The sequence below is a fragment of the Zootoca vivipara genome, chromosome 4 (assembly GCF_965207765.1).
Source record: "Zootoca vivipara chromosome 4, rZooViv2.hap1.1, whole genome shotgun sequence".
Classification (NCBI taxonomy): Eukaryota; Metazoa; Chordata; class Lepidosauria; order Squamata; family Lacertidae; genus Zootoca; species Zootoca vivipara.
The window spans coordinates 16648413-16792591 of NC_142587.1; positions in this window are offsets into that span (position 1 = coordinate 16648413).

The following is a 144179-nucleotide window of genomic DNA, read 5'->3' on the forward strand; positions in this document are numbered from 1 at the left end:
ACACCATCAAAGCATTATTGACATATGGCTGTCAAGCCTCTGCTTAAAGACCTCCAAAGAAGGAGACTCCACCATACTCCACCATTATGAATGGTTATTAATCATAAAGTCAGCTTGACTTTATCAGGGTGAAACACACCTAGCAGCTGGGTTTGGGGCAGGGGGGATGTTCAAAATGTATCCACAAAAACATAGACCAACTAGGTTTGTCATAGGTATCTGAAGAAGTGTGCATGCACACGAAAGCTCATACCTATGACAAAGTTAGTTGGTCTCTAAGGTGCTACTGGAAGGATTTTTTAAATTTTGTTTTGACTGCATCAGAACAACTCGGCTACCTACCTGTAACACAAAAACAGAGTTTGTTCTCTAAGTTTCTCCACTTAAGTGCATCTCTCTGCTATTGGCTTCCCACGTGAGTCAGGCAGAGCACGGGTGCCGCCAGCTACCGCATCACAATTTCTGCATCTATTTCATTATCTTTTCACAACCATGGGAATTACTTTCAGGCACTGCGGGTACAGCAACAAATGGTCCAGATCCCACCTATGTTCTCAAAGACCTTATTTCAGGAAGGCCACAGATCAGGAAGAGTTAAGGATGCTTCTAAAATTCTCACCTGCATTTCTCCTTCCTTTTTGTGTTCCAAATAGGTATGATGTACATTAGAGTACTAGGAGCGTTGAGAACCATGCCTTCTGTTTCTATTGCCCACACATCCAAAACGAAGACTTGAAAGACCAAGTCTGGTAAATGGTTGTATTTATTAAAGTATAACTTGAGGTTCATTTTTGCAATGCGGTTCTCCTTCATGGGGAGCATGTGTTGCGGTGGGGGCCTAACAAACTACCCCTGAGTCGCTGGGGTGGGGGCTATGAGTTGGCAACCATTCTGATTGGTCCCTGGCTGTTGTTGGGGAGTAAAGCATGTTGCCATTTGGGATTTTAAGCCCTGGGGTATAAAAGGCAAGCACATGATTTGTTCCTCCTCTTGGCTGCGTTCTTCGGATCACCTGCCCTCCCTCCCTATGTTTAGGCCTCTGTGTTGACCTTGCTGTGCCTATCATGGGGTCGTCTGCTTGGCAGGGGCCTGGTGGGAATTTTTCCTTTTGGCTGATTGGCTGGTGCCATCTGGTTTTTGCCTACTGCATAGCAAATAGTCACAACTTGTAAGGTTGGCGGTTAGGCATTGGTTATTTTGGTTGTATGAGGGGTCTTGTTGACTGTGTTGGCCCCTCAAGTTAATGGCTGCGTGTTGGGGACATTCCGGTCAGGAATACAGGGGCTCGATATGCAGTGTCCGTAACCTCCGGTCGGGGACCAGGGCCGCACGAGAGCCCCTGGGAGCCTGAGGGGAGAGGGGAGGGCCAAGCACCCGGCTCCCTGTCTCTCCCTGTAGGGTTTCCCCTTGTTGACAAGGCTAGTTTAGTTCTGTCCTTAGGGGGACAGTTGGAGAACCAATGCCTACGCAACCACTCACATATTTTGTATTTTAATAAAGTTGTGGCCAAATTCATGCCAAAAAACCCAAAACAAAAATTCTGCCTGTGGTGTGAATTATTTTGAGGGGTGGTTTTGGGGACCTCCACATGCAAACAAATCAGGATGAAGGCTCAATAAGCAGGTAGCCTGGAAATACCCATTGACACGTGCTATTAGACATGAGCCACCTGCATCTTAATGTATCCCGTGAGGGCAATCAGGATATATTGTTTGGAGAAGATTTCAAATCTCTCAAAAGTTGCAAGTATTAATGTTGTTTCCTGATGAGTTTAAAGTCTTACCAATAGAGCCAGGAGAATTAAAATCAACTGGATGCCCCCAGCAGCATACACCGCTATCATGCTCGTATAAAATACTTGACTCTAGCGGTAGACACATTCACACAGGCAACACTGCAGCGCTTGTATAAAAATCTGGTCATCTCTAGCCCTAGACTGACTCACAGCAGCAGAACCCTTGCGATGGCAGTGAGGCATAATCAGTGCAAGAGCATTTAGCTTGACAGGCATGATACCTGAAGCAAAACCAACCTGCTGTTAAATAGTTTTCTCCACAGAGCAAACTCTAGATGAAAGTAAGGGGCACATCTCTTTTAGCCCACATCAGCCATATGTTTTAGTCAGCCATGAAATTTTTTTAACTTGTTTATTCAGCCTAGGGCTCTCCAGCTGCTGACTTGCAGCCTCTCAGGGGTCCTGCCTTCTGCAATGGATTCGGAGGGATGAAGGAAGGGGTATCATTTAGTGTGGCAACATTAAAACTTGGTTGGGTCTGACTCTGAACAACTAGCTTCAGACAGGAAGAGAGAAGCAACCACAGGCATTTCACGAAGGCCTTTCACACACACACACACACACACACACACACCAAAAATCATGTGTGTCCGCATTTCAAGTGGCAACTCAGAAAAAATAATAATACCTGAGGCAAATTAGCAACATCTTTAAAAGCAGAATTATTTATTCCCGGTGCTATTTTTCTAGAACGCCTCCTTTGTTCTCTAATAATGGCAATGGTGCCAGAACTGAGTTCCAGTTGAAAAAAACAAAAACAAAACCTCTGGCTATTTCTAAATTCCTAGATTTTAATTTTATTGCTATTTCATTTACTAAATTTCCATACTGTCCTTCATCCGAAGATCAGAGGGCGGTTTTAATCTTCGGGGCCAAGTACAGGTCACCAGAGGGAAGGCATATACTTGAAGGAGGATCAGGATTTAAAATTATAGAGCGGTGTTTTAAAATCACAAATTCTCAGGATATGAGCCTTCTTCGGGCACTCAGCCTGAGCACATGAAGGTGAAATGTTTGTAGAAGGAAAGGGGTACAGGCATTCATCGTGCCCACAAGGTACCCAACTGCACCCCTACCTTCCTGTTCTGTGTGGGATGGTCTTAAGGTGGCTTCTTAGTTCCCTACCCTACACCTTTCTTGTCATTGCATGTTGGGAGTCTGCATGTCTGGGGCTGAAAGAGCAACCCATGGCCACTGTTCAGACTCTGTTCAGCAGGGGTGGAGAAAGTCGGAAGCTGCTGGACTACAACTCCCATTATCCTTAATCCATTGGCCATGCTGGCTGGGGCTCATAGGAATTAAAGTCCAAGAAATCTGGAAGGCCATGCGTTCCCAACCTCAGTTGTACAGTTACAGCAGAGAGTAAGGCAGGATTGTCCCCTCTCCTCAATGGTATTTGACATAGTCCTAGAACCCATAGCATGCCTTATCAAAGAGTCTGATGAATTGAGAGGTTTCAAATGGGCAAACAGGAATGCAGGTCTAAACCAATGAAACACTGCTCTTAACTGACCCACCCAATCTTGTTCCTGTACTACTGTTGATCTCTTCTGTCTTTGGCGATCACTTGTAGCCGAGTAAGATTGTCTTCCAGAAACACGGTTTTAACCATGAGTCCGTAAGTGACTGTGAAGGCCAGTTCTGGACCCACACATCCTTCCACAGTGGGGACAGAGGTTTCTGGGCGGGAGTTGATCATGGTGTGGATTTGCCAAGCATGCCTTCCTCTTAGCACGTTCCTCCCTTGCGTCCTGAGATCGAGTGTCTTCAAAGCCCATGGCACCTTGGGTAAAGGCTGTTCTCCAACTGGAGCACTCACAGGCAAATGTTTCCCAGTTGTCAGTGTTTATACTACATCATTTTTTTTAAAGATTTGCCTTGAGACAGTCTTTAAACCTCTTTTGCTGACCACCAGCATTACGCTTTCCATTTTTAAGTTCGGAATAGACTATTGCCAATAATAATACCTCAGCCATCTGTCAGGATAGAAGATCAACTGGTCAAAATTAGACACCAGTGCACATGCTCATAGCTCTGGCATTTACTGGTTGGTGAAACAAGGAAAGTAGAAGGAATATGACTACAGGCACAGCACTTCCCTGACCTGACTCAGAGCACATCCCTTCTTTGATGTGGATGGGGGGGAAGGCAAAATGGCCAGTGCTTTTTTTCTGGCTGTACGCAATGGTACACAGTACGAGCACCTTTTGGGGGGAGGGAAGGAGGCAGGAGGGCTCTTGGACCCCTTCAGAGCATCACACCTCCTTCTTCAAGCTTGATAAGCGTTTGCCCAGTTTAGGGAAGGAGACACCATCTCTAACAGGATCCTGGAGCCCTGCTGCCGCCTTCCCAAAGCCAGATGGGGGAGCTCTCTTCACCTGAGTGGCAGCACCCTGATAGGAGGGTGGGAAGCTAAAGAGCACCAGGTAGCTAATCCATCCTCACCACCCAGCCTTAGCATCAGGCCACGCCCCTCCCCATGCACTGGCCCCTCCCATTGCTTGCTGGTGAGTACCAGCCCTTTTTCCCCTAGAAAAAAAAGCTATCAGAATGACCCTCCAAAGCACAGCGATATGTATGGATGGTTTTATATAATTGAACTCCCCTTAAAAAAATAAAAATAAAACCTACAGCAGCTGTAGCACTATAAATGATACATCTTGAAGGCCTTCACGAATTCATCTCCACTTGAATACTCACCAAAATAAAGGCAGACCTAAAACACTTGTCAACGCTGGCAATATGTAGCCTGGGGCAAAATAAATATAATTAAAATGAGCATCCTGCCCATGGTTTGAAAGTGTAATTGAGCTCTCCTGGACCTTGCTGGCCTGGGACATGCCTGATGGATGACATGGGACATGAGAGATGGGACATGCCTGTCTGGAATGTAGCCTACTGTACAAAGGTAAGAGATGTATCCAGCTAGACTGGTGACTGGGAGTGGCTGCCAAGACCACATAACACCAGTCTTGAAAGACCTACATTGGCTCCCAGTACGTTTCCGAGCACAATTCAAAGTGTTGGTGCTGACCTTGAAAGCCCTAAATGGCCTCGGCCCAGTGTACCTGAAGGAGTGTCTCCATCCCCATCGTTCTGCCCGGACACTGAGGTCCAGCTCCAAGGGCTTCTGGCGGTTCCCTCACTATGATAAGTTAAGCTACAGGGAACCAGGCAGAGGGCCTTCTCGGTAGTGGCGCCCGCCCTGTGGAACACCCATCAGATGTCAAGGAAATAAACAACTTTCTAACTTTTAGAAGACATCTGTAGGCTGCCCTGTTTAGGGAAGTTTTTCATCTTCGATGCTTTCTTGTATTTTTAATATTCTGTTGGGAGCCGTCCAGAGTGGCTGGGGAAAACCAGCCAGATGGGTGGGGGTATAAATATTATTATTATTATTATTATTATTATTATTATTATTATTATTATTTGCTCCATCCAATTTTAGTATTTCACCATTGTACATGGCCTCCCATAAGAGGATGTGTTTGCAAAAGGTTGCCCACCCCACCGCTGGTATAAGAAGAGACCTTTGTTTGTGGAGATCAAGTGAGAAGGTTCATGAAGTGAAGCAGGGAAACAGTGGTTGAATACGGAGAATTGACTGTTCAAAACAACAAAGCACCTGTGTATGCCTCTTGACGGGCTTGATTATACATGCAATGCTGATGTCATCTATGGAAGTCAATAACAAAAAACTGGCCAAAACGTTTATGAGGATGAGGATAACTGTCAAGGCTCCTTCGCACTTAAAAGCATATCCTTTGTATGATCGCTGGCTTGTCCCCCGTTGCATATTGTGTTAAGAAATGCATACTTTATTTATCTTGGCAGATACATTTAAAAATAGAATATATTGCACCATATTCACTAGCAGAACAATGTAAACAGAAAATATTGATGGCTGGGGAGTCTCTTGTTCCTAAGGGCAAGCCTGCTCCTGTTTCCTTTGCATATGCTGAATATGAGTAGTTAATGCCCCGTGAAATTTATAGGCTGTTTAGGAAGGAGGATGGCTTCCTTCAGTCCCATCACTGATCCCCTTGTCCTGTCTCTGCCATTCTTGCTTCATAGCCCAGTACCTCCTTATCAGTTGGCCCACCTACCACCTTCATTGGGTGTGCAGCAAGCAAAACGGGGGGGGGGGGATTAGCCAACCCCAAGAACTAGTCAACATTTGCTTTGCTTTCAGTGGTTTTTGAACGATAAAGTTTCTTGGCTGTGTTTTGCATTTTTTGTACTTGCTTCTGTCTTCTAGATCTTAGCAAGCTAACAATGGTTGTCTTTGATCTTTTCAGGATTCTTGAGAGGTATATATTTGCCACTTCTGCTGACTGCAGGCAGTCTGCAACTTGGCTTATGATTTTGCTCCTGATCCTGGGTTACAATCGGTTCCCATGCACTTCTCCCATTCTCATCCTGATTCTTGCCTTCAGATTGAGAAAGCTGGAAAATTCTGCCAGAAATGGGAGAATAAATTGCTAGTGTTTGCTATGCATCCCATGTCCAGAATGAAAACCAATACAGTACAGTAAACATAGTTGCCAAGTTATCCCTTTTTTTAAGGGATTTTCCCTTATGCTGAATAGGCTTCCTCGCGAGAAAAGGGAAAACTTGGCAGCTATGACAGTAAATACTGTTGGTAGTCCTTGTTGCTGCTATTTCAAGCCTACAGATAATGCATACTTGATCATCTCGTCCCCCACAAAACACACACACTGCATTGGATTTCCCTCCCACTGAAATGCATGGTGTGGAATGATGTAATGATAACATCATTGATTACTTATAATTTTGCCACATCAGACAGCAAGACAAATAATATCCTCTTTGTTGGAAACCAAGAATGCAAACAGCGCTGCATGTGACAAACATGGGGCAGAATGGAAAGTGGTGGCTCCTTACATCCCTACTTCAGATCAAGTCCAAATGTTAGTTTGTTATGCACTCTGACCTTCAGTATATTGTCATGAGAGACCTCCATCCCACCAAAATAAAGCTTCGAACACGGAGAAGACGAAGTTTGCATGTACATTTGTACACTTGATAGTGTACTGAGACTGGAGACTGCGAGTGGCCGCCGAGACCATATAACACCGGTCCTGAAAGACCTACATTGGCTCCCAATATGTTTCCAAGCACAATTCAAAGTGCTGGTGCTGACCTTGAAAGCCCTAAACGGACTCGGCCAAGTATACCTGAAGGAACGTCTCCACCCCCATTGTTCAGCCCGGACACTGAGGTCCAGCACCGAGGGCCTTCTGGTGGTTCCCTCACTGCTAGAAGTGAGGTTACAGAGAGCCAGACAGAGGGCCTTGTTGGTAGTGGTGCCTGCCCAGTGGAACGCCCTCCCATCAGATTTCAATGAAATAAACAACTATCTGACTTTTAGAAGACACCTGAAGGCTGCCCTGTTTAGGGAAGTTTTTAATGTTTGATGTTTTATCATTGTCAGGGTTGTTGTGGCTACTCTTGAGTAACGACCCTCCACATCTGCTTGTCTTTTAGATGTTTTTTATTAGTGCACATTATTTACAGTGTAAGGTGCCAGAGATTCCACGTCTGCTCATTCCGAATCAGATTCTTGCACTGCCGATTTCCGGGTTTTAGACCAACACAAGAGCCTTGGAACCGTGAAGCGCCTCCCTCTTCTCCGACACCTCAATTACGGTGGGGGGGGGGAATGGCCTGCTGACCGACTGACTCCTGTCCCCTCTTTCCCCCTCCCTCTCTTCCTGCCTATGGAGCAAGGGCTCTTGGATGCTGCTCGAGGGCCAGCACTCCCTTTCCGTTTCCTGGCTCTTGTCATCTGACCCTTCGCTCGAGTTGATGCTCGGAGACGAGCTTGTCCTGATGAGGGGAGGCTGTTCTCTGTAAGCCTTACAATCATGTTTTTAATATTCTGTTGGGAGCCACCCAGAGTGGCTAGGGAGACCCGGCCAGATGGGTGGTATAAAAATTATTATTATTATTATTATTGAATGGATCAACATGAGTCTGCTATGCATACAGTTATTATATACTGGGGTAAACTTCAATGATGTCTCAACACCAAGGTGCTTCAAAAGCTGCTGTATTATTGCAGTTGCAGAATATTGTCCTTCCTCCCAAACCGAAACACCAATATTTTAATTATCTCCCTACTTTACCTCCTATGATCGCAACATTTGTCACTTACGTCATTCTTGGAAGTCATCACACACAATTTTTAAATGAGAGCACCCCCCCCCCAAAAAAAAACAACAACCTTGCCCTCCTTGGTTTCATTCATAATCCTTGTATTGACAATTTGCAGCAAAGCTCTTGATCAGTCACTGCCACAAATTTCTTCTTGGTGTGTTTTATTTTGGCTGAATCATCACATCCAACAATTTGGGTCCAAGATAGCTTGGGTCCACTGCAGCGTGATAACAGTGACAGCTGCAGAGCACCACATCTTAAATTAGAAACATCATATTTTTATCTTAGTAATTAAGAACAGTTGGTACATGAACTCGAGAATTAAAATGATAATTGGAACAACCATCACCAAGAACAGGATTGTGAAGTGGATAAGAAGCTATTGCAGATAAAGCCTGACAAAGTGTGTGGAAGAGAGTGGGGAAACAGTCACAATAGAACAAAGGGCCAGAGGGCATCTTAATGAATTTAGTCTAAATGTTCCTCTCAGGGTTTTTTTTTGGGGGGGGAGGAGGGCGTAAATGGTATATATTGTATGCAGGCATGTTGTAGAAAAGAGTGGGGAAATGCAGGGTCAGAGAGCAAATACAGCCCTCAAAGCTTATCTCTTAGGCCCTTCCCCTGGTCATACACCCTCTCCCCAGGCTACACCCATCACAGGTAATCTGAGGTAAACTACTACTATTCATTGAGGTTTCATGATTAATAGATCCAAATTAAAAGAGCGTAGTGCACAGATACTCATGGATAGTCCCATCCTCTGAAATGGACTGCTGTCTTTGAAGGAGGTCGGTCAAACTTACTTCCAAAGGAGGATACATAAGAGCTGTACACGAGTACAGTTTCCGTCTATCTGTCTATCCAGCTTACTTTAAACTCATTGAGCAGGGGCCAGCTCACTTCTGTGCCCCATTTTCTGTGCCAAGGAAGGAAGGAAGGAAGGAACGGAGCAGATAAGAGTAAATGGGGCGTTAAAGGCTCCTTCTGGGATAATTTGTCCACATTTGGTCCCGACCCTACACTCAACTCCCACCTGCCTCTTGAGACAGATGGATGCCAACAATAGTTAGAGTTGTTGTTGTTTAGTCGTTTAGTCGTGTCCGACTCTTCGTGACCCCATGGACCATAGCACGCCAGGCACTCCTGTCTTGCACTGTCTCCCGCAGTTTGGTCAAACTCATGTTCGTAGCTTCGAGAACACTGTCCAGCCATCTCGCCCTCTGTCGTCCCCTTCTCCTAGTGCCCTCAATCTTTCCCAACATCAGGGTCTTTTCCTAGGATTCTTCTCTTCTCATGAAGTGGCCAAAGTATTGGAGCCTCAGCTTCACGATCTGTCCTTCCAGTGAGCACTCAGGGCTGATTTCCTTAAGAATGGATAGGTTTGATCTTCTTGCAGTCCATAGTTAGAGCAAATAACTGGAAGACAAGTGTGAGCAGAATCAATCCCCTGCCTCTTTTGTAGTTTTATGTTTAGAGACTGAAGGCAGGGATTGTACAGCACACACACCAAATGGGAAAGGCTGATTTGGGGGATATCCAGATGTTTCACCATGCCAATTAGAGCAATCTCAGGCTTGTTCTCACTTCCATGCTGACAGAGTCTACATGAACACTGCATGTTCCCACCATGGACCTTGCTTCTTCCAGTGCAACCTTTAGACTCTCCCCTTCTGGCTATTTTTTAAAATCCTTCAAAGCAAAGGCAGATTGGGCCCACGTCTTGTTTTGATGTTTGCATCATTAAATCAGAGCTCCATCTTAATGGTGTGTCTTCAGTCCTGAAGTTCCAAAGGCAGAATTGGGGAGGGGAAAGAAACTTAGGCAATGCATAACCACCGTCTTGAAATACAGTACAATCAATAAGCACCTCCCAGACTCCAAGGTAATGAAATCAACATTAATCAAGAATCAATTAGCTCGGCTTTTATTGACATACCTAATTGCTCCTGCTCAAGTATGAAAGAACTTACAACACAATGTGTCAGCACCTACTTGAACAGCACTCATCTTGTGCTGATTTCTCAGATAGCTGGACTAAAAAGAAGACTGGGCTTCTGCACTGAATTCCTCCCCCCCCCCTTTTTGCTATTAAAGGATCAGAAATCCCATCACCTGGCCATTCAATCCAAACCTACCCCGAATGAACAGAAGATCATGATGATGTTTAAGATGAGTTACAAAACAGTCATCTGGATGGATTTAATTTCCCGACATCTGTTCCTAGTTAGAAAAAAGTAATTATAGTAAAAGAAGAGAAATGCATGGACAATTTTAAGGTACAAGTTGCAAAAAAATAAAAAAAAATAAATCCCATACCATTTTCATGTAAACCCCAAGCTGCCTTCATAGCTGTCATAGGGACTCCAAGGATGATTTAATCCAATTTGCTCTGCAATTGCCGCCACTGAACACACAAACCTTTTTAAATTGTCACCTATTCCAGCAGAAAGTCCCATGGGGAAGGCTGTAGTTTACTATTGAGAACATGCTCTGAATGTCTATGGCCCTAGACCAGTTTCATCAATGTTTCCATTAAAAACAAATGGCCCTGTGGCAGATTTAAGTGACATATCAACCAATAGGACTATTTCATATAAAATGGCATGCCTAATATAATGTGAGACTTAAAACCAATAAATAAATATAAATCTCATTTTAATGCAGGAATGTAAGGGAATTACAGATTTAAAAAATGTGAAATTCACCTCGACCAAATACATACAGATTTGGTTTTCCATAGTTAAAGGATCTCATTGGGGAATAAGACCATAGCTCAATGGTAGAGCATGCATTTTGCACGCAAAAGGTCCAATTTCTGCTTTCTTTAGGTTGTGCTGAGGAATAAAGGGTAAAGGGACCCCTGACCATTAGGTCCAGTTGTGTCCAACTCTGGGGTTGCGGCGCTCATCTCGCTCTATAGGCCGAGGTAGCCGGCGTTTGTCCGCAGACAGCTTCCGGGTCATGTGGCCAGCATGACAATGCTGCTTCTGGTGAACCAGAGCAGTGCACGGAAATGCCATTTACCTTCCTGCCAGAGCGGTACCTATTTATCTACTAGCACTTTGATGTGCTTTTGAACTGCTAGGTTGGCAGGAGCTGGGACCGAGCAACGGGAGCTCGGAATACAATTCCCTTCAGACACAGTCAGCCTTTGGAAACACCTATTGCTCAGAACTCCACCACATCCTATATGTGGAAAAGAGAAGGAAGATGTGAGTTTCCTTCTAGATTTTTTTAGGCCACAGTGGTAAAACCAACCTCAGTAACATCCTGTTACTATTGAAGGTTGATCAGGAGACACATCTCCTTCTTCCCCTGAGTATCCAGCTGTTGCCAGAAAGGAAGTTTCCACCAAAAAGAGTTGCTTGTGCTTCTTTGAAATGGTTAGTTTTGGAACATTTTCTCTTGTGCTTCTTTTGCCAGTTACTCACCCTCTTTACAAGTGGAAACTGATACCATGCAAAAATAAAATAAAATCCTACAGACTTGTTAGAACACTTTGGCTGTTGTTGTTTCAAGTGCCAAAAGATTAATTGTGCGAGCCAAGTTGTTCATAAAGAGCTCTGTGTATCACAAAAGATAAAAATAATGGGAGGGGAAGGGGAAGAGAATGGAAAAGTGAAGAAATCATGGCTGGATCCAAAACAAGTCTGGGATTTTTATAGGCCTGACAACCAGTGATGAGTCATGTTGCTTCAAATTGTTTGTTGAAAACAGAAGTTTTCATAGGTAGAACATTTCTGACATCTGGGCAACCCTTTACCACATTTGCTTTGTGGTGATTTTAGAGTCCAAACAGCAGACTTTGCACACTTACTAGAGAAAAGCTAAGTAGAGAACAGCAGAACCTACTTCCAAGTGAGCCTTCATTCATAAACGTTGTGCAAGAGTAATATGAGCATACTTCGGAACTTCCTCCCCAACGTCTCCATCCCTGGCTTAAGCAGAAGTCTTTTCTACGAAAATGATATATGAAAATTTTAAGCTGCTTTATACTGAGTCAGAATATTCATCTATCTAGTACAATATTGTCTGCAGGGTCTGGTAACAGTTCCCATGCTTTTATGCGTGGGTGGCGCTGTGGGTTAAACCACTGAGCCTAGGGCTTGCCGATCAGAAGGTCGGCGGTTTGAATCCCATTGCTATAGAGCGAGATGAGCGCCGCAACCCCAGAGTCGGACACAACTGGACCTGATGGTCAGGGGCCCCTTTACCTTTAACATTTGGAGGGCAACATCCTGGCTATCCTAGTCCCAGGCAATGGACATGATTAGTTCAAAATTACTTCTTTTGCTGCAAAAAGATGCCATCATCTCCTTTCAGGAGCAAGGAATAATGAAACAGTTGGGAACAATGATTAGAACACACTTGAAGGAAAATCTGTTGGGATGGCAGTGGTTACGAATGAGCAATTTCCTCTTTTGAGTGGGTTCAGTTCTGGGAAATAGGAAGAAAGTATATCCAGTTCAGAGTTGGTTTTCTACAAATATTTGAGTCCCATCTCAAATGAAGAACTGGGAGCCATCAAAAGCATCTTGATCGTGTTTGTAAACAATGCTAACAGACAATCTGCATAACGTATTTATTAAAATATACTGGAGGAGTAGACATACAGGGAATTCTAAGAGTACTAAGTGTGAAAAATACTAAAGTCGCTCTCTTTTTTCATTAATCACAAAAAATTCCGTACTTCTATACATCAATTTGAGGTAGCAATAATTATAATAATTATACAAAACTTTTGGATTGAATTATTTCTTATCTGAATGGAAAGTGTGGTGAAAAGTTGTTCGTTTGCTTTAAGAAATAGTTTAGGTAGTTTGTGAAAAATGGTGGGGAGAAGAGGATATGCATAATCTTTCAAAACATGAGCTTATTACTTCACAAGCAATTGTTAAAGAGCATACAATTGCATATAACATTATCATCAATAACAGCACAGAATAGAATAGCAGTCTTCAGAATGCAATGCACGTTGAGAATGTTCATTAAATTTCAATTGGATACCTGCTTTAAATGCATAAAACAGAGACACACAAAGAACCAACATCTCACATTGACTAGAAAAGAACATTAGAATTTACCTGGATCCCTATAGACTAGTCATGGAGGACCTTTTGCCCTCCAGATTGGCTATGCTTGCTGGGGCTGGTGGGAGCTGTACTTGATCAAAATCTGGAGAGAAAAAGCTCCCCAACACTTGTTCTAGTCCAACATCCTCTTTAGATGGTGACCAACCTACTGGAAATCCACAAGAGCACTTTCCCCTAGCAACTGGTACATAGAGGCACATTGCCTAGCATATGACACCGTCTTACAACTGAGTTATTAAAAAAGAATACAATCCAACAATTATACTACCATAGTCTGAAACTATATCTGTGCAGTTGCCCCACATAAATTGAAAGTGACAATTTGCACACTTGTGATGTGTTGCTCTTGTTGTTGTTGATGTTGTTGTTACTTACCTGTCCCTCAACATAAGGACCTGGTGTGGGTTACAGCAATATACAGTAAATCTATATTTGAATGCACCCTACATTTCCTTGCACCTTCATGTTTCAGGGATGTGTAACAATCTCAAGCAATATTTGGTCCGACTTTGAAATCCTATTTAAAGAGCCTCTCATAAGTTTCAGAGAAACTCCAGAGTTCTTTGGTATACTGTGCAAGCTACAGGTGTGCCAAAAATTGCCCTGTTCTCTATGAATTAATGAGAAATTGCATTTAAAAATTAACAAAAGCGTATTCAATGGAATTATCCTGGGTGGGGTTCAGGATATTTTGTCCTTGCCTTGCTTTCAAAATGACTGAAAAGTGTCCTTTCCTTCATTCTAGAAAGCATCTCACCAGTTGTCCACACTTTCTCCATGCCTACACTTCGATCAAAGTCTGGGGAAAGACATTGTGAAGTAAAGTAAAAGATAAATAACCCCTGGATGGTTAAGTCCACAGACAGCTTTTTGGGTCATGTGGCCAGCATGACTAAACCACTTCTGGCGCAATGGGACACTGTGACAGAAGCCAGAGTGAACGGAAACACCATTTACCTTCCTGCCGCAGCGGTATCTATTTATCTACCTGCACTGGTGTGCTTTCAAAGTGCTAGGTTGGCAGAAATTGTAAGGCAACTCCATGAGGCATTTTTTTTCAGATTGGGAAATGTGGGCAGCCAGGGAGGCTGCGGAGTGCTGAGGAAATGTTTGCTAGAAAGGAAAACACACAAGCTATCCTTGGCCAGTTTGCATCAGTGAGGTCAACTCAAGACACCAAAGTGTCAGAAATCCTAAAGACAAGTTCAATTGTCCCGAAAATGAGGCAGGAAAATGCAAACCTCCTTTGTTAAGATGGTGGGGGAAAGCTTTTGAGAAAGTGGAGGAGACATTTTGGCACAGCACTAACTGAAGCCATTCAGCTAGGCAACCAAATGAAAATTTAATCTATCAGCTCCCATCCTGCCTGCTGATACGAGGCACTTAAATCTAAAAAGCTCCAAGTCCCATGACTAAGAATCCTATGCAAAGATCAACAAGCTTGAGGTCCAGCGATATGACTTTATTCATTCACCAGCAGCATCAAAATGAAGCTAAGCCAGAGGCTGCTTTAGCTATAGGCAAAGTAGACAGCTGCTAAGGAAAGGAGATTTGGAGGAAAGCTTATTTCTCAGTGCTTAAAATATCTCAGCCACAAAAAGTGTGTGTATGGGGAAATCAGCTACCCTTGCCAAGAATGCAATTAGTCTTGTTAGTAACCCACATCTCCTGCCAACCCAGAAAACAATAGGTGGGCAGATCTTCTAGTTGGCCCAGTATGTTTTTTCACAGTGGGAGGCGGGAGGAAGGACAGAATGAGGAAGAAGGGAGAGGGAGAGTAAAAGAAAGGGAGGCACAAAACAAGTTCGTTACATGTGTACACTTGGGCTAAACAACTTACATCTCTAGAACAAGTTATGAAAAATCTGTTATAATCCTCATACTCTGCACTTTCTGCCACACATGTAACATGGAGGAGGGAGAGGAGGGGTTTGCCATTATAATGCCCCTTCGGAATCTCAGCTTTCTTTCTTGTGAAGATACTGCTTACTGTCCTTTTTCTACAGGTAAGAGTGGGAAGTTGTGGCAACTGCTGGTAAAATATCAGAAACCAGAGAAGTTCCTGGGTAGGATATTTAGTCATAAGATGGCAGGACTACAATGTCCTTTGTTCTTCCGCCTAACTAGCAAAACTGCTATAAGTTACACAAACAGAAAAACATTATGAATAATTGTGCGAAAAAAGAGAAGTTTATATGCCGCTCAATTACGATTATATTCAACAAACATAAAATTACTTTAAAATTATAGAATGAGAAATGTCTTAAATTGCTGAAATAAATAAATTAAGAAGTCAGGTGCCAGGCACTCAACAGGGTCTGATCTCACTTGGGAGGTAATTCCGGACATAGAAGCCAGCTTTTCTGACTGTAGAATTGAATTTCTTTCCTTATTCTTTTTCATTTTTTTATGCCAATTACAAACAGCTCTGCTGATTTATCTTACGCCACAACAGCTTCGGTATTTCGTATCACATGCAGATTCCTGCCTTAAGACTTAAATTAGATCTCTACTTTCTTATGAGTAAGTCCCATTTAACAGTTTTGAACTTATTTCTGAGTAAAACCTGTCAGGGCTTGGGAAGCATAAACGCTTGACTTCCACGTAGGCTGAAATGTGCATTATAAGGAGGACAAGTCAAGCCAGTTTTGGGGACCTGAAGAAACATAAAAGACATTTGCAACAATGGTCAAACGTATGAATAGGACAGTAAGCTCCTGTTCGGTTTGTCTTTCTTGCCCTTTCATGAGGTATTTATATAGAAATCCAAAAATATCTGGTGACTGGAGGCTAGCTGGCATAGCGAAAGTCACAAACTCTTTTGCCAGATTTCACAGGATAGCACGCTTGCCAAATATAAGCCATCTGCATTCATAACCTACGGGAAAAAGTCTTGGCATCCTGTTAAATGAATTTTACAAGCTAAAGAAAGGAGTTATATAAGAGGCAACTTTTACATTGTAATTAATGATTGCAGAGTTTGCTATATCTGAGAGCTTAGGAATTTAACCAGAAACCACAGACAAGACACACTAATTTGAGAGATGGGTTCTGTTTACTAATGTACTAAATAATATAATGCATACTTTATCAAGTAAATGTCTGGCACATGACCACTTTTAAAGAAAAAGCTATGAGCCCAGAAGGCATAGCTGAGCTGATTCCAATATGTGGCCTGGCTGAAGAGATTGGCTGAAGCTCTGTGCATGCTCCCAGACCCCATCAGAAATAAAATTTGTTTAACCACTGAACAGCTGTACTACCTGAACTGCTGAAAATAACACAAATACATCTCTACAATCCTATGAGTATACGGTCAAAAGTGTATTATTATTTGATAAGTACAGTTTATTCCATATATAACACTGGTGCTCTGCTCAAAGAGCTTTCTACAATCCAAAATCTAGAAATCATGCACACATTAAAGATAAAAAATTAAAGATAAAAATATAATGCACACATTAAAGATAAAAAAAATCATTCAGTAGCACCTTAAAGACCAACTAAGTTTTTATTTTGGTATGAGCTTTCTGAAGAAGTGTGCATGCACACGAAAGCTCATACCAAAATAAAAACTTAGTTGGTCTTTAAGGTGCTACTGAAGGATTTTTTTTTTATTTTGCTTCGACTCAGACCAACACGGCTACCTACCTGTAACTAAAACATTAAAGATAAGTTATAATGTTTTATGCATCCCAGCAATTTCCCATGTGATGCATTATTTAAGGAATTATATAGCTTCCATTCATGTCCTTTGCTTCAATTAACCACAGCCAAAGATCTGACTTGTTATATCAAAAAGAAAGTGAAAAAGACTCCTCCAATCCAAATATTCTAAATCCTTACTCCCCTCCCTCCACCATCAATTTTATCCCAAGGAAACCAAATATATCTTCTTGACATATTATGGACAATCTGAATATTTTCTATAAAGTTTCTACTTTGCATTTTGAATTGCATGTGAACTTCTCCACTCCCAACCTCTGACGTATCTTGTGGACACTTGGGTACCATATTAAGAAACCTATTTGGAAAGTGTGAAAACTGGTGCACAACTATAAGTCCCAATCAGCACATTCATACAGGATGTGTGGATCAGGCCAATTCGCAAAAGACGAATGATGTCTCAAGCATTCCTAGTTACTCCCCTGTTCTCACATTATATGCAGGCCCCCATTCCCCCATGCCTCTATTACAGACTGCTGGAGGATCTTTCTGCCTAATTTATGTTGTATTCAATAGCCTGGCAGGACCTAATTCATTAAAGGTATTCTTGGCAGGAACCGAAACCAGTAGAACATCCCTAGTAACTCACACTAACAACAGAGAATCAGAGAATCAGCATAATCTATGAATAAATAGGGACAGCTGGTATTCACAAGTGTATGAGCTGTTGAAATGTTTTGTGGGTGAACTGGCATTTACAAGCTGTGCAGCAAACTAGTTTGGATCATTCTTAAAGTGGTTGGTCCAACATATCTCACTATAATCAGATTGGTTGAATTTCACAGTGTTAGTCTGTACCTAATTTAATTATGCGGTCCTACCAAGATTGTTCGCTCGCTGATCTGTCACATTGACTTCCAGGATTAAGGAAAAAACCCTTACATAATAGCTCCAGGCCAAGCACACTTGCCTTAATTTTTTTTTACTGAAGCGTGTAATTGTTCCAGGTCATACCATCAGCTAGCTCAATCTCTCTCTTCCTGAATGTGTTAACTTAACATTCACATTGCTCTTTTCCCTCTGTCATATTCAACAAGAGCCAAAATAGATGTTACGTATAGTTCCTTGACTTTCTCTCTCTCTCTCTCACACACACACACACTCTCTCTCAAGCAGAAATAGTTTCAGGAATCAGGAAGAAGGAGATGCTTCTTGGATCAAATGGAAAGCAACCTTTTTCCCTTCGTGTTATTGACTGCTTAGTATTTCCAAACTGCTATAAGACAGAGCTACTCATATGGAAAAGCAGTTGGGTTACAGGCAACCCGAGCAGGAAAATCAAGCTGATCGGGAGAACTTCTCCCCATGCATCATGGTTCCAATGACTCCCCACACATAAGCACAAGCTGCATTCAAACATGGGTTTTATTGTGTTAGTTTTACTGATTACAATGCTAGCATTTCTGTCCTCATTTGTAATGTATATTTTACACTGCAGTACCTGTTGTGTGAAATACCTTTTAACCAGGATACACCCTTCCTCCACTCTATTTCATGAGTGGCGGTAACATGATCCTGAAAATGGCGAGGAAATTACACAACTGCGGGAGGCAGTCAAAGACAGGGGTGCTTGGCGCGCTCTGGTCCATGGGGTCACGAAGAGTTGGACACAACTAAACAACTAAACAACAACAACAACAACAACAACAACAACAACAACAAACCACCACCATCATCATCATTCACTCCCCTCTCTCTCTCTCTCTCTCTCTCTCTCACACACACACACACACACACAAACACAAAACATAACAGAGCTTGTGAAAGCTCTATCTAGTTTTAAGGATGTTTAAAAGAAACATTCCCTATACTTAGTTGTTCAAGAAATACTCTTAATTTATTCAGGACAAGCTTTCCAGCTCTCAATGACCCTGGACGGGAAGTGGCATATATGAGAATTTCTTTTAAGGCCTGAGAAGATAAAGTTGAAAATCCTCCAAATCGGTCTTCCAGTGGGAATCTGAATCAAATCAAAGAATGTCCATAGCAGTAAATGCTTGAGGAATATAGAAAGTTGTTTGTGAAACACAGCATGCATTTCCACGCACCTGATAGATACTCAGATTAACATATTGTATAATGCATGGATTGGGAGACACAGCAAAGCCTGTGACAGAGAAAGATGAGCCAGGCGAGGATGTGGTGTCCGTATTTAAAACTGTGCAGAACTACTTCATGTCAATATTGCAACAACTATTGAGTGTAAAATCTGGTAGCTTGTCAATTATAAATAGGGTTCACATGTCATTCTTCCACATCATGGAGAAAGTGTATTATTAAACAGCCACATAAAATTATCATCACTATTCGTAGTGAAGTCTACCTGCCCCAAGATACCCAGTGAATGTTTATCTCCTCTTCCTGGGTGGCCTCTTGTATCCTTTCAAATATTTACACACAAAACACCTCTACCCAAAAAAGAAAAGAAAACCCAACAAAAGAAAACAACAAACCCATCCAGCCCTCCAGAAGATCTTGTTCTGCTTCTATACCAAGGAGACGATGCTTCAGAAACAGGTTGATCCATCCATCCCTAGATAGATCACACATGGTGGCATGTTTTACCATTTTCCTGGGTACTGTGGAAGCAGTGATGACCATGGCTATAGTCAGGTCATGGCAAATTCTAAACTGGTGCCCTGCATCCACAGCATTTCAGGTTGGATAGGGGAATGCCCAGACACACATTGACTAAGTCTTCAATGCAGGTATAATATTTAGGATATACTAGTGGGAAATGCCCAGCACTGTCTGGTAATTTGAAGGAATTTTGATTTTTAAATAGATAGTGTAATTTGTGGGTTTTAGAGCTGTGCACACACATGTGCGCACACACACACACACCAACCCATGGCTCTGACCTGACCCTCAATAATTTCATGAGGGGGAAAACTAATGCTTAATTAGCTGAATTTAGTCTGTCACCATCTTAATTCAACATGGTGTCTGGCATCCAAAAATTGATGAAGAGCACCTTCTCCACCTCGGGTACCCTCATGCTGAGTTGGGTCACAATATCTTAAGAGGCATCCAAATCGGCACAGGTTGGAACCATCATGCCAAATATGGTGAAGGGCTGCCCAAGATGATGGCCAAATATGGTGAAGGGCTGCAATGATATCTTCAGAGGTTTCCAAATCCTTATAGTTAGATCCCATCACACCAAAAAGAGGCTGAAGTTATGCCACATTTTAGCCCTCCGTCTTGATTCAAAATGACTCCCAGCATCCAAACATTGACGATGACCTCTGCCCCTACCTTAGGTGCTGAGCTTGGCAAGGATATGTCAAGAGGCAACCAAACCTATTGAGAACTAACAAACCACTGTCCAAAATTTATAGCATATTTTGCATTTTCCTAAGCCCTTGACAATGAACACCAATGGAACGGGTGCTTGAATGTGAAACGTGGAATTGTGTATTAAACAGGCGCATCAAATTTCATTTCACTTTCCCAGCATTCAATGGATATTCATTCATTCAATGTGTTGCAAACAAACAAACAAACAAGTGAATGGCATATCAGCAAGTGAAGTTAAATCAAAGTTCTCATGTACTGTTACTCACCAATACACAACCAATAGTGGCAACTTCCATCTCAGGTTCTTCAGAAGAACCATACTGCCCCAAGGGTAGCACAGAAGAAGTAGAAGCACTACTTCCAGTTTTAGTGGCAGTCCTTCCCCACCATCTGCTCCTAGAATTTCTTCTGAAGAACCATTTTGGCCTGAGGGGACAGGAGAAGAAACTGGAAGAGCTTGTCAAGCTGCTACTGTCCATTTCCCAGTGGTGGTCCCTCCACCCAACTGTCCCCACATGTTCTTTGAAATACACTGAAGAGACACTAGAAGAAGCAAAGTTTCCAAAAACGGTTTCTTTCCCGGTTCATTTTTAAAAAATTCTATATTTTTATTGTGCTTATTGTTTTAACATTTAATGCAGATTGCTTTGTGAGGTCTGCCTGAATATCTTTCTATCTATACATGACACAGGCACACATGTCTAAAATGATCACTGATCAGCCTTTCCACATTTCTAGAATTTGTACATGGTCAAATCATCTTCACAAACTTCATGAGATCTGAAAGTATATTTATGTTTCAATCAACGTAATTCAGTTGGGTTTTTTTTTTGCCACTCACAACCATCGTCATAGCCAAAGTCATTTTCACAAGAAATACCAGCATGTATGGTTTATTACAGTTGTTTTTTTTAAAAAAATGTTCCCAGTGATGTCATTCTCCTTAAGTTATTCTGTCATGTTAATATTTTCCTCCAAGTACATTTGTCTTTGGCATTCCTGTTCTCTCTCTCTCTCTCTCTCTCTCTCTCTCTCTCTCTCTCTCTCTCTCTCTCTGTGTGTGTGTGTGTAAGCATATCCAGCTTTAGCACATTTTCTTTATAGCTGCATTTTTATAGTCTATTAATATATCTTTCCTTCCATGAGAACATAATCATTCCAGAATTGATAAGCAATCTCTAGCTGCATCAAAAACCAAATTGGACATTTCTTCACCTTTAAATATAATCTGCTACTAAATCCAGTTATCTTTTTACAATTTATCTTAGCACACAATGGGAAATCAGCTCTGTAACTTGGGATAAATGATAGAGTTAAATTATGTCCAAACAAAATAGTTACTTTCTGCATCAAGTGTGCTACCCTTGAGTGTGTTTAAGCCAAAAAGTGAGGGGGGGGGGACTTGATTTATGTCATTACAAGGAAGATAATGTTTCAGTACGTGATGTGTTCTCATTTCGCCACTACTCCTTCCATTGCTTTTCGACTGAAATAATACTTTTAAACCCTTCGTGCTGGATTCCATCATTCCTGGGCTTCCCTTGTTGGTTTTTATGTCTTAATTGGAACCTCCTGTCTTGATATCTGACTGATCATCAGACACACCCTTCCTGAACAATGTATCCTCTAAAAACCTGATCTTGCAGGGGCTAGCCATGTTCTGTTGAGTTGTGTCACTACCAAACATGATTAGGTGTGATCTGCAGCTAAGTTAGATTCTCCTGGTACCAGTTGAAACCAATTGAACTAAATTTATGCATGACTAACTTTTCCGGATGATTTCAATGGGACCTAAACATAACTAACTGTGAGAAGTCCATTCTGTAATTTTGGTTTTGAATAATACTTAATATACTAAATGACATTTCTGGGTGATGAAATGTAAGCCTGATGAAACTGGTTTTACCGTCATATTTATGAGTGACGAGCTGAACTAGTGGCTAATAAGACCCATGGTGTGTTTACCAATGACATACAAACACTGTGTGTGGACTTTTATCCTCTGTCACACAGTCATACTGTGCAGTGTGCCAACCATTACATCAGTTTGTCTGTTGGTGCAGAGAGTTCCCATGTCAGTATTATTACCAGAAGGCAGCTGGTTGCTGGTTGCTGGTGTGGAAAGTGTGTGCCACATTGATTTGACATCCAGCATTGGATGCTACAACCATGGCAGGGGAAAGGAAGCATAAAGCGACGAGCTTTAACAGCTTCGGCTTGATATTAGCAATGTGCTCAAATTCTTTATTAATTTCTAGCAACTGTTAGTTTCATTTAGGTGGTTGACCATGTTCCAGGTTTTGTACAGATAAAAGTTTAAAAAAATATAAACCAGACTCCACCCTCATCGAACAGAACGCCACAATCTGAAATACAGAATTTAATGTTCTCGAAGCTACGAACATGAGTTTGACCAAGCTGCGGGAGGCAGTGGAAGGCAGGAGTGCCTGGCATCCTCTGGTCCATGGGGTCACAAAGAGTCAGACATGACTAAACGGCTAAACAACAACCATTCTCCCAGAGTGTTGCCCTCCAAATGTTGTTGGACTCCAGTTCTCATCAGTCCCAGCCAGTATGGTCAATCGCCAGGGATGATGGAAGTTGTAGTCCAACACATTTGAAAGGCATTAGGTTGGGGAATGCTAATTTAGTCTTTTTTTATATTTTTAAAAAATCATAAACCTGTGGATATTTATTTTGAAAAGGTTTCCCTGCAGCACGGTCACAAAACGTTTGCAACATAAATCTCCACCAAGACTTGGCCGACTGTTTCATCAACCAAGACTACAGTAAAGGTTTAGTTCCATGCTATGCTTTATAAACTTTCAAGCTCTGCTTCCACTGGAATTAGCTGTCCAGAATTCAGCTATGCTGAGACAAAGCAATTGCATGTGAATCTGCCGTTTAACACTTAACTTGGCAACACTCCTATTTTTGATGTACTAGCCTCTTTCTAAGAACCAAAATGCCATAGTAATCAACATTCTCATTAAAATGGAAAACCAGGCTGAAATTGCTCAATAATGGAAATAAAGAAATCAGCAAAGCCTCGCATTGCTTTGTCTCTTGATACCTTTCCAATTATACTTCTATTCCGGCAGTCTTAATAGAAAACTGAATCCGTGATGGGAACATATTTAAATTATTGTGAGATTGGCTCCCTTACGTTTCAACATTACACCTAATTGCAAAAGCTACCATGTGGCTCTTTATTTAGCTACTCGGAAGTAAGACCTGCTGAACTCAATGGGACTTACACTCAAGTAAATGTGTGTATGACTTCAGCCTCCATACCTAAGTTTAAGGCCTGGGAACAGATCATCAGGACACTTGACAATATAAAATTGGTACCCAAATTCAGTCCTCAGCATCTCCAGGCAGGGCTGGGGAAAACTCTTGCCTGAAACATCAGCAATCTACTGCAAATCACTGTAGACAACACTGAGCTAGCAGCTTCCAATGTTTCTAATTTTGTGGATGGTCAGCCCTAGTAAGATATTCAACTTTCCCAAAAGTATAGTTCTCTCTTTATAACTAGTGTTAGGACAACACCATGGCGGATCTTAAACTGGGGACCTGAGGGATAACAGGGGGTGATGCAGTTTGTGCATCTTTATATGGTCAAAATGATGGACTGCATGGAGACAAGATACAATACCTTTAACAAGTAGTGTGGTGTTGTGGCATAGTGCTGCCCCACCCCCCACCCATTGCCCTCAGCTAGGTTTCCCATCAGCAGGAGAAGAAGAAGCCTCTCCTGGTAGCTAGGAAATTTGAATCACCCACCTGCAAAACTGGCCAATGACAGGCAAGCCATGGGACTGACCTAGCCAGGGAGTGGAGATGACCAAGTCATCATGAGAACTTTACTGAAGGAGCGTCTCCACCCCCATCGTTCTGCCCGGACACTGAGGTCCAGAGCCAAGGGCCTTCTGGTGGTTCCCTCGTTGTGAGAAGCCAAGTTGCAGGGAACCAGGCAGAGGGCCTTCCACCCTGTGGAACGCCCTCCCACCAGAGGTCAAAGAGAACAACAACTCCCAGATTTTTAGAAGACATCTAAAGGCAGCCCTGTTTAGGGAAGCTTTTAATCTTTTAGAAATTAGTGTATTTTAATATTTCTGTTGGAAGCCGCCCAGAGTGGCTGGGGAAACCCAGCCAGATGGGTGGGGTATAAATAATATATTATTATTATTATTATTATTATTATTATTATTATTATTACTACTCTGGTCTGCCCCTTGGGGTTAAAATGAGTGGTAGCCCCATACCTGGCACCATTGCCCATTTGGATCTCCCACTCACCTACCCCTCTTCTTCGGTTTACACCTACCCATTTGAGGTTTTGTTTCATTGTTGACCTTGCTATGGATGACAATCAGTTGTCATATTCAGGGCTGGGGAGGAATTTGTCCTTCAGGTCTATTGGCCAACCTGGGATTTTTGCCTTCCTCATAGCAACTGTCACAACTTTGGCAGATAAGGCATTGGGTGAAGTGTCACAAAACCCTCCTTGTGCCAGTAGACTGCAGCCTCTATGTCTTGACCTGTATGAAAGCTTCCCAGTTAAGGTTGCTCTTAGGTCTCAGAAACCAGGAGATCTTCTAAGAGATCTCCAGTGGATGCAAGAAGGAAACACTGAAACAAGAAGGAGGTGCCCTGCTGTGATTGCTAATGTTGATGTTCTTTCTTTTCCTGCTTGGGTTTGACACCTGAATTATGGGACAGGGAATGTCAATTCTAGCATCTGGCATGGTATGGTCATAAATCTGTACTCCATCAGCAGAAACTTCCGCTGGGTTGTTGACCAAATGGGACTAATTTGGGTCCACTGAAGTTAATGGGAATATTTCTGGTGACCTCAAGAGCTTTGGAGCCGGCGTTGTGTCTGTGGCCAATGTACCAAGCACATTTTATGAGCATAGAGGCTGACCTGTCTACTTGAAAACACACCTGGACAAGTTATCTCGGAAAACAAGTGTAAACCTGTCTTGAACTCGCAATGTGATTGATGGGACAATATATTTGCACCAAGCTATGTGCACGGGAGAGACTATTTTGGGACCTTCAGCCAACTGTTTCATAGCATCTCCCCAGCAGAAAGATCTCTAGAGTCTGAGGAGGAAGCAACTTAAATCCACCATCTGTGCTTTGGGAAAGGGGAACTCACAGAGGGTCAAAGAATAAACAAGGTGACTGAAAGACAGTGAAGAAGGTAAAATATTATCAGACCATTCTCCCCACCACCGCCACAAAAAAACACTCTTTACCACTGAATGGGAACAAAGGGAAAACCTAAATAGCCATTTGCTCTGATTCAATGTTAAAGAGTGGGGTTTTTTGCGGGGAAAGCTTCCTGGCAGAATAAAAAACACTCACACAGCACTTTAAAGTGTGGACCTGTGATACTTGACACAAAAGGTAAGTGTGGATGAGCCCATTTTAAGGAACTGATTCTATGAATTCTTAAATCAGTATGTGGGCAGTGATAGGTGAACCTACTAAGAATGACTTTTTTAAAAAAGTAATGTTTCAGCTATGGTTTAGATTGCGAGAAGCTGTGGTTTTATCAGTAGATACACATTTTTCTTTAGAAGAACTGCATCAGGAGTCTACTATCTTGCAATTTTCTCTCCCTTTCCCCTCATTCTCTTTTTGTTCTTGTTACAGCATTTTCATTTCTGATGTCCGGTTGTTTGTCATGTTGGTTCCCCGGCTCAGATGGTTAGGGTAGAGAGGAGTAGTAGTAGTAATAGTAGTAGTAGTAGTAATAATAATAATAATAATAATAATAATAATAATAATTATTATTATTATTTATTATTTATACCCTGCCCATCTGGCTGGGTTTCCCCAGCCACTCTGGGCGGCTTCCAACAAAACATTAAAATACAATAATTTATAAAACATTAAAAGCTTCCCTAAACAAGGCTGCCTTCAGATGTCTCCTAAAAGTCTGGTACCGTAGTTGTTTTTCCCTTTGACATCTGGTGGGAGGGCATTCCACAGGGCGGGCGCCACTACCGAGAAGGCCCTCTGCCTGGTTCCCTGTAACTTGGCTTCTTGCAGCGAGGAAACTGCCAGAAGGCTTTGGCACTGGACCTCAGTGTCCGGGCAGAACGATGGGGGTGGAGAAGCTGATTCAGGTATACTGGACCGAGTTATAATAATTGTTTAGCTAGAGAAGTTTTCAGTGTGCCTCCCAATTCTAATAGTTGCAAAGGTTTCAAACTGGTGTGGGAACGTGGAAAACTGAACTTAAGATGTGGAGGAGGAAGAGAAAATGAGAGAAACTGAAATGGACATATTCCTACATCTCTAATGGTTAGTAAGTGTGGATGCCATGAGGTTGCAAAGGCCAGCATGCATCTGCACAACATGTATCTTTCTATTTGTAGCCCCAGAAAACAGTATTCTAAAATTCATTATACATGGTTAATTTTGAGCACATGAACTCTTCAGTACACTCCCGAGCTTCACGTGGCCCTCTTTACATTGATCCCTTGAATTAATTGAAAATAAAGTCAAAGTCCTTGATGTTGGAGTAACTAAAGCATTTTCTTGTTCTGAACATTAATGGTATGAAATGTCCTTCCATTATACAAAAGGCATTCAATGTGAAGGAAGAATTTCACCCTTGATTGAACAATTAGTACAAGGGAAAGTACTTTAGTATCCCCACTAAAGCGCAGGAACTTTCTTTACAGGATTAAAGGCTTTTTGATATTAAAAGAAGCTTCTTCAATTTGATTTAGAACAGTTAGATTCAAAAGCAAGGTTTTGCACACCCATTTCTGGGCCACCCAGAATTCTTTGGGAAGTGATAATGTTGAAGCTGATAGAGAGGCCACATAATTGACAGAACACAAATGACAACTGGGTGCAACTTGATGGCCTACTTCAATGAAATGTTCTCTTCCTGGTTGCTGGATAATGTCATTCCTGATTTCAGATTTGTGTCTTTTTTGTAACTTCAGTGAGCAGGAATACCACAAGGGACAGCATTTTTCCTGAGTTACACATTCGTATTTTACATTGGTCATTGAAGGAAAAAAAATGTAATGAACACACCACAACATATTTCATTTTTCAGTCCTTGCCATTAGCTGGCTCAAAAGGTGGTGGCAGCATCTATGATATACTTAGTTGCATAGTGTGGTACCATTTTGATTTTAGTATGTGGGCAATTTGTAGGCTCTAGCCACCTTCAAATAAATATATGCTTCATAATGTGCATAATATAAGACACCTTTAAGATTATCATATCTTTCAGTATGAGTCAGACATTTTTACAATCAGATTTTTTATGGTAAGCAGGGTGAATAATTTTTCGACTTTTTCTCCCTGATCCTGGTGATAAATTTGTAATGATTTATGTCAATAACACTCCAAGTTAAATTTGCACAAATGGGTTCCTATGGAGAAGGGTGTGTGTGTGTGTGTGTGTGTGTGTGTGTGTGTGTGTCTGCATTCCATGAATTTAGCTAAACACTCTATAAATATTTGGATATGAATCTTGCTTTTAATTTCTGGCTAATAATTATGTGCATCTATAATGTGTGCTGGAAGAGCCTAGCTTTCAACAAGGGTGTTAAAAAGTTGATGACATGCAAGCTCTTATGTAGATTGATTTGCTAATTTATATTCCATTTTGCCAAGAACGCTGCTAAACTAGAAGACTGAATTGGATTTTATTTTATTAACAAATATTTAGGGCAATTTTAGAATATTCATATTTTAGAAAGTATCTTTTATTACTTCACTAAGGATGGAGTCTATGTAAAGGGAAAGGGATTGTGGGATTGTGGGATACTAACAGTTGCATCCTATGCATGTTTATTCAGAAGGAAGAGCCAATGTCTCAAAGTGTCCCTTGCTCTGTCATTGATTCCAAGACAATAGAGCTTGTGTGTTCAGATCCAGAGACCCCCCCCCCTAAATAAAGACACATTTGACTCAAACTTTACCTTGTTTTTTGGAAGAAATTTAGGCCAAAACTTTATTGATTACAGAAAGTGAGTGGTTGCATAGGCTCTGGTTCGACTAGCTGACCCAGAGCTCCATCATAGGGCAGCCAAGGGTGAACACCTGGGTATGTGAAAAGCCAGGAACAGACTATGTTCACCCCCCAGATGCTCCCCTGGCCTCAGGCATGGGCACAACACCCTCTCGGGGGTTGACCAAACCAGTTAAGTCCCTGGATTCCTTTAACGGAATACCCTTCACATAGGGATGGCGAGACTGTTCTCCCATCCCTATCACCTGAACTGTGCCTATTCGCAACCTTACAAGTTGTGATGATTTGCCAGGCGAAACCAAATGGCAACAACCAATCAGCCAAGTGGGGGAAATTCCTGCCATGCCCCTGTCCCAACGACAGACGACACATGACGGCATAGCAAGGTCAATCGCAAAATGCCCTAAAAGTAGGGAGAGGTGGGCGGGTGTTCCAAATGCACGAGCCAAAAGAGGAAGCTCTGGGTCACGTGCATGGGTATATATAGGTCCCTCGATCTGTTTGGACTGCGCCCCATTGGCCAGATTGAACCCAACATTGAGGGACCTACCAATTGGGTGTTGTGGCTGACCAGTCTTACCCACCCACAACACAGGAGGTCGGTCTCCAGGTCTCACCACAACACATGACCTCTTTTAGGGAAGACACGATTAAGCACAGTAACAGGAGACAGTACTTTGCATCTTGCCTCAAAATAAATGTAGAGGTTATTTCAACCTTCAAATAATTCCACATTTAATACGACTGGCATGAATCTGTGGGTACATGGCAGTGACACTGGCCCAACTAGAATCCCCAGCAAATAGTTCTTTAAGAAAACGTCCCATCCATATTTTGTGTATTCATTGCTGGAAACAGCAATGGACTATCAGCATTCACATAATGCAATGGCATGTATCAGACATTTTAGACTCCAGTGACCACTTTATGCCTCTTAATCGACAATGGAAAGGCTGAATGTACCTATTACCCATTTCTCTGGGTAGGAATAACTTTAAATAGCCCAGGTAGAATACAATCAGGAAACTGCCTGTTCTATAGCACATAAGATGGAGTTTGATATTCCATTTGCTCATACTTGGACCAGCCATTCTTTTTGCCGATTTACATAGCCCAAGACAGCCAATAGCAGGTGCGCAATCCAGCTTAATGGGTGTTCCATCTGTCCAGGAACTCCTGCACTGATGAGCAGTAGGAAATTCCTGGTCTATGAAGAGCATATCAGAAGGCTCTTTATGATCACTAACAGGTGCATGATAGCTCTATAAACCAAGATATATTTTTTGTGCAAACTAAAACAGCTTCTGCTTCATCAGCCAAAGAAATAACATTAGAGCTGTGTTCGGCAATTGGTCCATTCACTTCACTGGACAGTAGCCAGATCTGCAAAAGTTCAAAGAGGAGACTAAGAGAGTATGCAACTCACCACCATTGGCTTTCATGTGACAAACCTTCTTCAGCAGAAGGTCAATTTAAACCCACCTGCTCATACTTACATAATTTGGTTATTGTTTGGCAGATCTTCTATTGTGATAGATAGATAGATAGATAGATAGATAGATAGATAGATAGATAGATAGATGATAGATAGATAGATGATAGATAGATAGATATAGATAGATAGATAGATAGATGTCCAGTAGCACCTTAGAGACCAACTAAGTTTGTTTTGGGTATAAGCTTTTGTGTGCATGCGCACTTCTTCAGATGCACGGTTTACTTATTACTAAACTGAAAACTATGGAGAGACCTGGTCTGAATAGAGATATTGGATTCTTGTCTCATTACATATGCTAAAGCTATTTTTGGTCATCTGCATGACCAGGTGTTCATCAGAATTTCCAGGTACCGCTAATTTCAAATGTTTAGTGCTCTGCCATTGGATTCAGCAAGATTTGAACTTTGACTCAACCATGATCCACAATTTGTACTCAAGTTGCTGAACAAATCAGCAGCTGTATTAGACCTGCCAGTGAATAATAAGAGGAAGTGATGTGACATCAATTTCTATGGGGCCCTGCAAATCATTTTGATCTAAGATAAATCTCTTTTGTGTGACAAACCGTTTCTGATTTGCTTGCATCCCACATAACTGACATGCTTATGATTGTATCTTTAGAAAAGTTTATTGAAAATATCCTACAAGATGCAAAACCAACAATTGCCTCTAATAACTGCTATATGATTTAAAACCAGGTATCGATCTTGTTCCGTGTATAATAACTAAAGGTTACAATCATCCACCCCTTGCTCCCCGCACTGCAATAAAAAGGAGCTACCTTTTCTTTTGTGTTTCATGGAACACAAAGTAACTTTGCCAAAGATAAAGCAGAAGCCACTCCAACTCCATATACTAGTTGTAGCATGACAATGCTAACAAATATAAGCTGGGCTCCTCGATTCATTTCTTCTTTATCCTGGGATGGACAATCTGTTACTTGCAGTGGTGAGCGGTCCCCTAAATGTTCCCCAGGCACCTCCTTCCCAAAACCCGGAAAGCTTCTGGCCTGCTTAGGGAGGGAGGCACAATGCTCTGATGGGTCCAATAGCCACTCCATCACCTTTCCAAAGCCCAACTGGCTTTGGGAAGGAGGACTACAGCATCCCGTTAGAGACATGGCACCTCCTTCCCAAAGCCTGGTGTCAGGGGCTGGACTGAGGAGGAATGGTGGGAGCCATCCCCCTTCTCCTGAACCTTCCTGAGAACAGGAGGACAATATAGATTTAGAACAGTGCTTTGCAGAAGGACATAGTTCAGAGGCTGCAGAAGGGAAAAGCTGGAAAATATTGGAAGAGGAACAGCAGGAAGAAGCACTGAGGGAGAAACAGCTGACAGATTCAGTGTCTTTGGAGAGCATTCCTGATCCCCCCCCCTCCCAGGACTAGGCAGACATTGAGGGTAGGAGAACAGAAAGCTCAAATCAGCCTGGGATGATGTAGGATAAGGGAGATGGAGGGGGGTTGGGCTTTACTTGGAGCAACCACCATTATCTAGAGAGCTAATTGGTAAGAACTCTTTTTTAAAAATCTGCTTCTTTGTTGTCACTGTGGGAGGCAGTAGATTTCCTGAAGCCTGACACCCGGGAAGTTTCTGCCCAGCTTAGGGAGGGAGGCATGATGCTCACACGTGTGACGTTAAGATATCATGATGCCACATGCATGATGTTGCTCTCAATTGCCCTCACAAGCTGGCGCCTCTTAACCTTTGAAAAATTTAGCCACATGGGTTGCTTGGCCTAATTGCATGTGCATGGTAATGGGTGGGGTAGAGAGGAAAGGGAATTGGAGGGGGGTGCTTGGCTGTTTTGGGTTCTGGCCCCACCCAAATTTGTCTTTGGCCTTGCCCCACAGAAATTGATGTCACATCCCTTCCTCTTATTATTCACTGACAGGTCTAATACAGCTGCTGATTTGTTCAGCAACTTGAGTACAAATGGTCATGGTTGAGTCAAACTTCAAATCTCGCTGAATCCAATGGCAGAGCACTAAACATTTGAAATTAGCGGTACCTGGAAGTTCTGATGAACTTCTCTGAAAATGTTACCCATACGTCAGGGGTAGAGCACAGGCATGGCATGTAGAAGGCCCCAGTTTTAGTCCCCAGTATCTCCAGGTAAGACTGGGAAAGAATCTGCCTGGATAGCCGCTGCCGATCAGTGTAGACAATGATGGACTAGATGGGCCAATGGATTCAGTATAAGGCAGCTACCTGAAATGTTTAGATTGTGCCCCATGATTTGTCAAGATTTTGTCAACAGCAACCGCAACCCAACTTCCTTTTTTTCAAGAAATAATATTGTGTAAGAGTGCACTGGACAAAGAATGCTCACATAATTGTTTTTGTCGGGAATGAACATCACCAGTGGTTCCTGATGCCCATTGGGATGGCTGAAGCAGAAGACAAGGACGCTAGCAATAAGTGGAACTAGGAGCAATGAAAGCCAGAGCCAGCTAAATTTAGTTTTGCCACTGCTGACTTGTGCAACTTGGCTAGTTGATTAAATAAATAAATAGGTAGGAAGGCAGATGGAGGCTGCAGAATAAGGTTGGTGGAACCCCTAGGGACCCATTTGCCTAAATGGACCAGCCTCCACTTCTTCATCTGTTTGGGGATTGTCTGGATTTTGGGGTATGTGTCTTCCCTCCCTTCCCCTTCCCTGAATATGAGCAAAACAGGGGTGTTTTATTTTTCGGAGGGGGGAAACACTGGCTCTGCAGTGTACAATTTCTTTTGGCAAAGAGCTGTTGCTTTCATGGGCTAAACACAGAACCATAGAGTTGGAAGTGACATTGTAAAGCATTTAGTCCACCTTCCTGTTCAATGCAGGAAATGCAGAGCTAGAGCAACAGCTTCAAGCCCAGCTTGAAGACCTTCAGTGAGAGAGAGTCCTCCACCCTTCTAGATAACTGGTTAAATTTTCAAACCGCTCTTACCATCAAGATGTACCACCCCCCCCCAAAAAAAAACCACCACCATATTCAATTGAAATAAGGCCATCAGATCTTGTCCTGTACTATTTCTTTTTAAGTGAAGAAATATACAATGTGCATGTGTGTGCGTGTGTGCGCGCACACACACATTTTATGAAACAGAAGATAAAACCATAGAAAAGTAGCATTCCATTTCAGTGATTTGATTCTTTGTTTCACTTCTGTGCCCTGAAGAGACTTCATGACTAGCAATGAACTGAATTTCAGTGCTTGCCTTATTCAGAACAGTAGAGAGAGGAGGAAAAGCATTGGGTTGACCCTGAGTTACAAAAGATATAAGAAATATCAAGTCTTCTGCATTAAATCATTTAAGCAAAATATATCTTACTTCCTTTCTTCCAAGTACTATTGACGGATGATTTCCTGCAAGTCTTGCTTCCCACTAAGCTTCTCATAATAATCTTGCTTCTTGTGGCCTTGTAAGTCACTGTCACTCGCATGAGTTTCTCCGATTTGGACAATTTCGCCTGCAAATGGTCTTCCCTTGTTCAAAGTTAGTCGCATAATCTGTCCATTTACATAACTATACACAGGAAACGGGAACTTATGTACTCACATACCTATTGAATGTATTAACATTAACAAGGAAGAAGATGGATTGAAGTCAGGTCTGAACTGACTTCATGAAAAGGTCATCTTCAAACTGCAAAATGAAGACTCCCTTTCTATCTCAATGAAATTTGAAAAAAATATTTCGATAGGAATTACCTTCCATGTTTACTATTGCCCACAATTTACAATGGTATTTAGGCATAACCACTAAATGGTTTTGCACCGCTACCCAGAGAAGCCCTCTTCACATGTAAATCTGAACCTATAAAAAATATTTTATACAGTATTTATTTGTCCATTAAATCTATCTGTTACAAATCTATAAAAACCCTTAATTGGTTACAATTTGGCCACATTCTTCTCAGTGCTCAAAAGAGGACACGGAGGGGGTCCAAATGAGGTCAGAGTACTGCAAAATCTGTCTTCGCTTCCTACAGCCAAGGAACAGAGTTTAAATCATGGCAGGTATCCAAATACATAACTTAATGTACAGATCAGTGTGAGACTCCTAGGATACCAAGCAGCTACAATATTCATGTCCACATTGCTTATCTCCCTCACTGCTACAAACAATCGTATCTAACATCTCTGCCAGGTGTCTTATCTTTTTCTCAGGTGCAATGATCTGACAAAACTGGTTCAAGGTTACCTGGTAATTTAACCTTCTTCTTTTTTTCTTTTTCTTTTTTTAAAGTTCCTGTTACCCAGAGACCATTACAGAACAAGCTGTATTCAATATCCTTGGCTTATATGTCTTCGGGGTAACTTGTTCTGTCCTGCATAATTATCCTATAGCTTAAAATTAACCCAATTCACATATCAATTCATCTGTACCTAGAGGGAAATATTAGGGCTCCGGAAAATTGTGGGACTATACAGACATTCTGAACAAACAGTTAACTTTGCTGTGTATCTTTTGTTGGTTTCTGGAAAAGGAAATGATGTGCTTGCAAAGAATGCTGGCATCTATACCAGATGCCAACATGGTGCCCTTCAGATCAGCCAGCATAGGTTAAGGATAGTCTAAAAACTTTTACTTGGCATCACACTGCCTACCAATCCAAATCAATACGAAATATGCAGGTTTTTGAAGGCCTTCCACCTTCTTTTCTTTGTAAATGCTTTCACTATGTGTACGTCTGTATTCCTATGCATAACTGGGTGGAAAATAGCATGTACAAGCATGCACTGTGCATCCAGTTCCCTTCCCCAATCTTGTGATATGTAACTGTACAGTTCATACCTCAGTTTAAGTATGCCTCGGTTTGAGTATTTTCAGTTTAAGTACTCTGAGGACCTGTCTGGAACGGATTAATCCACTTTCCATTAATTTCAATGGGAAAGTTCGCTTCAGGTTAAGTACGCTTCCGGTTAAGTACGGACTTCTGGAACCAATTACACTAATACCTCGGGTTAAGTATGCTTCAGGTTGAGTACTCCACGGACCTGTCTGGAATGGATTAATTCACTTTCCATTACTTTCAATGGGAAAGTTCACTTCAGGTTAAGTACGGTTCAGGTTAAGTACAGACTTCCGGTACCAATTATGTTTGTAAACTGAGGTACCACTGTAATGATCTCAGGCAGACAAGCAAGCCTCGATAAGAAGTAATGACTCTTTGGCAGTTTTATGTATGTTTATTTACCAAAAACAAACAAACAAACAAAAAACCCAAACACTACACATTCAGCGCACGGCTTCTCACCTGCTCGCATTGACAATAGTTGGTCAGTCTGCACCTCTGCCCCTTTCACAGAAGGAAGGATGGCAAATTCCCACTCTTCCCCTCTTGCCCTTCCATTGTCCTCTGACCTTATCCAGTCTCCTAGAACGGGGACTGAGAGGCTGGTCTTCCCCCTCCCCACTTCCACTGGACACACTCTCAAATCTCTCCTTATCTGCGGATTGCCTAGCAACCCTCGGCAGCCTCCTAACTCTCCCTTGTCTTGAGAGCTCACAGTGTGTTTTTCGGGAAGGGGAAACCCTTCTCGGCTCTGTCAGCCAGCTCTCATCCACAGTCTCTCTCTCTCTCTCTCTCTCTCTCTCTCTCTCTCTCTCTCTCTCTCTCTCTCTCTCTCTCCTCTTAGCTCAATTTCTGAGTCTGATGTTTCCCCTGCGCTCTGGTGAACCACATTCCTGACAGTAACACTTTAGGAAAAGTTAAAGTTATAATGGTTCACAATTAAAACATAAGCCCATTTAATATTTTAAAAAAGCCTAGATATCTATATATGATGGATAACCCTTTTCACCCATCAAGGCATCAAGGGGAACATTCTACTTTCACTTAGGATAACATATTTCTTGATGCCTTGGTTTAAAAAGATGTGTTGCATGAATTAATGTAGGGCATTATCTTCCCTTTTCTTCCCCTCAGTTTAATCTATTATAGTTTTCACAAACACACCCTTTTGGATCAGGATGTTTGATGTTTTTTATATTTTGTCTTCATTTTTTTAAAATAATAAAGTTTATTTAAAAGGAGGAGCATTCTAGGAACATTCCAAGTGGCTTAGGAAGAATTGGAGGTTGGAGGATGGATGGCGGCTAACAGATTGAGGTTGAATCCTGACAAGACAGAAGTACTGTTTTTTGGGGGGCAGGGGGCAGGTGGGTGTGGGGGACTCCCTGGTCCTGAATGGGGTCACTGTGTCCCTGAAGGACCAGGTGCGCAGCCTGGGAGTCATTTTGGACTCACAGCTATCCATGGAGGTACAGGTTAATTCTGTGTCCAGGGCGGCTGTCTATCAGCTCCATCTGGTACGCAGGCTGAGACCCTACCTGCCCGCAGAATGTCTCACCAGTGTGGTGCATGCTCTAGTTATCTCCTGCTTGGACTACTGCAATGCGCTCTATGTGGGGCTACCTTTGAAGGTGACCCGGAAACTGCAATTAATCCAGAATGCGGCAGCTAGACTGGTGACTGGGAGTGGCCACCGAGACCACATAACACCGGTCCTAAGAGACCTACATTGGCTCCCAGTATGTTCCCGAGCACAATTCAAAGTGTTGGTACTGACCTTTAAAGCCCTAAACGGCCTCGGTCCTGTATACCTGAAGGAGTGTCTCCACCCCCATCGTTTATCCCGGACACTTGAGATCCAGCGCCCAGGGCCTTCTGGCAGTTCCCTCACTGGCAGAGGGCCTTTTCGGTAGGGGCGCCCGCCCTGTGGAACGCCCTTCCATCGGAGGACAAGGAGATAAACAACTACCTGACATTTAGAAAACACCTAAAGGCAGCCCTGTTTAGGGAAGTTTTTAATCTGTGATATTTTAATGTATTTTGGTATTTGTTGGAAGCCGCCCAGAGTGGCGGGGGAAACCCAGCCAGATGGGTGTGGTATAAATAAATTATTATTATTAATAATAATAATAATAATAATTTCAATGACAATAAAGAGGGCCAAAAAGCTGCATTTGGCTCCCAGACATGAAGTTCCCCACCTCTGCCCCAGAACAACAGTAATTCAGATAGTGAAGGGTGGGTTTTTAATTTTCTACTGGGGAGGGACATCACACTTCACCTTTCAAAAAATTAGAGTTGAGAAAACTTTTTAAGCCATGTTAAAATTCTGGAGCACTAAATATGATGGGTACTTATTCCAGCAATGGAAGGTCCTTGATTTGTTATAAGTTAAATCTTTCTCTCCCCCTCACCCTGCTTGAGAGAGAGATTCTGTAGAACTCTGGGGCACGGGATTAGAAAAGGAACTTGAAGTATTACAAAATAAGTTTCCAAAAGCAAGTTATTTCCTTTCCAAATAATATCCAAATTCCTTTGGTTAGAAAAGAAAGTGGAGTCTTAAAAAATCAAAGCTGCTCCTCACATAAGAGCTTTGTCTTTTTTGGATTCAAAATATGCAAAGAACTGATGGTAATCTTCTGAGACTCTGTCTGATGGAAGAAGTTCAGGAAGAGTCACTATTTAAAAACGCATGGTTGCGGCAAATTTATGAGTCTCTTCAACACTATGGTTTATCTCTTTTCAAGCTGTTATCAAAGAACTTGTCTGCCACTGAAATACCCCATTCTCAGACAAGTAAGGCATAGTGATACGAGATGATTTAGCAACCATTTATTCAAATTCTTTCTGGACTTGAAGCTAATGAAATAGAATGTTATGGATTTTACTTGACTAAAATTCTGTAGATAGTTTTTTCTACATAGTGCTTTCCCCCCCAAAAACCAATGAAATCTTCACAGACGGAATACTAGTATAAAAAAACTAAAGACATATTACAAAAATATTACACTTTTAATGCAAGCTTCAGAAGCCATAGACCAGGAGTCCCCAGACTTACCCGGCTTTGGGCCGGAGGGCAGGGCAGTGCGTGCGCAGCGGGCCGGAGGGCGGGGTAGTGTGCGCCCTTGCGCATGCGCGCACACACTTACTGGCACGTTTTTTGGCTTTTTTTCCGAAATGGAAGTGCGCTGCTGCGCTGCGCGCCGTAAGAACGGGCGATGGCAGTGGACGGCGGGGGTCGTAGCGGGCCGGATTGGGAGGCCAATTGGGCCGCATCTGGCCCGTGGGCTGTAGTTTGGGGACCCCTGCCATAGAAAATGAATTTAACTGCCCATCCTTGTGTAGGTGTGCTCGGAAAAAAATCTCAAAAGTCAGGCAGAGACACCTTTCATGAGAGTAACTCAACTTCTTGATTTTTTGGTGATGCCACCTTCACCCTCAGCCTCCACACCCTCAGGAATTCAAGGGATCCTGACTTCCGGTCTTGGTGCGCTGAGCTTGAGATGCCATTCTGAAGAGCTCCGCTACAGCGGGGACTCAGAAGCCCGAAAGTAAATAAAACTAGGGGGGTAAGCGTCTTAAAACCCCACTAGAAACAGCAGTAACACGGAGATATCGCCAGAAGAAGAAAAAGCGGCACCAAAAGGCGGAACTCCGTTCCGGCACCGAACGCAGAGTGAGAGGGACGGAGAGGAGCCAGGCGCAGCACTGGGCAAGTTACTTACCGGGCAGACGCCGAATCTCAGCCAGGCAGCACCATAGACTCTCCGGCGGAGATTAAAAGCAGAGAAAGCTGGAAACAGCGAACAAAGAGCAAACGGACTAAGAGGTGAAGCAGACAAGCAGAGCAGAGCTGAAAAGGAGTGCTGGAGGATTGCAAGAATATACCGTAAGAAAACCTGTTACAAAGTTACTTTGAGCGATCAGGGGAGAAAAGAGGGGAGGAGGACAAGCTCCTAAAAAGCGCCAAAGATAGAGACACTAAGTTATACTTAAAAGTAACCCGATCCGGCACGGAAAGTGGAGGACGCGGGCGAAAGGCAGAGGGGAGATTAACAAAGAGGAAAAGGGAAAGAAAATAACAGCTTGGCGCTAAGGGGTGAAACCACATTTTAAGGAAATTGGAGAAGGGGGTAAGAATAAAAAACGTTAATAAGAAAAGGTTGAAAATGGCGGGACTGTTTTAAGTGGAATCTTACAAACGGACAGACTTCCCCCTTCTCTAAGGAAGTGAAAACAACGAAAGGGGAGAGAGGAGGGAATGCAAGAGGAAAGAAGAAGAGACCGCGAGTGACATCTAGAGGCCAGGAGGGAAATAACAAGTACCTCTCCACTGATTTTAAAGAGTAGACCAGAATGATGGGACTGATAAGATCTTGAAAGGCCACAAGGGAACTCCCAAGTGTGAAAGAATAGAAGGACGTCGCTAGAAAGAGAAGAGAAGAGTGAAAAGAGGGTAAAATGAGAAAAGGACAGAATCAAGTGATGGCATCAAACAACAAGAGAAGAGAATCATCATCCCAGGAGAACGATCCATTAATGGATATTAAGGAACTGATTTTCGAAATGAATAAGACTCTAGGTGAAAAGCTAGACTCAGTTGAAAAAGTGAACAAATCTTTAAGCGACAAGTTGGACTCAGTAGAAACGAAAATAGAACAGAACTCCAAAGTCATCACGGAGATATCAGGGCAGATAAAAGACTTGAGTATAAAAAATAAGGAACTGGATCAGGCAATCAAAGAAATCAACACGAAAGTCAATAAACAGGAGGAAGTGATTAAGAAAGTAGTCATGGAAAATAAAGAGCTGAGGAGAATACAGAATACAAGTGAAGACAATAAAGAGGAGTGGAAGAAAAAGTGTGAGGAGCTGGAGGATCAACTAGCCTTATTAGAAATGAAACAGAACGCCCTGACTCTCCGCCTAAGAGGCGTTCCGGAATCACAAAATGAACAGATCGAAGAGAAGGTGGTGAGGGAGTTGGCGGGTTGGTTAAAGGTGAAAGAGAAAGAACTGTGGATGGATGTAGATAAGGTGTATAGAGTTAAAATAGATAAGAAAAAGAACATGTTGGGAGATTGCATGCTCTTCCTTAATTCACATCTGTTAAAGGATAGAATTCTGCAGAAAAAGAAGAAAGAGGAATTGGTGATAGAGGGAAGAACAGTGGCAATTTACAAGGAAATTCCCAAAAGATTTAGAATGAAAAGGCAGAATTATAAAGAATTGACTGATGTCCTAAGAAAGAAAGGTATTTGGTATACTTGGGAGTACCCACGGGGTCTGTCCTTTTTTTACAAAGAAAGAAGAAAAATAATTAAATCAGTTGAGGAGTGCGAAAGGTTTGGAAGGAGGCTTAGGAAGGAGATAACAGGGGAGGAGGAGGAGGATAACAATCAAGAAGAGAAGTAAACGGGAAAGCAGGGAGGAAGAGAGACTGAAAAGGTTAAGTATATGATAAAAATTAACTGCCCTAAATTTTCTTTCTTTCCCCTTCCCCTTCACTTTCCTCTCCTTATATCTAGGTGGTGGGATTTTCTCTCTGTTTTGTTCGAAAAATTTTCCATTATAGAAACCATCGCCTCTGGAAAGAGGGGTGTGAGATAAATAAATATTGTAAAGGCTGCAAGCTTAACCCTCTTGTTTCCTAGCTATTTCTAAGAATTAAGTGTATTTTTATTGATCTGATATTAAGCTATTAAAGGATGAACTCAAATATTGTTTCATGGAATGTGAATGGCTTGAATAACAAGGTGAAGAGAAATAAGGTAGAACACATACTAAAGAAAGGAGCGTGGTACGTAATCTGTCTCCAGGAAGCTCATGTTTCAAAAAAACATGAAAGAATTTTGAGAAATAAAAGACTGGGAGAAGATTACGTCTCATTGGATAAAAGAAAGAAAAGAGGCGTAGTAACATATGTTAAGAAAAACATTAAGGCTGAAAAGCTATTTCAAGATGGGGAAGGTCGGGTAGTGGGTGTAAGGCTGGAAGTACCAGGAGGTAATGTGATCATAGTAAATATCTATGCACCGAATGGATGCAAGGTAAACTTTTTCCAAAAATTAGGAGACCAAATGGGAAAAAACATTGAAAGAGAAGAGGCAATTTTAGTAGGAGATTTCAATGGGGTGGTAGATGCAAGCAAAGACAGAACAGATAAGGGAAGAAGAAACAAAGGAGAATTACCAAAAACATTTAAATATCTGGCCGAAAATTTTGAATTAAAAGATAGTTGGAGGGTACATAATGATAAAGAGAAGAAATTTACATATTATTCAGGCTCAAATAAATCTGCGGGAAGGATAGATATGATCTGGCTCTCAGTGAAATTATTAACGAAAGTGTCAAAATGTGAAATATTAACGAAATCTATAACAGATCACAATCCAGTAATGATTAGATTAAGAGATAAAGAGAGGAAATTAGGGAGGTGGAGATTAGACGAGAATATATTAAATGATGAGATCTTTATAGAAAAAGTTAAGAAATTATTGGAAGAATTTTTTAAAATAAACAATACAGGAGAAATGGAAATTACAACAATTTGGGAGGCCAGTAAAGCTTTTATTAGAGGCATCTACATCCAACAGAAAAGTAAAATTAATAAAGAAAGAAGAGAAAAAGTAGGTAAAATAGAAGAGGCGATAAAAGGAAAAGAAAAGGAATTGGCTAAAAACCTTAAAGATAATAAAATAGCATTACAAATTAAGATACTACAGAATGAATTGTCGATGTTGGTGGGGAATGAAATTGAGAGGAAAATAAAGTGGGCTAAACAAAAGACATTCGAAATGGGAGGGAAAGTAGGAAAATTATTAGCGTGGAAATTAAGAAAGGAACAAAACAAGAGGATAATTACGGCGGTGAAGGAAGGGGAAAAGTATTGGACAAAGAGAGGGGATATACACAATTGCTTCAACAATTATTATAGAAAACTATATAAGAAAGAAGAAATAAGTAAAAAGAAGTTAGAGCAATATTTTGAAAAGAGGAACATGGAACAAATAAAAGAAGAAGAAAGAATAATGTTAAATAAACCAATAACAGATCAGGAGATAATGGAAGCAATTGGGAAATTAAAACAAGGAAAATCCCCGGGGACAGATGGGCTGTCGACACAGCATTATAAGATATTTAAAAATGAATTAAAAGAAATATATAAAAGACTTGTGAATGAAATTTTGGAAAAAGGGACCTTTCCCAAATCTTGGCAGCAAGCGTTCATTACATTAATTCCAAAGGGAGAAGAGAAAGATGAAAGTGTAGGAAATTTTAGGCCGATTTCATTATTAAATTTAGATTATAAAATATTTGCATCTATCTTGGCAGAACGTCTTAAAAAAACATTAAGCAGATTGATTGATAAAGAACAACAAGGGTTTCTGCCCAAGAGAAGAATGGCAAGTAATATGAGGATTATATTAAATGCGATAGAATACCTAGATTGGCACCCAAGCCAAAAAGCGGCGTTCATTTTTTTGGACGCCGAAAAGGCTTTTGACAACTTAACTTGGGTGTTTATGGAAAGGGTATTGAAGAAAATTGGCATCGAGGGGAATTTTTTAAACGGGATTAGAACAATTTATAATGAACAGTCAGCGAAATTAATAATTAACGGGGAGATATTGGAAGATCTAAAAATTAGTAAAGGGACCCGACAAGGATGCCCACTATCGCCCCTACTTTTTGTACTGGCGATAGAGTGTCTTATTAAAGACATAAAAGAAGACGATAATATAAAAGGGTTAACAGTTAAAAATAGCATATTTAAAATCAGAGCGTTCGCTGATGACATTGTAATCATACTGGAAGATCTGACAAATTCAATCCCGCTTTTAGAGGAAAAATTGGAAAAATATGGAGAAATCGCAGGGCTAAAAATCAATAAAGGAAAGACAAAAATAATTACTAAAAATATAAAAGGAAAAGAATTAGAGGATATGAAAAAGATATTAAAATGGGGAATAGTTGAAAAAGTAAAGTATCTAGGTATAAATTTAACATCTAATAATGTAAACCTATATGAAGAAAATTACGGGAAGGTCTGGAAGCAAGTTAAAAAAGATTTAGAAAAATGGGGAAACCTAAATTTATCAATGTCAGGAAGAATAGCCTCCATAAAAATGGCAATTTTACCCAAATTTCTTTTCCTCTTCCAAATGCTGCCTATAATTGGGAAAACTGAAATTTTTGAACAATGGAGGAAGGAATTAAGTAAATTTATCTGGGGAAACAAAAAACCAAGGATCCAATACCGGCTCCTAACAGATGCTAAAGAAAGAGGAGGTTGGGGAGTGCCAGATCTCAAAATCTACTACGCAGCAACAAGTTTATGTTGGATAAAGGAATGGATTATACAGGAGGATAAAGATTTACTGGAGTTAGAAGGTTTTAGGAATGTGTTGAGCTGGCACACCTACCTGGTGAAGGAGAGAGAGAGAGAAGCTATAAAGAATTTACAGATCACATTATAAAAAGGTCATTATTGAGAGTCTGGGAGGATAATAAAAAAATCTTAGAGCCAAAAACACCCTGGTGGGCCTCCCCATTTGAGATGACAGCCATAAATAGAGGGGAAAAAGAAGGGAAGTGGAAAACATATCAAGAGATAGTTAGGAGAGAAGAGGGGAACTATGTACTGAAATCACACGAAGAGATTAAAAAGGAATGTACAAGCTGGCTCCATTACAACCAGGTCCAGAGTCTCTTCCAATGTCATAAAAAAGTGGGATTCCAAGAGGGGAAATCAAAATTACAGGAATTATTGATTGAAAATGGGGATAAACAAATTACTAAATTATACAAATTTATGTTAGAATGGAACCTAAAGGACGAGGTAGTTAAAAACGTAATGGTGAAATGGGCGCAAGACATTGGCAAAACTATATATTGTACACAATGGGAGGGACTCTGGAATGAAAGCATGAGATTCACAGCCTGCACGGCAATAAAGGAAAACATGTTAAAAATGATTTACAGATGGCATTTAACCCCAGAAAAACTACATAAAATATACAAGACAGGATCCAACAAATGTTGGAAATGCCAAGAAAAGATAGGTACACTCATGCATTGCTGGTGGCATTGCAAAAAAATACAAGAATTTTGGAACGGGATTTACGAGAAACTAAAAAGCATTTTAAAAATAACATTTGAAAAGAAACCGGAACTATTTTTGTTAAGCATGCTACCAGAAAATATTCCTAAAGAGAAGAGAAATGTAATATTGTATGCAGGAGCTGCAGCAAGGATAACAATAGCACAAAAATGGAAAGGGGAAGAGGTGCCTTCAATTCAGGATTGGTTAATTAAAGTGATAGAATACATGAATTTGGATAAAATGACAGCGGCCGTAAGGAATGTAGCAAAGCAGAGAGTACAAAAGGAATGGAAACCAGTGGAAGATCACCTAAAAAAAGAGGGTATGAACTGTGAATTGGTAGTTTGTCTAATTTAATTTAAGGATTGCTTAAAGAGAAAATAGGGAAAGTAATGGGAGAAGAGTTACCCACAAAGGGTGGGAAAACAAGGAAGAGGAAAACAGGGGGGGGGGAAATGGTGAGAAACGGTATATCAACAATCGGAAGTTCTTTTATTTATTCTTTTATTCTTATTTTTAAATATATGTATATATACATATATGCATTTCTTTTTTTCTTTCTTTCTTCTTTTTTTTCTTCTTTTTATCTCTTCTCTTTCTTCTCTCTTTTTTCTTTTTTTTCTCTTCTTCTTCTTTTTTGCTTTGTTTCTGCTCTTCAGAGTTTTGGTGTATAATTTGGTGTATATATTATTTGCAGCTATATTTGTGTTTACTTTTTTGTGTTGATTTTGTTGATTATGTGGTTTGTATGTATGTAACTTTTTTAAAAAATAAGAAATAAAGCTTTTTAAAACTTAAAAAAAAAGGAATTCAAGGGATCCCTAAGGGTTTTCAAGGGATTGCTAGCGAAAGGAGGGGGAAATCCCCTCCTGCTAAACCCCTCTCTGCTGGTGCTTTTTGGGATTTAATACATTGAAGAATGAAATAAACTCCAGAAAGGTTGCCAGAATGAAACTGTTGTTGCTGTTCATGTAACAGAGTTGAGAAGGTCTAGGGTCCCCACAACTGGGTTTCTGACCCAAAGCAGAGCCTCAGAAAAAGAACATCTATGAGTGGCCATAATTAAATCTAGCAGTGAATTCAAATAAATTGTGTATGCCCAAGTATTTTCTGGTGGGTATCTTAGACTTTAGACAGATGTGCTGTGATTTCATTCCCCCCCCCAAAAAAAACACCAAATAATCTTCTGATTAATAAATTATTTTGCTGTTCATGCATAAATGAGAAGGGTGTTGTTCTTATTGTTTAATTAGAATTATTAAAAAGCCATTCTGATTGACTGGGTTTGTTATTAAAACCCTTCTGGCTGACTGGATTTGTTATTTCAAAAGTCAGCATGACAGCTATCTGTTTGCAGTGCAGAATAAACAGCAAAGGCTACTGGTAGATAGCCAAGAATGTTTTGCGCCCTTGGAAGCCAAACAAGTAACCTCTTTGCAAAACAAATAGATAGCTAGTGTTATCCATTTTGAATTTGATAAACAAACATGAACAGAGCAGAGCAGAAGGGGAGCTTCTTTCACTAGTCTTCCAGCGTTATACCATACATCATTCAACCAGGTTGCTAAAACTTGTAAAGATCAAGAACTTTTAAAAAAGTCATTCTCCACTCCCATTTTTGCTACTGATGAAAGGTAGCTGTATCTTTATTAAGACTGAAGTTATAAGAAAGCTACCTAGCAATCAAGGGCTCTGTGTATATATGTAGAAATATACATACATATGTTCTATATCACAGAACTATGGTGTCCAGATCAAATGAAATAATAGTTCCCCTCTATTCTGCCTTGGTCAGACCACACCTGGAATACTGTGTCCAATTCTGGGCACCACAATTTAAGAAAGATGTTGACAAGCTGGAATGGGTGCAGAGGAGGGCAACCAAGATGTTCAAGGGTCTGGAAACCAAGCCTTATGAGGACCAGTTGAAGGATCTGGGTTTGCTTAGCCTGGAAAAAGAAGAGACTGAGAGGAGATATGATATCTGTCTTCAAATGAAGGCTGCCACATGGAAGAGAGAACAAGCTTGTTTTCTCCTGCTCTAGAGGGTAGAACTCTAACCAATGACTTCAAGTTACAAGAAAGGAGATTCTGACTAAGCATACGTAAAAACTTTCTGACAGTAAGAGGTTGAGAACTCTTCCTTGGCGGTATTTAAGCAGAGGTTGGATCACCATCTGTCATGGATGCTTTAGATGAGATTCCTCCATTGCAGGGGGTTGGACTAGGTGGTCCACAGAGTCCCTTCCAACTCTACGATTCTATGATTCTACTGTATTCTAACAGATTCTAACAGTATTATTATTATTTTCATTTAAGTGGCAAAACATTTTGGCTCCCAACTTCAGCAGCTGCTATGATAAAAATGAGTGTTCCCATCCTCAAAGCTTCAGAACTGCCACCTTGGAAAGAGCATCATGTTATTTTTATCACAACAGCTGATGGAAATTAATATGTTTTCCCACATCGATGAAAATACTCTGTTTTGTTAGCCACTGTAACGTAGGTATTATTCTAGTGATTAAAACGATTCAGAAATGCCTCCTAAGAAACTTGATCCACTTAAAAATTCAAAGGCACCCTCTTTGATACACCCAGGGCACCCACCCACTGCATTGCAGTTTCGGGGACCATAAATCATTGCTGGCACTAATACCATCTACTTCAGTGGGAGTGCTGCCTTAAGATGATATCAAGGGTTAAACTGCACCCTCTCCTTTGATTGAAGTGTAGCAAATCCCCAGGTTGAATTTGCCCAGGAATCAATTTTTAAAAAGGAGGGTATAGTTTTAATAGCTGGTTCCTGAACTTGAAACAAAACCCCTTCCTGTGCTTCATTAGGTAGCAAATGCACGCAACTTCATTTCTCACATCAAGGTAATATTTCATAACAGTTTTCTACGGCTGGCATCCTTTAACAACTCATACGTGCTTGCGTGCCTTTCTGTCCAAAGGCTTGTAGGGGGAGTTTCGATTCATTCTTCAGAACTGTAGAGCTGGACATCCGATAACCAAATACTCCTAATTTAACAGCAGATTTATTTGCCCACATTATCCAAATTATAGCTAGCCTGAGGGGGGAAAACAAAACAAACCAAGGAAGGTCACAGTGCGCCATCTCCAAAGACTTGGTGGGTCATAGTAAAAATTAAAGACATGTGTTTTACACACAAATAAGCTTTCTTCATGTTACCAAGAAATGCTTCCCTCCTGAGGTCTTCCTCTAACCACACACAAGAAGTCTCCAGTCCAAAGTGGGCTCCAGTCAAAGGCTAGCCTTTCTTGTCATTTGAGTTTCCTGAAGCCATGTTCGATATTTCTGAAAGAAAACCAGTCAATCTGCCACACAGGGGAAATAATTTTACACACTTTCTCCCCAGTTCCATTAAACACACACACAGCTTTTGCTCTTAGGCCTGTCAAGGAAACGTCCTATGTTTTCCCTTTGTTTGAGGGATTGCTGGCACGACACATTTCACCAAACGGCCCATTATACGTCTTTAGGGTTTTGTGCACTGCACACACAGAGACGCAGAATTCCTCAGTGCTGAAGGGTTATAAGCAGAGTCGCTCCTCTCAGCTTCATTTGCAGCTTGGGAAGCTGAATTCACACCAGCTTTCAGCAGTTCAGGAAGGCTGCAGCGGTCGCTGACCTCTGGGGGTGATACATAAGCCGTAGAGCTCAGAAGAAAAAGAAGTCTTCAGGCAACTATTATCTCACATTAATACGGGAGAAGTGCTGCACTGGGGGCAGCCCTGTGAGCCTCAGCCGCTGCTAATCAGAAGAGACAAAGGCAGGCTGCTCACCAAAGCAAGAATAAAGGTTAGGCCATGATACAATTATTTTTAAACAATCTTCCAGATGGGACTGATGCCAAGGATTGGACAACTCAGATGATCACAACACACAGCCAAAGGTCCCACCGGTGGTCACAATGCAGAGGGCACATCACACTGTGTGCCTCAACACTGCAACAGGGCCAGCTTCCCTAGCAACACAGTTTCCAGCTCATGAACAGCAGCATGCAAGGCTTTCCTTGCCAGAACCTCTACTGTCGCAGCCGAAGTGTCACAGCTGCCTAGGAAGAGAATGAGTAAACTATTCTGAAACATGAAGTGCAGCAGCTGTGGCTAGACAGCACAAACCATCTCCGATATGCATCATGTGGAACATTCAGATAAGCCAGGAATATAGCAGAGACAGCAGGCAGGAGTGCGGGAGTCAAGGGTGGGCAGGGAGACATTGGAAGGGGAAACATATATATTATTATTGTTTATTAAATTTGTATACTTGACTCAAATTTTAGTTTGTTTTTTGGCAGAATTTAGGCCACAACTTTATTGACTACAGAAAGTGAGTGGTTGCATAGGCTCTGGTTTGACTAGCTCCCTGCACCCTTGCAGGCAGCACTGACCCAGGGCACCAGCATAGGTCAGCCAAGGGTGAACACCTGGGTAGGCAAAAAGCCGGGTACAGACTATCTTCACCCCCCAAATGATCCCCTGGATTCAGGCAGGGGCACAACACCCTCTTGGGGGTTGACCAAACCAGTTGAGTCCCTGAATTTCTTTAGCAGAATACCCTTCACATAGGGATAGTGAGACCATTCTCCCTTCCCTATCACCTGAACCAGTGCCTATCCACAACCTTACAATTTGTGACGATTTGCTACGGAACAGGCAAAACCAAATGGCAACAGCCAGTCAGTCAAGTGGGGAAAAATCCTGCCATGCCCCTGTCCCAATGACAGACAACAGGGCCATCTCAGGCAGGTTGGGCGCCCTGGCGCTGAGGCGCAGAGATCGCTCCGGCGTCCCCGCCCTCGCAGCATGGCTTCCGCGCGGCTTTGCCATGCAGTGCCCCCCCCACGGCCCGGCGCCCTGGCGCCCCGTGCCACCGGGGCTGCACCAAGAGCCGGGCCTGACAGACGACACACAATGGCATAGCAAGGTCAATCAGAAAATGCCCTAAAAGTAGGGAGAGGTGGGCATATGTTCGAATGCACAAGCCAAAAGAGGAAGCTCTGGGTCACATGCATGGGTTTATGTAGGTCCCTCGATCTGTTTGGACTGCACCCCATTGGCCATATTGAACCCAACATTGAGGGACCTACCAATCGAGTGTTGTGGCTGTCCAATCTTACCCACCCACAACACAGGAGGTCGGTCTCCAGGTCTCACCGCAACACGTGCCCTCTTTGAGGGAGGACATGATTTGTTCTGATTCAACAGTAAACAGTGTTTTCCGGGGTAGAACATCGGGATAAAAACAACCACCTCTTGGAGCTGTGACTTGAAATCACTTGAAATCACAGGACAAAGTGTGGCTGGACCCTAAATGATACAATCTTTGTGGTATACAGTCGTGGTTCTCATATAACAAACATAATGCAAATAGGGCCTCCTAGTTGTTTCTCAACATTCTGGGGTGGCTTCGGTTGCCATACATCCAGATTTTCCCAGCCATTTGTTGTTGTTGTTGTTGTTGTTGTTGTTGTTGTTGTTGTTGTTGTTGTTGTGATATTCCAGCTATGCAGTGGGTTTTTTGTGATTTTCCTTTAAAATAGCTCCAAAACTTCATTTTTTCTTGTGATTTTGCTATATAAAGATCAACAACCTTGGACAAAACTTTAAAAAGTCCAGCAACTTTTGTGTCCAGATTTTCACTTTTTGAAATATGGCAACCCTAGGGGTGGCCTCTCTGTTTTAGTGGCCTTGGCATTTTCTGCTTTGTGCTTTGCACTGAGCTCTCTTGGAAATAATAAGGGAATGGAACTTCTCCTTAGCAAACTTGGTGGGTTCTCTTCAAATTTCTCCATGACACAAGGGAATTTCAGCATAGAGGAAAAACAATGTGAGTCTCACGTATTATGTTTTGTTTTGAACTTTGCATATCCCATATACTTGGGCTGGGAACAGTAGAAAAGCTGCAAACACATTTTGCATGGGGAGCACAAAGCTGCAGAGGGATGCCTTTGCTTGTGCGATGCTTCTGTTAAAAAGTGCTTGCCATGCTTTGTGTCGTCAGGGTCAGAAACAACATCAATATCTGCAGAACAAGCACCTTCTAGACAAACAACATGCAGACATACTGTGGGTACAGCAAGGGAAAACAGGCCTTGTGGGCCAGGCAGTTCCGTTCTTCGTATGGGGTGAACACTGAACAGGGTCATTCTAAGTGGTTTCATCTGTAGCAAATAACCATTATTCTGTTGCTCAGTCATCTCTGCTGCTGAAGTTTATTTCTATCCAGAAAAATGCCTGCCATTGTGTTCTGTCTCTGTGCATGAAAGGAAGGTTTCTGTTTCTAAAGAACTGCACGCATGTGCTCTCTCTCTCTCTCTCTCTCTCTCTCTCTCTCTCTCTCTCTCTCTCTCTCTCTCTCACACACACACACACACACACACACACAATCCCTTAGAGCTAGCTCATAGTAACTTTGGGGGGGGGTGGAGTTTTGGTTTCCCCGAATAGTGTCCCAAGTACAATTTTTACTTATTTCCCCCTCAGGTAAAGGTAAAGGGGCCCCCGACCATCAGGTCCAGTCGTGTCCGACTCTGGGGTTGTGGCGCTCATCTCACTCTATAGGCAGAGGGAGCCGGCGTTTGTCCGCAGACAGCTTCCGGGTCATGTGGCCAGCATGACAAAGCTGCTTCTGGCGAACCAGAGCAGCGCACGGAAACGCCGTTCACCTTCCCGCCGGAGCGGTCTCTATTTATCTTCTTGCACTTCAATGTGCTTTCGAACTGCTAGGTGGGCAGGAGCTGGAACCGAACAACGGGAGCTCACCCTGTTGCAGGGATTCGAACTGCCAACCTTCTGATCAGCAAGCCCTATACTCTGTGGTTTAACCCACATAATCACTCACTTATATGGGACCAAGAAAAGGGGCCAACTAGAGAAACTAGGCTCTGGTTCTTGTGGATAGGGGTGGCAGGATGCCTAGTCATCCCTATGTGTTGGGTATTCCTTTAAGAAGAAATCCACGGCCTCATGGTTGGTCTTCCCCATGCGGGGTTGTGCTGAGCCTGAGTTCAGGGCTCATCTGGGGGAGGCGAGGCAGGTTCCATTGCCTGCCTTTGTCCCAGGTGTTCACCCACGCTGACTCATGGTTGCTGCCCAGAGTCAGCACTGCCTGCAGAGCTGCAGGTAGATAGCCAAACCAGAGCCTATGCAACCACTCACTTGATTTGTAATCAATAAAGTTGTGGCCTAAATTCTGCCAAAAAACAAACCAAAAATATGAGTCCTGACTGAATTTATTTCTAGACCTGGTTAAAGGGTCTCCACACGCAAATTGCTCATACACCATTAATGTCACATCTAGTTTGGCTCTTAAGTAGTCAGAATGTCTCACTTGACATGGCATTACACTTTGTTTCCCTTTTCTTCATTTATTTTCTTTTCACTGCTGGAATACTCCAGGCCACAGACGTGACAGCTTGCAGCAGGTTGTGTAAAGGTCTTTTTTCTCCCAATGCTCGTTTGGATCAGCTACTTCAAAGCAAGGGACAAAATGAGGGGAAGAAACCATGTCTTTTTCATTTCCAAGTCGGGGAATGCCATATCACACACACACACACACACACACACACACACACACACACACACACACACACCACAGCTCTGTCAGCAATCTTTCCTGTGCCGGTCATTCAAGAAAGTTGCCAGCTCAGTTTCAGAAAGTCTCTCCTGAATATGAAGAGAATGTAATGAATGATAGATCACTTTTTTGCACTCAGATGGTGCTGGAGAGTGGCAGACCTTTTGTCTTTCCATTTCCATGATAATGAGTGAGTGGATCCCCACTTAGTAAAGACATTTGCTCATAATTGCTGTCTGGTGTACTGGTGAACTCATCATGTAAGTACCTCCAAACACCTTCTTGAATCCTGTGTGTTGCCTACACCAACCCTGGCTGAAATACCCTGCCTCCCCGCCTGCCCGCTTTTTAACATCTGCTTAAATCCAATACATCTCCCACTGTCCACGGATTTCTGGACCAGACAGGTTTGCATATTTTATACTTCCCTGGAGCCATTTGCAGGATGTACAGAGGTAGGGCGGAGGTGAGGGGGAGGGAGAGAGAACTTTCTGTTTGCATAAGCCTGACATGGTTTTAAATAGATTCCTTTTTCCTTCCCATCCTCTCCAAAAGCAATAAACTAGAATGCATTTAAACACTTGATGTTAATTATTTCCAATATCCTTAATAATTATCCTTATTCCGCAGATATACTAAAGGCCTATTAATCAAAATTTATGGTAATTATGCCTACCCAGCCTATCCATTAAATCTCAAAGAGTAACTTAAAGAAAACCAAGCAGACCTTTTTTATCTCTATCTCTCTCTTTTTTTTTTTACTTTCGTGAGTAATGTTGTGGACATTTTAATGCATAGTTTATAAGTTATTAACTGTATATTTAAAAATGAGTCCCTAACAGCAGATTTATGAGATGCCAATTATCTGATTTGGCTGAAGCCTCCGGCTGATTGCATCCCACCCCCTTCTAAAGCCATCACAAAATTAAGCGTTTTTCTTTTCTTTTCTTTTCTAAGCTACAGTAGATATGCTATGCCAGGTTGAGCATCTTGGCTCTTTTACTCTAAAGACTGCAGATAAGAGGCAACAAGAGCCTACTGATGCCCTTTGGAATAAATTCAGGGGGAAATGCAGCCTCTTGTTTGCCTTGTTAGCCTGGCAGGCAATTGGATGTGGAGTTTATTAAGTCACTCAGGCAGGATCACCCAGAATACCAATGCCAAGAACTATTAGCCTTGTCTCAACCTATTTTATTTTTCCAGGATGAGATGTAGAATTTGAGGTAATGAGTCAAACAAGACAAGAGTGAGTACTGCTTTGAGAATTCTCTGCTCACTTCTTATTTTAAGCATAGCACTTTGGAAAGAAAATGATGCGTGGTAGCACAGCACCTCAGTTTTGACCACAATAGAAAGGAATATGGAGCACGGCTTATTTTATGGCCAAAATGTTTGGGAAGTTATTGATATTAGAAAGATGCCTTCACTGTTTTGTTTTTGGTGCCTTCCTCCTCCTCCTCCTCCTCCTCCTCCTCCTCCTCCTCCTCTTCTTCTTCTTCTTCCCACCAAAACATGTTAACTTGACTGTCAAGGACTGGCTGGATGAGGAAGAGTGGTGGAAGCCTGCCCCCCCCAAGAGCCCCCCAAGGAAGTCACAGAAGAAGATGACTTAGATCCCAGGTCCTGGTGGTGAGACACAGGCCACACATCAGAGGAGGGGACAAGCTGGGAGGTACTAGAAGCAGAAGCTTGAGGGATGGCAAAGAGGCAGAGGTAAGAAGGACACAGGGTGGAATGATGAGGTTTCCAATTCGAATGCAGAGATGACAGAGGAGAGCCAGATCCTGCATCTCTCCCACAACTCCATCCAGACAGCTTCTCTGTTGACGGCTCTCTGGCCCCACTTACTCCTAGAACGTGAAGGATGTTACGTGTTGTCGAGCAACGAGCCAGACACAGAGAGACACACCTAGGGCTCCCTGTGGCAGAAGATTACAGGGGAGGAGCCCTGATTCAGAAGGCTACAGACTGAAGGGGCTGCACAGTAGGGGAATCTGCCTTTATGAGCCTCCTTGTATTCCCCCCCCTTTCCTTAATAAATATACCAGCTGCAAGGTAGCCTCCCATCTCTTTCTCTGACCTGTGAATGACCTGCTCTTCCTGTCATCCCTGTGACATTGACCATGTACTTTAACATGTAACTGAATTCTATTTTTGACATAAAACTGGTGCCTTTTTTGGGGTGGGGGACTAGATCAACCTTTTCAACTTCTTATTTTATTGGCATTTTTGAGGCATGCTTTATGTACACTGCTTAGAGGTTGTGATGATTAAGCAGCATATAAATCCCGTTCAACGAGGTAAGTAAATGTTACATTGATGTTCATCCCTAGGGTTGATTTTGATTTAGTTTGCAGCTCATTTGTCAGCAACATCTCAGAATCAAGTACATGCTGCCGGATCTAACTGTTTAGGACACTGTTACTTCTGTGCCAGTCTTTGATAGGAGGCAAAAGGTTATTTAGACACTAACCATTCCTTTGTTTCAGCGGATTCTTCTGCTGTCTCTTTCACTACCCTTCTCTGTGAGCATTATTGTGCTAAGCAGCTGTGTGCCTTTGTATTGTACCAAACCAAAGCCACCTCCTTATTTCTTTGGTTCCTTTCTCAGGCTTCCGTGTTCAACATCACTTACTCATTCACCATACAAAACAAATCAAGTCACTCATTGGTGCTGCTTTCAGTTCTTATTTTCAACATAATATCCATCTGTTCAGGTCCCCCCCCCCAATGTTCTATATTCTTCAGAGCCTTGGGGATTCTGATTTTATTTTGCTGAAAAAGTTCATTGCCATGATTTCATCAACTTCCATGCAAAGTTCCAAGTTCTGAAGGCAAAATATTCTAACACTATGGTTATGTTTAACTTTACATAACACTGTGGGGTTTTTTGTTTTTGTTTTGCTGGTCCATGAGGGATGGAGGAAATCTGAGAGCAAATTCTCGCTATTGTGGGTGCCTTCTTATTAGAAACTCAAGTGCAATGACTTTTAATGAGACTTCATTATTCCACAACAACAATTTCCCAAACTAAAAGCTAGCTGCTTTTTCTTTTGATCAGTTGGCGGGGGATCTAAATAGTTTTCAGTAACTTGTGGCATTGAAGAATGGAGGAAAGTTTGTTTTGCATCTATTAAATGGTATGTATATAAATTACTGGAGGGAATTGTTTCCTTTGTTGATGGTGAAAAAAATAAGAACAAAGTAGTTCCTTCAGAGACAGAGACGTGATTGAAAGGCTATCCCAAAGCTTTATTCTTTAGATCCTGATTAGGATTTAAACAGAGATGCCAATGGTATGCAGCCGAATTGCAATTAAATTACATGGAATTTATGTTTCAGTGGCAACTTGGTATATGGGCCCTCATTTACAAATTGTTGTCTGTGCTCATTAGGCAAACATCAGGCAGCTGATTGCTTCTAATCAAGGAAAAACAAGGCAACTTGCTGATTGTTCCTTTCAGTTTGAAGTAAAGTGTGCCAGCATAATTAAAAATCTTTCATTTTTTCAAGACATCGTGGAAGAGCTGGGCAGACTACTTCTAGTCCTGAAGAATACCTCAGAGTACTTGGAATAGTATAAATATTATTTGGGGGACATGACTTCCTGACTCCTTAGTTGGCGTCAGAACACACCAACTATTCACAATGAGTAATTTTGGTAATGTGGGAGTAGGGATCTGGAATATGAGAAGTCCCAAGGGAATGTGTGAGTGGGAAGGATTGGTTTGACATACCTACGGCTGTGGAGTAAGGTTGTGAATCAGCATGATGTAGGGGCTAAATAACAAGGTGAACATGGATGATTTGTCAATAACACTTCCTGGAGTCAAGAGCACCCCCTGAAGTGTGATCAGGGCCCCCAGAAAGCCTTGTGTCACTTTGTCGTTCCATTGTATTTATTTATTTATTTTGTCCCTTGGTATTTTTCTAGGCTCGTGGACTTTACAAGAAGTGAAATTGTCAAAAAAAAAAAGTTGCCTGGGGGAACACCGTTTTCTTTTTGTATAGCAGGGTTGGCCCACCCATGAGGTAGACTGCGGAAGTTTAAGGGGTGTCACCCCCACAGGTGCCCTACCCATCTCCACCGGAGAAGTGAAGCAAACTTCTGGCAAGGTCTTGCTAGAGCTGGTGGAGCTATTGCAAGATCATGTAGAGGTCATGTGAAATCTCACTGCCACTGCCGCTTGTCCTCACTTCTCTGGCAATGATAGGCAGGATACCCACAGGGATGTCACCCCTTGAGTTTCTGCAGTCACGCTTAGTCTGTATCTCGCAGCTAGACTTACCACACTGGCTTGTTCTGAAGATAAAATGAGTGAGATGATGATGATAATGATGATGGTGATTAAAATTTGTATACCTGCAGGTCTCAGCGCAGTTCACATGTCAATCATGTATGACATGTTGGAGAATCAATCTTCATTTATGAGGACTGATACCATCTTGGTTGTGAGTCCTGGAAGACCTGCTCCCTGGCCTGGAAGGGCAGGGCGCTGACTGACTCCAGCTACAAAAGCTGAAACTGTTGAACATACAGTATATTGGGACAGAGGTATTGTTTAAGGGGAGGGAGTTGTTGCTATTAGTGTTAATTTTTGATTTTTGATTTTGCATCTTTTTATGGTTTATGTGGAAATCATTCAGTTTATGTGGAAATCATTCAGTTTGGTTGTGTACTTTTTGATGTTTTACTTATAATTTATTACTACTTTAGTTATATTAGCAATTATGTTTCTTTTCATGGAAAGGTAGCATACAAATAAAATGATGTATGTACTAAAGGCTAGCATTTGGGTCAAGGGGGGGGGAGCCATTCTGAACTGTTTCCAATAACGGAAATCACTATTAAAATTTGGTACACTAATTAAGGAACATGTGTCTGCTCATTTCATGATTTTCACATACATTTCTCTATAACTGACAAGCTTTCCATATGGAAAATAGTAGGAAGAGCCTTTTGCTAGACGTTTGAGTTTTATAGAGCAAGCTGCATGAATTAATAAAGCGAACCACTGAACTAAGGAATATCTCTACATTTCGGAATTAATAACTTTTGGTGAAAATTGTATTATTTATACTCCAGTCCCTCTGTTGTGTGCTATGTCACTCACTAAATAAAATCCTGGATCTCTAATCCTTGGTATCTGTCTGTCCTGAGAAGTTTGGAACTCTGATGAGCTGTACTTTAGTAGCCTTTTGTACTCCTAGACAGAAAACATGCAAGAATCCGGCAACAAGCTCTGTGCATCTAGAAGACTTAAGGTTAAATAAAAGGTTAAGGGGGGGGGAGCTTTAAAAGAACTGTCTCCATGAATCAGACCAAGGTCTATCTAATACAAAATTCTGTTTCCAATGACATTTATTTATGGAAGCTCACAAGGAACGTATGAAGGTCATGGTCATCTCTTGTGTGGCCCCAGCAGTGTACTTCCTGTGAACACAGAGGACTTGTGACTAATAGCCATTCACTATTATCTGCCATGAACTTGTCTAATGGTTTTTAAGGCATGTCTAAGGTTTTGCTGGCCTCACTAGGCTAACACTAAGAAAGGCAGGCACTTCCTCAAATCTCATGAAAATTTCTCTGATGAAAATAGGGATGTCCTATTTTCCATCATCATCATCAACAACAAATCTTTATTACGGTCAAAGACCATAGAACAAGTTAAGACAATCTATAAATCAAATATAAGATTATAAATTTGAATTGTGTTAAAAGATTAAAATCCACTTCAAGGAACTGGAATTTACATTTAAATTAATGAATTTTAAATTAATGAATCTCTGCAACCTATTAATATTAAGAACAGCATTCCTTCAAGGGTTAAACTTCAATTCTCAGTCACTGGTCATTGTTGACACCATGGCCTGTCTTACTCTTGCCGCGATAAAACAAAATTTTGCAACGGGTCTGGTCTTTATCAGTGAGGAGGTACCTGATATAAGCCTCCTCGGAGCGATTTCATCATCATCATCATCAGTTTATTATAAATAAATGTCCTTATTCTTATACCGTATGGAAAAGTACTATAAAGCTCCTTTATTGTTTACTTCCTGGTAACGAAACATTGAGCCTTATACACGTTAACACATACCAGCAACACTGCGGAAAGGATCAAAAGTTGTTTGGAAAACAGTAACGTCGTGCCTGCTTTGTTTTCTTCTCAAGCAACGCTTCACATATATTTGAGAATGCAAACCAAATTCAGACTGACATGGCCTATCTTTTAAACTCTGTGAATTTCTCACCCGCTCTCTCACTCTCCAGAGAATGCTTTTATTCATTGATATGCCAGCGTATTGATATGCCAGAAGTATCAAGAGGAGCATACAGTAACGGAATAGTTATTAGCCATCTCTGACACCAAGAAGAGTGGGATATTTTTCAGTTCTTCACCTCTGCTATTACAGATATGCAAAACACTTTGTTTCCCTTGTCTTGAAGTTTGAAAAGGACACTCGGGTTTTGTTGGCCAAGTACGATGCCTGAATATTAGACTGGTATTTTCACAAAACTCTGCCCTCTGCATTCTTTCGTATTTGTAAATAGCTTTATATAAGAATTTGGAGAGGGGAACAAATGCCAAAATTACAGGCCCATATCATGAAAAATGATTAGATGTCTTGTATAGCCTGCAAGTGTCCTGATTTTCCAGGGACAGTCCTGGAACTGTGAAAGTCATCCCAGCTCTTGATTTTATCCCAGAATGTCCCCATTTCCTTCTCTAGCACCACGAGTGCCAAGCTTGGGGAGGAGGAGGTGTGGCGATTCGCCACCTAGTCAAGACCCAGAGTGTAAGGGGTTAAGCTAGGGACAGTTTAGAACCCTCAGGGGCGGGCTCAGCCAAGGGATAAAAACCCCTCCCGAGTGGCAGTTAGTTAGTTGAGTTGAAGTTAGTTGAGGTTGAGGTTAGGAGTTAGTTGAAGTTGGGGAGTTGGAGTTGAGACAGTGAGTGAGCTAGTGAAGTCAGAGTTGGCTAGTTAGTGAGAGGCAGAGAGCTAGGTGGTGTATTGGAGGGTAGGAACATACAGACAGGATAGCAGTGTGATATAAAATAGTAGTGTTGTATAACTTAGAAGGTATAGGCCGGTATAGGCAACGTTTCAAGTTCATGTACAAGATTCTCAATCCAGTAACCGCACGCTTATGTAACAATCAATAAACTAAACTTCTTGTTGTTTTTAAATCACATCCTGGTCTGTGTCCTTTGAGAAGGGAATAGCGAGTATCCAGCTGGCAGTCTGAGAGGAGCTGCAGCCTGGGATACAACGTGTCATTGGTGCAGCACCAATCGATCTTGAAAACATCCAGTGGTGCTGTACAGGCCCAGGCAGGGCCGTGACAGGAGGAGGTGACTCTTGTCCCGTGTGGCTGTGGCAGCAGCAGTGGCGGCAGCAGTGGCAGGGTGCACATCAGCCCCATGATTTACCTTGTATCTATATCTGCATTTTTAAAATAAAAAATCTGTTCGGTTTCCAAGTTGCTCTGTTGATTCTTTACTTCAATCCCTACCCAGACAATGTAATAAGGAATTTTAAAGTGGTCAAATTGGATGAAACGCACAAAAGCAAGAGCTCCATACAGAGTAGATTCAGCCGGTAGACAACTTGCAGGCAAAGAGGTCCAGAGGTGTGTGTGTGTGTGTGTGTGTGTGTGTGTGTGTGTTTGTGGGGGAAGTAAGAGGAATTCAACTTCCCAATGGCCCATATTAGGGTAATGCATTAGTTGGACCAAATCAAAAACCCAAATTCATAAGTTTGATATTGTGGGGTGGGATCTGTCTCCTGCTTAAAATACTGTAATTAAGAAGTGGCCATTTTTGTATATTCTTGCTTGTTATTGGCCTTTCCACTGGTCATTTGTGTCCTCCCAAAAGCCTTATTGATATCTAATAGGCCTTACAACTAAAGGGTTTCTATCAGCCCGCACAACACAGAAGACATCTTTTGCTTTTAGTTAAAGCATTTTTTGTTTTTGTTTTAATTCCAATGTTAACAGTTCCAACACACACACACACACACACACACACACACACACACACACCTATCTATTACTCAAGACTATTAATTTCAGTGGGTCTACTCTGAGACAGACTTACATGGAACACAACCCACAGGGTGGTATGTAATGAAACAGTTGTGCTGCCGCAAGGGGATTCCCCCCCCCTACACATGCCTCATGTCATCCCCAAATCTGTTCCTGTAACCCCGAAGCAGATTTAGGAGACGTGCAAGGAGAAGAACGGAACAAAATATTATGTTACGCAAGGACAGATCCTTGTACTAATGAAACCTTGGCACCACATTGCATACAACCCCCAGGTAAGGGGTCCAAAGAACCATATATTCAAAGATTCTTCATGCTGTGCTTTTGAAACAATAACCCTGCCCTTCTCTGCACAGGAGGATGTTTCAAAATGGGGTGTGCGTATATCTTTCAAAAGGAGTTTGTGATGGAACCAGAAAAGTGTCCTTGGGCATGACTAAAGTAACTTGGACAACACACTGTACCTTTTTTAATAGATTACTCCTTTGAAAGAGATAATTTAACATAAACAAGTAAAACCACTGAAGGCAGTGATTTTTCAATGTCATTGTGACACGAACTTTATTCAGATGTTCCACTTTTTCATTGTGAGAAGAGCTGTATTAAGTTGTTCCTTTAGTGTGTCACTTTGCCCCCGCTGGCCCCATCCTTCAGTTGGTTCAGGGCAGTGGCATCACAACAGGGGCAGGGGGGTGCGTTCCCGGTGGCACGTCTCCAGGGGTGACAAGGCAGCACCCCGCCACGGCGGCGCAAGCACCCATTGCGCCGCCACAGCCACATGTAGAGGATCCTCCATTCGCGGCTGCAGCCACGAGCAGAATATCCCGCCCCTCCCAGCCTCCCTCCCTCCCTAGCTCATCGTGTCTCCTGCTTTGCCGCTTTACAGCGAGCCAGGGAGGGAGGGAGGGGGACAGACGGGAGCCCCAAGAGGGTGCAGCTTTTCCAGTGCCCCGGCAAAGCGGCGTGGGGCGGTGACAAAAAAAAATCAGCACCGGATACCACCTGGGCTTGCTACGCCTCTGGTTCAGAGGAATTATTCTGGGGCAAGGAGCCCCGTGTCCTCATGGAAGATCCACATATGATTTTAAACTCTGAATTGTGTGGGAAGCCTCAGGCTGCATTCACATGACGGTTTATTCCTTTTTCTACGTTTCCTTAACTGTAAAGTTTCACATTCTACTTGAACTTTCACATGACAAAAAAGCCACTTCTGGAATTTTGTGTAATATGGTGCAAGTTTAGTGCTCATGTCAGTGTTATTTACTTCTAGGTAAAATCTGTTTGCAAATAATAAGAAAACGAGTGCATCAACACAAGCTTGGCACCATAGTCTGTGGATCTTTCTTGGTTGGAGGCAACAGAATTACTGCTGAAAAGTCACTGTATTCGGGGCAGGATATCTTATACGTAAGTCATGCCTCCTCCCCATGAAGGTCATGAGCAGAGCATGATGGAACGGCTATTGTATGTTTTCCCCGAATTGGTGTTCGAATGTGATACTGGCTCCAATCAGGGAGGGTATAACTCTAGATCATTAATCTATGACTGTATTTAATGGTGTGTGTGTTTTTAAACAATGCTATGCAAGCAAGTAGTCACATGGGTAAATGGTGACTAAGTTTACAGGAAAGTGAAGCCAATTCTGAGTAGGTTTACTCAGGAAAAAATGCCAGTTTTTGCAGTCATTTCTGTCTATTAGGATTGGCCTAATTAGGAGTTGGCCCTGGGTGCTACTACATGGTATTTTCTACTTTGTTACTCCTTCTGTTAACAGATAATGCCAAGATTCATTTTGCCAGGGGCAAATGTGTGTGTGGGGAGTAACTTCTGACCTCTGTCACCATTGATTAGGAGTATAGATGTATGGTAACTCATGGAATATTTCCCACATAAGACTGAGTAAGCACGGTTGTTGGGCTATCTCCAACCTCTAGAGCAAATGTGGGGAATTGGCTTCACTTCAACCTTTGGTCCTTCAGATGTGGCCAATGACCAGGGATGATGGGAACAGTTCAGCAACATCTGGAAGACCAAAGGTTTTCCACACCTGCTCTAGAGAACATCAGCACCGTCTCATTATCCAACAGGTCTCCAGAGATGTACCTACAATATCCAATTTTTTGTGTGTGGCTTCCCTCATTCTCCTCAGTGAAAAGGACACCCTAAAATTGCTTCGGATTGTCCTCTAAGCAAAACTCCAGTGATACAGTAACTTCTAAGCTTGAGGTGGCAGGGGTGGGGGAACTCTACAATCTGGCCTAGTCCAGTTCTCTAAAATGCAGAAATCAACTCTTCGTGGGGGGGGGGAGAGACAGCCATTGCCTAAAACTTGGCTGTAGGCTAGAAGGCTGCACTTGTGGTTCAGCAAGGCATAAGTCCCTTATTGTCAAATTACACTGCAATGCAGGAAGTAGGAACACTGCAGGCTCCTTCCCTCAATAGTGAGATCTATTAGAAGTCCAAGGAAGTGAAATTCTGAAATGTAGGGATGAAAACTAGGAATTATTAGTTTTGATTTCTCTCAGTGTCTCATTTTCCCAGTCCTGAGTTCCTCGTGAATATTCACCAGCAATTTAGAGCACATTTCTCCCAATATACACATTTCTGTGTGCAATTCTGCCTAATATGATGCATTTTTTGTTTGTTATTTGAATTAATATAAGCATTTTCGTGCATGTTATTTATCTGCATCAGAAAATTCAGGGAAGTGCAGGTTTCAAAGGATAGCTGTGTTTCAGCTTGTTTTGGGAAGGGTGAATTCTGCTTCGTGTGTGTGTGTGTGTGTGTGTGTGTGTGTGTGTGTGTGTGTGTGTACACATCTATTCTTACCCAGATATCTTAGTGACACTGTCTGAAGAAAAAGTATGATGATTGAAATCAAGTACCTTTTTTAAAAGGTGCTATGGCTTAGAACAGCTGTAGACATAGAACATTACTAAGTGAGAAAGGATTCAGTTTGCAAATGATGATCTCCTAACATATTATGTAAAACACTGTCAGGGAGATCATCTGTTAAAGAAAAAAGAAACGGCATTCCCTATATAGCAGGAGTGGATTAGAAAGAAGAGGTTTATTTAAGGGATTATTGGGGAACATGATGAGCACAGAGAAAATATATTTTAGTACATCAGTAATTCCTGTGGAGATTATACCTGTTTTATTATGAAGTGCGGGATAAACTTTGCTGAAAAGATCAAGTGAATGTATGCACGAGAGGCACGGTGAAGTTTTATGACAAAGGATAATAAAGAAAATGGTTACCAAAATGCCAGTAAAATGTCACCCTGCAACTTTTAAATGTTATGTATCTGAATGGAATAGAACACCTACGTGTGTTTTTTTCTTGCCCATATTTTATTGTTAAGATTCTTATGATTCTCTTTTGCTAGGTTATGCAACACCTGCTTTTCACTCTGTTTTGTATGCATATTCTTTCCTGGAATCAAGACTAAACCCATGCTGCGAAATAATTAAATCTGCAAGCTTCCACCCCCCCCCCTTTCTGAAGAGAGGCAGGAGAAGATTTTATTTTTAGGCATTGACACTTCTCGAGGAGATCTTCCTTCCTTAAAGGCCTTGCCTCTCTATCTAGCAGCACTGCAGCAAAGAGCCTCAGAATGTGAGCCAAGTTACCACACACTGGCAGCTCCCTCATGGTCTATTCAAACAAGTATGTCCAGCAGACAGATGGGAGGTTTTCCTCATATTTCATAGATATGTACAGTATTCTAGTCCTCATCTGCTCCCTCCCTACACCCAAATCTATAAGCACACGAATCCACTTGGCTTTATCTTGATCATAATGATAATAATACATATGCAGCCTTTCAAAAGAAATTAACTGTGTTGGTTCCATAAACTAAAATAAAAATTCCAATTAAATTACAGGTAAAATAATTCAGAAAAAAATAATGAAACACCCAGTCTAAAAAGGCAGTGAGGTCTTAAAATGGAGGTGGTTTCATAGCACTTCTCTGTGCTTGATTGTGGACAGTGAATTTACCAGTTTTACCTATCTGAAAAAGTGCTTCTGTTTAAGCTTTAATATAATGTTTGTTAGGGAAAACAAATTAATTGTTCACATTGCATTATGTGTGTGTTGTTCTGATGTTTTCTCCTTAAGTGTATTTTATAAGACCAGCATTCAAAATTCTGAAGGCTGGGGGCAAATTCCAAGGGTCACTTGAATGAATTGTGAATTAAACTAGAATGGGAACAGTTCCTTTTTGGAAGGGGTGAACTTGAACTGATATGAATTCTTTTGTACACTGAACTTCCCAGGCACTGAACTGGGGAAGGTGGTAGTCCATTGAACATCCGTTGCGGGTAGGTGGGAGAGGATCTGAGCTGGAGAAGGGATGAAATTCTGTCTCTATATAAACCAATGATTGGCAGTAGTTATAGAGCTGGCTAAGTTGACTGGAAGGGTAAGAGAACAAAAAGACCAGAAAACTCAAAAAGAATGGAGTAAATTTTTGGAATATCTTAAGACGTACTTGTACAGATGAAGTTATAGTATACAAAAAATAGAGTATGGGAAATAAAAACTAACAAATAAAACCAAAGAGAAAGTAAAGGGGAAGTCAGGTTCGGCAGAACAGATTTAATGGTTATTTTGTATTTTGAAGAGATATCCCTATACTTGTAATCTGGGATATATGAGTATGTTTATGTTATGTTTATGTTTATTTATGAGAAAACAATAAAAATTATTGTAAAAAAAGAAGAAATTCTGATTGATGATGTGCATACAACAGTGACTCAGATCTACATTTTCTGCATTGTACTGCTTAGAAATATGCCTGTGCTTTTGAATGATGATGATGATGATGATGATGATGATGATGATGCACAATTAGATGATTGCAGATAACAATATATATACAATTACTCAGCTCTGCATTGTGAAAACTGCTCATCTGCCTTTCTGGATAAGCATAACTGAGCATGCAATTCCAGGATGTTGGAAAGTCGCAGTAACCCTTTGGTTAGTTTCATCAGCAGCTGATAAGGAGAAAGAAATGCGAAAGAAGTTCCTTCTGAGGCAGAAGCTGCATTTCCTAAACAAAGGTGAAACTTATCTTCTATGTTCTATGTACTATGCGGTTTAGGAACCAGTGATCCAGACCTTTGATTGCAGGGACTTTTTTTAAAAAAAACAACACTTTTTGTTTCTTTGTTTGCATGCAAGTGGACTACAGAATTACTACAGCCCTCTGCAGCATTGCAGTGATAAAAAAAATTAAGGGGATATTTTTCTTTTCATTTTTGGTGGCCTTAGAATAACGATTACAAAAAAAGAAGGGAAGTACATCAAATATAATTCACATACAGATATTATTTTGAGAAAACACTCGTTATTTCAACTTTGGGATATTACAAAACTATCAAGGTGACCTGGATAGCACCAAAATATCCATTTATCTTCTTGGCTACCCATATGTTTTCCGAGTCGGAGACGATTGCATCTCATATATTTTGCTGTTTTTGTTGCTCTTAAATGCAGGTTCATAAATGGAATAATGCAAGTGAAGCAGGATGTTCGGCTTAGGCACTTTCCTTGCCTTCCAGTTAGAACCTTGAAAATTATTTTTCTTTCTTCCTTCCTTTCCTTTCCCTTCCCTTCCTTTCTATTCTTTTTGCTTTTCTTTTTAGTGCTTGATTAATGCATTGTCAAGGTTGGGGTCACATTGTTTGTGAATCTTACACTCGGGATCATGAATCATGGTTCCTGATAAAATTTATGCATCCAGACAGGACTTCTCTTTGCTTCTGTTTTAAGAGGAAGGACGCTAAAACATTTATCTAAGTACCACATAGATATCTTAGCTCACTTCATTAAATGGGAATAATATGTGAGCAAAAAGGAAAAAGAGTTACTTTTGCGACACCCAAGATAAGCACCTAAATGAAATGGTGATGAATTGAAGCTTCCTGGATAACATGGTTTAATTGATTCTTGGGGCATGTGTGTGTGTGTGTGTGTGTGTGTGCGCGCGCGCGCGCACGCACGCACACACACACACACACACAATGGGCCATTGAGAAATTCCGCACTTCCTGGCCAGAAGAATATCTAAAATAAAGGTGTTCAACAACTAGGCATTGATTTTCCTCATCGATTTCATAACTGCATACAAGCACTAGACCAGGCAATGCATGGCCTCTCTTGATTCAGTTGTTATGGAGAACTAGAGTGGAATATAATCAGCAAACTGATAGCACCTTGCCCCAAAACACCTAATGACCACTCTCTGTGGCATCATATAGATATTAAATAGCACGGGAGATAAGATCCAGTTCTGGGCACCACAGTTCAAGAAGGATACTGACAAGCTGGAACGTGTCCAGAGGAGGGCAACCAAAATGGTTAAAGGCCTGGAAACAATGCCTTATGAGGAATGGCTTAGGGAGCTGGGTATGTTTAACCTGGAGAAGAGAAGGTTAAGGGGTGATATAATAGCCATGTTCAAACATATAAAAGAATGTCATACAGAGGAGGGAGAAAGGTTGTTTTCTGCTGCTCCAGAGAAGCGGACACGGAGCAATGGATTCAAGCTACAAGAAAGAAGATTCCACCTAAACATTAGGGAGAACTTCCTGACAGTAAGAGCTGTTCAGCAGTGGAATTTGCTGCCAAGGAGTGTGGTGGAGTCTCCTTCTTTGGAGGCCTTTAAGCAGAGGCTTGAGAGCCATTTGTCAGGAATGCTTTGATGGTGTTTCCTGCTTGGCAGAGGGTTGGACTGTGGTCTCTTCCAACTCTATGATTCTAACTCTGCCAGCTGGCTAACAGAGGATGCAATACAAGTTGCAAAATGAGCCTTTTTCTGCAATCTGCACTTCCACATGGTAGGGCACAATAATGTGCTCTAACCAGTATTTGGTCAGCTTCAGAGCGAGAATTCTGCCACTTGTTTCATAGTCCAAAGGGCTTTGACAGGATTGCCAGCTTTCTTCACTGAAAATTCCCCCTAGAACATCTGGAATGCATCATGTTCCATCAATCTCCAAGGGCAGGCCATCCAATTGGGTCCATCAGCCGTTCAGGAGGGAATTGCCATTGTCTGTCCAAACCAAACAAAATTAGGTTCAATCACGTTTAAATGTTAAATGAATTGAATTTCTCCCCCATCCCTACCATCAGGGTGCTCAACTAGGCAGAGAGATTTAATCCTTTCTGTCCACCTTATCATTCTGCCTATTTTCCCTCCCTCATTTTTGCAAAATCAGTGTGGGGAGGGCTAAGAATTAGCTTGGAGGGCTAGCTGGGGTTAGCTAATTTCAGAAGTGAAAAGGCCTCTTGTGAACTTTTAAAATACACTGACTCATTCTCTATTCCTTCTGTCTTTCCTTCTGAATAAACCTTTCAAGACCAATGAATTGTTTACATGGATTCTCTGTTGCGTTCACAGTATCCTCTTAATTCCTGTAAACCTTCGATTAATTATACACGGAGGGAAAAGTAATCACATATAAAAAATGTGTACATGAGGATAAATACCAGGTTTTTATATACAGCCTTTGAAAACATGTTGTTGTTGTTTAGTCGTGTCTGACTCTTCGTGACCCCATGGCCCAGAGCACGCCAGGCACTCCTGTCTTCCACTGCCTCCCGCAGTTTGGTCAGACTCATGCTGGTAACTTCGAGAACACTGTCCAACCATCTCGTCCTCTGTCGTCCCCTTCTCCTAGTGCCCTCAATCTTTCCCAACATCAGGGTCTTTTCCAGGGAGTCTTCTCTTCTCATGAGGTGGCCAAAGTATTGGAGCCTCAGCTTCATGATCTTGCCCATTTGCTCCATGCTGTATTCCATCAGACATTTCTGTTGTTGTTTTTCTCCTCAGAAGTACTGTTTTACTCTGAAAACCCTTGCCTATACTCATACATATATGGGAACAGGTTTGTTTGTTTTTTGCAACTTTTCTAATCCCTGAAGTAAAGAGAATCTTAGGCCCTCAAAACAGACACTCGCCAAAGTGGAGAAAATCATTTAAACAAAATGGCTGCCACTTTACAGAATCCTACACACATGACTTCAGTTTCTGGCATTCATCATTGCACATCCATTCTTGGCAGGGTTCGTATGTTACTCAGTTTTGGAGAAACAAAACTGATTCTACTTTTAAATCTGGGCCAAATTTCCTCATACCGTAGCAAACTACAAGTGGCGGAAATAAGGCTTTATCATTTACAGTCTCTGAATTAAGATACTTTCTTGCTTCTTTCCCATTATAAGTAACAGATGACATTTGTTTTTGTTTTGTTTTGTTTTTTTAAAAAAACCATTAAGACACAACTTCTCCTCACTTAAAATAATGCAAAGAAGCAAGCAAAGCTTTTGAAGCAAGTTTGAACAGATTATTTCCATTATATGATCCAATGGCAATGTGGCAGCTTACTTGAAACATTCCTGCAGAAAACCACTGGGAGAAAAGTTCCCTGCACGTACCAACAAATCCTTGTTATTTCAAAGGACTGGTGTCAAATATTGCACATGCAGCCTCTCTCGTAAAAGTGTTTTCAGAGAACATGTGACATCTACTGTTAAGGGATGCATAGTAGAAATGGATGAGAGCACGTTTCCTAAAGGGTGCCATTTAGCAAGCTACCATCTCACAGACATGTCAGCAAGAAAGCAGGTTCTCCCCTTAAAGGAGAACATGGGTTGCGGAAGGGTTAACAAGACATCCCAGGGTTGGAGAGGCGGGTCAGTTTGGATGGCCCCACGTGTGATTGGGGGCTGTGCTGTTGCTGGGGAATTTTGCATGTAGCAAATGATTGATTGACAGCCTTAGTCCCATATATGCTTAGCGAGCAGCTGTCAGTTTCCACTTTCCTGCTCGCAACAAATCTCCCGCCCGCCCTCCACTAATTTTAGGTGTTCTTTGCATTGACTTTGCTGCGCCTGTCATGGGGTCTCCTGTTTTGGATCAGTGGCCTGGTAGGAATTTGCCCACTTGGCTGATTGGCTGGTGCCAGGTGGTTTTGCCTACTGCATAGCAATAAGTCACAACTTGTAAGGTTGCAGTTAGGCATTGGTTCAAATTGAATGGTGGAGGGGTACGGATTTTGGTTGGGCCTGCCCCTCATGGTTGCTGCTGCCTTTAGGGGTATTCTGTTAAATGAATCCTGGGGCTCTACATGTTTGTCTGTTTATCCCCGCTAGGGGCCAGGGCCGCGCATGAGCCTCGGGGAGCATCAGAGGGATGAGGTCAAGGGCGTGGGCCCCTGCCCCGATCTCTCCCAGAGGGTGCTTACCTACTGGCTCCCCTACTAGGCTAGCGGGAGTCAGATCTGTCCCAGGCGGGGGACAGATGGCAAGAACCAATGCCTAAGCAACCACTCACATCAGTTGTATTTAAATAAGGTTGTGGCCAAATTAATGCCAAAAACATTAAACTTAAAATATTGTGTGAAGTGTGAGTTCTTGGGGGGATGTCTTGGTACCTCGGCATGCAAACAGTAAGGAATACAAAGCCAGGTTTATTCAGCTGATTATCTCTGCAGCTGCTTTCTAGGTAGATAAATCACAGAGTTAATTATGTGCAAACAATTTCTCTTATAGACTTGAGGCTAGGGGTCAAATATAATGAAATTGTAAGCTATTATTCTTGTGCAAAATCTGCAAAATCTTCTGTGATTCTTGGGCAATGACCCTAAGCATAGGTTCTAGGAAACAAGTACCAGTAAATTTTGAGGGTCATACTTCTGAGTAAATATGCACAGGATAGTATACCTTTGAGGAACACGGTTGGCGCTGTGTTCTAAACCAGTGAGCCTAGGGCTTGCCGATCGGAAGGTCGGCGTTTCGTATCCCCATGACGGGGTGAGCTCCCATTGCTCTGTCCCAGCTCCTGACAACCTAGCAGTTTGAAAGCATGTCAAAGTGCAAGTAGATAAATAGGTACTGTTCCAGCGGGAAGGTAAACAGCGTTTCTGTGTGCTGCTCTGGTTTCGTCAGAAGCCGCTTAGGCATGTTGACCACATGACCCAAAAAAACTGTCGGCAGACAAACATCGGCTCCCTCGGCCAGTAAAGCGAGATGAGCGCCACAACCCCAGAGTCGTTCGTGACTGGACTTATCTGTCAGGGTTCCTTTACCTTTACCTTTAGTATACTTTTGAATTTGTAAATTCAAGGTTGTGAAGAAAATATGGTACTACTGAGAGATCAGACCTCAGAGAAAGCCAGGATGGGTTAGAGTCACACAGGACACAACACCCGGACTTATTACTTCACATTACCACATTATTGTAGCGTATAAAAAAGGTTCTTTCCCATTTTATTCACCAAACAATATTGTGAGATAGGGAGCTGAGAGAGAGAACCGGCCAAGAGGGTTTCCTGACTAAGTAAAGAGTTGGACAATTGTTTCAGGCGTGAGTCCAATATTTGGTGAGTGCTGGCTCTCTTTTCCTGGGGAAACAAGTGCAGAAAAACAGAAAACAGAATTCCAATTTGGATTTCACAATGCCTGCTTTTGTCATTCAGTTCGCCATAATCCAGCAAATTTGTCTTTGTAACCAAGGTTCCATATATGGCAAAACAAACTTAAATGGTCTCTCCTCTCTGTGTGTAGTAATTGCAGTGTGCTTCAAAAAAAAAAAAAAAAACTCTTTGGACTGATATACTGTTGCATCCTTAAATACAAAACTCCAGCCTCTCAGATTGTATTCAGAATCCATGTCACCAGTTAGACAAAGGCTCAGCTAAACAGCCACAGTGTACTGGAAACTGGCCTTTGTATGAATGTCACTGAAAATGAAGAATGGACACAGATTTTCCAGAAAATGGAATGCAACCTGCCCAGGGAAACAGTTAAGTATAATTGATCTTGAAGATTGTAACCACCACAGAGAGATGTGAGGAGGCACATTGTCCTTCAGATATATTCAGGCTCCAAGATAATGCACTTGGTTAGTGATTTCGAGCACAAATATAAAATGCATGAGATACCTGATGGTGCAGTGATGTAGAAAGGTCTTATCGGCAATAGCTTGTGATGGTTCTATCACACATGAGCAGGAACTGCTTAAGCACAGCTTTTCAGCCTTCTCAACTCACCTTGGGTGAAAAGCTATGACTTTGACATTCAAGTGACCCACTGCTTGCTTTACCCAGGGTGGTACTTGAGGAAGTAAGAAAAAAAAGGTGCTGAAGTTTTTTTTAAAAAAAGGGGGGGTATGGAGAAGGGACAAAAATATGTTAATCATATGTGATAATTATCAGAACTGTGAAGGCAGAACTGAGGAACTGTGTGATATAACGGATAAATCATTGGCCCAGGATCTGGGCTGGGGAGGGACCACTGACCTCTTAAGCTATCATGAGGCATGTGGATAAAATGGGCAGAAGCAGTGCAGTTTTTCTAGAAAAAGAGGTGCTGGAACTCACCATGAACACCTCCCTCATTCTCGTAGAATGGTAATGGCGCCCACCTGAGAGGTGACATTACTAAGTTCTGGTAAGTTCTGGCTGGGGGGGAAAAACCCTGGGCAGAAAAGAACCATGTATACCACTCTGAGTTTCTGGAGGGAATAGTGAGATAAAGATGCAACAAACAAACAAACAAATATTCCTACTTCCAAGAAGATGACTTAGGGCTACCTCACACCTGTGTGATAGTTGCTTGATGATGTTAAGTGGTGACTGGAAAACTTGTGACTAATCAGTTTTGGGGAGCAATTTTTCTAATGTCCTAGGATCTCTCCGTATAAAGGACCATTGAGACGTCGGCAGCCAGCAGATCAATCCTCCTGCCTGCTCATCTATTTGCTTCTTTGAACATTCTGGTCTATAAATGGCAAGCTTGAACAGTGCTGCAGATTTGCCATTTCATCGTAACCTCCTAGTGACCAATTATTCTCATTTGAACTGCAAAATGTGGATGAAGGTCTTCTGTTTTCAAGTGCAAAATTATATTTACAGTCATACCTCATGTTACAGATGCTTGAGGTTGCGTGTTTTTGGGTTGCGGGCCGTGGGAAACCCGGAAGTACCGGAACAGGTTACTTCTGGTTTTCGCCGCTTGTGCATGCACAGACACGCCAAATCGCACCAGCGCAGGCGCAGGCACAGACGCGGTGCTTCAGGATGTGAATGCTGTGGGTTGCGGACATGCCTCTTTCGCGGATTACGTCTGCAACCTGAGGTTCCACTGTAACTGATTTGCCTGGGAACAGAATGCCGGCCGTTTCAGAGCTAAAGAATTATTTGAGCTAGCAAACTGCCCAAATCTGCACTCCGTTTACAGCATACATTAGACAATTAAGAAATGTGTGAAAACCGTGTGATGAACATGAAGAGGATGTGGGAAAGCAGAGGGTGTGAGAAAGGGAGGAACAGAAGGAATGGCAAGATTAATTTAGTAACATGTAAATAAATAGTACCAGGAGGACATGTAAAAGAGCTTGCCAATACTCCTTCAGTTTCTTCTTCATTTGCCTTGCTTTCTGTGCCTGGCAGGGATGAAACTAGAGAGTGCAATTCAAATTCATTCATCACATTTGTATAGCTGATTTACCTTTAATGAATATTCAAATGTGAATATCTATGACAAGTTCAACTTTGAATGATGTGTTAATAGTGTTGCACAAATGTCAAAGAAGAAGCCATGCTTCCATGAGCATGAAAAATCCAGCTAACCAACCAGCCCTGCATTATAGAAATCAAGAGCGGTAAATTTAGAATTACGCATTGAGACAGTCCCTATAGCCGTGTCTTCAAAGGAAGTCAAAAAATGCAGACAACAGTTTTGATCCGTTAACACACACACACACACACACAGAGAGAGAGAGAGAGAGAGAGAGAGAGAGAGAGAGAGAGAGAGAGAGAGAGAGAGAGGTGTTCAACTATTTGCTCATCATAGAGCCAATGAAATTAATGAACATGGTGTGAAGGAAAGTTGGTTATTTCAGTGGGCCTACTCTACTTAGTTCAATATCACCCATTGAACTTTACAAAAAAAAAGCAACTTTTATCTTTTAACTAGAAATGCAAACAAACTTGCAAAGCGTTATGACTAAAATTGCTGGTGTTAAGCAGGAGCTGTTTCAAATAAAAGTATCCAGCCTCTGTCTGGCTATTTTCCTCATTCCTTGACTTTCTCTTTGCTAATTTGTTACAAACCTGAATGTCTTCTTATGACCTCATTCATTTGCCAGAGCAAAGAGGGCCCATCAGTTCTAGCAAATGGCATCATTGCTCATGCTTGGAAAGGAACTTAAGGTCTCCAGGAAAGGGTCTCCCACATCTGAGGAAAGGAGGATGACTAACAGGACAGGGACCTTCTTGGTGGTGGCACACCTGGTGCTGTCAATTTCCCCAGTTGAGGAAGGCTAGCATTTGAAACTGCATGGGAGCAATTGCTTTGGTGGTTGGTTCAGTGATGAGCCAGCTCACACTGGGATCTTATACAGGAGCAGAAAGCTCTACTCATTTCTTGGCTCTCAGCCAGGATGGGATCAGAACCGGTGCTTCCATGCACTTCCTTCTTTTCCCACGTGCTGCTAGCCAGATATTACCATGGTGGTCCTGAAGATCCTGCCTGTCACCTCTGTTCCTATGGCTCTGGGGGAAATGGGAGTGGGTCAGCCCACAGAGCTGGCCTAGAAGCCTGGCAACTGATGTGGCAGGAGATCTGCTGGGGTGTCCTGCTCACATCCTCTGAGGAGAGTTCAGGTTCCAATGCCGGGCAGGGCTAAACACTGGCAGGCACCTTCTTTGTTATCATTTAGGTGCCAGTCAGGCAAAGACCATTAGTGAGCCTTATAATCTTGTATGGGCTCCCTCACTGTTTGTTCTGCTTGAGTTTTACTATTGTTCTTCTTAGTTATTCTCTCGTAACTGTTGCTTTTGCTAAACTGTATCTTTAACTGAATTTTGTTGTGCACTCTGCTGAAGATAATTTTATTCAACAGCAGTTCTATTCAACTAAATCAAGGTTTCCCAAACTTGGGTCTTCCACTGTTTTTGGACTACAATTCCTACCATCCCTGACCACTGGTCCCGCTAGCTAGGAATGATGGGAATTGTAGTCCAACAGCAGCTGGAGACCCAGGTTTGGTAAACACGGGACTAAATAGATAAAGCCCTCAAATTTCCATATTTTAAGGCACACTGTGGGTTAAACCACAGAAGGTCGGCAGTTTGATTCCCCATGACGGGGTGAGTTCCAGCTGCTCGGTCCCTGCTCCTGCCAACCTAGCAGTTCAAAAGCATGTCAAAGTGCAAGTAGATTAATAGGTACCATTGCAGCAGGAAGGTAAATGGCGTTTTCGTGCGCTGCTCTGGTTTTGCCAGAAACAGCTTAGTCATGCTGGCCACATGACCCGGAAGCTGTATGCCAGCTCCCTCGGCCAGTAAAGCGAGATGAGCGCCGCAATCCCAGAGTCATCCGCAACTGGACCTAATGGTCAGGGGCCCCTTTACCTTTACCTTTAATATGGGGCATAAGGACCCTCCTGGTTCTCAAACAATCTACGTAACGTCCCCCTAATTATTATGCTCATCTGTCTGGTTATGTTTGCAATTAGATGGGATCTTCACAAGGAGAAAGAACTGGTGCTTGTAAACATAAGTGGATGCCATCCTTGCACATGGGTGGTCCTGTGTGTGTGTGTGTGTGTGTGTGTGTGTGTGTGTGTGTGTGTAGTGGTAGCACTTTCCTCTCATGGAACTGAAGCCCAAGCACCTTGTGAAAATGACTTACATCCCAATATTTACACTAGCTGAAAGCAGACCGCAGCAAAGAGTGATGGGCTCTTACAAGCTGACAACTCCAAAATCGAGAATCTGTTTAGACTAAAAGCCCAAAGGGTTTAGGTTTAGTCTGGGATGCCTCACATTTGCAGGACCAGCATTGTGATAACAGACAACCAGTAAACACTCTTCTTTTCTTGCATACCCGGACTGCATCTGCAATTCCTACATTACTTGTCTTTGGCACATATCTAATGTTATGACAAGAACAGTCAGGAATGATTTCCTGGCGCAGAAACAAATCTGCATTGCCCTTCTTTTGCTTTCCTCCAAAAGCAGAAGCTAACATGACAGTTACAGTAGAATATATGACACGTCTTAACATGTTGTGTATTAAAAATTGCTACCATTGTTAAAGTCGGGGGAGTGGGGTTAAAACAAGCACCTGTGTTTTGCAGATTTACATTGGCATACTGCATTTTTGCCATTTATAAAGTCTAATGCAGAGCCGTTTTATCTCTTTTTTTGTATTTGGTAAATAAAAATAAAAATGCAACGTTTATTTATTAGCAATTTAATTTATTTATAGACTGCACTTTCGTTTTAAAAAATACAGTGAGGCAGTACAGATCGTGCAAATTAACAGCTCCAGCATTAAAAGCATCAGTAAATGCTGGTTGGTGCAAAGAACTTCACACTGTAAAGACCTGTCTCAAAACCACAATTTTAGCAGACATATTGAAGAAGGCAAGTAGCTTCTATTGGCAGGGAGTTCCACAGGGCAGAGGCTGCCACATTAAAGGCTTGGTTCCTAAGTAAAGGCCTACTCAGAATAGTTTTTTTCAAATTTTCTCGGTGATCTGGATGCCCCATAAGGGGTCATAGAGTTCTGTTGCAGAACATGCGTGAGAATGAGTTTCTTCCTGTCTTGAGTTATGAGTACTTTGTGGAAGTTCCTGTAAGTCCAGTTGCCTCTTCAGGAATATATTACAGTACATATGCAGTTATGATTCATGTCGCCAGAGCCGATGGATGCAATCCTTCTTCCCCCCTCTATAAATCAGGGAAAGAGGAAAGGGAGAGTTTCTCCATGAAGAATCTGATTCTTACACTGAGTGCCGTTTTTATTGAGCTTTTATGGTGCAATCCTGTACACGTCTGCTATGGAATAAGCCCCTCTTAGTTCAAGCAGCACTCACTCTCAAGTTCACAATCATAGCATTTGGTCCTTAAACACGAATTTGGAAAACATTGCATCAAAGGTGATATGAAAGATCTATCTGTGAGCTGTGTGTGACCCAGGATTCATCATACACACATGCAAGTCTCCACTTGCTGCTTCAGCCACCCAGCTGTAAACATGCAAATGGGAACCTGCCCAAGCTATATAACACAGCTTTCTCATCATCATGAATTGCAATCCTCACTGCGTTTTTTTTAAAATGCACCTAATGCTATGAGGTGTGCCACAATAATTAAAAAAACCACAGAGCCTTGCTCCACAGGCTTATCAGCTAATCGAAAATGGCCATACATGTTGTCATTCTTTTAATGATAACAGTCCATTAGCTCTTCAAGTAGGAACTTGTTCGGTTGCCTACTTTTGCTTTGGGGATCTCAAAGTACAGAGTTTGTGCTTGTCAGCCAAGCTTCTACTGCATCCTGCTGTCAGAACTGAAGCAAAGAACATCTCTTTGAAGGGGTGCTCTTTTCTCCCCGTTTAAAAAGAAGAAGAAGAAGAGAGGCTTAATAAGGTCTCCCTGGATCCTCCGGCTAAAACATGCCAAAAAATGTGTAGCAACTTCAGATTTAAGCTAGATTACTCCCTTTCTGTTGCAAGGAGCAATACGCTACTGGGGAAACTTTCAATTATTTTGGACATTTTGTTTTTAAACTAAATTCTGATTAACATCAAAAGAAACACTTCCAACGTTGTTTCTTAAGTTAATTTCCATTTATAAAATGTTTTCTGAGGATAGCCCTATGTGCATTTTCCCACAAGGTCGTGACTTTATAATTACTGCTCAAGCATAACATATTTTCTTAAAGTATGCTAATGATGGGTTCCCTTAAGGGACAAATTGAAAGGGCTGTGCAGCTAATTTTTCTTGACATATCTTAGATCTTAGATTTGCAGCAGTTTGAAAGCTAGTTAAGTGCAACCTGAAATATTCCTATTTGTCCCACTGCTAGGACTAGTTTCTTTCCAGATCCTCAGCTTTCTCTCAAATTCAAGCCTTTAAAGAAATATGCCACCCCAAAGCTCATTTACAAAGAAACCCTGAGCATGCCTGTTCAGAAGTAAATCCCATAAGAGTTCAATGAAATTTACTTCCAAGTAAGTGGGTACCATTTTTAGTTTTATGCTGAGTATCCTGGTTATACAGTGGTACCTCGATTTATGAATTTAATCCATTCGGAACAGAACTTCATAAGTCGGAAAATTCGTAAGTCGAAGCCAATGGGGGGGATTATAAAAAAATCGTAAGTCAAAAAAATGCTATCTAAAAATTCGTAAGTCGAAAAAATCCTATCTAAACCACATCCAAAATGGCAGACAGAACTCTGTTCGTAACTCGAAACATTCGTAAGTCGAGTCATTTGTAAGTCGAGGTACCACTGTACCTCATTTTGGTTTTGGGGAGAAAAATTACAGCGAAAGCTGGCACATTTCCTTCAAAAAGTCTGGTTATATCTACTGGTCATAGTTAGCTTCTTTCAAAACCTTAAACTCCTTGCAAGTACATCCCATTCTGCAGAGTACATGCATAAGACCCCATGTGTAATATCCAGACTCTTTGAGTTTGAAAGATCTAGGAAGCTGGATGGCCAATCAGAGACAGAAAACTGTGCTAGGTGGACTAATGAACTGGGGGACTGTATTAACCTTAAAACGGAAATCAGCTTCTGAGTGGGGGATTTCTCTTAAAATAAAACTGCAGACCGATTTAAGACGGTATTCAAGTAGTGTATCTTGTCAGCACAAGGATTTCTGCTTGTACAACAGAACGTTTCTCCTTCCCTCTGTGTGTCCTCACCCAAATCTGTTCTAGGGTTTCCTCTAACCCTCCAGAGCAGATTGGGGGAGGGCAGGAAGCACATGGGGAGAGAAGTGTGGAGAAAACTCTGTTGCACAAGTGTAAATCCTTGCACTGATTGGACATATTGGTTGGATACTACCATAGCAAATAGTCCCTTAGTTTTCAACTGTGGCTAACCATGTTAGTTACTCACAATAAGGCTGTCATATCTTTAGATAATACCCTTTAGGGAAAGGTTTGGCATTTCCCAGCAAATAACAACATTCCTTCCTGCCTTGAATGATTCACATCTGGATGGCTTGATCCATATAGAGAGGCTTGAATGAAAACACACAGTTCTTGCACATTCCCTCATCCTTCCCCAAAGTTTTACATGGCCAAGACCAATCTGCAATGGTTCGATTGACATAAATAAGCTCACTCCTGCCATTGAAAGTTTTCTCTGTATTAATACCCAAGGCTTCTATAACCTGGAAGTCTGTAAGGAGAGAGGGCATCTTGCAGGCAGAAAGCTGGAAAAACCACTGTCGTGCCGCACAATTTTATATATATATATATATATATATATATATATATATATATATATATATTGCAGAAGTTCATACCCTTCAGCATTCTTCCGATAAAAATAGGTAAAGGGACCCCTGACCATTAGGTCCAGTCGTGACCGACTCTGGGGTTGCGCGCTCATCTCACATTATTGGCCGAGGGAGCCGACATATAGCTTCCAGGTCATGTGGCCAGCATGACAAAGCCGCTTCTGGCAAACCAGAGCAGCACATGGAAACGCCGTTTACCTTCCCGCTGTAGCGGTTCCTATTTATCTACTTGCATTTTGACGTGCTTTCGAACTGCTAGGTTGGCAGGAGCTGGGACCAAGCAACGGGAGCTCACCCTGTCACAGGGATTCGAACCGCCAACCTTCTGATCAGCAAGCCCTAGGCTCAGTGGTTTAACCACAGAGCCACCTGGGTCCGATAAAAATAGGGACGTCCTATTTGATTTTGATGAGGATGATGATTTATACCTCACCCATCTGACTGGGTTGCCCCAGCCACTATAGGCAGCTTCCAATGTACAGTGGTACCTCGGTTTAAGTACACAATTGGTTCTGGAAGTCTGTACTTAACCTGAAGCGTACTTAACCTGAAGCAAAATTTCCCATTGAAAGTAATGGAAAGTGGATTAATCCATTCCAGACGGGTCCACTGAGTACTCAACCTGAAGCGTACTTAACCCAAAATAGGTGTGTAATTGGTTCTGGAAGTCTGTACTTAACCTGAACTGTACTTAACCTGAAGCAAACTTTCCCATTGAAAGTAATGAAAAGTGGATTGATCCATTCCAGACGGGTCCGCGGAGTACTTAAACTGAAAGTACTCAAACTGAAGCGTACTTAAACTGAGGTATGACTGTATATAAAACCATAATTAAACATTAAGCATTAAAAAAACTTCCCTATACAGGGCAGCCTTCAGGTGTCTTCTAAAGGTTGCATAGTTACAATATCTCCTGGGATCATTGGGGGGGGGGGCAATTGCATAATTCCATACCCTTCAATGAAAATAGGGACACCCTACCATACCCTCCAACATTTCTCTGATGAAAATAGAGATGTCCTAAGGAAAAGTGGGACATTCCAGAATCAAATCAGAAACCGGGATATCTTTTTGTAAATCTGGGTCAGACTCTGGTCTGGAAGGGTCTGGAAGCTGAATTGTAGAATTAAAATCTACTAGGCCCTCCTCCTATGCGCCTATATGTCTCCTCCTCCTCCTTACTGGGAACCCATATTCCTTCCTGTAGCCATATACCACACAGTTAATCTACAGCCATTATACTTAAGGCCATTCAAGCTGAGCTAGCAACAAGAGACTGCTTGTTTACTGATTTTACTTCACTCGTTACCATTCCCCACCCCCCACCCCATTGATTTAAAGTTTTCTGTTTGCACGGATCAATGGCTGTAAAACACTAGCTATAATCAAAAGCCTTATTCTTCCAGTCGATGAAAGCAATGAGATAAGTTTCACTACCCCTATTACATAATAAGAGAGGGAGACAGCCCAATTGTTTGATAAAACACAGAGAACCCCAATCATGCTAACCATCTCTTCTTTTGACATCTAGAAGTCAGTATTGTGTGCTCGAGACTGCTCACTTCAAGCTGCTGGAAGTGATGGCATTTGTCATTTCAATACTTAGGCAGACTCACACAAAACCCCTTCTGTTGTTTGGCAGCCAGAGAACTGTACAGCTCATCTTACTATGGAAGTCCTTTGCCGGAGTATCAGCACAGCATCTCTCTTTGCCTAACAATACTTATTCCGTGATCAAAGCTGGGAAGGGATGTGACATTCATAATCAAATTCATGCTCATTCTCTTCTACATGGTATTTGATGCTGTGGGGAGGGCAGAGGTTACACATCATGTTTAGTCTAAGGGTGGGGGGGGGGAATGACATACCTTCCAACAATTCTCTGATGAAAATAGGGCCGTCCTATTCTATTATTATTATTATTATTATTATTATTATTATTATTATTATTATTATTAAACTATTTCTACCCCAGTCACTCTGGGTGGCTTGCAACATATATAAGAACAGAATAAAACATTAACCAATAAGAAAAAAATATCCCTATACACGGCTCAGGGGTCAGATAACTCCATACATTCCAACATTTCTCTTATGAAACATCCTAAGGAAAAGTGGGACATTCCAGGATCAAATCAGACACCGGGAGATTCTGGAAAATCCCATTTGGAGGGTCTGGGATGATTATTTTCTTGTGGACTTTAAGAACCTAAGAAGATTGCTGCTGTATTACACCACAAGTCAGTGTGGTCCAGGATTTTCCTTTGAGCTGTGGCTACCAGATGTGCCTGCGAAATTGTTAGGAAAGCAACCACAAAGGGAGGGGAACCCACTCCCCCAAAAAATAGCCCAATAAGGACTAAGCATGCTCTCTGGCCATGGAATACTGACTGACTGTTGAGGAGGAGGAAACTGGGATGTGGAGTGGAGTGGAATGGGATATTATGGGAGAGGATAAAGTGACTGGAACCCTGAACAGGAGCGTTTCACAATGCAGCATTTGGTCGCAGGTTCAATTTGAAGAAGAAGAAGGATGACCCTTCACCCCAATACATGGAAGCTTTTTAGTGTATTAAGTCAGAATGTGTTTCGAGTCAAGAGAGGGGCAATTAAACTGATCAAGTCAGAGGAAACTGACCTTAAAGCTCATATGCAACACAATCCTATGCGTGTTTACTTAGAGGTAAATCCCAGTGGGAATTAGGCTGCAATTCTATATGTCTCTACCTGGGAATAAGCATAGTGAATTAAAATTAAAACTGGCCTTCCAGGTGTTGTTGGATGGCAACTCCCATTATTTCTGACCATTGAAATAGGCTGCATTTCCCCCTCCCTTGTCTTATGACATCAAAACTTTCAGGCTCATTTTCTGCCATTTGTATATTTCCCCCTTCTCTTTAATTAACGTCAGATGCTAGTAGAGCTGTCTTAAGCATATGCTGTGCCAGGGTGCAAAGATCTGCCCCCCCCCACTTGACCAGTCCCAGGCACGCAGGAGGGCGGAGCCACCCAGCCACCTCAGCATCTTGCTGGCTCGTTTGCCCCTGAACTCGCAGCACAGAGCCACCTGCAGCAGAAGAGCTCTGACCAATGGGCGGGCTCTTCCCTGGACTCAACTCTTGGGCCCCGGACTCTCGGCCTGGCGCCCCTGAGAGCCTGGGGATGCCCCTCACCCCTAGCACCTATGGGTAAGATGGCCCTGGATGCTAGCAAAGGGACTGTATCAGAAGGTCTGACTCTAATCTAGTGCATGATTACTCAAAAGTAAGTCCAGTTGCATTTGATGGCAATTTCTCCCAAATATTTGTGCAGAGCAGTATACAAAGCACTCTGTAACCCGAGATTGATATATTTTTAAATGGTTTGAATTTTTGATGAAAGCTAATTGCTTTGTGTGTGTGAATTGCTAAACATTCAAAACCAGAGCTGAAAAGAACTGAGGGGGGAAGGGGAATTTTCACACTTCCAATTATGCATGTTGAAATCAGAAATACAAAAGTATTTTGAAAATATACTAGACTGAAAACATAACGTATTTGTTGGAGTTTTTTTGAATAGTCAAGTTACTTTAGAGCTGGTCTAATGTAAATACTGTCTGTTTAAGAGAAACAGGTGCCGGTGATTTCTGTTAATTGCTCACAGGCATGGGCTCTGCTCCTTGTATATAAGGCTCTGCCAGAAAGCCTTCTGCATCTATTAGTTAGATCTTTCAGTTTGATTCATCTCTTAGTAGATCACTCTCTCAGTTGAATGTATCTCTTAGGAGAACTGTATCTCTCAGTGAGATCAGTACCTTAGTTGGATAATACTTAGTTGATTCTCAGATGTTCTCAGTTTAAGAGATTCCAAGTTGAATCTTAGTAAGAGAGACTCTCAGTTTAAGAGATTCCTTAGTTGAATCTTAGTATGAGAGTTGCTTAGTTATAATGCTAGTTTGCTGTTAATTCTTGGGTAGTTTAATGGGAGCTTTGTGGGAGTTTGTGGGAGGTTTGGAATGGATTGAAGGTTGGAATGTGGGTAGATAAAGTTGCTAAGAGAGAAAGCATTTATCTTTAGTTTAAAGTCTCTTTTGAGTCAGTTTGTTTTTCAGTTAAAGAAACCCAACCGTATTTTCATCTGTATACTTTTACAAGTGTGCAGCTAGTAAGGGGTTTCATATAAGGTGTTGGTGGTGTTTTCTTAGCCAGGTCAACTTCTGACTGCGTATACTCTGAGTGAAGCATACTTTAAAGGGCCGCTGGAAACTGGGATATATGATTTAGGTTAAGCAGGTTTCAATACCCAGTTTTCTCCAATATTATTCTTATCATATATATAAACAGATATATATATATATATATATATATATATATATATATATATATATCCCAAAAGGATTAACATTTTGCTATTTATCTGCTTTGACTGTAGCTTCATTCTAAAGGTGTTATGAATATGCATCTTTGGAGTCCAACACAACCCCCCCCCCTTGGGAATTAGCAAGTTGTTAGCCATTGCCACTAAATATAATGTTTTAATCAATAATTATTTCGCATGCAGGGATCTTCCCTGATGAGAAGGTCTTTGAGCCTAGAGAGTTGATCACCAGTTTGAGACAGTGGGGAACAGATGCCTGAATTTTGTTCTTTGCCAGCCTAAAATGGTTGTGTAAAGCCTGCTTGCTGCTTGAGTAGATATAATGTGGTGAAAGGGAGGTGTGATTTGCAGGAACTGGTGGCAGTGGAACAGTTCCCGTGGGACATCAAATTCAGAAGGACAATATGTGCACAGATTAGCTTGTACCTCAATTGCCACTACCAGATTTAGAAACCATCGGTGAACTCTCAAAATCAGTCCTTGTAAATAAAAGGAAATATAAAATATTTCCTCTTTCCTATGTTTTACCCTTCCAAGACACAGTCTTAACTGGGTAAAGCTGTAAATTAAGCTTCCCATACATTTGCTGGGGGAAAAACATTTTCTGGACCACCAGCAAGGCATTTCCTCAAAGCAGTTAAATTTAAATAATGTCAAGAAAAGGTTTTCTTCCCCTCCCCAAATCTTTTGTATGTCAAAGTGTTGCCAAAGGTGATTGGTATTCATGGCACAAAATGTTAAATACGAGGTTTTTTTAAGAGAATTGCTGACGGATCCTTAACAAGAATAGGTCAATTAAGTCTTATTTCCTTTAAGGGGGGAAAAAGTAAAGGAATAGCTTTTGGAAAGTTAGCATTTTATATTGCACCACCTAGCAGGTCTCACCTTAAGAAATGTTTCTTGCAGAATATCTAAAATCAACTTTTGTACTTTGCAGATCAAGATTATCATCTGCACATTACCAAACAAGCTTTCAGGTTACTGATCACCTTTATTATATGTTACTGTTTGAACTAAACAAAACTCCAAGAGAGGCTGTTCCTGGGATGTCCCACTTTCCCTTAGGATGTCCCTATTTTCAATGGAGAAATGTTGGAGGCTATGCAGCAATACAATGTAGGCTGTTTCAGGTGGCAGACTATAGGGGAATGGTATCTGAATGTTCAAATGTTTTTAAAGTGTTGATGTAACCGTGGTGGGGAAAGAACGCTTGGTGCTCTGCTTCATACAGCAAAATATTCCAGCATTGGGCCAGATGGCAACAGGTACGTGACCCTCAACCAATTTTGACCCAAGGAAAGTTATTCCAGGGATAGCTAGTAGGATTGAATATTTTTATGCATTTGTTGCTTCTGAACAGGAAATTTTAGTTTGCATGTCAAGGCCCCAAATCTTCCCCTGTTTGTGGGACTAAAACACGATGACACCAGTATTTTAGGTTAATGGGCTTTAAAAAAAGGGCACAACTTTATTGGTTACAGAATGTGAGTAGTATTGGCTTTAGGCATTGGACCTGAACAGACTATATCTGACTCCTGCCCCCCCCATCCAGGAAGTCTCACAAGAGTTAACCACCAATATGGGGAGTCCTGTTGATGTACATCAACTCGGACTTCCCCCAGGGTCACCGGAAGGTCGTGCCATGGCCATAGCCTCCACCTGGGCTTTGGACAGGAACTACGACTGCCAGATTCCTTTAATTGAATACCCTTAAAGGGGAAGGGCTGGGTGATGGCCACAACCTCCCCTCCCATTAACCAAGCTTTTCCAATGCCTAACCACCCAACCTTACAAAGTTGTGACGATTTGCTACGAGGTAGGTGGAAAACCAATTTGCCCAGTGGAAAAAATTCCTACCTGGCCCCTTCAACAGGCGACCAACCGAGGTCCATAGCAAGGTCATTGTGTCGAATGCAAAAAATAGGGCAGGAGGGCGGGAGATGCGACGAAACAGGAACAGAAGGGTGAACTCCCGGCCACGTAGCTGTTTAAATGCCGCAAGCCACATACCCCAACCAACTGGATTGGCCGGCTGTGGCGGCGACGTGAACACGATTCCCCCTATGGCGCGGGGGACTAGCCACGCCCCCTGCTGGACACTGGAAGAGCCGGAGGCCTGACCGCAACCCCGCCTGCTTCGGAAGGCGACTGGTTTTGTCACATGTATAGGTGTTTCCTTCCATCCCTCAAACACACATTCTGTGGACCTTTTCCCCCAGATAACGCTATTGGAATCTTGCACATAATCACTGGGTATGCACTCATAGAAGTTAATTGCCATCTTAATGCACCGTATTATTCCATTTGTTAACCTAAATAGCTAAGCATAAGTTAAATTGATTGGTAAATAGCAGCAATTTCTTCTTCAAATTATAGGTTGCCAAATACTACTCCATTAAGCATGTAATTGACATACAACACTAAAATAGATGTGTGTTTGGTTTAGTTCCTTTGCAAAGATAGTCTGAAATACTTTGATTTAAGGGGATTTAAGTCCCAGTTCCCCACATAACGAGAGAGGTACTTTTTCACGCTCCTTTGGTTGTTGTTGTTGGCATCCATTTGTCTCTGGAGACAATGGAAGCATGCACCTTTGGGGATGAAGTCAAACTTTTGAAAGGTTACAGTGCCTGCTGTGGCTGTAGAGACTTATGCAAGAGAGACATGTTTTGTTGCAGCTAGGGCAGATGAAGAAGTCCAGTTGTGCAGATATACCATAACGTTCCTTCTCTCTGTACTCCTTCCGGTGGTAAGTTAAGTTATGGCTTCAGTAGTCCAAATCTTCAAGTCTGAAGCTTTGAAACATCACAGTTCAATAAGTTTAATGTGTGCATGAAATTCATCCACAGCTTTCCCAAACAGATCTATTGTTTTTAGTGAATCTAGTCACAGAATCCTAGTTCCTGAAGGATCTGAAATGTCTTAGAGCAGCGGTCAGCAAACATTTTCAGCAGGGGGCCAGTCCACTGTCCCTCAGACCTTGTGGGGGGCCAGACTATATTTTGGAAAAAAAATGAACGAATTCCAATGCCCCACAAATAACCCAGAGATTACTATTTTAAATAAAAGGACACATTCTACTCATGTAAAAACACCAGGCAGGCCCCACAAATAACCCAGAGATGCATTTTAAATAAAAGGACACATTCTACTCATGTAAAAACATGCTGATTCCCGGACCGTCCGTGGGCCAGATTTAGAAGGCGATTGGGCCGCCTTCGGCCCCTGCCTTAGTTTGGGTCCCCTGTCTTAGAGTTCAACAGCTGCTGCGGGACAGGTCCATCCATACAATGGGTTGAAAAATCTGCTGTTCCAAATTGTTTGCCTCCTGTTTGGGGTACGGTTTCATTCCTCCTTAAGGACCATGTACCTGTTTAGGAATCCTCCTAGACTCTGCACTGTTGGTGAAGGAGCAAATCAGATCAGTGGTTAGGAATGCCCCTTTTCAAGTTAGTCTGGTTCACCTTCTGGAATTCTTATTCGCAGAAGGCAGTGAAAACAAGCCCTGAGTCCTCCCCTCTACACATTCAATAAATGCATTAAAGGGGGTTAAGTGACGGAAAAGACAGAGCAGAGGGGTGATGGACACTTTGCACCCATCAGTGTCCAGTGACCTTGCCTAATTGACAGTCATGTGTTGGCAACTGGCATGAGGAAGCTGCCCTATGAGCTCTGTGTCCTGATTCGCAAAGTGAATGCCAGCATCATCAAGAGAGTGGTGACAAAGATGCTGATGAACAAGTCAGCTGCAGCCTTCCTGGGGAAGCTTAACAGAGCTGCCCAGTTACGAAAACATCATGGCAGCCCTTTCCAGCAAGGACAGGTGGCTCCCAAGGATGTATAGGCTCTTCCATTAACAAACCCTCTCGGATCCACTTGTTGAGACTGGTGGTTTCCCCGCTAAAGCCGCTCCCATGTATGTGTGAGCCCAGGAGAGGCAGCTTTGTGCAGGCTCTCCAGGCACCTTTGTGACTTTGAAAGAAGCACTCTGGGAATGTCAACTCAAGCACCTTTGGCCCTGGAAAGAGGTTCTTCTTAAGTTTACTAAGCAAACAGCAAAACATGCACCGGTAAAAAAGACAGCAGGAAGAGCTGCCCACAGAGAAACAACCTACTGATTTGATACCTGATTTGATGTTATGATTTTGTATGTGTTGGAAGCTGCCCAAAGTGGCTGGGGCAACCCAGTCAGATGGCCGGGGTAAAAATAATAATAATAATAATAATAATAATAATAATAATAATAATAATAATGCAATGAAGGCTATAGTAGGGGCTCTAGGTACTGCATAATTTGGGTTGACGACACTAAAGCTCATTAACCCCATAAAGGGGAAATGAGGGTTGCGGAAGCGCTGGAACAAATCCTATTTGTGTTTAAGGGGTGGGGTTAGGAGTGTCTGAGTCTGAGCGATTGGGGGCTGTGTGTTGCTTGGGGGGGGAGCATGTATCAACCTTTTGAGTGGCAGGTTGAGTCACTTAAAATCTCAGTGTCCTCCATTTTAGTTTCATTCCTGCAAGGTGTTCGAATCTCCTTCCCGCCCACCGCTATTTCTTAAGGTTTAGAGTGACATTGCTTTGCCTTTCATGGGGTCGCCTTTTGCAGGGGCCCAGTAGGAATTTTGCCATTTGGCTGATTGGCTGTTGCCATTTGGTTTTTGCCTACTGCTTAGCAAATTGACACAACTTTGTTGGCGGTTAGGCTTTGGTTAATAAATCTGTTTGGTGGAGGGGTATGGCATGGATGTGCCTGCCCCTCAATGCTACTCCTTATAGAAGTATTCCGTTAAATGAATCCCAGGGCTCTAGTCCATACACCCCCGCAATGGTGCGGGGCTGGGGCCATTACAGAGCACGGGCCTTGGGGAACATTTCTGGTTGAGGGAAGACTGCCTGGGCACAGCTATCTCCTCTCCCATGGGGTGTTTACTTGACTTCCCTATTTTGTTAGGGAAGTCGGAGCTGGTCCTGTCCCAAACGGGGGACAAAAGATTAACCTAAGCCTAAGCCAACACTCAAATTTAAATTGTAATTTAAATAAAGTTGTGGCCAAATTAATGCCAAAAACCCAACCCAAAAATGATGTGTGTGGTGTGAGTTATTGGGGGGATTTCTGGTAGCCTCGGCACGCAACTAGGAATTACTATACTTACTTAGACGAGGGTCTAAGTTCCATATAGTATCCCTAAATGCTGAGTTCTTTTACATACAACTGTTGTATTAGTTTGGGAATCTTCCAACACTGATCCACGTTCACACCCCCATTTGATTTCCAATTATTCATTATCTAATCACTGAATCAGAAATCCTCTTGTACAGATTTCAGTTCACTGGCTTTAATTAAACAAATTAAAATGAGTATCCCACCCCCCCCAGCTATTCTTGCCTCTTTCCAAATAATTTTAAACTAGTTCAGCAAGTAATTTGCATCGGCACCCTAACAACTGTGCCACCAGCAAGCTCAGTATTGAAGTTATCTCACCTCAGGTGGAGCATTATTAAACTTAGTATCAAGCAGTTCTTTAATATTCTGCTCCGAGTTGAGGCAAAAAATCCTTTTCCTGTTCATTAGATGCCATATTTCATTAGCACAACTAGATACACAATAATGGCTCATTTCCAAAATACGAGGACATGAAGACTAATATTTGTCTTGCATTACACATTCAGAAAGATGGCACTGAACTCACTTGCAGAAACTAAAATATATAAAGACTGAATCCCTCTCCTTTTACACAAGTGGGAGATTTTTGTCAATAGCAACATATATATATGGGTTCCAAAATAAGTTTGCATGCCTTTCTGGGAATTGAGAAGGCAGCTGGGGCCTCTGGCAAATGTGGCTGTTCTTGCCTGCCATTGAGGGTTTATAAGCATCTGTACTGCCACAGGCAACAATTTTTCTGACTGAAGAACCCCAAGAGAAATATTAACTAACTCCAGTTTCCTTAACGTAGACCAGGGAATCTTTCCTCATTTGAAAACTTTTACCATCATAGCTTTGAAATGAGGCAGGAGTTGAAAGCAGCAGGGACCAACAAAATTATACACACACTTTTGTCATTTCTCATGCCACGGTTTATTTGTGTGGCAGTATTGTGAGTGTATCAAAAACCAGCTAGTGTGTGCTAATAAAAGGTCTGGGTACTGTAAGCAACAAACACGAAATTCAGAATGAGGTAGTATAATAAAAGGTAAAGGACCCCTGGACGGTTAAGTCGAAAGGAGACTATGGGGTGTGGTGCTCATCTCGCTTTTCAGGCTGAGGGAGCTGGCATTTGTCCACAGACAACCTTCCGGGTCATGTGATCAGCATGACTGAACCACTTCTGGCACAATGGTACACCGTGACGAGTACCAGAGCTCACAGAAATGCTGTTTACCTTCCCGCTGCAGCAATACCTGCTTATCTACTTGCACTGGTATGCTTTCAAACTGCTAGGTTGGCAGGAGCTGGGACAAAGCAATGGGAGCTCACCACCGTCACATGGATTTGAACCGTCAACCTTCTGATCGGCAAGCCCAAGAGGCTTGGTGGTTTAGACCACAGTGCCACCCGCATCTCTTGGTAGTATAATAGCCCCAAAGGTGAGGTAGAGAATATTTTCACAGATAAGACCTCAAGGGGAAATTACCAGATCTGATTTTTCAGACCGTTAAGAAGGGCAATAAAAGCATATTAATTTTGCTGGATATTTGAGCTGTGACCCGATGAGATTCCAACAGCTAGCTTCCCAAGTGCCTTGCGGGGGTGCTCCATCGCATTACTTAGACTTAAGCTTGTTGGTTATATGAGAATGATTACCCCACACAAGGGTGAGGGAGTTAAACTAGGATAGCCAAGCTTCATCAGGAACGTTGTGGCTTAGATAGAGATCCATTGGCTCTTGACTTGCTCATCCTGGTGGAGATTGCTATAGAATTGCTCCCCAAGTAGTATATTTCTGCTGATGAAATGTTTTGTGCTAGTGGAAATTGTTATGCAGGAAAATGCCAAATCAGTTTGCTGGTAAATTTGTTGTTCAGTAGTCACATCGGACTCCTCTGTTGTGCAGTGCGACGAATGTCCCCCTCTCTATTACTAAAATGAGATACAGGAATCCAGAGGTGAAGCCACCCGCACTCTTCTCCCGCCGCCTCCCATATAAACCCCTTTATTCTTGTGGGTTTATAAGTAAAGAGACTCCTTCCAGCTCACATGGCCTGGTATCAAAGGAAAAACTCTAGGTTGTTTGATAGAATAACCTCCTGCCACCAGTAAAGGGTCTCTCTCGCCTCGATTCCCCATACTGTAAAAGTTTGCCCTTTCCATGCTGGCAACTTTTTGACACCCCAGGTTATCTTCCTAAGCCTCCTCAGTGTTACTCTAAGACACAAACTTTCGCCTCTTTTCCTGAGGTAAGTTTTGTCCTCTAATGAGTTACCACTTCTGTGAGTCCCGCTACCTTGCTGGAAAAATAATGACGATACTTCTTGGCACAAAAGAGAAGAATTTTATTAACGTTTCATGTGTTTATACATTTCAGTTGTAGGAAATCTCTGTCAAACATTTAACATCGAGCCTTCCTGAACCTCATCTAGATCCACACTATCCTGGCCTCTCAACTTTCTTCTTCACACCTACCCACTCCCTCTCCCTCTCCTCAACTGACAAAACCTCTGCTCCCTCCTTTTAAACTCAGAACAGTCCCGCCCCCACCAGAATGTTATGTCAGTCAGGCTGGAGGTGGATTAACTCTTTCCCAGCCAGGTAGGAATAAATATTTCAGAACCGTGTCAATCCGTCACACGCAGCATTAAAACTCTTGCATTCGCTAGCAGACAGAGAACAGATAAAGCCCATGATTTTTTTTTCTTCACTGTTACTTGTCGTTGTTCGTTATCCAATAATGGCTGCCCAAGTGCTATGCAAGATCATTTTTAGGTCACATATAGCACGATGTTGTTCATAGCTGCCAAGTTTTCCCTTTTCTCGCGAGGAAGCCTATTCAGCATAAGGGAAAATCCCTGTAAAAAAGGGATAACTTGGCAGCTATGATGTTGTTATATTCAGTTTTGGAATGAATATACATTAAAGTTTTAATAAAACTTTAATATATATTAATGTTTTCAACACAATTCATAATTTCAGCACAGTGCCTCCTAAATTCTTATTCATTTCCAGCATAAAAGAATATTGCTTCTGTAATAGTTTGCAGTTAACATTGATTGATTATTCTCAAATACTTAAGGGATAATATGAAGGGTACAGGAAGCCAACATTCTTTATTTCTATGTTAATCTTCTGTGTGTCTCATGGATGTCGGATACCAAAATGTGTTGGTACTCCAGGAGAAAATGAGTTCTTTAATTCTACTGTTTTCCATTATCTTTCAGTCTTACTGCTGTACAAATATTGATGACCGAGGAGATGGATCTTCAATAGCCCAAATTCATATTTAAAACTCTGATGTGAAATTAAAGTTGCTGATATAATTCATGGGCTTATTGAATATTTTGAACATCAATATTTCCCTCTTATTCCTCTAACTAGGAAGTGCACCAAGAGATTTGGTAAAGATTGTGCTGAATGGGAGTGTTTTCCAATAAAACTCTCAACAGTGTCAAAAAGCTTGCATGCCTTTCAGCAATTTTTCAGCACTTGCTCTGAAAGTAGGCAAAAGTCATACCCAGTTCACAGTTGGCAAGGGAGGGGGAGAGAAGGGAGGAAGCCTCAGATATACAGAAATATGTTTACTGAGCCCAACAGCTATTGAATATGATTCTTTGGTCTTCGACTCTTGTTTGGCTCTGTAAATAATATGTCTGTTCACCTTTTTTTCCTGCATTGCGGGTTCTCCTTCATGGAGAGCACGTGTTGCGATGGGGGCCTAACAAACTACCCCTGAGTCGCTGGGGTGGGGGCTATGAGTTGGCCACCATTCTGATTGGTCCCTGGCTGTTGTTGGGGAGTAAAGCATGTTGCCATTTGAGATTTTAAGCCCCTGGGTATAAAAGGCAAGCACATGATTTGTTCCTCCTCTTGGCTGCGTTTTTTGGATCACCTGCCCTCCCTCCCTATGTTTAGGCCTCTGTGTTGACCTTGCTGTGCCTATCATGGGGTTGTCTGCTTGGCAGGGGCCCGGTAGGAATTTTTCCATTTGGCTGATTGGCTGGTGCCATCTGGTTTTTGCCTACTGCATAGCAAATAGTCACAACTTGTAAGGTTGGCGGTTAGGCATTGGTTATTTTGGTTGTATGAGGGGTCTTGTTGACTGTGTTGGCCCCTCAAGTTAATGCCTGAGTGTTGGAGAAATTCCGGTCAGGAATACAGGGGCTCGATATGCAGTGTCCGTAACCCCCGGTCGGGGACTAGGGACGCGCGAGAGCCCCTGGGAGCCTGAGGAGAGAGGGAGGGCCAAGCACCCGGCTCCCTGTCTCTCCCTGTAGGGTTTCCCCTTGTTGACAAGGCTAGTTTAGTTCTGTCCTTAGGGGACAGTTGGAGAACCAATGCCTACGCAGCCACTCACATATTTTGTATTTTAATAAAGTTGTGGCCAAATTCATGCCAAAAAAACCAAAACAAAAATTCTGTCTGTGGTGTGAATTATTTTGAGGGGTGGTTTTGGGGACCTCAACACACAATTGGTGCTTTCCCATTTTACTTGTTCATTTTTCATTTTCAGTTCAGAGTAAAGGTCACAGTGTTTCAGTGAGCATTGCCCTCATTCTCAGTTGGCTTTATTCCTCTTGTTGACTTTTTAAAAAGACATTTATTAATTTATTTATTTATACCCCGCCCATCTGGTTGGCTTCCAACAAAGATTAAAATACATTAAAACTGAAACCCCGACACTGAAACCCCGACAGAAAACAAAGCAAACATATGATGGGAAATGTTGTGGCAATATCCCTCAGTGTGCTTCCTAAATGGGGGAATAAGAAAATTGCTACTTTAACACCTCAAAATGAAAAGAAAAAAATGAATATTTGGTGCAGTCACAGTAAATAACTGTGAAGCATTTGTGTGTGGGTGTGTGTAGGACAAGCTATGAAATCTGAGGAAGTGGATATTCTTTTTCGATCAACAGATGTTTCTTTATGTGTGGTTCAAGCGCAGGGGGGGGGGGAGCCTCATTAGAATTCAAGCCATATGTGAATAATATTATATGCACCTACCATATAAAGGACTGAGTTGTTTATTTACAAGCAAATCTCTTCAGTTAGCCTTGGTTTTCTGTTTCAGTACAGTACTAAAATAAAGGGTCAGTTTTAAGCCACTGCATCCCTACAGAAGAATGAGTTAAAATGAGCAGTTTTAGTAAACTGTGCATGGCATTACTATATAAAAAAAGACACATCAGCCCTCTTGAAACAAGTATATGGTAGAAAAAATACCAGTGGGGGTGGGGAGTATGGTAAGTCATGAAATGACTCGCCTACAGGCTATGCCAATTTTTGCCAGCATAAATCCAGCTATGTTGACATAATATTACTGGAAAAATGTACCTGTGCTGCTAGTATATATGATAGTATAACATAAAACATGCAACACATGGGTGATACGCAATGAGCTCTAAAGCAATTATGCATTAACCAGCATATGTTACCGTATTTATCAAACTTCTGAGACAAATCTGTATATAAAAACCCTTATGTGAAAGCCACAGAGACTCACAAACTGACAATTCTGAAAATAACCTGTTGATATCTAATACCAATATACTGTTAAATGTTTAACTTCATTTAACAGTATATTGGTATTAGATATCAACAGGTTGTCTTCAGAATTGTCAGTTTGTAAGTCTCAGTGGCTTTCACATTGTTGTTGTTTAGTCGTTTAGTCGTGTCCGACTCCTCGTGACCCCATGGACCATAGCACGCCAGGCACTCCTGTCTTGCACTGCCTCCCGCAGTTTGGTCAAACTCATGTTCGTAGCTTCGAGAACACTGTCCAACCATCTCGTCCTCTGTCGTCCTCTTCTCCTAGTGCCCTCCATCTTTCCCAACATCAAGGTCTTTTCCAAGGATTCTTCTCTTCCAAAGTATTGGAGCCTCAGCTTCACGATCTGTCCTTCCAGTGAGCACTCAGGGCTGATTTCCTTAAGAATGGATAGGTTTGATCTTCTTGCAGTCCATGGGACTCTCAAGAGTCTCCTCCAGCACCATAATTCAAAAGCATCAATTCTTCGGCGATCAGCCTTCTTGATGGTCCAGCTCTCACTTCCATACATCACTACTGGGAAAACCATAGCTTTAACTATACGGACCTTTGTCGGCAAGGTGATGTCTCTGCTTTTTAAGATGCTGTCTAGGTTTGTCATTGCTTTTCTCCCAAGAAGCAGGCGTCTTTTAATTTCGTGACTGCTGTCACCATCTGCAGTGATCAAGGAGCCCAAGAAAGTAAAATCTCTCACTGCCTCCATTTCTTCCCCTTCTATTTGCCAGGAGGTGATGGGACCAGTGGCCATGATCACTTTCTTCAGCACCGGTAGTTGGTGCATAAACTTGGATTACTGTGATGTTAAAAGGTCTGCCTTGGATTCGTATAGAGATCATTCTGTCATTTTTGAGATTGCATCCCATTACAGCTTTTGCCACTCTTTTGTTGACTATGAGGGCCACTCCATTTCTTTTACGGGATTCTTGCCCACAGTAGTAGATATGATAGTCACCCGAACTGAATTCACCCATTCCCTTCCATTTTAGTTCACTGATGCCCAGGATGTCAATATTTATTCTTGTCATCTCATTTTTGACTACATCCAGCTTACCTCTATCCATGGTTCTTACATTCCAGGTTCCTATGCAATATTTTTCTTTACAGCATCGGACTTTCCTTTCGCTTCCAGGCATATCCGCAACTGAGCGTCCTTTCGGCTTTGGCCCAACCGCTTCATCAGCTCTGAATCTACTTGTACTTGTCCTCCGCTCTTCCTCAGTAGCATGTTGGACGCCTTCCGACCTGAGGGGCTCATCTTCCAGCGTCATAACTTTTATATGCCTGTTGTCTTTGTCCATAGAGTTTTCTTGGCAGGGATACTGGAGTGGCTTGCCAGTTCCTTCTCCAGGTGGATAACGTTTGGTCAAAACATAACTTCTCTAAGTTATTTAAGCCCCTTCGCCACGACAAGGCAGTGATCCATGAAGGGGGCTTTCACATAAGGCTTATTATATAGAGATTAGTCTCAGAAGTTTGATAAATAACATATGCTGGTTAATGCATAATTGCTTTAGAGTTCATTGAGTATCACCCATGTGTTGCATGTTTTATGTTGACATAATATGGCTATATGAACTTCGTTGGACTGGTCATGTTGTGTGGATGCCTGATGATCGTCTTCCAAAGCAACTACTCTATTCCTAACTTAAAAATGGAAAGCGTAATATTGGTGGTCAACAAAAGAAGTTTAAAGATTGTCTGAAGGCAAATAAAAAAGGTGTTCATGGGCTTTGAAGACACTCGATCTCAGGACGCAAGGGAGAAACATGCTAAGAGGACGGCACGCTTGGCAAATCCACACCATGATCAGCTCCTGCCCAGAAACCAATGTCCCCACTGTGGAAGGACGTGCGGATCCAGAATTGGCCTCCACAGTCATTTACGGACTCATTGTTAAAACCGTGTTTATGGGAGACAATCTTACTCGGCTACGAGTGATTGCCAAAGAAGAAGAAGAAGAGGATATCATATTATTGTGTACACTGTGCTACTGCAATACTTCATGCTAAGCTTTTAAGAATGGGACCAATAGAATGAATGTGGGTGATTTGTGGGTGAAGTGCAAGGACTCCAGGAAATGGGGTGCCACAACAAAGATGCTGAATGGAGCATGAGAGGTGGACAGCACCAAATTTTGCACTGAAATTTGAGAGCCCAAATTTTCTTCTTTTGTTTTCCTTTGTTTCCTCTGTGCTGGGCCATTATTGGGGTCCAAAGAAAGTGGAATGGATTGTTGATGAAGGACCCTGAGTGAAATGCAGGGAAGGAAATATCTCCCAGGGTATGAGACTGAGAGAAGAAAAGAAAGCTCCCAAGTGGGAGCTGAGAGGTTCCACCTCTCTCTCTGCAAGAAGAGCTACAGTTCTGTTAGGGTGATTTTATGTAATTTAAGAAAACTTTATCTCTGCCTAGTTTCAGCACATCTTTATGCTGGTGGAAAGACACCGCTGGAAAAAAACTAAAAGGTTCATAGAACCTGCATTCATCTGAGGAAAGTCTCTCCAATTCCACTGCTACTCTTTACAATGTAGCAGAATTCACACTTCATTCCGCAAAAGCGAACAAAACCTCTGTGGCACAATTGCAGTTCAGTTTATCACAGAGTGGATGAGAATGACTGGATTTTTCAGAATACCATTGAAAGGCAGATGCTAGAAAGACTAGCTTGTTTCCTGAAGCAGTGTGATCTTTTTAAAAATGTACAAGTAAAATAACATTTTTGTGTGTTTTTTTATGGGATCTTCTGTGGGAGGGTGGGGATGTGGGACATTTTCTTCTCATTAACAATGTCCATGAAGTAGCCCACTGAAATAAAAAAAAAGACCAGAAAAGCTATGCTTGTCAGAGTGGGTAGAATGAGCTTTGACTAACATAATGGTCTTGGCCATGTGGGAAATTATTTGACCATGAAGATCACTTGGGCGCAGGAGCATCTGATTTCACAGGAAGGCTGTGACAAGGTGAAATATAAATGTAACAAGCAAAGCACTCCAGATACTCAGTTAACTTTTACTCAGAGTAAAACAGGCATAGGCAAACTCAGCCCTCCAGATGTTTTGGGACTACAACTCCCATCATCCCTGACCACTGGTCCTGTTAGCTAGGGATGATGGGAGTTGTAATCCCAAAACATCTGGAGGGCCGAGTTTGCCTATGCCTGCAGAGAACCCATTGAAATTAACAAACATAGCTAAGTTGGGTCTATTAATTTCAGTGGATCTACCCTGAGTAAACCATAGCTAAATACCCCTCTTTGTCCTCATCCCTAGCAACTCTGGAGGAATCTGTCTGCACCAGTCCCTACCCAGAATCTGAGTGAATAATGTTTCAAGGGGGCCTTGGAATTGACAGAAACATCTGGGAGATTCTGAACGAAGTTACAGTATTGTGAGATAGGTTGGCATTTGGGAATGTTCCTCCAAAACTATAACCTTTAGCCATTTTTGGCATGCCACCTTAAGGCAAAAGTAGTTGTGGTTTAGTTTCATTATCCTTGCTGCTTGTTAGTAGTTGTGAGTTATGTTGAAGCCCCAAACTATCATTCGAAACTTCCCAGAGGCAACATGATGCAATATAGTTTCTATGCTTTGTACTTTTATGAGCTTCGGTCTAAACCACATAGCCTTGGGATTGCCTAGGTCAGTGGTTCGAATCCCTGCGACAGGGTGAGCTCCCTGCTCCTGCCCACCTAGCAGTTCGAAAGCACATCGAAGTGCAAGTAGATAAATAGGTACAGGAAGGGCAGCAATTTTCAGCAATTCCCCCCCCCCCGGCAACTCCAGCCCGCCCAATCCGCTCCAGAGAGTATCTCAATCTTCTGGTGGGCTGCTGGAAAGCAGAAATCAGTGAAAATGGCTACTGATTGAAGTTTTCTGTCAGTAGAGTGACACTCTTGGGTTCAACCTAACCATAACATAAGTTCTTCCCCATATTAGACTCACAATGTTAGTTCTTCTGAATACCATTAGCTTGCTGCCATCCAATAGGTGTACAGATGGGACTTGAAACAAACACAGTTAGGGTTGGACTCTGTAGATGTATGAATCAAATAAATGTCAGTGGCACAGGAAAATATTCATTGAGAAGTATGCTTATTTTGCAAATGTTGACCTTCTACATCAAGCTGTTTTGAACCAGATCTAATGGATGTCTCCTGACTTGCTGTGTCACAGTATAACACCCCCCCCCCCCAATGCTATTATAGGCCAGCAGGTTTTTGAATAAAGGCCACATGTGTCTGCCATATGAACATAATTCACCTTGCTTTCTTCAAGCTTCTGAAGTGGATGCAGATGTTCTTGTTCCAATTTTAAGTCACCTTTCTAATAAAAACATTGCACAAAAATGGTTCATTCTTATGACAGAGCCATCATGTGGGGAAATGGAAGTGGTTTCTACGCACCTCTGCAAATGGTTACTAGGAGTTGTCACAATATCCACCTTCCTTCTTTGATTCCAAATTGCAGAGAATAAAATACGGTGACAATATCTTGACAACTTTTACATGTTAATTCTAACAAAAATAGGATCTTGGTGGCTCTTAAGCTGTGTTCCTGGGAACTCTGGGGTTTGGTGAAAGCTTTTCAGGTTTTTCTCTGTAAGCCATGGTGGCTCAGTGACAGAGCAGAGAATTTGCATTCCATCTCTGGGTAAGGCTGAGGGCGTCACCTGTCTGAAACCCTGGGCAGGGAGATGCAGCCAGTCCTTGTGGGAAATATTGAATTTTTGATAGGGATGTGGAGAAATTCTATTCCGTTTGCATTTACCTAATGTTCACATTTTGCCACTCTTTGACATTCACACTTCCGAATCTTGCAGTTATCCTGCCAAATAATGTGTACATATACGCATACGCTAGAGCAATGTGTGTTTACATGTGTATATTAGTGAATACAGCATACAAAAATGCATTATATTAGGGGAGATGGCTGGGCAAAAATGTGTATATTAGACAAAATTGCATACAAAAAGGAGTTTGTTTGGAGGGGCTATTGCACCACAATGTTGATGAGTTTTAATGAGAACTCTTTTAACAACAACAACAACAACAACAACAACAACAACAACAACAACAACAAACTGATGTGGAAATGTGAAGAATTGAACTTAATAATGGAGAAATGAGAAATGGAGAGAAACCAAAATTGCACTTCATTTCCCTGGGACTCTGAAGTGAGAAGCAATGCAGAGACCACAGAAGACAAATTCTACCTTTCCACGGTGTTCCACCCGCATTATAACATTATTTTGCTAGTTGCTTAATCAGCAGTGTACTATATATAACTTGCATACTTCCCTGTTTTAATTCTTTATTTCTCTTTCCCCTCCCATGTTTCCCCCCATAAACACAGATGACAAAATAAAACTCAAGAGGAGAAACTAATTTCATTTCTTTGAAAACATATAACCATCTAGTCAGCATTAAGCTAATCCATCTCTCAGTTCTGTACTACTTTGTTATCAATCCTTTGGCCTCTTCAAATACATATATCTTGTTTGCCTCCCGTGTTTCAAACACTAAACGCGCACAGTGTTCCCTTGGCACAGTTTTGAAAGCCTATAATAGGTTCTTATAATACAGATTACTTTAACCATAATAGCTAATAATTCCTTTTCACTCCCAGTGGTCTTAAACTCTGTTCTGTTTTTTTGCAAATGTGTTATTTCTTTTGTCGTTGGAGTCTATTTTAAGCAGGGTTTGGAAGAGAAAACGGTTTCTTCACATTTATAATCCTCTAGCACCAATTGTACCTGAACAACGACTTTGTAATCTTATTTCGTTCCCCCTGTTGCAGGTTGTCATGCATAATTATGCAAAGACTTTTTTCTCCATGGGGGGGGGGGAGTTGTTGAGCTGCACTTTATTATTTCTAAGTCGCAGGCTGTGCAGGTCTCTGTAGCTTTCTGTCACTGTTCAATATGTCTCAAGTAAGAAACTAAATTCACAGTACAGTTCAGGTATCTTTATTGTTTCTTTATGGATCTCAGCCTCAACCGGAGAGCCAGAGCACATGTAGAAAGCCTCATGTAGAGACTCCTGGACAGGTGAAACTCGGAAAATTAGAATATCGTCGAAAAGTGAGTTTATTTCAGTAATGCAACTTTTTTTTTCTTTTAATTTTTACAAATGCTTTCTTTTGGAAATTCCACAGTAATAAAACAAATAGTTACAATAATACCAAAATAAACATCGCTATTACATTTCATTTATAATTGAGCCGCCTAACGACAAATAATTACAATTACAACAAATAAAGGCTTGACATATCTTGCTTTGCATGTCATGCATCTATCTCATATATTGGTTTCACCTTTTAAAGTTGCATTACTGAAATAAATGCCCTTTTTGACGATATTCTAATTTTCCGAGTTTCACCTGGAGGCGGCTTATGGTGATGACCTATCTGTACCCCCATTGCCAAAACATGTTGGGCCAGACATTGCATAATTTTGACTGCCAGCTCACAGAGGAAGACCTGCATCATTGATATAATGGACACTTACCAATCATTGAAAAGAGGATATATATAACACCACCACCACCACCACCAACAACAACAATGCCAGTAGTAATAATTTGTGCCCTGCCCATTTTCCTGGATTGCCCCAACCACTCTGGGCAGCTTCCAACAAATATAAAAACATAAAAAATATTAAACATTAAAAAGCTTCCCTATACAGGACTGTCCAGATGTCTTCTAAAGTTTATATACAGTCATACCTCGGTTTAAGTACGCCTCGGTTTGAGTATTTTCAGTTTAAGTACTCTGCGGACCTGTCTGGAACAGATTAATCCACTTTCCATTACTTTCAATAGGAAAGTTCACTTCAGGTTAAGTATGCTTCAGGTTAAGTACAGACTTCCGGGACCAATTACACTCATACCTCGGGTTAAGTACGCTTCAGGTTGAGTACTCCGCGGACCCGTCTGGAACAGATTAATCCACTTTCCATTACTTTCAATGGGAAAGTTCACTTCAGGTTAAGTACGCTTCAGTTTAAGTACTCCGCAGACCCGTCTGGAACAGATTAATCCACTTTCCATTACTTTCAATGGGAAAGATCGCTTCAGGTTAAGTACGCTTCAGGTTAAGTACCAACTTCCGGAACCAATTGTGTTTGTAAACTGAGGTACCACTGTACTGTATTTACTTCTCTCCTTGACATCTGACATGCCACAGGGTGGGTGCCACTACCAAGAAGGCCCTCTACCTCGTTCCCTATAGCTTCACTTTGCACAATGAGAGAACTGCTAGAAGGCCCTCAGAGCTGGATCTCGGTGTCCAGGCTGAACCATGGGGGTGGAGATGGTCCTTCAGGTATACATGGCCAAGTCTGTTTACGCAGGGGGCCCCAAAGTTGACCTTCTTTAGGATTTTACCCCAGGAGATTTTACCCCAGCGGCCAGATTAAACCGACCGGCGGGCCGGATTAGGCCCCCGAGACAGACTTTGGACATGCCTGGTTTAGGGCTTTAAAGGTCAGCACCAACATTTTGAATTGTGCTTGGAAATGTACTGGGAGCCAATCACAGTCAGGGCCAAATAAGGATGGTTGCTTTCGTTAGATATTGGAAATGTTCCAGAAACTAATTAGGTTTCTGCTGTACATAGTCCATCTCATGCCTACCTGCTGCCCGTAGCTGTCAAGTTCTCCCCTTTTTTAAGGGAAATTCCCTTATGCTGAATAGGCTTCCTCGCGAGAAAAGGGAAAACTTGACAGCTATACTGCTGCCATGGGGTCTCTTAGCTGAGGCCAGCTTTGCTTCCTCTTTTACTCTGCAGCAGCACCATAACCATTGCTAAGAGCAAAACTACTCCCTTAGTTTAAGGTCACATACAGATTTCCAGCTGAATTGAGCTTCTCAATGACAGGTTTGAATATCAGACTAGGACCAGGAAAGTCCGGGTTCAAGTCATCACTCAGACACGGACCTTACTAGGTGACTTTGGTCCACTCACTCACTGACTCTGCCTTCCTTTCTCACAGGGTTGTTGTGATGATAACAGGGAGAGAACTGTCTAAGTCAGTCCCATTGGAGGAAAAGTGAGATAGCATTATTATCAATTTACAATGGGGTGAAAGGTTCACAGGCTATAAAGGACTTGCTTGCAAATTTATTGACAGCTGCACAAATTATTATGCAGTGGTGCCTCGATTTACGAATTTAATCCATTCCAAAGGCACCTTCGTAAGTCGAAAAATTCATAAGTCGAAAAATGCCATTGGAAACGCGATTTCCCATAGGAATGCATTGGAAACGAAAAAATTTGTAAGTCGAAGCAACCCTATCTAAAAATTCGTAAGTCGAAAAATCCCTGTCTAAAACTGCTGTGGGGTGTTTTTTTTGGGGGGGGATGTTGAGACATTCGTAAGCGCGCGGCCATTACCCCCATTCGTAAGTCAAAAAAATCGGTTGTCGAGTCATTCGTAAGTCAAGGTACCACTGTACCTATAACTAGGATGTAGAAGGGGCGAGCAGAATATAAAATGGAAGAATGGTATAAAGAGGTGTGGGATATAGCTATTAATGATAAATTAACATGTGCCATTACGGTAAAATGGGGAATATGCAGGGGAAATATTCTTATTTATTTATGATTATTAGTAAAATAAAAAATAATGTGTAAAATGTAAACAAATTTATAAAATATAAATAAAAGAATGGGGAAATATGTAAAAAAATGAATTGATATTCCCTGCAAACTCTGAACTTGCTCACATGTAGAAACCCATTGCCAGTTCTAACAGTGAAGGTTAAAGTCCTTTCACTCTAGGAGTCTCCATCACACACACACACACACACACACACCTTGAGTCCTAACAAAGCTTTAACCTGTATCTTGCCTTCTGTTTCCTTGATCCCCATCTGGTATTCTGACACCTCAAATTACAACTCAATTTCGCCCCAAAGGCGCCACTGCTTAGATTCAGAGTCGGATTGGTATGGCCATCTGGCTGTAGGCCTCTCTGTCAAGATGCTCTGCTAATGACAATTGCAATGATGATTTTTGCAATTGCCTTCGAGGAAATAGACTATGAGAATGCACTTTGCTTCATAATGGCTATGACACAACAATTTTGTACGTTGGGGCCAACCTGGAGAAAGTTCAGATTTCCTACAAATAAAGGTTTTCTCCAATTTTATGCTTGTATTCTTGACCTGCTCTGCAATTGTATATACAAATAAAATAGTATTTCCCACTTCTGCCCTTCTGATCCTCATGCAACACTAAACAGCCCATTCACAATGAATTAATTGCCTTCCCTGTGCCATGGACTTCCCCTCTGCATGTTAGCCTCGGGCATCATGTCTGCAACTCATTAAATTGGAACTATATTGTTACCCTATTAGACCAGCCCTCACAGATGCAGCCAAACAATCTTAGAGGGCTGATGGCTGAGCCAACGAAGAGGAAACTGGGCTCAAAACAGTTTTTTTTTTGTTTTTTGTTTTAATTTAGAGATTATTTTTAGAAACCAAACTTTCTCTGGCAAATGAAAAAAAAATATAAAGCTTTGAACTCCAAATCCTAATTTTCTGTTCACATAATGAGTAAGTGTGATTACTGACTGTACACTTCATAAAGCTGATAAGGTTTCATATTTTGAAATTGTCCCCCACCCACAGAACTCTTTCATGGTTGAACATTCCAAAACATAACATCTAAACTGGAGTATGAATTGCCACAGTCTAGAATTTGATCACCTCAAGCGACTGCCACAAGCCCTTTTCTCCCTTTCTTTCTAATATTTCTTTAACACAAGCAATATAGTGGCAACAATATGTATATGATCTATTCAGATTTGGAGAGAGGGTTATAAATAATGTCCTTATAAATATTTCCCATCATCCCACCATAGCTTGCTCCATGTGGAGAAGGTGCTAGAGTTCTGTTTGGACACTGAATAAGGCAGTACCACTGGCCCATAGCCCAGCCTTCTCAAATCAGCATTTGCTATTTAATTGTTTAGTCGTGTCCGACTCTTCGTGACCCCACGGACCAGAGCACACCAGGCACTCCTGTCTTCCACTGCCTCCTGCAGTTTGGTCAAACTCATGTTCGTAGCTTTGAGAACACTATCCAACCATCTCATCCTCTGTCATCCCCTTCTCCTTGTGCCCTCCATATTTCCCAACATCAGGGTCTTTTCCAGGGATTCTTCTCTTCTCATGAGGTGGCCAAAGTATTGGAGCCTCAGCATAACAAAAATGGAAACACAGCTATGGGACACCCAAAGAGCCCATTCCCACATTAAGTCAGCATTGTGAAAATCACCATTAAAAAGCGAGGTACCTGGGTCCATTCGGAGGAAGGAACCCATAATGCAGCTTTTTAGCCACACTGGTGTTACCTAGGGCCAAATTACACAAGATGCTTTTTGTGTTGTTCACCATTTCCCCCCTGTAGAAGTAGCCACTGTATGAGCTATTCCAATGTTAGGTGCAAGACCCCAGATGATGATTGAATGTGGTTGAATGTAAATGTACACCCAGCTGGGTAAGCTTTGTTGGTAATGCCTCCAATCACTACTGCCTGGTTGGCGTTGACCAATGATAGGGCCTTCCTCTTTTGTGGAAAGTCCCCCACCCCCTGCAACTAAGCTGAATTTTTTCTCTCCTGTTACTAAGACTCAAGATGCATTTAAAAAAATAATCACTGCTCACTCAGGCATTTAATGCCTTCAATATACTGCTTCTGGCTGTTTTTAAATGTTCTTAATCAGTTTTTTAAGGTATTAAATATTTTTTAAAAAATATATAATGTAAACTTACTATTTTTAAAGGATATTGTTTTTAAATGGTTTAGATGTGTCTTTATTTTCATTTTTTTGTATTAACTTGTTTGTGTTTGATGCCCTGGACTTCTTTTGGAGGAGTGGTGGGATCTACATTTTAATAAATAACAACACACATCTTCTCTTCACCCCTCGGATCCCAACACAGGTGCCCCCTCCCCCAACTTCATGTTGCCCATTTCTGCAAGAAAAAACCCCACACTCAAGAGAAAAGGCTTCCCCAAAGGCAGAAAGTTTGAAGAGCACTGCTGTAAATGACCACACACATACCAATTCCCCATTCAGTGTTAATCTTTCCATGTTACAGAGTCTCTCCTCTTTACAGAGGGGAGGGGTTGTGAGTGGAAGCCGCTCCCGCATAGGCAAGGCTGCGTAGGCAAGGCCCCTTGCCTTACCTGCCCTCGCTGCCGCACCACGCCTCTGGTAGCCAGCCAATAGGTCTGGCTCGGGGGCGGGGTTTAGCTGCACTAATTGCAGCCGCGGCGGATCTCAGCCTCCATTTTGCTCCAGGTTTTTCCTTGGGCCATCACCTACCCCTCCATCTTTAGGGTATTCTGTTAATACCTGCTGGTGGCTAGGGCCATGGCACGACCCCTGGTGACATCAGGGGGAGCTTCCAGTTGTATTTGCATCAACAGGCTCCACCTTCTGGTTGCTAACGTTTGATGACTCCACGCTGAGCGGGGGGAGTCATCTAGTCTGTCCAATCCAATGCCTAAGCCAATGCCACTCACATGCTGTAACCAATAAAGTTGTGGTCTTTTCCACCCATTAACTATAATACATTGTGTCCATGTGTCTTTATTTCCTCAAGTGGGTGGCAGGTTCTCAACTCACAACTAAATGTGTTTTCAACTTCTCTGTGTTAGGTTCTACACAACATATGACTCCCTAAGCTGAGCACAACCTGTGCTGATTTTGCCATATATCTCCCTCTCTCCACTCGCCCTACAATTATTATTTTTTTGTTGGGTCCCATGTAAACTGCCTGTCATACGGTTTTAAATTTCTAAGCAGCAGGCAGCAACTTGAGCAGGTCTGATATGGAACACAGAGGCAATTAAAGAGCTTAGATCTACTACAACCAGAATAAATGGAAACTAAAATAATTCGTGCTTTGGTGTTAAACAGTATAGACGGTGACTCCTGTGACCTTTTCTCTAAAAAATGTCACTTTGCAACCCCCTAGATAGGACAAAAGCGTCCATGTTTCTCCAAATGTTTATCTTTCCCAGCAAGGAGTGAGGATAAGAAACAGTGAGGTGTGCAACACTTGTCATTTCTCAACAGTTTCATTTGCAGTTGCCCTTTAACGGATTCGTAATGAGACATTTCAAAGACGGCCGAGCCAAATTGTTTCTTTCTTTTTAAGGAATAACACAGAGCCATTGGTGAACTGATAATAATGTGCATGAAAGGGAAGCTTCGCTGTTGCCAGTTGACGTAACGAGCTAGTGGGAAGAACAAAGTAAAAACTGTCACGATGCTAACTTCAATTCCCTGCATCTGTCAGCTGACACCATGTAGAACGCATACGCTTATAAAGATCCATAGGGCTCCTCTCTTCCCAATCCTACTGTTTATTATCTCCATCTACAGCACACATGAAGAATCTGTGGCTCTATGAATCTCAATATAGTCATGCTGGCTGGGATGGATAGGAAGCTGGAGTCAAACTACATCTGAACAGCCACAGGCTCCCCTTCCCTGGTCTACAATTCAGCATTCAACACAAGAAGATAGAACAACCAGCAGGGATTATAACAGCAACACCAAATGTACAGATTATTTCTTATGCCTCACATCTTCAGATTTTCTCTTTTTCTAGTTCAGAGGTCACCAATGTGGTACCTTTGGGCACAACAGTGCCCTTTAGGTCTTCCCCAGCACCCATGAAGCCTCTCAGCCTAGTCTTTAATATGAATGGGGGAAAATATTGATTCAGTTTGCATTTAAATGTGAATCTATCAGATTCACACTTTCAGAAACAATATGTGAACCAAAACATAGCTGTCTTTTGAAATTTGCATTTATCCGAATTTTGCAATGCAGTTCTTCAACCAACCAATGCTCTCAAAAATGCATACCTCAGTGGAAAGTGTACCTAAGAATAAAGACATTTGTGAAAATACATACAGAAACACATTGTATTAGGGGAAATTGCTTGCAGAACATGGGTCCATTAGCCAAAACTGCAGACAGGTGGCAACCATTTTGTGTGTATCTGATAGTTGTGCAACCGCTGACATGCACAACACAACCCCTTTGCAAATGGAGATCTGCCTGTATAAAAGTGTGCTTATTCAGAGTGTTTATTCCAATTTACACTAAATTATATTGGAGTTTTTTTATACAAAAAAGTTGCAAATAGCTGCAGAAATGTGGAGAACTGGATTTAAGTTTGGAAAAATTAGAAACTGAGAAAACAATAATTGACAGACCCTTCCATCCCTACTTGAGGTAGTGAAGAGAACATAGAGCTGGAGGAGGAAACTGGAACAATGACTCTCTTTCCAACTTTCTCTAATAGCTCTGTGTGCTTTTAGGTCTCTTGGAAAAATGACATGGCTCTTAGAATGGGGGGGGGGGGTTCATGGAAGTGGGACCAAAGGGGACATTGCCCACAGCCCTAGTTACAGGTAGGTAGCCGCGTTGGTCTGACGCAGTCAAAATAAAAATAAAAAATCCTTCCAGTAGCACCTTAGAGATCAACCAAGTTTGTCATAGATATGAGCTTTCGTGTGCATGCACACTTCTTCAGATACACTGAAACAGAAGGCACCAGACCCTTATGTATAGTCAGAGGGTGGGGGGTGATGGGAATGGGATAGGAGTGGTAAACCTGTTGATGACTGTTAACGACTGTTAATGACTGCAATTGGTCTTGCAGGAAAAAGCAATATTATATACACTATTATATATTGCCCACATATTATATTGCCCACATATTGTCCATATATTATATATTATATATTGTCCACAGCAGTCACTCAAAAATCTAAATGTGCACACAGGCTTTAAAATGTGGGTAACTTCCAATTAATAATAAGTGTATTTGTATGTCTGAAACTCTATAGACATAATGCATATCAAACTTGAGTCTCCAGCTGTTGTTGGACTACAACTCCCATAATCCCTAGCTAACAGGACCAGTGGTCAGGGATGGTGGGAGTTATAGCCCAACAAAGAGCTGGAGACCCACCTGTCAGTATAGTACTGAGCTAGCTGGGCCAATGACCTGGCTTTCTATGAGGCAGCTTGCTATGATTTGTGTTCCTATGTTCTACTCAGAAAAAAAAATCCCCATTGAGTTCAATGGAACATACTTCTACACATTAAGTGTATATAATATTGCAGCCTAAAGCTTGAATGTGGTATTTTGTCAAAGAGGGATTCTAGTTCTTTGCTGCAGCTTCTCTTCTCTTTGCTACTGTGCACCTAAAATTCACTTTTCTTTCAAGGCAGAAGAAAATAATTACTAAACTCGTCGTCTCATATCCTCAGTGAAAACCGTCATCCTGTGTATGTCATGTGAAGAGCTCTCTCTCTCTCTCTTTCTCCCCCTCTCCACTCTCATATCGTTGACATTTGAACTGGCTCCAGAACAAACAGATGGAATTTCTATAGCGTTACTTACAGATTACCAGATGTTTACATTGCAGTCTTCAGTGCAAACAGGACAGGTAAGTTGTGTGTTACATTTACTTAGCATTGCCTCAGGCTTGCAATAAAACTCTGGCACAGGCAACTCTCATTATTCATGGTCATCCATATGATTAGATGCTCAAACCAGTTTGCAAGGGCTAAAACCATGGCCATCCCCTCGCCTGTCAGGTATATTAAGTTGGGAACAGTTATATAGAGGTATTGGGGGTGTCAAGCTCATAGCTGTCAAGTTTTCCCTTTTCTCGTGAGGAAGCCTATTCAGCATAAGAGAATTTCCCTTTAAAAAAGGGAGAACTTGACAGCTATGGTCTAGCTTTTGAATTGATGCTTTTGAATTATGGTGCTGGAGGAGACTGCAAGAAGATCAAACCTATCCATTCTGAAGGAAATCAGCCCTGAGTGCCAGCACCGTCTTAAGCGCCCCCGGCGCCATGGTGCGCCGGATCCTTCCAGCGCCCTCCCGCCCCGTTGCGGCACCCTCCCACCCTGTTCCCCAGCGTGGTGGGTGGGTGGGCGCCGCACGCAGCGCGGCTGCAACAGGCGCTGCTGCGCGGCAGGCAGGCAGGCAGGCAGGCGCAGCTGCGCAGCGGACCGGTCGGCCAGTGGGTGGGCGCAGCTCGCAGCGCCCTTCTGGCGGGCCGGCGCCATGGTGCCCTGTGCCACCCAGCCTGCACGTAGGGCCGGGCCTGCTGAGTGCTCACTGGAAGGACAGATCGTGAAGCTGAGGCTCCAATACTTTGGCCACCTCATGAGAAGACTCCCTGGAAAAGACCCTGATGCTGGGAAAGATGGAGGGCACAAGGAGAAGGGGACAACAGAGGACGATATGGTTGGACAATGTTCTCGAAGCTACCAACATGAGTCTGACCAAACTGCGGGAGGCAGTGGAAGACAGGAGTGCCTGGCGTGTTCTGGTCCATGGGGTCACGAAGTGTCGAACATGACTAAACAACTAAACAACAAGCAGATTTCAGCACCCTTAACAATCAACAGGATTGCCACAGCTGCTTAAAGCAGAGCACACTGTTCTTCTCCTTTTCCCCACCACTTCTGGGGTCACAGTGATGCCTGCATGCACAGTCACAAGTGTTTTGAATATGTGTATAATGGTCGTTGCCTATATAAGGTTTATTCCATCCATGTTATAAAAATTAGTGAATTCATCTTCTTGGCAGATAGTATGTTTTCCTAATATTATTTTTAATATGCTAGATTAAATCTTCTATTGATTAACTTCAGCATTATGCACTCCAAGTGTATCATTGGAGGCCAAGTCTAATGAAAGCTTACTTTTCTCTTTTAAATCATCTCTCAAATTAATCAGTGAATTTCACCATTTGCAGAATATGTCATTCTTTTTAACTGCTGCATTTTCAATCAAGTTGCCTCTCTCGCACACACTTTTGCATCTGTTAATTCCATACCAGATCCTGATTCTCCAAATGCAGAGGATTGAATCCACTGCTGTCCATACATGGGGATGTCAGAGAATTCAGTGGAAGACAGAAACAGGAGCGCAAATTACAGGTGTTCACTTATTTGTCCCATGTCTGGAACGGAAATCAATACAGCAAACATGACCGGTAATCATTTTTTTGCTGTTGCTTTCACTCTGCAAAGGATCCCTGATTGGTTATGCTGCCCCAGTTTGCATTGTGTTTCATTTGCATTAAAATGTATTGGATGGAATAACAAAGTGGCAGTGTAGCTTATGCGATTTGCATAATTAACTATGTCGGTTACACAAGTTATATAATTTTGCCATCACGGTCGGTGAGACAAATGACAGCAGAACAGAAACCAAGTTGCATGCAATGAATGCAGGACAGAAGGGAAAACAATGCCATTGTATGACTGGAAGTGCTTTCACATGGTGTCGGATTCTGCTCACAGAAACATTTGCATATTTTTGCATGACACCCCATCACTGAGCAGTGTGTCCAGGGGTTCCAGGCTCCTACCCAGGGTTCGTGTTTCCTTCAGAATGAGGTACAGGCAACACTGTGGTTTCTTTATAATATATGGTTTATTTACGCATATATGCATAACCTGAGCCTACGATGGAGGAAGCCTATTCAGCATAAGGGAATTTCCCTTTTAAAAAGGGAGAACTTGACAGCTATGACTTAGTTGCTATTTGGAACAGAGTCACTTCCTTTGTTACTTTAACAACCCATTTAGATGGTCACAGATCACAACAGGAAGCTAGCCTGGCTATTTCAGGAATCCATCTGGCTGGGTTTCCCCAGCCACTCTGGGCGGCTTTCCAACAGAAAAATGAAATAAAATAATCTATTAAACATTAAAAGCCTCCCTAAACAGGGCTGCGTTCAGATGTCTTCTAAAAATCTGGTAGCTGTTTTTCTCTTTGACATCTGATGGGAGGGCGTTCCACAGGGCGGGCGCCACCACCGAGAAGGCCCTCTGCCTGGTTCCCTGCAACTTGGCTTCTCGCAACGAGGGAACTGCCAGAAGGCCCTCGGTGCTGGACCTCAGTGTCTGGGAAGAACGATGGGGGTAGAGACGCTCCTTCAGGTATACTGGACCGAGGCCATTTAGGGCTTTAAAGGTCAGCACCAACACTTTGAACTGTGCTTGGAAACGTACTGGGAGCCAATGTAGATATTTCAAGACCAAATTAGAAGGGTCTCTGCGTACAGCGGTCTTCTCAAACTACCACCCCGAACGCATAACAATATCCCAACAAGACAAAGCAGAATTGTATATCTTAACATTAAGGGAGCAATCCTATACCTGGGAGAAGGGATTCGGGGTGGGATGGGGTGGGGTATTCAATTCAATTCACATTTAAAGATGCAGGCTTCTGATTTGTGGTTTCTGAAATGATACGTGAACTGAAACAAAGCCATTCTTCAAAACTTCTAAAAAAAAAATTATGCTGCTCCCTATGCAAGCAATCTTTATTAACATTAGGGGGAAATATGCATTAGCTTCCGTGTATTAATGAAAATAACACATAAAACTATGAGGAGAAATTGGCGTGCAAAAAACTGTGTTCAGTAAGCCCACAACTTGCGCAAATTTAACTTGAGCACATTCAGCTTTGTATGTGTGGTGGTAATAATAATAATAATAATAATAATAATAATAATAATAGGGAGTGGGAAAGGGGTGGGGTTCTAGGGAAACTGACTTTGGCAACCCCACTTACCATTGAACCCAATGATTTTGACTATATACAATTTTGGTTTTAGGCCTGATCTCTGGAACCTAACCCCCATGTATGTTGCTGGCCTACTGTGTAGTATGCATGACATACAGAAATGTGTATATTAGGGGAAATGCTGATATCTTTTTCTTTAAAATGGCCAACTGAAGAGAACTGAATTTAAGATTGCAAAAATTAGTAACTGAGAGTGGAAATTGATAGTTTACTCATCTCTATTACAGTTGTACCTCTGGTTACAAATGTAATTCTTTCCGGAGGTCCGTTCTTAACCTGAAACTGTTCTTAACCTGAGGTACCACTTTAGCTAATAGGGTCTCCCGCTGCCACTGAGCCGCAATTTCTAGTCTCATCCTGAGGTAAAGTTCTTAACCCAAGGTACTTGTCACGGCCTCGGTCCTGTATACCTGAAGGAGTCTCCACCCCCATCATTCAGCCCGGACACTGAGATCCAGCTCCAAGGGCCTTCTGGCGGTTCCCTCATTGTGAGAAGCCAAGTTGCAGGCAACCAGACAGAGGTCCTTCTCTGTAGTGTCACACGCCCTGTGGAATGCCCTCCCAGCAGATGTCAAGGCAATAAGTAACTATTTTACTTTTAGAAGACAACTGAAGGTGGCCCTGTTTAGGGAAGTTTTTAATGTTTGATGCTGTACTGTTTTTAATATTCAGTTGGAAGCCGCCCAGAATGGCTGGGGAAACCCGGCCAGATGGGCGGAGTATAAATAAATTATTATTATTATTATTATTATTATTATTATTATTATTATTATTATTATTATCAGGGGGACTCCCTACAGGGACCCTCCCCCAGTCATCCTGACCAGCACTTCGCCCAGTGACAGTGCAAGCAGCGGGTCAGGAGGAGGGAATGAGGAATGGAGTGGAATGGAGAGGGGCTCCAAGATGTATCAGAGCCTCGGCACCAACCCAGCTGGCCAGAGGAGGAAGGACAACGCAGTGAGGTGTTGGAGCCTCAGCAATGCTCCAGCCAAAGGACGGGAGAAGGAATGCAGCCCCTTCTGGCGCCCACGTTGGGTTATGCACCCAGACGTAGGGCAAGCGGACGGCGTTTTGTGGTTCCCAGACTATTATGCTGGCGCAAAACCAAACAAGCACCATTGCCGGGTTCTGAATCAGACTAGGCAGTCATATTTTCTGATGTCTCTGCTCTGTAAATATTATGCACAATAAAGCTCTTAAAGACAGAACACTGGAGCATCTTTACAACAATCCCCTGACAGTACTAATTCCAGGTTAGCGGAATCTGTAACCCGAAGTGTTTGTAACCCGAGGTGTTTGTAACCCCAGGTACCACTGTATACATAAACTCACCAAAGCCAAAGATAGTATCTGATATGATCAACAAAAATGCTGCTGCTGTGAGTCATGTCTCATTTCTTCTATTTACCTTTTCCACAGCGGGCTTACATGAGAGCCATACACTGAACATTGTAGGAGTATTTGAAGTTTGGATGCAATGATTTCTGCTAAAAAATGCAAACTTTTGATGATACTGTAGCCATTTTGCTTCCATCCTTTCCCAAATTTGCTCTAAAAAGACCCAAGCAAACTACAATAGCAAGCTTGGTGTATTTCCTCTGTTGAATAAGACAGCTTGAAATGGGGAACATATTGTACTTCATATGGTTTTACTCTCTCTGTCCCCCCCCCCACCACAGCTTTTGCAGAATCAACATCTGATTCTTTGAAAGGACCAAGTGAAGCTGCAAAGTAAAAGCCTTATATTTTACAGAAATACTCTGGGAATTATTATATTTCAGAGTGTTTGTTTAATTTCCTTGTCATAGTAAAAAAGAAGTGTTTGTGTTTAAAGGTGTAATAAAGAAGTATCAACCAAGCTTCTTAGTATTGGAGTCTCTGCTACATCAGGAAGGAAATAAAAAATATAGGTCTGCTTTGCTGAAATGTCATTTCAGAGTCAAGAGTCAGGAAACAAGTTTTGCAAAGGCAGAAAAAAATGCTTCGATTTTCTCCTAGGAGTCATATTAAAAATTGTATTCTTGTTTGGCCACTTCCTTCCAATTTAATGAATAAGGTGGTAGATGATTTTGTCTATTTGGGTTCCACCATAGCCAGCAACCTCTCCATCGATGTTGAGCTGGACAAGTGGATTGGCAAGGCAGCTATGACAATAGCTTGCATCTCCAAAAGGGTATGGGGAAATGAGATGTTAACATCCAATACCAAGATGAAGGTCTTGGTATTGGATTTTGAGCATGCTGCTTTATGGAAGTGAGTTGTGGGCAACTTACAGCTGTCATCAGCTGAGGTCACTGGTGCCACTGAGAGACATGGTGAAACTAGGGTTGCCAAACTCAACAGAGGACAGGACTTCTGTGCCTTTAATTGCCCTGCTCTCTTTTGAGTCTGGAAACCTTAAAGAGAAACCAGCAGACCCTTTGTTTAATTTCCAAGCAAAGGGTCTGCTGGTTTCTCTTTAAGGTTTCCAGACTCAAAAGAGAGCAGGGCAATTAAAGGCACAGAAGTCCTGTCCTCTATTGAGTCTGGCAACCCTAGGTGAAACACTGTATTGGCTGTGTATGGATGTTCCCAGCAGAGACCAGATTCACACAGCCAAGTCAGCAGGTTTAACTCTCCACCCATCAGCTGATGAGCAGGAGTTAAATCCTGCTCAGTCCAAGCAGGCCAGCATTCCTGTTTGAGCCTCTGGGAAACAGGCTCAAGCAGCAGCAGGGGAGTTATCTAAAAGCTCTCTGTGAAATGACTTTAAAGCTGCCCAGGATTTCTGAAGGCTGGAGGCTGAAACAGAAGGTGGAGGTTTGTTTGAAAGTCCTTTGCAAAAGGGCTTTCAACTAGCCCTACAGTGCACGTTGAAGCCCTGACTGTTGGAACTTCAAAGCTCAGCATCACCTGGTGAGAGATAACACGAGTGGGGAGAGAATGATGTGGCCAGAAGAGGTTCCCCAACTCTGCAATTTGGAGTTAAATAAACACTTTGGAGAAAACTTGTCAAACTTAGAGTTCTGGATATGAGAGGCAATTGATATTTTCTGCTTGCAACAAGGAAATTTTGAGTGAGCTCAGTATCTAATATTAAACCCATCACCCTTAAGGCTTTGAAAGAAATAGATTTAAAATGTGAACAACAGCTGGCTGAAAGCTACAGCTGTTCCACTAAATGACACTGAAGACCTCATTAGCAGCATATTTATGAACCAAATGCCATCCCCTTAATCTTAAAAGTGTAGCTAACAGTTAATAGCTTCAAGTCACTGCCTAATAACCAAAGGCATTCAAAATATTTACACTATAAGCTAATCAAACAGCATTTCCCCCACAGCAAAGGCCCTATCTTTCATGTTCTTAAAAGAAACATTGCTAATTTTGATGTTGAGGCATTTAAAGCTTGGCCAGAATGAAAGCTTACACTCTGTGACTTGCAAAAAGAAAGAAAATGGCATAATACAAATCTGTTGAGGAAATGAAATAGTGTATTCTTGAATTGTAGGCCTTTAAAATATCAACAGTTGGTGTATTTACTGCCTTATTTAGCCTTCTCTACCTATGGAGAAAAGAAACTATTATACACATAAACTACATGAAATAAATGAGGTAAGAATATTACATTGTTAAGAGACCCCATTCCCCTCACAGAGCTAAAATTTCCAGAGCTCACTGGGAAGAGGGATTGATCCTTAAACCACTCTGGGAATTGTAGCGCTGTGAGCGAAAAAGCAGTCTCCGAACAACTCCCATCACTCATAACAAACTACAGTTCCTAGGCGTCTTCGGGGAAAGTCACGACAGTTTAAAGCGGTTTAATAGTGCTTTAAATTTATAGTGCAGATGGGCGCTAAGTTGCAACAACTGTAAATCCAGACCCTCCAAGTCTCCCTATTTTCTAGAGACAGTCCCAGAATTACAGAAACTGTCCCAGTTTCTGATTTGATGCCACAACGCCCAGCTTTCCCTTGGGACGTACCTATTTTCATTGGATAAATGTTGGAGGGTATGGAGATATGCCAACCCTCAGCCAACAACAATTTATTATTTGTACCCCGCCCTTCCGGCTGGGTTTCCCCAGCCACTCTGGGCAGCTTCTGAAGGCAGCCTTCTATAGGGAAGGTTAATGTTCAATGCTTTATTATGTTTTTACATCTGTTGGAAGCCACCCAGAGTGGCTGGGGCAACCCAGTCAGATGGGCAGGATATTATTATTATTATTATTATTATTATTATTATTATTATTATTATTATTGAATAGGACATCCTTGTTTTCATTGGAGAAATGTTGAAGGGTATGTAAACAACAAGACCATCTTAATCATAGGACAAGCTGAGTAGGCAGATAATGGAAATAAGCAGCTGAGGTTGAAATCCACATGTATAGCAGTGTATGCTAATACATATTGGTCATATATTAATATAAGTCAGCTACTACCCACACCAGATTGTTAACTGCCCCATCTTTATTATGACAGTTTGCTAAGAAATATCACAAGGCATCAGGCAATTTGGGCAATACAAAATGAAGTCCAGAATAGCATGTAATGTAAATGCAATATATATATATTTAACTGTCAAGGATAAATTGGCATGTGCTGGTGATCAGGAAAAGAAAAACAGCAAACCCCAAACCTTGCAGATGAAATGAAATCCTTCATATGAAGGGGAAAGAGAGAGAGAGTGTGTCATATCTGCTCCACTGAGTTGAACAGTTTCAGTTTCTAACATGGCTAACATCATTAATGAATGTTTCCAGTCTACCAAATGTTTTAAAACTCTGTTTAAAAAATGACAACCCACATAGACAGTGAACCATGAAATGGGGGATAGCTTGCCATAGGCATTAGGAGGTGAATTGAAGGTCACCGAAAAAAAGTAGTGGATTACTTAGAGGGGGGTGGTATTAATGTGGTTGCCATGAAGAACATATTTAGAGATTCATATGAGTGCCACTAAATAGGTCGGCAAGGCTTACCGGGCATGGGCCAGATCACTCCTGTGAAGATTCTCCATGGGCTGGACTGGCAGCCCATCGGGAGGTCCCGATGTTTCTGGCCTCGCCCCTAGCTTCTTCCTGGTGGGCATGGAGCGGGCCAGATAGCAGCGTCAGCGACGGCCGCTGACGCCCCTCGCCGCTCCGCCTCCGCCTGAGTAGGAAGAAGACAAAGTGCGCGGAAAGCCGCTCCGCCTGAGTAAGAAGAAGCACACATCGCACTACAGAGTGGGTTGCTGGCAGAGGTGCTCCAGCACCCGGGTCCAAGGATCCAGGCACTGGAGCATTGCCCCCCGGCAACCCGCTCCATAGCACGACGTGCATATTGTGTGTCGTGACGTGTGACACACGTGACGGACATCCCACCCCCAGGCAGGGTGCCTTCTGGTTTGCCGCCCTGGGCAGCCAGAAGGCTAGCGACGCCGCTGGTTCCGGCACCTCTTTTTCTAGAAAAAAATAGCACTGAGTGAATCCTTGAAACAAAATGGAAGGAAAGGGGGTCAAATGCTTGTGGCCTGGATGAGAGCCAATAAACATAGTTTAAATCCTAGCAAGAGAGTGGGTGAATGGTTCCTATGTCTGGGAGTTACCTGTTTTGCACTGCTTCCAAAGGAAACAGTATAAGGAACAGGTATAAGGAACAGTCTATTGGTATTCTTGGATTCATCTGTGTCACTTGATGTCCCTCCACAGGTCACCATATTGGCTACCCTTGAGGCAGAGTATTGTATTTGCACCTTGGCAAGTGTTTTCTTTTCTTTTTAAAAACTTATTATCATGTGAAGTGAATTTCAGGCAGAAATTGATTGAAGGATTTTGGTTTTCTATATCCCAGTGCCACAAGAGATGCTCTCTTAATTGCAAACATGCAACCACCAAAGAAAAACACCCAAATAGAATAGAATCATTTGTAATGTTGATCTGCTGCAAGATCAATATATAGACGTATTCCTTTGCAGCCTCATTCTGAGAAAGGTTTGTACTGTTAAAACTATTTGTGTGGAAGCGTTAAAACAGAGTTGGCTTTAGTGACCTAGTTCTAAATAGTTTTTTTTTTTAAAAAAAAAAGTCTGAATAAGAAAAGCTCCCTCACAAATAGAGTTTCTTATATATGTAGCTTCTCTGAAAATGGTTGGCTTACTGTGTAGAATATATGATGTATTATTCAGATAGCACATTTTCCCGAAGTTTCCCTACCCATTAATTTATGTGGTTTATGTGATCCTTTGCACAATGTAAAAGCCACTTCTGGAAATCTAGTGGAATCTAGCAGAAGTTTAGCACTCATTTCCTCATTTAATGTTTCCGGGAAATATCCATTTGCAACCCCATTAACCGGGAAATTTATGGGAGTTTGGTGCTGCAATTCCCCTGCCCTTTTCATGGGTTGTACTACGACCACTCACATCATAGCTGCCAAATCTCCCGTATTCCCCGGGAAATCCCCATTTTTCCAGCTGTTCCTAGCTGACAAAACAGATTTTTTTTTGTTTTCCCCCGGTTTATTCTGGCGCGACGGCTATTTTGGAACTGGGCGGAGCATGCTCAGAAGCGACTTTTGATGCTGCTCTGCCCAGTTCCAAAATGGCTGCAGTGCGACTTCTGGTGCAGCGGCCATTTTGGAACTGGGCAAAGCAGCATCAAAAGTCACTTCTGAGTATGTTCCGCCCAGTTCCAAAATGACGGCAGCACTACTTCCGGTCTGCTACTTCCCTTATTTCTCCGACAGCAACTTGGCAGGTATGACTCACATGGTGAAATTTGGGGTGGTGTTCTGGTGAGCAGCTTCTGCACGCCATCTTCACGGGGGAATCACAGGAGAACAGAAATCTGCAGGCACATAAAGGGTGGCGACATGCCCAATGACATCGGCGGCTGTATCACACCACGCCCACGAGTGTGAAAGAAATGTAGCATTACATGGGAGTATATCAATCAAAAGGCCACATGTCTACAACATGTTGTGCTGTTGTGGAAAGGAATGTTAGGAACCAGAAGAAGACATCTTAACCAGGAAAATTAATGCAATAACCCACATACCAGTATGTACCCATATTGTCTCGGTAAGATATTATTTTATTTCCAAACTTCTTTTTAGTACAGTATCAAAATTAGTTGGGATTGTTCGCACACATTTGGAGTTAATAGGGCTGTTGTTGTTTTTTTTCCTGCCACCTAAATCATAGAATCATAGTATCATAGAGTTGGAAGAGACCACAAGGGCCATCCAGTCCAACCCCCCGCCAAGCAGGAAACACCATCAAAGCATTCTTGACATATGGCTGTCAAGCCTCTGCTTAAAGACCTCCAAAGAAGGAGACTCCACCACACTCCTTGGTAGCAAATTCCACTGCCGAACAGCTCTTACTGTCAGGAAGTTCTTCCTAATGTTTAGGTGGAATCTTCTTTCTTGTACTGTAGTTTGAATCCATTGCTCCGTGTCCGCTTCTCTGGAGCAGCAGAAAACAATCTTTCTCCCTCCTCCATATGACATCCTTTCATATATTTGAACATGGCTATCATATCACCCCTTAACCTTCCCTTCTCCAGGCTAAAAATACCCAGCTCCCTAAGCCGTTCCTCATAAGGCATCGTTTCCAAGCCTTTGATTGCCCTCCTCTGGACATGTTCCAGCTTGTCAGTATCCTTCTTGAACTGTGGTGCCCAGAACTGGACACAGTACTCCAGGTGAGGTCTGACCAGAGCAGAATACAGAGCAGAATACAGAATAAGTTTGTTCAACCAGCTGATAAGGAATGGAGATGATGTCACCAGCTAATAAGAATCTGAAAGACAAAAACAGATTGCCTACTGTTCTTTGGCATGAATGTCAGGAAATGTCACACAAAGGCTGGCTAGCAAAATATGATATGTACTTGCATTGTGATATGGCTATACAGATTTATTTCAATGGCTAAACTCTCAGAGTACAGATTGTTGAATTTGATTGACAATATGATGCCCTGGCCCAATTATCTGAGTATACTAAAGGTATTGGAGGAAGGGAGGAAGGGAAGAAGGAGACTTAGCAGGCAAGATGAACCCCCCCCCCTTCTGATCTACTTTTAATTCAGAAGAAATATTCCCATGCAGGGAAAAGTTCCTTATCTGGATAAAAAGACTAGATACATGTCTATGAAAATAGATTATGTTCTCCCAACTTCAGTACACCAGTCTTTTCTATAAGTGGAGATAACTCAGGGCATTTTGGTGCTGGGTCTGAACTTCTGGCAAATCCTGGCCAAAACATCAAGTCTGAAGCAACTGATGCCTTCATGTAAGGCAGAGAGATTTGCATTCCCAGTATAGGAACAACAGCTGAAAATGCCCATTTTAGGGTCAGTACTCAATGATATTTTGCAGGGTATGGTGTCATGAGAAGTATTTTCCCCAAAGGCTCTAATGGGTCTATATCTGCTGGGACATGAGTAGGACTAGCATTGAATGCCATCCAAAGAATCACAAAAAGAGGGAGCAGAAGCCTTGAAGTTGTCAATCAACAGTTAGCACCCAGTCACAGTCTTGTACTACATTTATATTTAAGTTATAGTGAATATTTCTAAATTCACATCTGGATATATAAATTAGAATATGCAGATTTCATGCAAATATGAATCTTCATCTTTTAATGGTGCATTTTCAGTGCATTGCCATTTCAAATGGCTTCTTTTTAAATGTATTTTCTCACAAAATGCAAATGACTAAACGTATTTTGGCTTAATATATGCAAGCGAGATATATTTTGTTACATTTTCTGAGCCAAGCACTGTATCATAAAATTTGGAGAAGGACATCATCTGAAGGATTAATCTATTCTGATCTTCACATAATTCAATATGTGTGGTTCAGATCAGTTCATATTGAAATGAAAAAAAAAAAATTCAAATATCCCAACCATCAAAAGTTAGTTACCCCCACCTGCTTTAGTTAGAAAAAGAATTTTATACATCTCAACTTTGTAGTATTTAGGGCAATTTTAAACGATTAAGCAAGTTTTGTTACAGAAGAAAGGGTATTTAATTATTTAAGTGCCGAGAGCCCACACAATCTCCTAAGGCTGCATAATATTTGGTAAATAAATCACAAGCCAACATTTTCTGCCTTTACAGAAACATGCTCAGAGTTTCGGGAAATCAATGGACTATATACACACAAAAACATCATATGGTTTTGTCAGTTTTGGCCAAGTTATTTAATTAAGTCCCTCCTTCTGCATATTTCATTGCTGGCTCTGCAAGGTTATAGATTAGAATTAAGATAGAGAAAAAGTGCATACTTTAGAAAAGGTGTAAAATCCCTAACTCATTGCTGGCCAATTTACGAATGGCAAGATGTGGCAAGTAGCAATTTTCAGTATTCAGATGAATGTCAAGTATCAGGTTATATAAGCAATATATGTGGCTCCAAAATCCTTTTGTGAGGTTTCTCAATATCTGCAGGTTTTAGAATATAGATCGCACATGCATAAACTCAAAAAGCTGTGGATTATGTTGAGAAGGTGCCAATTTGACACTGACTGCATGCTAAAATTCAGTGGGGACTTTAGTATAATGCTTTACTTGGCCATTGTCCCTCCCTATTTCAGCATAGCTATGAAACTAGAATATTTTTTTTGTTGATAACCTCCTGTCTCGAGAGACAATGGAGTGCACCTCCCAGGGTGAAGTCAAACCACTACATTCCACTTAAACAGGCTTCCTTATATCCAACAGAGTATAACAATACAACAATGAACAGGTAGTGTGATACAATGACCACTGCAATTGTCACAAGATAATATCACTAAGGCAACTATCTGTAAACAAACTATAAACGTACATAAAAATGGCAAAAGTAGTTTCTTTCCCAAATAGGTTTTATCTTAATCAATAGCAAACACAGTAACAAAGGGCCCACTTGTGGCATACCAGTGGTTCAGTGCTTGGATGTTGTTCCGGTAACCCAACATTTCGTCGCTAAACAGCTTAGTCATCAAGCTGTCAAAATAAGTTGTAACAGAATTCCACTGAACTAACAATTAGAATAAGGAAAATTAAAATTAAAAGTATTCCTCGCCAGGCACAGTCCTGGATGAATTTGCCTAATTTTCTCAACACCTGATATTCTGTACTCACATTTTATCCATAGGATAATACAACTTGTTGTTGTTTAGTCGTTTAGTCGTGTCCGACTCTTTGTGACCCCATGGATCATAGCACGCCAGGCACTCCTGTCTTCCACTGCCTCCCGAAGTTTGGTCAAACTCATGTTCGTAGCTTCGAGAACAACTTAGCCCTAGTATAATTGCAGAAAACAAGTGATACGGTGCTGAAAGCCAGGATTGGTATTAAATAGTTTCTATTATTGGGCATCTGCTGAAGTCTGAACAAATTCAGGAGTTCCATTGCCTCTGCTGATCCTGAACATTGGATAGTTTCTCCTTCTCTTATTTTTTTGCTTCTGCTTGCTTACTTGCCCTCTCCAAGCATTGGCATGAGTGAGAAGATGAATCCTCCTTGTGCTGATTGGGGCCAGAGGAAGGTGGCACATGCATGGTCAGTGGTGAGGGAAAAAAAGAGGACACTCAGAGAGACATGGGAGCCTAAAACCAGGAGACTGCATTGCCCAGCACCCAAAAGGAAAAGTGTTTTAAAATGGAGTGAGGAGGAAGCCCAGGTTCTGTGAACCACAGGTAGCACTTAGGGGCCACTTTTAGGCTCCCAAAGAGGGCTGGACTACATTGGCCTTTGGTCTGATCTAGCAGCGCACTTTTTATGGTAAGTTCTGGTCCCATTCTATTTCTTATAGCAAGAACTGTAACTCTTGAAATTGTATGTATTTTTGAAGGGGACAAGAGCTCAAATAACGCTTAAACACTTGATGCAGTACATGTATCTTTATCTAAGTCTATTCATCAGTTGGTTCCTAGTATGCAGTGAAATTCAGACAAATGTAAGCTAGCCTTCCTTATGTTTACCCAGCATGCAGATAGTAGACAGGTGTCTGCAACACACAATGAGGATTCATGAATGCTATACAACAGTAACTTAAGTGTTAGATGCAGTGGGAGTTTTGGATGAGATTTTCTTTCTTTTTTTCTTTTTGTATTGAACCCTGCTGGAATCTTGTACATATGCCAATAAAGGTTTGAGAATCTGATCGGATGTATCACTATCTCCACCTGAGCATGGGATTCCAAACATGGCAGGTCTAGCTTATCACATTTTGAAGAAAGGGAAGCATTATATGTTATTGCTCTCTGAACAGTGGAGCCCCCCCCCCCCTGTGTGGCCATTGCCTAACTGCACCAATGGAGTAACTGTTCTATTACCTGTAAAATATTTCTGGCAATCATGGCTAGAAGAAAACATTGCAAATTTGATGATGATTGAATCCTATATAATAATGTCCATGTTGTCCCTGCGTCCAGTTGTCCCGTGTGTCCCTGGGTCACTGCGCATGTGCGCCAGGGACACAGGGATTGGACGGAGAGACAACCAGGGACACAGGGAACAGCCAACTGCCGCTCCGCCAACCGCCGCTCCGAAGCCCAGTCTCATGCTGGAGGTGCTCGGTGAGGCAGCGGGGGAGAGAAGCGCTCCCCCCCGGCATCCTTGCCGCACACCGCCGGCATGGGACGGCGCTTCCTCGGGGAACCCGAGGAAGCCGAAGCGGCAGCGGGCGCCGAGGGAAGCCGGCTTTGGCTTGGCGGCGGCGGGAAGAAGGGGAGGAATTCCTCCCCTTTTTCCCGCCGCCGCCAAGCCAGTCCCCGAGTCGAAGTGGGGGGGGGAGGCAAACGGCGAAAAGCCTCCGCTGCGGACTGGCTTGGCGGTGGCGGGAAGACTCGCCACCGCCAGTCCCGGAGCCGAATTGCGGCGCGGCGGGGTTTTTCGCCGTTTGCCTCCCCCTGGGGGGAAGGCAAACGGCGAAAAGCCTCCGCTGCGGACTGGCTTGGCGGTGGCGGGAAGACTCGCCACCGCCAAGCCAGTCCCGGAGCCGAATTGCGGCGCGGCGGGGTTTTTCGCCGTTTGCCTCCCCCTGGGGGAAGGCAAACGGCGAAAAGCCCCCGCTGCGGACTGGCTTGGCGGTGGCGGGAAGACCCGCCACCGCCAAGCCAGTCCCGGAGCCGAATTGCGGCGCGGCGGGGTTTTTCGCCGTTTGCCTCCCCCTGGGGGGAAGGCAAACGGCGAAAAGCCTCCGCTGCGGACTGGCTTGGCGGTGGCGGGAAGACCCGCCACCGCCAAGCCAGTCCCGGAGCCGAATTGCGGCGCGGGGGGGGTTCGCCGTTTGCCTCCCCCTGGGGGGGAAGGCAAACGGCGAAAAGCCCCCGCTGCGGACTGGCTTGGCGGTGGCGGGAAGACCCGCCACCGCCAAGCCAGTCCCGGAGCCGAATTGCAGCGCGGGGGGGGGGGTTCGCCGTTTGCCTCCCCCTGGGGGGAAGGCAAACGGCAAAAAGCCCCCCCCCCTGCGCCGCAATTCGGCTCAGTCCTTCCTCTAACGCCCGTTTTTAAACGGGCTGAAATCCACTAGTAGTTATATAATTGTGGTATAGCTATACTGTATAGCCATGGTTCTGGGGAACCCTGGAGGTCCTTGGAAACTTATCAGGGATTCCTCAATGACAAGATGACTAACAGTGGGCAAAACTCCCAGAAAAACAGCTTGCCTTGCATCACCAATCTTCTCCTACAATGTGTTGAGTGTTGTTCCAGTGTGTATTCATATGCAATAGACCTGGCCATCACCCCATGTGAACAGTGTTCAACCTAGCATACTGCTGAAAACTATCTGTTCTGTGGTAGACATGCGGGGAAGTCCTGCCAAACAAATTCGTTCAGAGAAGAACTTTCTCCATAGTGGAAAGTTTGAAAAACAACCACTATACAAATTTGTCAGCTGGAGTCTCCAAGTGTCCTTGAAAATGAGCAGTTATTGTGATGTGTCCTCTTCTCTGTCTGTTGTTCATGGATGTAGATGTATAACATCCCCAGTTACAGCATGTCAGTTTTATCTACGTGTCCCAACTCCACCTTGGTTTCCAGTACTGAGACTATTTACTGAGACACTTCCAAATGCAAGCTCCAGTGGTACCGTAGCTGGGATGTTGGCCAGCATATCTAATTGGCCAGCAAGCTTCCAGCAGGATGATATTATGTCAACAAATGTGTTAGAATCCAAAGGAGAACTCAGCTGCAGTCTCCTTGAATTTGCCAATGAACAGTGAAGGACAACACATTCCCATATAATTTCTTGGTGGGAAAAACTTGGGTGAATTTCAATTAGAAATTGTGCTGTTTTGTGGAAATAACAATAGTCAGGAAGAGGAGCTGTTGGTATTGTGTACTGAACTCCAACAAGCCAAGTAATCAAATTGCACCTTTATTCTACTTCCCACAAAATCTTGGTGGTGGTTCTGTGGGAGGTACATCCCAGAACTTGGGAAAGGAAATCTAGTTATCTCCTGGGGGAGAGCTTCAGAGACACCATCACTATCACACCTGGGACTGATGTAGATGTGGGGAATCTGTGGCCCTTCAAATGTGTTGGACTGCAACTTGCATCATCTCTGGCCACTGGTGATGCTGACTGGGGCTGACTGGGGCTGACTGGGGCTGATTGGATTAGAGGGCTGGAGGTCCCTCAATCCTGGGCTGAACTTTGCTCTTTATCTACCATGTCCAGCATACTTTTCAACATCTCTTCTGATGGGATGCAAGAGGTAACAGTCTGAAAAAGAAGAGTTTGGATTTGATATCCCATTTATCACTACCCGAAGGAGCCTCAAAGCGGCTAACATTCTCCTTTCCCTTCCTCCCCCACAACAAACACCCTGTGAGGTGAGTGGGGCTGAGAGACTTCAGAGAAGTGTGACTAGCCCAAGGTCACCCAGCAGCTGCATGTGGAGGAGCGGAGATGCAAACCCGATTCCCCGGATTATGAGTCTACCGCTCTTAACCACTACACCATACTGGCTCTAAGAACACTGGGTTGGACCCAATGTTAGCCATACTCAGAGCAGGTCCACTGAAATCAATAGACATGGCTCCAACCCACTGTCCTTTTCGGACCTTTTGGACTGAGTATTCTGCAGTGGTTTATTTTCTTTCTTGAAAAGAAATCTTACGTTTGCAATGTCCTTAATATATATATTTTGCTATTTCATCCCCTATTGATTATCTATTTATCATCTATCTATCTATCTATCTATTGATCATGAGCCCCTTGGGGACAGAACTACTAATATTTAGAGGTGGAGGGAAACTGTTGTAAGCTGCTTTGAGTTCATAGTCTGGAGAACGTTTTAATGAATAGAAAAGCAGACAAACCACCTCCATTGGCCACCATGTAATGACAAAGTAAACTCATTCCTGTACCTAGGAAATTCTAAAGAAATTCTGTAGTCTATAGAATGAGTGGGAAAATGTGCTGGAAATGTCAAGAGAAAGATGGTGATTTTTATCATGGTTAAGTACCAGCGAGAATGGAGTAAATTCATTGACTATATGGAGAGGAATTGTAGGAGCTTAAAGACACTTGTGGGACTGAGATAAATCCTACGAATAGATGTTAGAAGGGATAACATAAGAAACTGTGGGATAAGAGTGACCAACAAAACCGAGTGAAGGGAGGGAGGGAAGTCATAGCTCGGCAGAGCGTTTGAAATTAAGATTAGGAGATATAAGTAAGACTAAAATTATGTGTTGTGTTGTTTTTGTTTTGTTGTTTTTGTTTATGTGTTGTTTGTATTTGGAAAAATTGAATGTGTATATATATATATATATATATATATATATATATATATATACACACACACACACACACACACACACACACACACCGTGTTTCTCATATTATAAGACACGTCTTATATTTATTTTTTCCTAAAAAAACCACACTATGGCTTATTTTCAAGGGATGTCTTATTTTTTTCCTCCTCCTCCTGCTGCGGCCGGCATTGCTGCTGTGCCTATCACTATGTCTTATTTTCGGGGTATGGTTTATATTCCCTGAATGCTTAAAAATCCTGCTATGGCTTATTTTATGGGTATGTCTTAAAATATGAGAAACAGGTATATACACAAGAAATTCTGTAGTCACCTTGGCCAGCAGTCAGGGTTAATGGGAGTGATAGTCTGACAATATCTGGGAGACCACAGAATTCCCATCATTGATGTTATTGATTTAATCCAATTAACCTATAAGTGTTAAGTAAGTGAAAAGTAAGGAAGAGCAGATTTCTCTGCTTCCTGTATTGTTGCTCTGCATTCCTCCTGAATTCTGGTTTAAGTAGGACAATTTCTAAAACTAATGCTGGAATTGGAGCATGCTGTAGCTTTCATTTAAAAAAAAAAAGCCCCCAAAATATGCCATAGCAAGAACAAAAAACAAACACAAAAAACCCCTATTCTGATTTGGCTTTAGGATGTCAGCACATTTCCAGATCCCATTGGCTAGGTGGTGTCATCAAGAAGCCAAATAAAAGGGAAGGCTTGCTTTTCAAAGCAGCCTCAAGGAGCTGGTACTCCAAGTCCTGCTCTTCAGTTGGGCCCTATCCACAGCCCACCCCATGTGAAACACTGCTGAAGGTGGAGGGTCTGTTTGCATTTCGGTCCCATTATATTATTGATGCCATATGCCACAAGCCAAACACAGCCTCTCAGCCACGCATGGCAGCTCACCAAGTGCTCAGTGTATAAGCCTCCAGTTTTTGCTGCCAGTTTGGGATTGCTATTTGTGGGCAATTTTGGCTCAGCCCTGATCCAGACTTTGGGAGAGCTTCTGGGACGGCTGCCTCCTTGTGATTTCGGGAAGTGAACCCCACAGTGTTCTATTCCGACAGGGGGACTCTCAGCAGACTCCTCCAGTGGTGTGGCTGCAGGGATCAATCTTCGCTTTATTCGAATTATTGACACCCCGCTTCGAAAACCAATTATCAAAGTTCTTTGAGCTGGCCTGGAGTCCAAAAATGCCAGCCCCCGTTACACGCCACAACAGCGGTGCTCAAGCTTGCAGAACTCCCAATCTTTTTCCAGCCGTACGTTTTCTATGAGCATAATCCAGAACGCTCCGGCACAAATTAATGAAAAGCAACTTAGTTCCATTCATTTCCCACTCGGCTGTGCTGTTTTCGCCGGGAAGCTGTCACATCGCAGTCACAGTGAAGCTGTTACCCATGCAGATGGCTGGGCTTCCTTGTAGGCATAGACATCTGCACCCATCCCTGGTAATCAGATCAGCACTTTCTACTAATTACCCTTTCAATGCACTCTGATTATCCTCAATTGTTCCCACTAGAAAGCCACTGGGGTTTGTGTTGCATTAGCTTTTACAAATCTGGGATTTTTTTTGGGGGGGGGGGGTAGAGGATGTATGAACACGCAGCAGGAGCCATCTAAACATTCACATATATATCCCAATCCAGTGATTACAGGGGACACGAGGAATATTTGTTGAATTGTTACTTCAATCTCACTGAGCAAGGCATCTCGAGGAGTCACAACACAGCCGTGTCCTTACGTTCTCCCAAAGAACACCGCCATTAAGAAGAAGAAAAATCATGGGGTCATAATCGTGATGACAGTCTGTGTACCCAACCACAATTATAGCGGCAATTACCATAAAGCGAACCCAAACAACAGCAACAACAACAACAGAAAAAAAGGAGATACCTTGAACTGAGCTGAGAGCAAAGCGGATAAGAAAGACACCTTATTATCAAGCTGAGCCGATGGAAATGATAACTGGATCTTGCTTATTATCAAAACGGAGCAGCTGCTCTGCCAGGATACTTTTGCTTACCCTTCCTATCCGGTGCCATGCCCACTGTTTAGATCTGCTTTGGGGATTTGGTGACGGCTCAGTGTTGGGAGGAAAGATGCTGAGATGAATAGGACAGCCGTGTTGCGGCTCCATCTGGCAAATGCAAATGTTTCTGTGCCTCTGTAAGAATTCCTCGGGACCTTTGAGTGACCCTGTGTCTTCACAAGCCACACTGAACCTCTAGAGGGGCCACATGGTGCTCTCTGCAGGTGGAGAACATCAGACTGGGGGCCAAAGAAGATTCCACCTAAACATTAGGAAGAACTTCCTGACAGTAAGAGCTGTTCGACAGTGGAATTTGCTGCCAAGTAGTGTGGTGGAGTCTCCTTCTTTGGAGGTCTTTAAGCAGAGGCTTGAAAGGCATATGTCAAGAATGCTTTGATGGTGTTTCCTGCTTGGCAGGGGGTTGGACTGGATGGCCCTCGTGGTCTCTTCCAACTCTATGATTCTATGAATGCAGCCCTCCATGCTTCCCTGTCTCCTCCTCCTTCTCCAACCCTGCTCCTCTTCAAGTGCTTTTGCCTGGCTGGAATGTGTCCTTGAACTGTGATAATGCCTCTTGCTTCCCTGGATGGAGTATGGAAAAATGTGTGTGCTGTGTAGATACCTCTGGCTTTTGCACAGCTGAAATGCCATCTACTGTAAAAAGACAAGAGAGGTCATCCAATCAGCTTTCTAGTTGAGGAACGACTAACTACTACAATGTCTCTCAGCATCAGCCTTGCTTCTTCCTCTGTTCTAATAAGCACTGGGATATTGTTATACTTTACTAGCTCCATGACAAATAGCAGATGGGTGGGCAATTTTCAGCAATGAAGAAACAATTTTAAAAAATCCTATTCTTATAGCATGGTTTTAAAATTAGTTTTAAAATATTGAAAGAGACCCAAGCACAAGATTCAAAAATGACAGTAACATAATGCTTATTTTGAACCTTGCTTCATAGAATCATAGAGTTGGAAGAGACCACAAGGGCCATCCAGTCCAACCCCCTGCCAAGCAGGAAACACCATCAAAGCATTCTTGACATATGCCTGTCAAGCCTCCGCTTAAAGACCTCCAAAGAAGGAGACTCCACCACACTCCTTGGTAGCAAATTCCACTGCCGAACAGCTCTTACTGTCAGGAAGTTCTTCCTAATGTTTAGGTGGAATCTTCTTCTTCATGATAGGCACATCTTTTTTTACAAGCACCCCCCCTCCTTCCTGCCTGATGCTACAGCCTCTGAGAGCTCCAGATAAGTGCCAGAGTAAACCCTGTGGAGGTAGTCAAAATCGCAGGGTCCCCCTTGCAAATCCTAATATGTTTTTTGTAATTTTATTTCAAGAAAAAAAAAACAATATTATTTAGATATGTTGTCGTGGGGCCCCTAAAAGGCATGGGGAGGCATAGGTGGGTGTCTACTCTGCCTACTTGGTAATCCAGCACTGATCCAGATCACACTGGGCTGCTCAAGGTGACCCACAACAGTCCAGGAGTAACTCAACCTGACTTGACCATGGTCCTGAATTAGCCCGAATGAGCTCAGGTCTTGGACCTTGACCAAATCTGGGCCACAACCATAATAAATAAAGGTGTAGATTGTTGTTTTTGTCTTTACAAAGTCACCGTCAGACAGTTGTATCCAAAAAAACTCATCCCATGACTTCTCTTTGGCCAACAGAACTTACCCTCCCTGTGACCCAATCTGCTTCAGAGGGTTGGGAGAACACATGGGGTAGGATAAAAGAGTTCAATTTCCTTGTATGAATGGGCTTCAGCCCCTCCAAAAGTGTCTAATTTCCAGGGACAGTCACAGATTAACAAAAGCTACCCCAGTTTCTGATTTGATCCCAGAATGTCCCACTTTTCCTTAGGATACCCCTGTTTCCATCAGACCTCAGAATTATGTAATTGCAGCCCAACTTTATAAGAAGTTCTCCAAATAGTTTTACCCATTCAAACATTTCCCCCCTTTTAGCCAAATAGCTCCAGACTGGACTGGTGGTAAAGAGCCATTTGTCCGCTCTGCAGTTATCATTTTGCTTGAAAGAATTGTTCTGCCTTTAAAGAACACCAGGTCTTTCTCCTGCATCTCCAAGCCATTATTCACTGCAATCGGCGTTCACAGAAAGAGTACTTTCTTTACATCTAACAAAGAGAGAAACTTGTGTCAATTCTTGCACACCAGTGTACGTCGGCATCTGGCATTGATATTAATTTCCTCCTCTGATCTATCATTTTAGGCAGCCAGAAAGTTGTCCCCGCAGATCAAAGAGATCCAACTGACAAAAAGTTGAAATGGGACTTCAGAGCAGCAGCAGAGAATCATTCCCTTTAATCATAGAGTGAGCCCTAGCCCAGACTGTGAGGATGAAGAAACCTGGAGATCAGGATATTCTCTGCCAGTTTTTCCAAAGTTATGCTAGAACATCAAGGCAGAGGACACATGTACTGGTGTGCAAGCAGAGAAAGGGGACAAGGGCCAAGTAAAGGGGGGAAGTATCAAAAACCAGAGGAAGAGACATGCATGCCTTGTTTAAGGTTGAACAGAAAGTTAGAGTATTGCACTTTTTGCTCAGCTTTTTTAGGGCAGGGCAGGTGTACTTAAAACTGGAGGGGGGGAGACGGTATTAGAGAGGATTAAAAAGTATCAGGGGTGCTATTTATAGCTTCTGCTGGCTTAGCACATCTCAGCAGTTGCCCATGGTTGCATCTTCCTTACCCTAAAATTCTGCAGGAATTATGCCATGTCATAATTAGCATTGTTCTGAAAGAAATTGAGGGACAGAAATGGCTAATCCATTTCCTCTCCTTAGAAGCCCTCTTCGAGCAATGCTTAGCCTAACATTGTACCAAGAGAAATGGCACCCAAATCAACACTACCATCAAAGATAAGTGGCCCCTGAAATGTTACACACACACACACACACACACACACACACACACACACACACCCAGCCATTTGTGAATTGTACAACCATATTTATATGCAGCTATATACATGAAACTCCGGGTCTGGTCCCTAACATTTCCAATTAAGTAGAATTTAACTTAGGGATAGGGAACAAGTTTGACTATTGGCCATCCTGGCTGGGGCGATGTGTGTTGAGTCCACCAACATCCGGCAGGCCACAGGTTTGCCATATCTGTTACAACTAATTTTGCTAGGGAATAATTCTGCCTGAAATCCTAAACACAATAAATATACATGGCTTGACTGCACTGCAAAATTAAAATAAGTGCAGATTACAACACCCTGCTGTGTTTCAGTTTGCATATTGTTTCAAAGAGCGCAAATTCGGCAAGTTCACCTTTAAATGTGAACTGAATCAAATTTATTCCCCCATTCCTTTGGTGAGACACCATTTGTGCAGACTTATTTGCCATTTATGATGGCCAACCTGGGGCTTGCTTTTATTATTGTTTGAGACAAAACAGTAACAAGAGGATTGTGTGGGATGTTGACAAGACACAGGATGTAGCAACTGGGTGACATTCAGGTTGTTAGGCTCTGCTACCCTGTCCTAAACTTGCATGTTTCTGTAGAAGAAATAAATAGCTCCTTTCCTGGGGACAACTATTATATAAGTGATTTTTGCACATTCAGAAAATGGAGAAAATTCTGTTTGCACCTTGTCTTATTGGTTGGACTGGTGGCTTGTCAAGAGTACAGAATTATGGAATCAATATATCACTGTAGCTCCCCTAATGCCTGAGATCATAATGTAAACTTGGGGTCAGAGCCAAACATGTCATCTCCAGTTTGGGTGCTTCAGAAACACAACTGGCCTTCATCCTTGTAGAATTTGGTTCTTTGGAAAGAACAAGCTGCAACAAATAAAAATGGAAAAGAAACATGATACAGAGATAGAAAATAAGACAATGAAAAATGAGACAAATTAGTGTATGTTACAACATGATCTGCATTCCCCCTTCCCGCAAAAAGATAGAAAGAACAAACTCAGGTTTGCGAAATAAAGCTTCTATGAAGAGAACAAGGAATAGACAGGCAGACATATAGCAATCACAATTACTGGGAGATCCAAATCTGAAATGAGGGCAAAAAATCATGGCCAATTATTTTACTCTTTAAAATTTTGTAGAATTCTTAAAATGAAAACCTCCATGTTTTTTGAAATGATGAGAAAGATGCACACGGAGAACAGAACAGAAAACAGGACAAGTCTGGCTGAAATTACTTGATTTAAGAATGGAATATTTCTCTCTCTCTTTTTGAAAGTTTCCTCAATAGTTGTGTTTTTGTGTTTTTGTTTTTTTAAGGCACTGGAATCCAAATCAAGTTGGCAAGAATGTACTGGCTGAGGCTTTGAAAGAGGTATTTTTATCCTTTGCTTTCTTGAGAAAACTCAAGTGAAAGGAAATATGATTTTGATTATTTTAAATAAGCAGTGTACAAAAGAAAGAAGCAACAGTAGAGAGCTTAAACAAAATATTTCAAAATACAGTCACGTATAAAAATGTTACATTCATACAAAGTAATCATAACCTGGACATGGGATCTATCTCTGATTTGTACAATCACGTACCCAGCTCCAAAAAGAAAAAGGATTTTGTCACCATAATAAAGCTTTAGGCATCATCAAAATAACCACTGCATGATCAAATCAAGCCACTTTCGCATTCATAACCGTGGCTCATGGGTTGGTACAAGGCTCTATTGGCATCTGCTTTAGCAGCAGACAATTTCACACTCACTTTTGCCCAAGAGAGTTGATTTTTCAAGGATGACAGAGATAGCTGCAAATAAATGCCAAGTCTGCATGGAACGATTAGAAAACAGCTGTACTCATGTTCTGAAACCCCAAGTTGTTCAGGATGAAAATCCATTAACTTCTTTCCATCTTCAGAATTTGCCTCCTGAATTCATATGTTATGCACCAGGGAGAAAATATTGTCCACTTGACATCTTTTAGCATTTAGGATCTCACTTTCATATAAAAAGTGGACAGCGCTGATATTTAAATCTGTTATTTAATAAAAAGCCCTGTTAATTCAATGGTAAGTAAAGTATAGTCCAAACAGTGAAATAGTATATGTCATCATAGTCTTCTGTAATAGGAAGCAGATTAAAAGTGTGTGCAATTACATCACTAAGCCGCTGTAATAAACAGGACAATGACTCAATCAAGACTACCATTTTGCATGTTATGAGACACATATGAACATCACATCTCTTTCTGATTTGCCAAAAGGGAACATTACATAATATTTCTGTAAATCATGGTGCAAACCTGAGCCCCGCCTCCAATCCGTACCACTGGAGAGGATTAGGATACATTGGAGGTGACAATCTGCCAGTCTCCACTGGCCTTTTTTAATGGGGTGGTCTTAGCCACTGTGGAGGCCCTACCACACTCAAAATTGCAGGAAGCTACTTAAAAAGATAAGGGACGCAGGTGGCGCTGTAGTCTAAACCACAGAGCCTAGGGCTTGCTGATCAGAAGGTCGGCGGTTCGAATCCCCACGAAGGGGAGAGCTCCCGTTGCTTGGTCTCTGCTCCTGCCCACCTAGAAGTTTGAAAGCACGTCAAAGTGCAAGTAGATAAATAGGTACCACTCCAGTGGGAAGGTAAACAGCGTTTCCATGTGCTGCTCTGGTTCGCCAGAAGTGGCTTAGTAATGCTGGCCACATGACCCAGAAGCTGTCTGTGGACAAACGCCGGCTCCCTCAGCCTATAGAGCGAGATGAGCGCGCAACATCAGAGTCGCCTGTGACTGGACCTAATGGTCAGGGGTACCTTTACCTTTACCTAATTTGCAGAGAAGCCCATAAATGGAAATTTTCAGACTGGGCTGCCAGTAGGGATTATTATTATTATTATTATTATTATTATTATTATTATTATTATTATTATTATCCCGCCCATCTGGCTGGGTTTCCCCAGCTACTCAGGGCGGCTTCCAGCAAAATATCAAAATACAATAAATCAAATCTTAAAAGGTTCCCTAAACAGGACTGCCTTCAGATGTCTTCTGGAAGAAGGGATCAATTTCATTTCTGACTGGTGTTCATCCCATGCTGCATTCTCTCTGTTCTGCTACAGTTTGGTTTCCAGCAAAAACCAGGTTATCCACTATCCATGTACAAAAGAAGCAACAGATTTTGTGTTTAGTTTTTGTGGATCAGTGGGGGGGGGGGGAAGCAACAGTGTCAGCGCACAAGAGGCTGTACAGTGGTACCTTGGGTTACAGATGCTTTAGTTTACAGGCACTCAGGTTACAGACTCTGCTAACCCAGAAGTAGTACCTTGGGTTAAGAACTTTGCTTCAGGATGAGAACAGAAATCGTGCGTGGCAGTGTGGTGGCAGGCCCCATTAGCTAAAGTGGTACCTCAGGTTAAGAACAGTTTCAGGTTAAGAACGGACCTCCAGAACGAATTAAGTTCTTAACCTGAGGTACCATAATAATAATAATAATAATAATAATAATAATAATAATAATAATAATGTTGTTTAGTCGTTTAGTCGTGTCCGACTCTTCGTGACCCCATGGACCATAGCACGCCAGGCACTCCTGTCTTCCACTGCCTCCCGCTGTTTGGTCAAACTCATGTTCGTAGCTTCGAGAACACTGTCCAACCATCTCGTCCTCTGTCGTCCCCTTCTCCTAGTGCCCTCCATCTTTCCCAACATCAAGGTCTTTTCCAAGGATTCTTCTCTTCTCATGAGGTGGCCAAAGTATTGGAGCCTCAGCTTCACGATCTGTCCTTCCAGTGAGCACTCACTTTATTTGTACCCTGCCCTGGGGTTTCCCCAGCCACTCTGGGTGGCTTCCAACAAATATTAAAAATACATTAAAATGTTACACATTAAAAACTTACCTAAACAGGGCTGCCTTCAGATGTTTTCTAAATGTCAGGTAGTTGTTTATCTCTTTGACATCTGATGGGAGGGCATTTGAATTGTACTCGGAAATGTACTGGGAGCCAATGTAGGTTTTCAGTACCGGTGTTATGTGGTCTTGTCGGCCACTCCCAGTCACCAGTCTAGCTGCCGCATTCTGGATTAGTTGTAGTTTCCGGGTCACCTTCAAAGGTAGCCCCACATAGAGCACATTGCAGTAGCCAAGCGGGAGATAACTAGAGTATGCACTACTCTGGCGAGACAGTCCGCGGGCAGGTAGGGTCTCAGCCTGCATACCAGATGGAGCTGGTATACAGCTGCCCTGGATACAAAACTGATCTGCACCTCCATGGACAGCTGTGAGTCCAAAATGACCCCCAGGCTGCGCACCTGGTCCTTCAGGGGCACAGTTACCCCATTCAGGACCAGGGAGTCCTCCACAACAGCCCGCCCCCTTTCCCCTAGAACAGTACTTCTGTCTTGTCAGGATTCAATCTCAATCCATTAGCCGCCATCCATCCTCCAACCGCCTCCAGGCACTCACACAGGGCCTTCACCGCCTCCACTGTATTCATTTCAACAGTTGCCCAAGAGTTTTGTAGCACAGGAATGATTTAGATTGTGCCTTTCGGTGAGAGGCTTTTTGAACTATTTATTGAATTTCCCTACAAGAATTTTCCCCTATATTGGCATACAAAAAAGTTAACGAAAAATATACATTGATATAAGTATTTAAACATCACACCAATGCCTGTTTCTCAAGTATTATATTTACTTCAGTTGGAACTAGAAGGTCCCTTTTTCAAGAAACATATCTAGCCTTTTTATATTATTGAATCTCTGTTCTTTTCAGTTTCCCTATTTTCCCCACGTTCCATGTCTTTTCTCAAAATACTTTTTGGTATTCTTGTCTAGAGCTGATGCTGAAAGCTCCCCCCCCCCCCGCAAATCTTTTCTTTTCCAGTTCTTTCCCTGCTTTCAAACATTCTTATTCATTTATAGACTTTTTTTTTTTTGAAAAAAGAAGAAGTTTAAATTGTATTTTTTATGCCCCCAGAGTTGTGCAATGACCCTTTGGAAATACTCCATAGAATTCCATTCACTAACAAAATATGTTCAGTGTGCCTCAGAAATCATTATGAGGTGCATTCTACTGCTTCAATAGTACCTGATACTGGGAGAGAGAAAAATTAAATGGAGGCTATCTCAAGACCTATATCTGCATTCACAATATACAGGTTTTTTTGTGCAGACAATATGTGCTCTGAAAGCCTTACAATCTGATATTTTCTACTTCTCTCCATAAAATATTTGACACCAGACAGTCGTACAATAGAGCAGCTTCTCTCCCTATAATCCATATTGCTGGAACTCAACGTTCGCCTCAAATAACTTTTTGGAAAAGTATTTTAAAAATCTGCTTAGTGCCTAAGGAGAAATATCACAGATAAGCAATGTGGTGCCTTCCAGATATTTCTGGACACCCAGTCCCATCAGCCTCAACCAGTACAACCAATGACAGGGATGATGGGAGTTGTAGTTCTGCAACCTCTTGAAGGCATCTTGCTTGCTACTCCTGCGTTACATATTTAAAAAATTAGAAACCTTGATCCTCCTGCTCTCCTTCTCAACAAGCAACAGCAATGAGTGAGTGCCACCATGCTGCATATGTAAGTAGGGACATGTGTTTTCAAAGTGCAGTGGTACATAGACATGCCACAAAGTTGGAACATTGTTGGCAGAGTCACCAGTTCCATGAAGGTACTCAGCATGGCAGCTGTAAAACATAGGGAAGAAATCTTCTTGAAATATACTCAAGTAGTCGAGTAGTAGTTTCAAGCTCATGGGAACAGTAATTGAATTTCCCCCGAATCTCAGGCTTTATATACATTATTTACACAATGAGTACCATCTGATTGGTTGATTATGTTTCCCTTCTGGAGCCTGATTGGGCTGTTGCTGCAGGCCAATCAGTTGTTGCATCCTAGTATCCTACCTGCCTATTGTTCTAGGATCTAAGCTTGGTACATAACACTCTATCATGTTTATAATTGGACATTACTAAACATGTCTGCTCCCATGTACTTCCAGGATACTGAGAGCAGGAGGATCAAGGTGACGGAGAGGTCAGTGTGGAGCAAACACACTAGCAGAAACACCAGATTGGCTCTGCCGGTGTGTTTGCACTATGCTGATCTCCCTGAGATCTTGCTCCTCTCCTTCCTCATAAGCAACATACCCTCCAACATTTCTCTAATGAAAATAGGGATGTCCTTATTCCATACTAATAGTAATTATATATATATATATATATATATATATATATATATATATATATATATACCCTGCGCATATGACTGGGTTGCCCTAGCTACTCTGGGCTGCTTCCAACATATATAAAAATGTAATAAAACATTAAACATTACTAAACTTCCCTATATAGGGCTGCCTTCAGATGTCTTCTAAAGGTCAAATAGTTACTTATCTCCTTGGCTCAGGGATTGCATAACTCCATACCCTCCAACATTTATCCAATGAAAATACGGACATCCTAAGGAAAAGCAGGACATTCCGGAAGCAAATCAGAAACCAAGATAGCTTTTGTAAATCCGGGACTGTCCCTGGAAAATAGGGATACTTGGAGGGTCTGAAGCAGCAGTGACTCACGAGTTTAGGAGGACAGATGAGCACCTCCCCCCCCCCGGTGCTCTCCATTGTTGCCTATTTAAATTCATCATTGCAAGGCATCGTATTCAAATGGCAAGAAAGAGGTTTTGCCACACCTCAGACATTAGCCCCACTTAGTTTAATAGCCTTATTCCCAGGTAAGTATATGTAAGATTGCAGTCTAAAAATATTTTTGCCATATAAAGCGCCAGGCTTTTCTGTCCAATGAGAATAGTTGTTAAGAATGTCTGTGGAGCTTTGTTGCTATGGTAACAAGCAATTATACTCTTATGTCAGTTCAAGGGTTTATATCTTCTCTTCCACATTTTCAGACATTTGGAAATAGCCATTTCCCCCCTCTCATATTTCTTATATTTAGCAAAATGTGCCACATAGCTCCAGCATCTTAAAAGTTTTACTTACTGAGATACAAGTCCTTTTTGTATGTTCTTTGTGAATCCAATTAATGTGATAAGAGGCATGGCATTGTGGCAGGAGATTCTGCCCCCAACTGATGTGTGGTTCTTTGTCGGTAGGATATGAAAACGAGCTTTTCCATGGTTTTTCAACATTCCCTCCCCATGAACAACTGTAGGCATGGAGGTCTTTTCAGAGTCTACGATGAAAGCATTCAGGTCAAGGTGAAGCCTGCCATTCATGTACTGCAAACACACAGAGAGACACACACAGACACACACTCTTATTGTATACAGTAGGCTATGAACCGCTGAAAACCATGTCATGAAACCATTGAACGCATTCATTTAAGATGCCATTTATAAAAGTCGATTCTAAGCTATACTTCCAAAGAAGTTCAAAACTGAAACAACCAACTTGCCCCACCTCTGTTATCCGTTCATGCTACAATAACGGCTTGTCACTTGGAGGAAATTCCTGTTTAACATAGGTGACTAGTTGATTATCTACTTGCAAGACTTCTGGATAATGGACATGGCACTTTTAGGTTATACAGAGAGCTGAAATCACTGAAGGCACAATATAAATGTTATGTACAGTGGTACCTCGGTTTATGAACACAATTGGTTCCGGAAGTCTGTTCATAAACTGAAGCGTTCATAAACTGAAGCGAACTTTCCCATTGAAAGTAATGGAAAATGAATTAATCCGTTCCAGATGGGTCCGCGGCGTTCATAAACCGAAAATTCATAAACCGAGGTGTTCATAAACCGAGGTTCCACTGTAGTAGTATACTAGTAGCAACAGCACACATCCAGCTTAATACATGTTTACTCTGCCCATTGATATACAGTGGTACCTCGGTTTAAGAACAGTCCAGTTTAAGAACGATTTGGTTTAAAAACTCCGCAAAACCGGAAATAGTGTCTGGGTTTGGGAACTTTACCTCGGTCTAAGAACGGAATTTGAACGGTGGGAGGACACTGGCGGCGGGAGGCCTCATTAGGGAAAGCACACCTCGGTTTAAGAACGACCTCGTTTTAACAACGATTTTGGTTTAAGAATGGACTTCCGGAACAGATTAAGTTTGTAAACCGTGGTACCACTGTAATTAATAGAGGTGTACTTGGCCATTTTGATAATTTTACTAGTAATTGTTGATTTTATTGGGTAGTGTTGTGTTTTATTATACTGTGATCCAAACTGGCATTTATTTTTGTAAAAGAATAGTGATATAGAAATATAATAATAATAATAATAATAATAATAATAATAATAATAATAATAATAATTGCAACATTAATTAACAGTATGAACTCATTATCCTGTCTCAGTGCTGCCCTTGTATACCTGAGCAAGGAGGACAGGGACAAAACTAAATTGAATGGTCTCTGTCTTTAATTAGCTCTGACTCTTCTGGAATAACTCAGTCAGTAGAGCATGAGAATCTTAATCATAGGAGCCAACTCCTAGGGGCCAAGGTCTAATGCAAAATGCTACTGGGAGTAATCTTATCCAATTGTCAGGCTTTAGGGGAATCCGATCCCTCCCATGGTGGCAGACAAGAAGCAGATAAAAAAGAAGAGTTCTTACCAAGTCTTTTATACAACATTTGCAGAGAGAGTACATATAAATGCCGTCTTTCCTAGATAATGACGTTGCTCCGAGTAAATCCCCGCCCCCTCTGTGTCTCCTATTCTACATCATCTCTGCACCAGCGGATCTGTGCTCTCTGCCTCTGAGTTTCCTGTTCTACTACTCTCAATGCACGCCGGGTCCTAGGAGAAGGGGGGTCAGGAATGCTTTCTAATGATAGCGTGTCAGCCAGCTCCACTGTTCCCCCCTCCCTTTCCATTATTTCCCAGCTTTCCCCCTCTTCTTTCTCACTGTTGTAACTCTGTACTGCCCTCCTCTTCTTGGGAAGGTTCAGGAGAAGGAGGGGAGCTGTCTCCACCATTCCTCCTCTGATGTCCAGTCCCTGACAGCAATAGATGTAAGTACACATAAAAATAGATGGAAATCAAAGCAAATAAAGTAAACACTTGATGTCATTTTATATTTTTCATAAAAGTGTGACTAAACATAGCTTGAGGCTTCTCTGAGGCATCCATGCCCCGAAAATACACCCCATGTTTAAATTAAAGTTAAATGACTTGTTGAGTGGGGAAGTAGATTAAATATGCAAAAGTTTAGGGATCACATAAATGAGATTCCGTTTTCTGCTGGGCAGCAATTCTTTGCAGCTCTCCATTCTCCTTTATTCATTAGGAGCAAAGAAATTGAATCAAGGAAAACAACAACATATGCCTGTGAAGCCAAGTTTTTAATTATTGATGGTGAATTTGAGAATTAAAATCTTCGGGGAGGCGGGGTGTTGTTGTGGGCATAGCCTGCAAAATAATCTGAGAAATTTCAAGCTATATATTCTAAAGAAAATGGCTGGATCTGAAAAATCTTAGTTGGCTACTGTGGTTATTTTAGCACAATTTTCTTCTTGGTTTGCATATTACATAGCCAAAGGCCCTACCTGGGACTATTAGCAAATTCGAGTTTCTCACCTAAAAATGCAGGCTTTGTGAGCCTCTGGTGATTTTAATCCAGGATGGGAATTCTATTTCCTGTCTATGCCACTTTCCTTTGAATTCAATTCCCTTTCTGCATTAATGAGCACATTTTTTTTATTAAAAAAACCCACAGCTTTCTAATTACATCCCTAAATACATATTTATATCATTTATTTATTGTCTGTATGCATCATTCTTTCCCGAACATAGCTGAAATGAAGACTAGACAAGAAAATTAGATCAATGATTAAAACAAATGCAAAGCTAAAATATTTATAAAGTAAGAGTCATTAAAAACGCAGTCCACATTCTGCCGTTTCAGAGTAAACATTGACATATCAGCCTGAAAAGAACTGAGTAAACATAAATGTCTTTAGTTGATATATACATCCCGACAATGAAGGGGACAGATGCCACTCTGAGGGGAGTCAAAGCCCAATCAGAAATTGTCCACCCAATCCAGTTCTCATGGGAACTACAAGCAGAGCTCTCCTCCTCCTCTAGTGGGTTGGTACTGGAAGAAGCACTCCTGCAGATGCATGGGTCCTAAGCCATTTACGGCTTTATAGACTATTACAGTGGTACCTCTACTTACGAATAACTCTACTTACAAATGTTTCTACTTACGAACGGAGCTCCGTCCGCCATCTTGGATGTGGTTTAGATAGGATTTTTTTCTACTTAAGAATTTTTAGATAGGGTTGCTTCGACTTACGATTTTTTTCTCCCAATGCATTCCTATGGGATTCGACTTACAATTTTTTTCGGCTTACAAATGTGCGTTCGGAACGCATTAAATTCGTAAGTAGAGGTACCACTGTACTTTGAATTGGACCTGATAGTTTACAGCAGCCACTGCATCACATTTCCTCTTCTTTCTTCTTTGACAATCACTCAAAGCTGAGTAAGACTGTCTTCCATGAACACGGTCTTAACAGTGAGTCTGTAATTGACTGTGGAGGCCAATTCTGGATCCACACATCCTTCCACAGTGGGGACATAGGTTTCCGGGGGGGGGGGGCTGATCATGGTGAGGGTTTGTCAAGTGTGCCTTCCTCTTAGCACACTTTTGTCCTGAGTTGGAGCGTCTTCAAAGCCCATGATAATGGCTGTTCTCCAACTGGAGCGCTCAAAGGCTAGTGTTTCCCAGTTGTCGGTGTTTATACTACTTTTTTAAAAAAGATTTGCATCACATTAAGGTGTGGTGATATCCAAAGTCCTGAACAATTCAGTCCCAAGGTACCTTATTATTATTATTATTATTATTATTATTATTATTATTATTATTATTATTATTTAATTGAATTTATATACCACCCTATACCTGGAGGTCTCAGGGCAGTTCACAGTAAAGATAAACATAAAAACTGTGATATATATATATATATATATATATATATATACACACACACACACACACACACACACACACACACACACACAAAATAAAAACAACAACCCAATAAACCCCCTTCCCAAAATAAAGAGCCACATTTTAAAAGGACATATGATATCAATCAGATCAACCAAAGGCCTGGTTAAAAAGGAACGTTGTTGCCTGGTGCCTAAAGGTGAATAATGAAGTTGCTAGGCAAACTTCCACCTGAGCCATTATATTTCAGCTCAGTCACTGAGATCATCTGGAGGAGCTGCTGTTAGATGTCCCTTGTGTCACAGAGGCCCAAACAGTCCTCAGGTAAAACACAGCATTAAGTATCACTGATCCCAATCTGTGGAACACTCTTCCAACTGAGATTCAGGAGGCATCCTCAGGGGCGGTTCTACTATAAAACTGCGCTTCAGGGCCCCTAATCCTGGAGGGGGCCCAGTAGTGATTTCAGTCCATATTACTTAAATTTTTGGGGTCTAGTAAACTGGATTTGAGTAGCAGGATTCAAATCATTCTATGATGTGTTATGCATGTATATAACATTTCCCCCTTCAATAACTCAAAAGCATAGGGAATTTGTATCTGCGTCACTGATTTTGACATGTCAGATAATCCCATACAGTACAGCAATTTTATGAAAAATCTGAGTTGTAGTAGTTATTCTTTTTTTTTTTTAAGCAAGCAAGCAAACAAACAAACAATTATGGTGATCTGTTAATGTTAAGAAATAACTGTCATGTGACAAAGACACATGAGAGCAGAAGCAGCAAAGCAGGCTGGGAAGTGCTGGGGCTGCACAATCATTCGGGCCTACTAAAGTTATTCAGGCCTAACTGCTAACTGCTGAGTCACTCTGACATGTGACTCATTCTCCTTATAAGTAGCAGCCATTTTCTCTCTGTGTGGTCAGAAAGGTTTCAGTCAGAGTCGTGCTAGTATGGAACAGAGTCTGTACTCAGTATGTGATCCCTTAAACGTTTTTGTAACTATGTTATGAAGATGTTTATTTTAAACTTAGGAAAGATTTCCTTGCTTCAATGAAGAACACTGCGTCATTAATTAACTCTGCTTGAAAATAACCGAATTGAAAAAGATAACAGTGGTTACCCAGACCTTGTTGCTAGTCACGAAGGGGCCCCCATGGCAGTTCAAAAATGCAAGTCTGTCAGTGGGCATCCTTGCCTGTCAGGCATCTTTTGAATACTTATTTAAAAGGCCTTTGCAGCTGGCTAATTTTGATTAAAGGTCAAAGGTAAAGGACCCCTGGATGGTTAAGTCCACTCAAAGGTGACTATGCGGTTGTGGCGCTCATCTCTCTTTCAAGCCGAGGGAGCCAATGTTTGTCCACAGACAGCTTTTGGGGTCATGTGGCCAGCATGACTAAACCGCTACTGGCACACGGAGGACCATGATTAGTGCCAGAGTGCACGGAAATGCTGTTTACCTTCCTGCCGCAGTGGTACTTATTTATCTACTTGCACTGGCATGCTTTCGAACTGCTAGGTTGGCAGGAGCTGGGACAGAGCAGCGGGAGTTCACCCTGTTGTGGGGATAGCCAGTTAGTGATTATTTGTTCCTTTAAAATATAATTTATTTATTATGTTTTAGTAGTTGCATGTGCATGTTGGTATAGAAATAGTTTCATAAATAAACAAACAAAGAAATACCATACTCACTCCAGGAACAACATCAGCAGGTGAAGCAGCAATAGCTGGAAAGAGACACTGTTTGTCACCCAATAATCTCTATCTAATTTATGATTTGCAAGCCCTTTGTTCATGCATTGAATTGTTAGGGGCACATAAGTGGCTTTTATGTTCTTAGGTTTACATGGTTTTCCCATTATGACATTACTGCCTCGTGCCACATTTCAGAATTCACAAGACATTCAGAAAGCTGCAATGAGTTAAAAGCAACAAAGGTCTGAAAAGAGGAAGTCTCACTATTATTCTCTTAAAATCCGATTCTCAGAGATACATGTAAATCAAACAAGAAGCCTCTCTCCACCAAATATCAGTGACTGAGATCAGTTTTCTAAGTGCCCTAGGGATAAATCAGCATTGAATCAGAATGTATGTCAGAACTCATGTGATTTATGAAGCTGTTTACTAAACTATATTGAACTGATTGTGCTCCACTGATGCCAGGTATGGGGGAAACTCATGCATGACAAGTAGAGAATATTATGTGTGCTCCCCACTTAGATGATTTTTGCCTTGTGTGACTTTCCAAAATGTGTGTTCTGGGGAAATAGGTTCTTGCAGTGGAGGACTGCTTTTGCATACAAAAAAGGTAGATAGTTTTAAAAAAGAAAAGAAATCCGAAACTCTTAGCATATAGCCCTGAATTCCAGTTTCACAGTGCAAACTAGACCGTGTTAGCATTTGGCCTAGAGCATCATTTATAAGCAATGATAACAAAAAAAAAATCACTATCTCCTGACATCTCCCATATAACGTCAAGTGCTACTTGTGAAGGTTCATAGCTGCAATGAAAGTAGTTCAAAATGAGGAGAAATTCCAAATACTTGTATGCTTTGAGAGCTGATGAATTAGTCCCAGACATTTTGCCCTCTCATATTTTTCACCTAGAATATATTAGACTTCACTAGCCAACCCCTGCTTCATCTAGGGATAATTTAGTCCTGTTGAACACACTCCCTCATACTTAACATCTGCTATGAAAACTTTATCTGCTGTTCTAATAGAGGACTATTTTGTTCTTAGCTATCTATGAGATGAGTAGCATGATTAGCACACAAACCATTAAAAAATACGAAGTGTGGGAAGGGGGCACAATAGAACAATTTACACTGGAGGGGGGGGGTCCCATTGGCACCTGGTTAGTCCTTTTGACTGACTACCTCAAGCTGAGTTTGGCCCCTTCCTGGCACATTTACGTCTGAGTATACCTGCATAAAAGTAGGAATTTAATGTGAGGTAGTCATGGTGAAAATTGGAAGCAAGAAGGTCTGTATGATAGATTAGATAATCCAGATCACTTTTATCTTTGACCCCACCTATCATGTGTTCTATGCAATATTTTTCTTTACAGCATTGGACTTTCCTTTCACTTCCAGGCATATCCGCAACTGAGCGACCTTTCGGCTTTGGCCCAGCCGCTTCATCAGCTCTGAATCTACTTGTACTTGTCCTCCTCTCTTCCTCAGTAGCATGTTGGGCGCCTTCCGACCTGAGGGGCTCATCTTCCAGCGTCATAACTTTTATATGCCTGTTGTCTTTGTCCATGGAGTTTTCTTGGCAGGGATACTGGAGTGGCTTGCCAGTTCCTTCTCCAGGTGGATCACGTTT